Genomic DNA, 118,795 nt, shown 5'->3' on the forward strand with positions numbered 1-118,795 from the left:
CCGTGTCCAACTGCTTTCTCAACATCTGCCACTAGACTGGTCAGTCCTTCCAATTCAGCATGTCCACAACTGGCCTCATGTACTCACACTAGCTTATCCTGAATTACCTTCCAGCGGAAACCCAAGTTGTCTTCGAGACTTTCCTTTCATCCCGCCCATCCTGGTTCTCAGAGGTTCTAAGCAGCTACTGAATCTTGCTCTTCTGTTCCCATCGCCCCTCAGATCATCACATCTCCCATGGGTCTCCCCAGTCATCTTCTAATCCAGATTTTGCCTTGCAGTGTGCTCATTCTAAAACTCTCCCAATATCCACCCGTGGTTGGTGGGCAAGCTCCTCCACACAACCAGATCCTAACTGCACCATGTTCCACCCATCTTCATAGGACTGGGAACTCCCCAAGAGCTGGGACAGGCATTTACAAACACTGAGCACTTAAGTGCTTGGGCACAAGGATGACTAAAATAATACCGATTAGACTACAGCCCAAGGTAGTAGGGCAAGGGAGAACAAACTTGTCTAGTAATGGTAGGGCATTTAGAGGGGGTTTGTATTTTACTGACATTCTCATCTACCATTGAAACAAGCTCAGTGTCAGCTAGATACTGAACAGCAGGAAACGTTTTCAGTTGATAACAAGTGTTTGCACACTGCATCTGTGTTTTAAAGCAGGGGTGTCCAACTCATTTTCACCGGGGGCCACATCAGCCTCGCAGTTGCCTTCGAAGGGCTGACTGTAATTTTAGGACTATAAATCTAACTACTCAACTGTTAAGGAGTTGAAATGACATTTGGTCCTAAAGGCAACTGCAGGGCTGATGTGGTCCCTGGTGAAGATGAGTTTGACACCCGTTTTAAAGGCTTTCACTTCTTTTTTATTCCCTTGCCCCCTTCCTCAAGATCTGATCTTGAGGCAAATACCAAAACAATTCAGGTAGTTAAACTGCAGTCATCTTTGACACTTTTTTGTTTCCTGCCATCCAGTGTGCTAAATCCTAAGATTACATCTTTCAGATCACTTCTTCCTTCTTATTCCATGGCAGGTACTATAATAGAAACATCTTTCTAACTGGTCTTCCTGCCTCTAGTCTATCCCCTTTTTAGTCCCTTCCTGGAACTGAATGCTAAGTGGATTTTCCTAAAGTCAGTGGCTCTCCACTCCTGACCAATTCAAGTCCAGGCTGTCAGCAAGGTGGATCCAGCCTACTTACCAGCTTTCCCATTCCTCTCCTTTGTATATGCAGCACGCAGACAACCTTTTCCGGGCAGGCCTGTGCTCTCCTAACTCAAGCAAGAGGGACCCTCCTTCCTGCTCCTAGCCCACCTATGAAAATCCTACTCACTCTTCACAGCCTGGCTCAGGGCTGAAGATAACAAAGGACAGGAGCATTTGAGTTACTGAGCCAGTGTTCTCACTGTAAAGGATTATAATCCGCATATCATGAAATCATGGTGTAAAGCCAATAAATAAAATTTGCTGAGTTCATGGTACAATTATCTAGCCATCCCATTCATTTATTGAACCAAAATGTTTTATATGTATGTCCCCACACATTCTAAAATTCACACAAATTATACTTTATGTAAAAATTTATTTGACCAAAATGTAGAAAAAGTGATACCATTACATATGATACAGTTGCAAGAATCTAAATGAGAAATGTGGATTTTATTCCATTGCACAATTTGCTAGTGTATCTCCTGGGTAGTGTGATGCGCAATAAATAGGAGTGAGGGGCAGAGGAGTTGGGTAAACTAGAAGCAGGGTGATTTTTCGTTGGAACTGTAAACTTGAGTTGCCCCCCACACTGCTGGGGAATAAGGAATGTTTCAGCTGAGATGTTAACTGAAAAAACAAAAGTACAACAAAGCCGAACATGCTGCCCTGTCTCTAAAATACTCCACATCCAGTTGAATCAGGAGTTTCCTGGTCTTTTATGAACTTGGTCCTAACAAAGGCATTAAAGTCCTAGATAAGTAAATCTTCAATCTATCAATCCCTAAAGAGGAGATGAAGTTAAGCCAGTTACTTTACCTCCACTGCCAGAGAGGCCCCTTGTGCTTAACATTTAATGGAAAAATGCTCTTGCCGTTTGTTGATGGCTAACAGTCTTTTTGACATGGCTTCCTGGGCAGGACTGAATTCCACCATATTCATTCCTGCTGAGTGGGCGGCCGCATGTCAGAGTAAACATCATGGCTATTTCTCAAGCATTCCCAAGCTGACTGACTGTTCAGGGGATGTTTGTTCTACATGGTGGAGCGCGGAAAAGGGAATGCTTAGATTAATCTATCTATGGGTATGTCTTCCCACAATAGCCCAACGCCCTTTCTCTGCTCTGGATGGAAAATCTCCACCCGCTTTAGTGTGCCAGTCCCTGGCCTCCTGTACTGTGTGCGAGGGTGGCCCAGAAGTTCTGCTTTTCAACCTTTCACACTGACCAGTGACTAGATGTTAGAGTCTGTGTTTTTAAAGTGTGGGTTTGCCTAATCTGCCAGGAACCAAATGCCTTCGGTCTGTTCAATAAGAAACACCCTGCCTAGCTTAGAATCAAAATGCAATGTAAGAATAAAAATAGAGCTGAAAAATCTGGTGCCATTTGGGAAAAAAGGGGAAGGAATTAGATTAAACTGGTGCTCAAAGCTTCTCTGATACAAAATATTTGGTCAGATATTCATAATTTGCACAGATGCGGTAACAAAAGGAACTTCTTACAAGAGAAGAGAAAGACACGGAGGTCTAGAGCTTCCGTTGGAACAAGACTCTTCTGTACTTGGTTATATACAGTTAAGTTCGTTTAGTGTCTGATCCAGTGTCTGATGTAAGCCCACGTTCTCTTCTTTGGCCTGGGCAAGTTTTTCTGGTGAGGATTAAGAGTGGGAGAAAAATAAATTAATAAGCATCTTTGTTAAAGGTGGGGGGAGGAATGGTTTCTTAAAATCCATACTGTCAGAGCAGAAATCATAGCAGAGAAAGGACTTTGCACTTTAATTATAATAGGACATCATGGAATAATAGAGTTCAAGAACCAAATCTTGGAGTCAGATGGGATTGCCAGATTAAAATACAGGGTGTTCAGTGAGATCTGAATTTCAGATAAACAGTAAGCTTTTTAGAATTCGTACATCCCAAATGCTGCATGAGGTATACTTATGCCAAAAAATTATTCACTGCCCATCTGAAATTCAAATTTAACTGCGTGTCCTGTATTTTAATCTGCTGTATCTGGCAATCCTAAAGTCAGAACACCTAGATGAAGCCCCAGCTGTACCATTTAACCTTTCTAGGCCTCAGTCCCCCCATCTGTCAAATGGGGGCAGCAATACCACTGCGAGTTACTCTGAGAAATGAGCAATGCTTCAGGACTTAGGAAGTGTTACACAAACATAAGATTTTAGTCCTAAATATGGGTGATTCAATACATTCCCCCCCTAAAGACCAGTGCACTAGTCCTTGAGCTTTTGGGAGGAAAATATAGCCCTGTAACCCATCTTTCCTTTGGAGCTTCTGAGAACGGCTGTTGAACTTCCAAGCATAATTGTGTTATTGTATCTATGTGTTTACAGTGATGTAGTCAAACCCAGGCAAATGCAACGTGACTGAAATTGGAGCCAGACCGCACTGTGTTATTAAGTGATTGAGCTGATGAAACACATTTTTTAAAAAAAGTTAAGATGCCATTCAGAACTATGCGTGACGGAATACAAGGGAGAACTGGTTTGCCATGAGTGATGGCTGATAAGGGATTAGGCCAAGACTCATTAAAATACTGAAGGGAAGCAAAATGCCCATAAAATGTGATAGGATCAGCGTGGAAATTTTCAGAAAGGAAAAAAAGTGCACAAGATGGCAGCCTTTCAAACACAACTATGGAACTTTCATTCAACGAGGCACTTTAAAACCATGCCACTCTGACAGGGGAGGATCCCCCAGAGAGAGAGCAGTGAGCCAGGCCTATCTGGTCTGGAAGGACATGTGGTAATTGAATGTCCACTACTGTGTGAAACCATTTCTAACTAAGATACCACCTTTATTTTGCAGAAAAGTGAAGTAGGATGTTCCAGGCCACACAGCTGATGTAGTTGAGCTAGAATCTAAACCCAGGTACCCCATCTACAAACCCTGACCTCACTTCACCTTGCCACTGGATTCCTGGCATCTGTTTTGTTATCAGGCTTGAGATAAAATAACCTTCCTTGAAAGTGTTACTGTCACTGCCCTTCGAGAACCTCGAAGGGCCCACAGGCCGTCAACAGGTAGTAGGTGATCTGCACAGCCCCAAGCCCTGTCCACGAGGCTCCACTGAGGTGCTTAGTGAGACAGAATGACCAGAGAGGCAGGGCTACAGCTATTTCAAAGGGTGGAGGCTACAAATGGCTGGAAAATCCCAGGAACAAATACACAGAGAGAGCATGCAAAATACACCCACCTCCACACAGTGGGGATGTGTGGCAATGTGTGATGGGAGTGGATTAGGCAGGAGTTCCTGGTGAATGGTGGTTAGAAATAAGGAGACGCTCAGGGTTGTTTACGGGAGAAGTATTTTGGACCAATGACTATAAAGAAAAATTGGGACAGGTGCCCACCTGAATCAAATAGGACGAGGAATAACAAACTATAGGGACCTCAGACTGATGCTAGTTGGAGACTTTCACGATGTTTTCAGGTTCGAGGGGCAGTCTGGAAGAAGTGGCAGGATACCGACACGTCGGAGTTGCCGGGGCAGTCTGAGGTAGTGGAGGTGGAGGGCACGGAAGGACCGAATAGACTGAAATTTGGACTCTCTTGGGAAAAAATCTATGAGGTTTCGGTCACTATCAACATGGCCTTTTAATACCTGCAGGCTAACGTCATGAGTTCTTCCTTAACCCAAATGAGGTTCTTGGTTCTAGTAATTCAGGTGCGAGAGGAGGCGGATATTGGCGTCTCAGGCAACTGTGTCTGAGGCTCAGGTAAGGATCCTTCCTTTCTTTGTCACTCCAGCAGCTTCCACTCCCTCTCCCCACTAATGGGATGCTCTTTAATTCCTCGCAGGGTAGTTTCCTAAGGGCAAGGTACAGAGGAGAGCCTCACGCGGGAACTTCCTCCCAGGACCGGGAACTGGAGAGATGGCTTGTGAACAGTGAACACGGAGGGAACCCCTGGCACTGCTCTCAGAGTGGGGCAGAGACAACTGCAGCAAGGAATGAAGAGACCAAAATGCCGTTGCCGCTGTTTGAATCCGTAGAGCCAACCCCATTCAAGGGTAGCCTCTTTTTAGACACAAGCCTGCTGGTTTCTCCCAGTTCTGCTGATTCTGTGAAGCCGCTTAAGAGGGTGGATGAATCTCCACTCCAAACAATTTCTGTTTAAGGAAAAACAGCTACCAGCATGCAGATACAGTTAGCTAACCCTGAGCCTGTGAGCTCGTGCCAAACTGGCTTTTGTTTTCACGTCATTGGCAGAGAATCAGGTGGGCACAATTTTCTTTCTGAAATGAGCTCTTCATTTGGACCACCCACTTTCGGTTATAGCCACAGTCAAGAGAAGAGCATCATGGCTACTACGGCTCAAAAGCGGCAAGTGGAAATGAGAATAGGAGGGCATGCAGATGAGGGCTGCCTGTCTTTATTAAGGGCACACACAGTCACAGACACAGCAGAAGGCAGCCTGGAGGATCAAACCCAGAGGAGGAAATGGGGGGGGGGGGGCTTGTAGAAGCCCATAGGAGTGCAGGCGGCACAGTGAGAAGGCAGACGGTCAGTACTGCTAGGGCAGAGGGCAGCCCCTGCTGCCTCTCAGAGAGAGGTCATGTCGTTGAGAGCATGGTCCAGCTCCTCGCTGATAGCCTTGTACTTGAGCTTCTGAGCATACAGTTCATCTAGAGGGTGGATGTCCCCAAGGAGAGAGTTCAGAAGAGGTACAGGGGACAGAGCACGAGGGTCGGAATGGTGTGCCACAGGCGAGCAATGAGAGAAAGAAAAAAAAGTGAGAAAACAAAGCATGAACTAGGAAGAAGTTGTGGCATATGGAAAACAAACAAGAAAACAAAAGATCGACAGAGGGATTTCTAAGTAGTTTGAGATTGTGCAGGGAATTATTTATAATGCACCTTTGAAAGAGTGGTGGCCAGAAACGCAGAGCTTCTCCTCACCAGTCTCCTGCCCTGGGCTGTTCCTGACTTTCAGTGACGTCACCTGGTTCACACTTTGGAAGGGAAGCATTCCCTGGATGTGGAAACCTCACTTCCCAAACCAAACTCGGGATGCATGGTATGCATTTTGCACCCTTTCTGGATGAAGGAGGCAGCCCGGGAGATTCTGTCTGAATCCCAAGATCTGGAAGTCCCAAATTACCTCACGAAGGACACAGAACTTTTTTTAAAAGTTGGAACTCCACAGGGAGTTCTGGGATCTGTGGGCACCGGGCTTGCAGACTAGAGTCTTTATTTAGTCTCTACATTCTCTGTATTTCCGTTTTCTCATACAGTGATAAGCTCCGAGCTCTCTGGGAGAGAGCTCCTGTAAAAATGCAAGGCATCTAAAAAATGCAAGGCACCTCTCAGAAATGAGGAAATGGAAGAAAATTCTAAGGATTTCTTCTTTTTTTAAAATTACCCATATTTGGGTCTCTGTACTCACATGTGGAGCTAATTAACCAGAGGTATTTTATTTCTCAAAAATGGCAACCCCTGTCTGAATTTGATTTGCACTATTGATTCTAGTGCTCCAGACTTCCAGGAGTGACATCACTCTTCACTTTACTCCCTGAATTGAACACAGCCCAGCTCGGCCCCTGCACAGACTTCCCCCAACTCTCTGTGGATGTCCTAGGTAGGGGAGGCAGAACATACATAATCAGATGGTACTTTCATACCTTCCAGGTCATCGATAGTCTTTTCCAGTTTGGCAACTGTTCTCTCTGCAAATTCGGCACGGGTCTCAGCCTAAAGAAAAAGACTGGAGTCAACGCGGCTGCCTCACTGCCAGCTCCAGGAGAAACGCGACCTGCTGGATGTGATCACTCACCTCTTTCAGTTTGTCGGACAGAAGTTTAATTTCTTCTTCATACTTATCCTCCTTTTCAGAATACTGTGGGAGAAACCAAAACACTGCTTTTAAAAGGAGATAAAAAAAGCATAAAGAACACCCGTTCCCTGCTCCTCGGAGTCAAATGTGTGCTCAAACACGCCTAAGCAGCAGAGTGGAAGCAGACTCCTTTCCAGGCAGAACTGTGTGCAAAACTCGGAGACCCCGTGGGAGACCACTCTGGGACGGTGCTGAACTGGTAACCCGAGACAGTGTGAGAAAGTTGGAGCCAATGCCTGAACGGAAATGCCCGCCGTCTGAGGCCCTTCGTGCCTGCATTTCCAACCTTATTTCCCACCAACCTCCCCAAGGGGCCCCCTTCTTCTTCCTCCAGATTTTTTGTTCTTTCTATTCTCCCAGCTCTTGCCTATGACGGGGTCCCCAAGGATGGAATGTTCCTCTCTCCTGTTAGAAATCACCTGTCTTTCAAGACTTGACTCAGATTAGTATTAGCTAATATTTATCAATTGCTTGCTACGTTGCTGGATATCCTCAACCCCATTTTACTGATGAGTAAACAGGCAATTTGTCTAAGGTCATATGGCTAGCAAGTGACCAAGCCACGGATGGAACTTGACTCTGGAATTTGAGCTCTTGGCCATCATCATATTCTATAGCCCTTTAAAAAAAATTGTTTTCATTGTTCAATTAGTTGTCCCCTTTCTTCCCCCATTGCTCTCCCCTGCCCTGCCCACCCCCATCTCCCACATTCAACCCCCCGCCATTGTCCGTGTCCATGGGTCCTTTTACACATGTTCCTTGACTTGACCCTTCCCCTTCTCTCCCCAGTTACCCCCTCCCCACCTCTGGTCACTGTCAGATTGTTCTTTATTTCCATGTCTCTGATTCTATTTTGCTTGTTTGTTTTGTTGATTAGGTTCCACTTGTAAGTGAGATCATATGGTATTTGTCCTTCACCTCCTGTCTACAGCCTTTTTAAAGGTCACTACCTTGTAACACCTTTCCCAACCTTCCAAGGTCCCTCCTGTTGAAGTCCCAAAGGACCTTGTTATCTTGTCAGTCTCCTCACTCAACTTGACTCTGAGCCCTCACAGAAGCGGAGGTGGGCACTGCAGCATCTGTCCCCGTGGCCTTGGGCAGCACTTGGCCTGCACACGTGGACTGTATTTATTCAGCAAATATCCTGGTGTGGAATACATGCCAAGCACAGGATAGGACTAATGATACAGCTGTAAAGAAGTCAGATATGGACCCTGTCCTTAAAGTTCACAATCTAGTAAGGAAGGCATGCGATTAATTGAGTAATCCTGATAAATGAGATCGACCATTATGATAGGAAAAGACGTAGGTAGGGCCACGAAGCCAAGAAGCACCTAACCTAGATAAGCGATCAGGGCAGGCTCCTCAGAAGAAGTGCTATTTAAGCAGAGGCCTAAAGGATGAATGGGAGGTTATCAAGCAAAAAGCAAAGGAAAGGCCAACCTGGCAGAATGAACAACAGGTTTAAAGAACTGGATGTGATGAGAGAACATGGAATGTTTGGGAAATGGAGGTTCAGTGCCACTGAAGGGCAGTGGGAGGGGGAAGAGGAGGGAGGGATGAGGGCGAGGAACTCAGCGGGTGGGCCGAGGAAGACTGTATGTTGCTCCTCGTGTGATTCCATCCTGTAGTGACCACTCTGGATACTGTTTCAACCTAAAAAGCCCAATTCCGCCTCTGATATCTGCTGTTCAATCTTCGAGAAGGTATTTCTGGAAGAACCGAGGGATTCAAGTGGGGCGGGGGCTCCGTGTTTATAGGATGATGCTCAGATCTCCCCAGAGGAGGCTGAGCAGGTGTCAATCTCACACCCCATCTCCACCTCCTAAGAAGTGGAGACAAGAGATGGCTCCAAGCCCCACCTGGAAGAGGGGAACGCAGTCACCAGACCTCTTTCTGTGGGGAGAACCCAGCTGCTGGGCTCTGCAGCTGCTGGAAGTGAATACAGGTCAGATCCCTGAGAGCCTGGCATGTTCCTGGGCACCTTGGGGAAGAACAGAACAAGTCCAGCCAATCACCCTCCAAGTAAAGCCAACCACCAACCTTTTCAGAGGCAGCCTCCAGCGACTTCAGGTTGTTAGTGACATTCTTGAGTTCTTCCTCCAGGTCACCACATTTTCTACACAAAAACAAAGGATGTTTGTGTCGTCCCTTACGGCAGGCAATTCCGCTAAAGGCAGTCTTCCTGAGGAGGAATCCACACATGCCCAGAGCCTCCACAAGGAATGCGGGGGAAAGGTTAATGGCTTTTCCTGAGCTAAAGCACTGTGTACTTATCAAAACCCCATCATGCCTCGCAAAGGCGCGGCAGGCAGACTGAGCAGCTTGGGGAAGGTCTGTGAAGCGCTCCTGGGCTCCTGCCAAGGCTGAGGCAACAGGGCCTGTGGAATCCGTGACTGATGAGGCTGCCTCTAGAAGATGTAAGGACGAGATGGAGAGTGGGAGGCTGGGGGACAGCGACTGACTGAACAGCGATGGGAGTTTACACTGAACACTCCAGAAGCAAGAACGGGCTTGTGAAACCAGACCCGTCTCAGTGCTCCGGATGCTCCGTGGAGCTGAAGGGCCCAGGGGAGAGGATTTTGGGGGGTTTTGGAGCTTTCGGGATTCTGATCAAGCTTCTCACACACCCCCACCCTGCCTGCCCCAGAATGTGTCACAGCCAAATAATGACTTCAGGAGCAAAGCATTTAAACACTGAGGCGAGGTGGGGGCTACCCTGTGGGTCAGCTTTCTGTTAAGAAAGCACTGCCCAGTGAGACACTCTCTGGGAGAACGAGGCTTCTGGGCTTCTTTGCTACCAGCTCTCTCACCTCTGTTTCCCAATACCTTTGTGGGAGGAGTCAAGACGTGGGCAGCAAAGACACAGGGTTGCCACCTCTCTGTCAGCCACAGGAGCAAGGAGGGACTGAGCAATGAGTCCCAAACGCCCATCTCTTGAGTGGAGGCTCTGGTTGGTGCTGGCCAAAAGCCACCCCTCTGGCTCTGACCCAAAAGCTGAGCTGCCTGCTGCCCCCCCAACTCAGCCCTGCCCCTCCACTCACAGTTCTGACACCTCAGCACGCTCCTCTGCCCTCTCCAGCTCGCCCTCCAGGATGACCAACTTCCGAGCTACCTGCAGAGACAGAAAGGATGGTTGGAGACGGACCCCAACAGCCACACCTAGTAGGGTGTGCTCCCAGTGCACGCCGTGAGGTCACGCCCAGGCTATCTGCCATCGTGGGGCTTCCTGCTGCTTCTTTAACTCTGTCCTGGAGGCCATCAACACGCTGTCCCTTGGGTCCCAGGAGAAAGGCAGACGGGAAGGGAAGGAAGAGCTAAGACCAAGGAGGCAAGCAGAAGGGGCACTGAGCTTCCGTTGTCTGAAGACCCACAGCTGGGGACCATGATTCCCAGTTTTAGCCAAACTGCACTCAAATACCCAGCTGATCTGGTCAGTTGACTTCCCTACCAAGTGAGACAAGCGTCACAGAATTCCCCAGGAACTTTTGGCATTGCGGAAGACACAGTTCCTAGCCAAGTGTATCTCTGGAAAAACAGATGTGGATACAGATGGACAGCTGACCTACCCGAGAGCTTCCTTTGGGCGGTCCCGGGATCTCCCTATCACACATCCATTTCCTCCCCACTTCCTGCCGCCGCTGCCATCTGCCAGCCCCACTCACCTCCTCATATTTGCGGTCAGCCTCCTCTGCAATGTGCTTGGCCTCCTTGAGCTGCAGCTCCTGGATCTCCATCTTCTCCTCGTCTTTCATGGCCCGGTTTTCTATCACCTTCATTCCTCTGCAAGGAGCAACCTGGTCATTAGCGCCCCATCACACACCTCCACACATCTGCTCGCCTAAGCACTGCTCAGACATCTGCCAAGAGCCGGACTCCAAAAACGAAACCGTGGAGCTGCTCGCATGCACTTTTTACTTTTACTGAAATGCCGGACACTGTTCTAAGTGCCTTAAACGTAAAGCCACCCCACAAAGTAGCAGGCACATTGCCCCCATTCACAGAGGAAGAAACCAAGGCACAGAGAGGCTCAGTGACTTGCTCAAGGTTATATAACTAGTAAGTGCAGAGCTGAGACTCAAGCCTGGTGGTCTGGCTCCGGAGTCTGTGCTCCCAATCCTAAATCACCTCTCCCTAGTAACAGGGCATAATTCTACTCCAGCTGTTACTACAGTGTGATCAGAGGTGCGCGCCTGCCTGCGCGGGAATGATGAATCCTGCAGCGGTGGGAGAGGTGGTGTGCGTGTCACAGAAGACCTTCCAGAAGAGAGTCCACACGTGAATGAGGAGGGGAAAGGTGTTCTTCAGTGAGGGCACTCACTGTACAGAGAAAGCCCCAAAGAAAGGACACAACATGGCAGAAGGCCGGGGTGGCCAGACCATAGGCTGGGCACTTGAGATACAGGCTAAGGGTTTTAAGCTAAAGGGACAGGGAACCACTGGAAGGTTTTAAAAACAAGAGTGAGTGGAAATCAGAATGATGAAAGGACTGCAGTGGAAAGGTAAGAGCTGAATACCAACAAGGTGAGGGATGAGGATAGTGGATCCCTCCTGGGGAGAGCAGGAAGTCCCCGTGACTCAGGTGACTGACCATGAAATGAGCTCCCTCTGGCCTACACTGCTTGGACTGACCCGGGTAAGTTCAGCACCTCCAGCCCTGGCTGGTGTGGCTCAGTGGATTGAGCGTGGGCCTGGGAACCAAAGGGTCGCTGGCTCAATTCCCAGTCAGGGCACATGCCTGGGTTGTGGGCTAGGTCCCCAGTGGGGGGGGAGGGGTCACATGAGAGGCATAATCGACATGTGTAGTGCCTGCCCAGAGCCCAGGAGCACATACTTCTGTTGTCTAATAAACACCTCCACTTGGGCTGTCACTGCCATTCCCAGATGTTGCGACACCCTGCACACCTGTACAAGGCCTCAAGATCAGCAGGTAAGCGAGCCTGGAAAACCCGCTGCAGTCCTGGAGAGATGAAGTGATCTGCCCTGGGCCAAACAGCAAGTAGCAGCAGGCCCTGAACCTAGACCCTCCAGATCCCAAGTACAGAATTCCATTTACCAAAAACATTAATCTCTAACATCAGTGTCACCAAAGGCTTCTGGTGACGTGATACAAGTGAGGGGCAATTCTAGGCTTGTAGGGTTTGCCCTGGGGACATCTTGAAATTGAGACATCCAGCCAGGCCGATCTGACAGTGCACATAGACAGCAGCTGATCCAGGCCCCACCACAAGACCTTGTGATGGAACCCTCACACCTGCCGTGGTCCCCCCCTTCCCTCTAAGTGGCTAAAGCAGAGCCTGCCCTGGGATCTGAACCCTCAGCATGGGCTGTTCCACTGCACAGGAAGAAACTTCCTGCTTGGGCGACTCCCAGAGTACACCCCCAAGGTCCTAGCTGGTTGCCCCCACCCGCCCCGGTTGGTTTCTAATTTCTGGTTTTGGTTACCACAGCACAGTCAGGAATAACTCCTTTGGAGTTCATCTTGGAAAACCACGGTGGATGGGTCAAGTGAGAATTCTGGTGGAATCGTGCACCAGACATGCACGACCACGGGCCTGGCCCACACGGCCGCCGCTCAAAGAACCCATTTACAGCACACAGAGGTGGCTGCTTCTGTGAATCACACAGTCTGCAAGAACTGTGCCAGGAAACCGTCACACTCCAGAAGACAGAGCACCCAGGAAGCAGAAGTGCAGGGCTCGTGCCACGAGGGTGAGGAGCACTGTCAGCTGCAAGTTCGTGCGGGTCCCTGACATGCTGCTGTAGCCGTCCAGTAGCCCAAAGCCTGCACGACTGCATTGTCCACAATCATCTATGCATGGCCCGTCCCACGTTTTAACTTGCCTTCTTTTCACATCACCCTGGCAACTGATGTCTTGAAAACATGGACGAGACACACAGCAGCCTTCAGCCTCTGCAAACTGACCACTACTACAGACATACTTGCAGTTCTATCTGCACCCTTTCTCCCTTCTTTTGCTGTAGGGAGTTTTTCTCTGTTACCACCCCAAGACAAACACTTCTACATACAGTGTGATGGCTTTCAAGGCGCTGTCACGCATTGTACATATCTGCATGTTCATGTCGTGTGACTGCACATACCCGCGCCCCAATTCTGTGAGGCCATTCACATGTATCTCCACGTCCCAGAAGCCATCACCAGCGCTGGGTTCATATCCTTACCTCTCGCTCTCATCAGCAGCCTTTTCTGCTTCCTCTAGCTTCTGCAGGGCTGTGGCCAGTCGCTCCTGAGCCCTGTCCAACTCCTCCTCAACGAGCTGGATGCGTCGATTGAGAGCTGCCACGTCCCCTTCAGCCTGGGGAGGTGAGAGGTGCGGCCAGGTTAGGAGGTAACAGGCCAGCAGTGGGAACCCCACTCACACAGTGCCTTCCCCACAGCTAACACCCCCCCACCCCAGAGCCCATCCAGGAATCCAGGCAGTGAGGAATCCACACTCTTTTCCGGAGAATGTGAATTTTCTGTGTGATCTTTCCCAAAAACATCGGGGAACACCTGCCACACAGCAAGGACGGTGTGTGTCCCAGTGTAGGATGGGTGGTCAAGGAACAATTGTCCCGTACCCTGGGAGAGGACAGTCCTAGCCTCTGTGTGCATGGGACTCCTAGAAAACAAGGCCACTGGGGACCCGGTTCACCCTGTCACACAATCAGGTCTGTTCCCATTCACCTCAATGGCAAGATAATGCAAGAAGATAGAGCCCTCAGTTAAATCCTGGCTGTCCACTCAGGGGAAGAAGGCAGCCCAGATGGAACACCACCCTGAAGTAAGTCTAGCCAAGAGGTGATGGGACAAAATATGGGAAAGAAATCTTGGCATGGAGAAGACACTTGAACAGTGCTGCTGGCTTTTCTGGGAGTTTCCCCATGGAAACGTGGCCAGGGTGCGCCTAAAGGAACTCCAGGATCAGAAAGTGTTGGCTTGCTTTGCCAATTTGTAGCCACGTGGCATGAGGCTGGCTGCTTCACGGCTCTGAGCCTTCCTGCCTTGTTCCTCCACTCTGCCGTGAGGACTGTCACTGCAGGGCGAGGCACTGTACCAGGCACCTGGTGAGTCCCACTAAATGGCAGCTCCCACAAGCATGATTTCACCTCATTTAATCCCCGTGTGATTCATCCATTTTACAGAGGGGAAAACAGAGAGGCCCAGCTAGGTGAATCAGTAAGGAATGGCCTCTTGTGCACCAGTCCAGGGCTCTTCCTTTGCTCAGCCTGCACCCTGAACCTCAAAGTTCTGTGGGGGTTCCAAGGCCAGCCACACTCAGGAAGGGATATTTAGAGGGGGTGCAAACGGCCCAACTGAGGGGAGACGTGAAGGCCCAGGTAAAGCCACACCGGCATCATAACATCAAGAAAAATACGAGTCTGGATTGGGGTAGGCTGTAAAAACGCCTGGGAAACCACTCCCTCCCCTGCTCCTTTAAACAGCAGACATCTGGGGTGATACAATGCGGCCAGAGCTGCTGCAAAACAGAGAATGGGGCAACTTCTCTCAGCTCGAGTTCTAGCAGCAGAGGCAGGGGAAGCTCCCACAGTTGTTTCTGACAGCAGCCTCCTCTGAAACTTCAGTTTGGAGACTCCGTTAAAAACCACTGATGAACTCTGTCAAGAAATGTCACCCACTCCTCCTAATGAGTGCCTTTCATTCTTTCTAAATGACATGCATCTTAACTCCTTCAGCAGCTGGGGCAGGAACTGAATTACCTCCTCCCAATGTGTTTAAGTACATTCATAGTGATATTGTACAACCAATACCACTATGTAATTCCAGAACATTTCCATCACTCCAGTAAGAAATCCTATACCCATGAGCAGCCAAGGAATTGATTTTTAAGATCATACAGAGGTGCCTGATTTAAGAGTTGTCTTTGGCCCTGGCTGGTGTAGCTCAGTGGATTGAGCGCAGGCCTGCGAACCAAAGGATCACGGTTCGATTCCCAGTCAAAGCACATGCCTGGGTTGCAGGCCAGTTCCCGGCAGGGGACATGCGAGAGGCAGCCATACATTGATGTTTCTCTTCCTCTCTCCTTCCCTTCCCCTCTAAAGATAAAGAAATAAAATCATCAAAAAAAAAAAAGTTGTCTTTGAAAAAAAGACTGAGCAGCTCCTTATACCAGGGATTCTGAATCCTGAAAACCACGCTTTGGGCACATTTTCAACTATCTGGAATTCAAAGAGTTGTGAGATGCATTCATCTGTTTGGATATGTGTGTGTGTGTGTGTGTGTGTGTGCATACATATATATGTATGTATTTTTGAAAAACTGCTAGTCACTGCTAGTCATCTGGGGCTCCACCCCTTCCTGCAATCAAAGCTTCTACACTCTACAAAGGATTTCCCTTATAAGGTAAAAGAGGCTTGCTAGATACATGTGGCCAAGGAACAGGAAGATGTCGGTTAATCACACAAAAATCTAAATGAAACCAGCTGTTGGAGGCAGCCCCAGAAGTCTGCCACACGCCGGCTCTTGGCTTTATCTACAAGTGACTGAGAGAGGGCTCCTGCCCCGCCCCAACTGGGCCCCATTCCTTTGCCCAGGAACCTTCTTCAAGCTTTTCCCCTCCTGACCAAGAGTAGCACGCTTTGAAAAGCGAACTTTTTAAGATATGTACAAGTTTCAAAAATATCCTTCTTCCCGAATGGACTGTCCCACTCCTGCCTTGGCTTGTGGCTGAGGGCCATTTTTAAGCAGAAGTAATTGTCCTCCAGTGAGATGACTTGGGATGAGATCAGAGGGAGGATTACGGCGGTTCCGTGTGCGAAAGAGGCCAAACCGGCTACTGTGGGAGGCTTCCAGTACTAAAGGCTGCCACTCAGGCCAACCCGAAGCAGTCTGGGGCTCAACACCCACGGGCAGTTCCACCTTCGCCACCTCTAGGCTCTCCGCCCTGAGTGCCAACATTCCAGCTTTCAGGGTCCCTCAGCTTCCACCCTCTCCCTCAACTTTTTTGCCTTTGAGTATTTCCACCACCGGGTGTCCTGTCCCAGAAAATTCTAATTTATTCTGTAAGACTCGGCTCAACCTCCATTTTGAAACTTGCTGGATGGCCTCCTCCCTGCCACGATCCCAGAAAGAACAGACACCCCTACAATGCAAATCAGCCTTGTGTGTCTTTTCCCCTCATCCTCATTAGACTGTGAACTTTTGGGGATAGAGCGGGGCGGGGACCAGGGATGGAGCACCTACTATGTGCCAAATGCATGCAGAGAGGTTTTACTCCTGCGAGGCTCCAAATTACCCTAGGGAGTCGCCATTATCATCACTCCTACTTTACCGATGGGGGACTCTCTCCTAAGTACCCAGTGATAGGAGATGGAAGTAGAATCCAGAGTTCCCCCCATCCCCAGGGGTTGCCACCATCTGTCCCATCCCGAGGGGCAGTCAGAGGATGGAGAAGGTGGCAAGGCCCTCTCTTCATTCAGCCCCATTATCTGCCTCAGGCCCTGTGACAAGCAGCGGAGGTTCACAGATCGATCGCGGATTTGGGCCCCGTGCTAACATTCCAAGATCTTCTGGAAAAGGCAGGGTTCCTCTGGAGGCCCTGGTTCCCGCAGGGGCCAGATGGGCAACGAAAGGCCGAGGGCTCGGGGCTGAACTTCCGCCCCTTGCCCGGAGCAGACACGTCGCTGCCGCGCCCCTGGGAACAGCTGGGAAAGTTCAGCGGGAGCCAGGAAGCCTCAGCAGAGGCGAGAAAGTGCTACGCAACCTCCCCCCACCCCAGTCCAACCCCAGACAATGGAAGCTCGGTCCCACTCTCACTTCCCGCTTCTAGGTGCAGCCATGGGTACCCCCCACCCTTCGGACCCCGAGGCCAGCCCGAGTCCGAAGGCTGCACGGTGCCTCCACCCGACTCCGGGATCGCAGGAGCACTAGGCCCCATCCCCCCATTTCCCGCTCGGCAAGCCCCTCCCGACCCGCCTTCGGCGCTCCTTCCCCAGTCCCAGGCCCGGGAAGGAGGAGGGCGGCGGAGGAAAGGGTCTCAGCAGCCAGCCCCTTAGCGTAGGTGGAGGGAGGAGGCGTTGGCGGGTCTGCGATCGGGAGCGGCCGGGCTCTAGGGCGCGAAGGCGGGCAAACCCGGGGGCGGGAGGAGGCGAATAGCCGCTGCGGTGGTGAGCCGGCGGGCGGGAGCGCGGGAAGCGTGAGGCGCTGGGAGAAGGGAAGAAAGGAGGGAGCTCGGGGCGAGCTGGGGAGCGGGGGGCCGGGGAGTACGCCGGGCCGGGGGCGCGTGGGCCGGAGCGGGGGCCCGGGAGCGGCTCTCACTTTCTCGCGCCGCTCGCGCTCGCCGTCCAGTTCCCGCTGCAGGCCCTGCGCGCGGTCCTCCGCCTCGTCCGCCTGCTGCTGCAGCGCCTGGATCTTGCGTTTCACCGCCTCCAGGGAGTTGAGGCCAGCCATGGCGCGGAGGCGCGGGGGCGCACGCAGCGGGCGCTTGGCTTGGCTGGACTCGGCTTCGGCGAAAGCTGCAGCAGCCGCGCCCCAGCCCCCGAGCCTTTGCTTTCGCGGGTGCCGCCCCCGCCCCTCCCCGCCCCTGGCCCGGCCGCCGTCGGGGCGATGAGGTCACCCGGCCCGGCCGCCGACGTCAGCACCGCTGGGGGAGGGCCTGACGTCGGCACCGCTGGCCGCAGCTGCTGGAAAGTGCCCCTTTTCGGGACTTATTTGGAGAAAGCACAGGGAGGCACCGCCTCCTCTTCCTCCTCCTCTTCCTCCCTCCCTGCCCGGGGCTCCAGCCCGGCCCTGCCTCGGGCGGCCGCATTCCTGCGCACGTACGTCCGAGGCCTTCTTCTCTGTCAGCTCCAGCTTCTCTTGTGCGTCCTTCAGGTTTTCTGAGTATTTGTCCAGTTCATCCTCCGTCCCCTTCAGTTTCTTCTGGAGATGCGTCAGCTCCTCCTCCATCTGGGGACAGAGCGGGGAACGTGTCAGTTTGGGGGCCACGTCCCGTGGCAGGGGCGTCTCCCCATTCACAAGAGTCCTCTGCCTCTCTGGGCCTATTTCCTTCTCTGTAAAACAGGGGATAACAATACTATGCACCACTCAATGAATGGTATGTGTGAGTATGATGTTCACATCTTTCCTTGTCCTGGGACCAGATGTGCTTATCTTTTGGGGGGGTCCCTCAATACTCTTGGGGACTCCAGTACAGCTTTGGAGAAACTGGCTCGTCTTCCAGATTCACACATCCAGTTTCAGGGGTGCAGCCTCCCCGTGATCTGGGTTAAACTGAAAGGGGGAGTCTCATACTGTAGGCCTGAACTGTCCCTGTCTCCAGCTGATCCCCCTCTAGTTCTGCACACCCCCAGCCAGGGAACCTAAGTGTATGTTTGTCCTCCCTCTGCCTAGAACCTGTCATGGCTCTCCATTACCCCAAAGAGTGGTTCTCACACTGCCTCACAAAAACACCCTGAGAAGGTTGAAGGGCTCAGATGCCCCACCACTGCTGGACTTTGGGGGCTTGGCTAGAAGAGTGCTACCCTTCAAAGGCCACTTTCTTCTGAATTTCCAAAATTTTGAGTCGGCCTTGTTTCTCCTGAGAGTCTTGGCCCCCTCCCTATGCCACCGTTTGAGGAGCTCAGGTCTATGGGATAGAAACCACACAACCCGCCTCTCCATCTCTGCCCCCAGCACACCAGTCAATGGTCAGCTCTGGAAACCGTCTCTACCAACCCAGGTGGCCCCTCCCCCTCCTCCCACTTCTGGGCTGGGTGGTTAGTCCAGCTCACACTTTGATTTGACTTATGCCTTTGGTAGTTTGACTCCTGATTCTGTCCATGCTGGGCGGGGGGGCTGCCCTGGCCCCCCCTTCCTCCTCCTCCTGTGACCTCTTCACAGCAGGAAGCCCAAAGCAGCAGACTAACTATCCCCAGGTCACAGAGCACAGGAATCTAACCCACTTCTAAGCAGGTCCTCATGTTGGGCCTGCTTTCCTGCATCCCTCTGACTTCCTTCTCGTCCTTCCTGAACACGGTCTGTTATAAAAGTTGCTGTGCCTGCAGCTTTTAGATCAAGCTGCGAATCTGATCTGGGTTACATGTTCATCCTTAAGGTGTGCAAAGTGTGGGAAATGTGTGTGTGTGTGTGTGTGTGTGTGTGTGTGTGCGCAAATTCTTAAAAGGGCCCCTGTCCCAAGGTGAGACCACCTGGCCTTCCATCCTGGGGCCTCTGAGTGCCTGAGGCTGAGCTGGGGAGTGGGGAGGGGGTTAGAGGATCAGAGCAGGGGGAGGGTGGCAGCAGCTCGGGCCTAAATCAGAGTCTGTGGGCCCGACCTCCACCTCTAGGCAAGGATCCCAGAAGCCTGACTCCAAACCTCAGTTCTGTGACCACTGCCCCCTTTTCTAACCTCAGTTTCCTCTTCTGCAAAATGGAAGCCTTGACATGGTGGTATCTGAGTGCCCCGGACAGCTACAAAGATGGTTGGGGTTTTGATGACTTCCTCTGGGGAAGTTTGGACAGTGGGTGGGCACTGGCATAAAGTGGGCAGGGGGCTGTGAAGCATTAAGAATGTGCCAGGCCTGTTACTGAAGGAGCGTATTATAAAAGGGTAAACTGAGACCCCCAAGGAAGGAGACTGCCCAGGGTCATACAGATAGGGGATCTGAACCCTTGTAAGACTGACTCCAGGCTGGCCTGCTGACCGCTAGGCTGTACTGTGCCCGCTGCTCAGCACACCCTCCTCCCACTAACCTTCCACACCCAGTGCCAAAGCCCCTTCTCTGGGTGATTTGTCCTATTCTGGGCAGAGCCCTTGCCACTCCCTCGGACCCTCCAGTCCCTGTCCCTCCATGGCCTAGCCCTACCATGGAGGCAGGGGGCGTCCCTCTATGTCTGGCTCCATCTCCCCCAGCCTGGGGCTCCTTGGAGTCAGGCCTGCGGCTAAGGTCACTCTGCCTGGGCATCACCCAGCAGGGGGCTGGGCACTCAACGCGGAATCCTGGAAGAAGTTCTCAGAATGAATCAATGACACAACCCCAAACCCTTTTGTGGTTGGAGCGGGTATAAAAAATAAATAAGACTGATACTAATCAGTTCCTTTCCCTCTGGAATCCACACACAAAGCGAGTGCGGGTGTGCAGTACCTTGCTGGGAGGTCAGAGGCTTGCCTTGCCTCTGGGAGGTCTCAGACAAGTCACTTGCTTCTCTGGGCCTCTGTTTACCTGGTTGTAAAACAGCTGAGAGGGGCATGGACTACACACCTTAGTCCCCATGAATGGGGGCTTCAGGCAGGGCTGAGTCAGGATGTGGGGTCAAAGGCCAGTTGTGGCGGATGTCACTGCCCTGGGAGAGGAGCGGGCAGGAAGCAGGCAGGCTGGGCCTCTTGGTCCCATTCCCACTTTCAAAAGACAGGGGTGGGGGTGGGGAGTTAGGAGGGGCCTGGAATGGGGACTTTGTTGTAGGGTCCCTAAAGGCCAGGCCGCTCCAGAGATCCACACTCTCTGGCTTCCTCTGAAGCATAAGGCACTCTGGGTAAGCTGAGTCCCTCGTCGCCTCCTGCCTCTGTTCCAGGGTAGGACCGGCCATTGCCCCTGCGGGGCTCTGGCTTTTGCTTTGGACCTCTGGGGCCTTGGGTTTTATGTCCAGCCATTGGAAGCATCATTTGCCCCCATTTTTCAGATCAGAACATGGAGGGCCCAGAGGGGCGCAGCAATGTGCCCTGGGTCACAAAGCTAGATGATCCAGCCTGGATTTGTGCACAAGTCTACCCTGGTGGGAGGCCTTGAGGGGAGAGAGAGAGAACGAACGGAATGAAAATCCAGGTAGAAAATCTGTCTTTGTCTCCTTGGCCACAAGCTTCTTGGGGGCTTTGAGGAGCCTTGCCTTTTGAACTTGAGTCTGCCTTGGTAGAGTATACTATATCAGTCACTCACACCTTAGTGAAAATTAGGGCCATAAAGTTGCTTTTATCTGCTAAGCCCCTAACTGTGAGGGTTGAATAATGGATGGAAGCAGGCAGCTCAGGGCTAGCACAGGATGGGCGTCTGTGTTTGTTAGGGAGGGGCACAGGGAAGGAGGAGGGACATTTGTGACAGGGAGGGCTGAGTTGGAGCAGAGCAGTGTAGATGTGTCACAGCTCCAGGATGGAGGGGGAGGGAGGAGCTTAAAGGGGAAGTAGGGAGAGGCAGGAAACGACCCTGCATTTATCGAACATTTGCTTTGTGCCAGGTGTCATGACAAGGGATCTACCTACGTAGGCACCACAAGGAACTAGCACCGTCTCTTCCCCATTTCACACACGAGGACACCAAGGCACAGAGAGAGGTAAAGGCCTTGGCTCCAGGGTGCTTAGTGACCAAAGCTGCAAACAGGGCCAGTCTGAGCTCAGCCTTGCTTTACCTGCCAGGCTTGCCTGGCACCTGGGCTGGGCAGGGCTGGGCACTTGGTGTCACCATCTTGGGCAGCTTCTGGGGCTTATTTGAGACCCTGCCACTCCTGAGAGCTTGGCAATTGACTCCCGAACAAAGATGAGCCCTGTTGGGGGCAGGGCACTACAGAAGGGGCGTAACCCCCTTCTTTCCTCCTATGGCTGCTCTGGCCACTTAGACCCCTACAACTGATCGACTTCAGCTCGGCCCAAGCCATGGCCTTGGGACCACCCAGCCCAGGCCTCTGCCATTGCCTCTCCAATAGCTATCTGATGTACCCATATTGCCGGGGCCTACTGGGACTCTCATCCCCAAAGCTCTCGGTCCGGGGCCTCTGCCTGCCACAGACAGCCTGCCTTGCCCTGCAGAGTTCCCGGCAGGGACAGCGGGCACCCCAGACAAGCAGAGCCTCAGTGAGATTCTCAAATCTCCACTCACCCCGGTCTCCAGACCTTCCCAACCACACGGGGAAATGGACCTCCGGGGACCTGGGTTCCATGCCCAGCCATCGGAAGGCATCCTTTGCCTCACCCAGCTGCCCCTGCAGCCAGTCACAGCCAGCCCCACCTCACACCCACTCCTGGCCACCCTTCCAGGGCAGTCACCAGTGTGGGCCTATAGGCTCACAGTCACACAGGCACAGGGTCACCCCCCACACACACACACACACAAGCCTTGCCCTGCCACCCTCCTCTCAACAGACACACACACACACACCCCAACGGAAAGAGTAACCCCCACCAAGCACACCCAGGCCAATCTCAATACAGTCACGTGGACACACACACTCACCCTGACACTCGCATATTCCATTAGTCATGCCAACTTTTGTACAAACACACACAGAGCCAGACTCTCCCCCATACACACAACTCCACACGGATACCACCATTCACACTCAGACTCAAAAACACATCCACACTCTTCCACACTTGCTTTCCAACTGCTCCATGCTCGTACCTCTCTCTGCACACTCTTATTTTCACAGTGATCACATCCCTCCACACTCCAGAACACATACACAACTTTCACACACACAGAGATGTTCAAATACACGTACACACACAGTGTCCCACCACCGCCCCATCCAGTACATATACACCCACACTGACAGAGCCACCCAACACACCTACACACACCCTTAACGTTTGCACACACACATCCAGCACCACAAACGTCCCTGCTTACTCACTTGGCTCCCACGGGCCCTGTTGGGTGTGTCCTGTCAGTCCTCTCTTAGCCCAGGGTCCCCTCCGGGAAGACCGCGATTGCCTACTCTTTCCTGGCTGGAGCATCACCCCCTTCCCCTTACCGACCTCCGGGTACCAAGGTCCCTGAGAACCCAGCCCTCAGCCTCCCGCTTTGCCAGCTTGGAGAGGGCACTGGGCAGCCTCATGCGGCCCTGTGTCCAGCCCCTCACCTGCTTGCACTTCTCCTCAGCAGCTTTCTTATCTGACTCGGCTTGCTCGGCTCGGTCGATGGCGTTCTCCTTGTCCAGTTTCAGCATTTGCATCTTCTTCTTGATGGCCTCCATGGCTGGTGGGAGGGGCGAGGCGGCAGGGTCTGTGGCAGGGTCTGTGGCGGGGTCTGTGGCTGGGACGGAGTGAACAGCAGGGTGGAGTGGAGGCCCTTATAGCCTCCCCAGGGGGTGCCGCCCTGCTTGGGCGAGTCTTGGAGGAGGCCCAAGCCCAGGCTGGCCGGGCCAGCCACCACTTGCTCTCTCAGGAGGACTTGGCTAGCATACCAGTCGCCTGCAGCCCATACCTTATTTGGGCCTAGGATTTTCTCAAAGAAAAAAAAAAAAAGGCCCAACCTGTTTCCATTTTTAACCTGGTGACACAGGTCCCTTGTGAACATGGGGGCACAGTGCTGGCCCAGGAGGATCCCCGGTGGCCGGCTGCTTGGCCTCAACTTCCCCATCCGTGGTTGGGAGGGCTGAAGAGGGCTTGGCGGTGGGTGCGGAGTGGACTGGGAAGGGTCCTGCCTCCCTTCTCCTCCCCTCTGGGGACTGCCTCCAGGAACTGGGGTCAGGCACCCATCCCATCTGTTGCTGCCCTAAGGGTCCTCGCTGGGCCACTGCCACCTCTTTCTGGAGGGTCTTTGTCTCCTCATCTTCTCTCTCCATCTCTGTTTCTCCCTATTGTCTGTCTCTGCCTTTCTCTCTTGTCATTGTGTCTGTCTCCGTGTCTCTGGGTTTGTCTCCACGCCCTTCCCTCTGTCTCCCTATCTCTCCGTCTCTCCCATTTCTCTGCATTTTTATGTCTCTCTCCCACTATCTCTTCAGGTTCTTTTCTCTCTCCCTCTCTCTATCTTCTCCATGTCTCTCTCTCTCTGTTATCTCCCTTGCAGCCCATGGAGCCAGCTCACCCGAGCAAAATGGACCCCAGCTGTCTTTCCCTCAGAAGCTCTCAGAGTTCAAGGCAGTCCCAGACCAGACCCTGATGCCCTCCCTGCCCAGCTCAGAATCCGCGGTGGCTCTGCAGCACCCACAGGAACAGGACGCCTTGGCCCCTTAGCCTCTCACTCAGGACTCCTGCCCAACCCCCGCCACACCCCTGCCTACCGCCCACTCTCCCCAACTCAGAGAGCAGAGCTCCCAGGCCAGGGAGCTCCCGAGCCTTGGCACCTGTGGTCCCCTCTGCCCACTGTGCCTTCCTTCTGTCCTCCAGCAACTGGGACAGGATTCACTGCCTTTAGAAAGATTTGTTTGCTCGTTCATTCACTTGATGAACACAGAGAGCCTCTCACAGGTTGAGCCCCAGTAGCACATGCTCAGAATGTGGGAGCTGTTACTTTTATTGTTATTATGTGAGCATCACTTTTGGGCTGAGCCGTTTTGGAGAAGGCCTGTGCCTTTGTTTTGCCCGTGGGCCCCTGAGCATCTGGCACCCAGTAGATTACAAAATCCTCATTAATGAAAATAAACAATCCCCTCTATACACTCACACTGTCTCTCTTCCACACACTTTTTGAACTAAGAAACTTCTAATTATCCTTCAAAACCCAGATTGGATGACTCCTCCTCCAGGAAGCCTTCCTGAACAGACCCCTGAACTCCCAGTCTAGCATCAAGACTTCTATGTGGGATGGAGGCTTCTGTGTTTCCTGCCCAAAGTCGCAGAGGGAGTGGGATAAAGAGAGACGGGCAGCAGCCAGCACCACTGGGGCACTCGGGGGTTGGGCTAAGATCCAGAGTTCTCAGCTCCCCTCTGCCCCGCCCTGATTCCTTCACTGCCTCTTAGGTTAGCTCCCTTCTCTTCATCATGGTTAGAAGTCCTCCACCCAAAGGTATTGGGGCCAAAATGGTAGCAAACGGAACATTCTGTTGCACCTTTCATGCTCTGAGGACACTGACTTCTCCCCATGTTGGGGAGCCAAGGAGGCCCAGCCCCGACCCTCCCCCGTCTCTTCTCCAACCCACTGCCCTCGTCCTGGCTGGGCGGAGTCCAGGGGCAGGTCAGGGACTACGGTTCACCGAGTGCCCACCACGGGCCGAGCGTGGTTCTCAGCACTCAAATCAAAGCATCTCTCTTCAGTATCCCTGAACCCTGAAGCAGGGGGATGTTTTTATTCTCATTTTATAGAGGAGGAAGCTGAGGTCCGGAGCGACCCACCTAGGGTCACCCAGCTTGGAAGAGGCAGAGCCGGAACCTGACCCAGCTGATTCTAGAACAGAGCTGGAGAGAGGTCCTAACCCTCCCTCCCCATTCCCTGACCGTCTGGAGCTGAGTCATCAGAGGTCAGCTCCCTCTGCCCCTGCTGTGCCTGGGGGACCCTGAGACTGGCCTCCGCACAGGTGGGGTGGCTAATTCCAGGTCTGACACCACAGCTTGAAAAGGGAGCCCTCCCTATGGAGATGTCTGCTTGCACTGTGGCCTTGTAGGGCAGACCCTTGTCCTTGGACCGGTCTCTTGCTCAGGGAGCTCCCGGAGGTGGAATCTGATGCCTGGGAGGGGAGAGGGGAGCTAGGAATGGCCTTAGAGCCCAGCTGTGCCATCCCACTCCTGCCCCGAGGCTTGGGACTGGAGTTATGTGCTCTCCGTGTACCTGCCTCATGGATACTCTAGGAGCCCTGGCCAGGCCCGAAGGGTCATCCGGGGTTCCTGGCCCCTGGGGGCCCTGGAGCAGCTGTCCAGGCTGTGTGGCCTGGGGCACCAGGCAGGTGGAGGCTGCTGTTTATAGCTTGGATGGAGTAAGCTCCCTTCCTGCACCGTGACTTTCTAACTGGGAGCTTCTGAGGACCAGAGCAGGGGAACAGGACTCATTTCCATCCTGGCCACCTCACAGCTAGGAGACTCAAGGCCATTTACTGAGCATCTACTATATGCCAGGCACTTGGGGGTGGGCTTTGAAGACACAAGGATGTACACGACTCAGACTGTGTGGAGAGATGCCCAATACCTGCAAACTATTGCAAACTTCGCCAGGGTAGGTGGGGCCAACTGCTGTCTGAGGTTGGGCTCCCAGAGAAGCAGACTCTGAGACAAGAATTTTGGGGCAGGTAATTTACTTGGGAGGCAGCCCAAGGAGACCTGGGTAGGGGCTGGGAGGTGAGACAGAGAAAGGAAACCTCTTGAAACTGCAGTAATGAAGCCAGTTGTTACCACTCTGGACAAGTTGGGCGCATTCCCGATTGGACCTCTGGGAGGCAGCAGAGAGCACCCTCTTCGGAGTCCTCAGAGCTGAGGGGTGTGGGAGCTATTTATTCACCAATCCCCATCCTCGTTCCCTGAAGGCTGCTCCCTGGTTGGGTGGCAGGGGAGGGGCAGTTGCTGATTCGCCAGCACTTCTGACCTATCTTTGCACTGGCCACAGCAGCTTCAGCAGCTGGAGAAGGACTGCCATCCCTAAACGTGCAGTTGCTGGAAGAAGGAACCCTGGGTAAGAGTGGGGTGGGTTTGGGGAACACTGTGAAATAAAAATGTTAGTGGGGTATATAACACAGAGACCTGATGAGCCTTGGGTGGAAGTCATGGAAGGCTTCCCCGAGGAGGTAGCAATGGAAGGGAAATCTGAAGGAGCACTGAATGGTGTGATGGGGGTGGTGGAGATGGGTGTTACATATTTGAAGACCACGGTGGGAGGCACCGAGTGTACCTTGGGTGAGGCTGCAAGGATCAGACGGCAGAGGAGAGTAGGAGGTACCCTTCTCCCCACAGACCATGTTTCTCTTGGAGTTTGGGGCATGCAGAGAACCGGTGGGCCAGGATTTTTGCTAAGTGAATTTACTAAATAAATATACTTAGTAAATTTACTAAGTACTGGGGAGAAAGAGCAAAGACGTTCTCTGCTTGCACCCTATGGAGTCTCGCTCATTGAATAATGACATGATAATCAAAAGGACCCAGAGTGTGTGCTGAGCAGGTCACATGGGGCTAGGGGTGGGGTGGGGAATGGGAGGGTTCAGTCTCCCCTCACCCAGACTCTTGTGCAGTGAGTACTTGGAGGTCCCCAGCTGGGAGGTTGCTCCCCAAGGTCACACAGCTGGCACGTGGCAAAGGCAGAATTTGAACCTGAGTTCATTTCAGATTCCCTGGACTCTGAAACCACAACTGCAGCCCTGCAGCCTCGTTTATTAAGTCAGCATGGGGAGGAGGGAGAAAGAACCCTGGTGCCCTCCCCAAATGCTCTGAGACAGATTCCAAGGGAACTGTGTGGGTTACATACCTTGCCCACAAATGTGGTAAAACAGGCATGACCACAAGCTTGGCAGCATCGTCACGATAATTAATAATAATTACAGTTAACACTGACATGGCCCTCAATCTGCCTGCACTCTTCTAAGTGCCTTGCATATGTAAGCTCATATATTCATTTTCACAATAACCCTATGAGATAGGGGCTTTTATTATTCTTATTTTACAGGAGAAGCTGGAGCAGAGAGGTCAAGTACTTGCTGACGGTCACACAGTTATAAAGTGGCAGAACCAAGACTTGAACCCAGGCTGACTCTACAATCTACATGCTAAACCATTACACTATACCCTGAACAGACTCATATGCTTGACTTCCAGCCCAAATTACTGTCATGGGTGATAGCCACTGCCCATTGGATGCCACTATTGGGAGACGATTCTCCCTGAGCTTCTGGTATTTTCATTTAACTCACAAGCAGAGGCACGGACAGCTTCTTGTGCTGGCTATATTTTCGAAGATGTTTGAACAGCAAACAGCTGTGAAAGGTAGAGAGAGTTTCTTCCTGTGGAGCAGAGGGCGACTTGTTTGCTGTCCATGTAACAAAGATCAACAGCTTCTCTGAGATGAAAGGAGAGTGGGCTTGTTTGCAGTCTACTTGATACAAGCCTGGGGTTTCTGACCTCGGAGTTTCTCAGCTGGGGTGCAAATCCAGTGTCCATCCAGGACCAATCTGGGTTGGCCTGCAGCATCCCCGTGGGGCTTGGGAGGAACAGGCAGGCTTGAAGTTCAGGCTGTCCACCACATTGTAATGAAATCGTTTGTCTTTGACTCTGGAGTCTTGTATCTTCTGCCAGCATCGGTGAAACCATGGCAGGTTAACGTATCCACTTGAAAGCCGGGAGACTCCCAGGCCCTTTATAGTCCTTGATATCCATTTGCTCTCTCTGTGATGCCACCTGTCACCAAGGCGTGTCTAGGGATTCAGGACTTAGCCTGTTTAGGTCCCACCCCGGCTGCTGCCTTCCTGACCAGGTGCCGATTGGGGTGGTGACGGTGACACTGCAGCCTGAACTACCCATCGTGGTTGGAAGCAGTTAATCTGGAAACCAGAGACACCGAGATTCAAGCCCCACTTTGGCATAAGCTTCAGATGAAGCTCCCTGTAAGAAAAGACCCAAAATGCAAAGGCTCAAAAGTCATACAATTTTGCAAAGTGAACTGATTGTTTCTTTAGCAAAATAGTTCCTTTGAAAAGCTTAGTAGGCATCTTGTCTAGGTGCTTCTAGTAGTTTCATTGCTAGGAATGACATCCATTTTTTAATTTTAATTTTAATTTTTTAAAGACTTTATTTAGCCCTGGCTGATATAGCTCAGTGGATTGAGCGTGGGCCTGTGAACCAGAGGATTGCGGTTCGATTCCCAGTCAGGGCACATGTCTGGGTTGCAGGCCAGTTGCCAGTGGGGGGACACACAAGAGGCAACCACACATTGATATTTCTCTCTTTAAAAAAAAAAGCTTTTATTTATTTTATCTTTAGAGGGTAAGGGAAGGAGAGAGGGCGAGAAACATCAATGTGTGGTTGCCTCTCGTGTGTCCCCCGCTGGGAACTGGCCTGCAACCCAGGCATGTGCCCTGACTGGGAATCAAACCGCAATCCTCTGGTTTGCAGGCCCGCGCCCAATACACTGAGCTACACCAGCCAGGGCGACATCCATTTTTTTAAATTTAACTTATTTATTTTTAGAGAGAGGGGAAGGGAAGGAGAAAGAGAGGGAGAGAAACATTGATGTGTGAGAGACACATCAATCAGTTGCCTCTCATGCTCTTCCAACTGTGGACCTGGCATGCAACCCAGGCCTGTGCCCTGACTGGGAATCGAACTGGCGACCTTTCAGTTTGCAGGCTGACACTCAATCCACTGAGCCACACCAGCCAGGGCAAATGTTCTTTTCTAGCCAGAGTTCTTGTGTTTATTTAATTTGCTGCCTTTGCTTCTTCAACGTACCTCCATCTTTGCCACTCCTAGTTAATGGACATCTGAAACAATAGCCTTCAGTGAGAAGCAAGATTTGTTTACACTGTTTTGGGAAACAGGAAGCTGTTGGCTCTTCCTGTCTTGTGATGTGTCTGACTCCAAAAAATGGCCAATTCTTGCCTAAATCACTTCATTCTCACAATTGCTTGCAACAAGCAGCAAGGAGCAGCCAACTCACGGTGACATTCTAGCTCTTTCCAATCACTTCCAGAAGCACAGGCTCCACAGACACATGGTCTACCTCTCAGGCTATTGCAGGTGATGGTATTTCAAATGCTGTTCTTTGGCATAACAAGGGTCACCAGCCTTCCAGCCTGAAATGTATGTATCCTACCACCAGCCCACTCAGCTGATGCAACTGACTTTTCATTTTTGTGATGGCAGCACCCACTTCTGGTTCCAGTTTCTGTAGTAGGATAAACAGCTTGCTTGCTGTATTAGTTTCCTAGGCCTTCCGTGACAAACTACCACAAATGGGGTGGCATAAATGATGGGAACTTATTTTCTCAGGGTCCTGGACATCAGAAGTGTGAAATCGAGGTGTCTGCAGGTTGGTTCCTGCTGAGACAGGGATTTTGTTTGTTTCCTGCTGTACCTTCAGCCCTTAAAAGAGTGCCTAAAATGTAACACATCCTCACTAAGTAGCTGTAGGAGGAATGAAAGTCACAAACGAATGAACCAAGAACGATATGAAGGAAATATCTAAGATTGGGATCAGGCGGAGAAATTCAGGATGGCTGGGCACCCTGTAGACCAACACAGACATCCAATGCTGTGGTCACTAACTGAAAACTGTCTTCCTGCTAACAAGGGCCCCAAGGTGCCCTACATGTTGCTGTTGCGTTGGCTGTAGATGAAGGGGTTCGGCATCGCTGCAGCGGCCTTGTGGGAGGACGTGGGGCTGAAATAAACCCCAGTGAGAGTCCCGTAGAACAGTGACACCACAGAGATGAGAGCCACAGGTGGAAAAATCCTCTGCTTGTCTGCCGCTGGTGGATGGGACCCTCAGCATGACAGCACAGATGCATGTGTAGGAGTCCAACGTGCCACTAGGGGGTGATGGTGGGCAGGGTGCGCAAAGTGGCCTGCTGAGAAAGGAGTCAGAACAGGCCAGCTTCAGCAGAGAGCTGAGGTCACACAAGAAGTGGGGCACCCGATTGTGGGGGCAGAATGAGAGGCAGATTAGTAATACCATGTGGGTCAGGACATTTCCAAAGGCTTCGGTCCAGGATGCCACCACGAAGAGGCCACAGAGCTGCACTATTACAGATGTGGCACAGTACAGAGGGTGACAGACGGCTTCATAGTAGTTCTAGGACGTTGTAGTCAGCAGGAAGCTGTCAATGCCAGCAAATCAGATGAAGAACATTTGGGTCAGGCAGTCAGAGTGAGGGATCTCTTTGTGTCCTGATGGGTGGTTGGCCAGTGTACTGGCGATACACAAAGGCCCGGATGGTCGGGAAGAAGTGCATGGGTGTGTGGAGCTGGGCCTCGGTGGCAATGGCCAGGATCATGCGTAGGTTCCCCAGCCCAGGAAGAAAGTTCGTGCTCAGGAACAGTATAAACAGCAGCTACTGTTGCTCGGGGTTTTGTGAGAAGCCCTGGAGAAGGAACTCAGAGACCCAGGTGAGGCTTGCCCTTCCCACTGCCATCCTGGGTGAGTCAGAGAGCTGTCCGTGGTCCTGGCAGAGGCCAGCCGCCGCCCCCCCCTCCCCATTGGTTCAGTAATTCATCAATCCCTCCCACTTTCTCTTGCAACAGGACCCCTCCCCCCACCCATCATTTCCATCAGTGAACACACCACTCAGCGAGTACATCCCTCCTGCAAGATGTCACCTGCAGCTTGGTGCATAGCTCCTGGGTACACTGACCCTTTCTCACCGCCACCACCCGTATCTATGACCCAGGGATTTACCAGGACACGGGAACAGGCTCAGCTCAAACATGGGGTAACAAGGAAGTGCGGAGAGTTGACACCCCTGGAGTGACCTTCGGACACTGAGGAGCAGGGCTTATCGGGTGGCTGTCCTGGCCTCACCACTCCTGAGTGAGGCCGTTCTGGGTTGTATTCTGCAAGCTCTCAGAGATCTCTAGAAGGATCGCCCCTTCATTGACCAGAGCACGAATCTACTCATTCACAGCTTTCTTTCCAAAATGTTCATTAGATCTCCTGGGATTATCTTCTCAATAAACTATTTGCATTCAAGTCCTTGACTCAGACCTGCTTTGGGGAGAACCCAAAGACACATGATTCCAAAATTCTCTCATCTGTGAAAGAATCTCTTCTTCACTCCAAATACCCTCCAGCTACTGTCCCCTTGATTGCTCCATTGGACCTCCAATACTCCTCAAAACATTGCCTGTCCTCGCCTGTCAAGAGCAGCCATGCCTTCTATTGTGAATCCAAAGCTGGCGTACAGACAGTATGCACCAGGACGATTGTCGCATTGCTCAAATGCGGAAACATTTGGCACAGGCTAGAAAATACCCTTAGAGTCCTTCCCAAGAATAGTGAAATTAACAATAGACTGCGATGTAAACTCAACATTTTAAGCTAATTGTTGTTGAATGTTGCAATAAGCTTTGATACACTGGGGACATCTGAGAAACATTTACAAAACTTTTTGCATTGCTCTGGCTTACAGGAGAGGTGCCAGTCCATCCTCACCCTCAGCTTCCCAGGTTGGCTCTAGTTTTAAGTGGTTCAGATTTACTTTGGTTTTTATTCTTTGTGCATTGCAATTTTTGTGTAAGTCGCAAATGTGCAATGTTTTCCATTATAAAATCAAAAGTTTATAATAAAACATTAAAAGAAAGTATCCAAAATGGAAAGGCAACCAAGCTCGGGTAAGCTTTTTAATGTTCCCATTAAACATGATTTCCCCAAAAATCTGCTGTATTTGTGGGAAAGAAGAGGAGAAATGATATTTATGGTGAATCGCAGCCCTGGAGCCTCCGATACTTGCAGAAGTCAGAGCAACCTGGAACGGTGCTGCTACTGTGTAAGACTCTCTGTTAAGTGTAACAATTAGTTTACAGTGTGGCAATAAAAAAAATTTAAAAATTAAAATATGGGTAGTTTAGGGTATAAGGATATAGATATTGGACACAAATGGTGTTCACTAAAGTTGGAAAGGCCGATAGTTAAATATTTCATCTGAATGACAATCATGTTTTATTCATTTTGACTCAAATAAAGAAAATTTGTAATAGTCAATGAGGAAAAATGAAAAGGACACCATTAGTCAGTTTCACACTAAAAAGCATGTAAATAATAAAAAGGTTCTGGAAACAATTTTTTTATGTCAAAGAATGTTGGAGCAGACAAAAAGCATTTTGAAAGTAACATAAGACTTTCATAACACACTAATGTACACTTAAAAATAATTGAGACTTTTCAGGACTCCGGCCAAGATGGAGGTGTAGGTAGACACACTTTGCCTCCTCCCACAACTGAAAGAACAACAAGTTTAAAAACAAAAAACAACCAGAATGGCCAGAAAATCAAACTCTATGGAAGCTCAACTACCAAGGAGTTAAGGAAGAAATATTCATCCAGATGGGTAGGAGAGGTGAAGATGGGCAGCCAGGGTGGAGAGGATGCACAGCAAGGCAACTGACCAGGTGGGCGAGGTAGCAGCTGGAAGACCGGTTGGCCCCACATTTGCACGTGGATAAGTTGGGAGCAACAGCAGGGGAGTGAGACAGACCACACAACTCAGGGTTCCAGCGTGGGTAAACTAAAGCCTCAAAACACCTGGCTGTAAAAAACCATGGGGGTTGCCCTGGTGGGAGAAACTCCCAGCCTCACCCGGCTTTGTTGTACAGGAGAGACCCACAGGGTCCTAGAATGTACACAAGCCCACCCACCCAGGAATCAGCACCAAGGGCCAAATTTGCTTATGGGTAGTGGGGGAAGTGACTGAAACGGGGCAAGAGCCAAGCAAGAGACATAGTTTCCTTTCTGACCCCTCCATCACATAACAGCACCACAACACAGTGAAGTGGGTTGCCCCCCCCAACAAGTAAACACCTAAGGCTCTGTCCTTCACAACGTAAAATGTAACAGCTGTGCCAAGACAAAGAAATATGGCCCAAATGAAAGAACAAATCAACTCCAGAAAGAGAACTAAGCAACAAGGAGATAACCAGCCTATCAGATACACAGTTTAAAACATGGTAATCAGGATGCTCACAAAAATGATTACGTACAGACACAAAATAGAGGAAGAAGTGAAGGCCATGCAAAGTGAAACAAAGAAAAATATACAGGGAACCAACTGTGAAGGGAAGGAAATTGGGACTCAAATCACAACCAGAACAGAATGAAGAAACAAGAATTCAAAAAAATGAGGAGAGGCTTAGGAACTTCCAGAACAACTTTAAACGTTCCAACATCCAAATTCTAGGGGTGCCAGAAGGAGAAGAGGAAGACCAAGAAATTGAAAACTTATTAAAAAAAATGAAGGAAAACTTCCCCAATCTGGTAAAGGAAATGGACTTCCAGGAAGTCCAGGAAGCTCAGAGAGTACCAAAGAAGTTGGACCCAGGGAAGCACACACCAAGACACATCATAATTCCATCACCCAAGATTAAAGATAAGGAGAGAATCTTGAAAGCAGCAAGAGAAAAGGAGACAGTTACCTACAAAGGAATTCCTATAAGACTATCAGTTGACTTCTCAAAAGAAACCTTGCAGATGAGAAGAGGCTGGAAAAAAGTATTCAAAGTTATGAAAGGCAAGGACCTACATTCAAGATTACTCTATCCAGCAAAGCTATCATTTAGAATGGAAGGACAGATAAAGTGTTTCTCGGATAAGGTCGAATTAAAGGAGTTTGTCATCACCAAGCCCTTATTATATGAAATGTTTAAGGGACTATTTCTAAGAAAAAGAAGAACACAACTATGAACAGTAAAGTGACTACAAACTCACAACTATCAACAACCAAAACTAAAAAAAAACAAAAAAACCCCAGAAATCTAAGCAAACAACTAGAACAGAAACAGAATCACAGAAATAGAGATCACATGGAGGGTCATTGGTGGAGAGCAGGTGGGGAAGAATGGGGAAAAGGTACAGGGAATAAGAAGTATAATTCGTAGGTATAAAATAGACAGGGGGTGGTTAAGAATAATATAGGAAATGGAGAAGCCAAGGAACTTATATGTACGACCCATGGACATGAACGAAGTGGGGGATTGCTGGAGGGAGGTGGGATGCAGGGTGGAGGGAGATAAAGGGGAGAGTAAAATGACACAACCGTAAGAGCATAATCAATAAAATATACTTAAAATGTAAAAAAATAACTTAGACTGTTCAGGTATGAAATCACAGAATGTGAAAAAATGCCATCTTGGCGTGGGCATGCTGACACCGTCAGACCCGCAGATGCGCTCGCGGCCAAACTCCTGGGCGGGAAGGACGCTGCCATCTCTGGGAAGCCACGTAGGTCAGTAAAAACTTCAACATGATCCATGAAGCTTCAACAGTGTCACTGAGATTGTTTCCATAATTTATTTAGAAAGTGAAATTCAAGACTTCGAAGGCAGTTTAAGATCTGTTGTTAATCACGAGGCTGTGATTTATTTCAGAACGACATCTGAAATAAATCTGGAAAGAGTAAAAACTAGAATTCAATTTATTGAATCTGAAACCTAATCAAATGACATTTGTAATGTTCCGGTGGCGGTTTAGAAATGTCATTTCAGTGAAAAGATATTTAAATGAAGACTTTCTTGGATGTTGTACTGATATAATGTAATTCTAAGGTTCAGGCAAAATTCACAAAACACTCTGATGCTTTAATTTGCTATCATGCAAGTTCCTTGTTAGGTTATCTCCAAATGATTTAAAAAGATGTGATTCAAATGAAACACTTTAAACATTTCTTGAAAACTTTACATGTGTTCCTATGCATCCAATAAACAGGATGTCAACGAGGTCTATGCCCCGTGTTCACGCAGCATTGTTGACAGTGGCCAAGACCCGGAACAAACAACCTGGGTGACGGCAGTGGATGAAGGGATCGGCAGAGTGGGGCGTATTCACACCATCGAAAAGAAGGACATCTGCCGTCAGTGCCAACCTGAGTGGACCTTGAGGGCCTCGTGCAAAGTGAGACAAGTCAGACAGAAAGAAAAATGGTATCGCATATATGTGGAATGTTGAAAACAAAAAAAGTACGAAGAAATCCAAATCTTGCCAAGTCTAGCCCCTGCTGGTCTCCTCGGTGTCCACCCTCCCCTCGCTGCCCCCCAGCAGGGCAGGTCTGTCCTCCCAGATCGGTCCTGCCTCTGGGCCTTCGCACGGGCGGGGGGGGGACCCCTCTCACGCTCTTCCCCTGGGGCTGCTCTTCAGCTTTCAAAGACCCACCCCAAACCCTTCCCTCTCCTAGGGCTCCACCCCTAGTGGCCGCTCGGACCTTGCCCTCCCAGGGCTGTGTTGTCTGGACCCGGACAGGAACCGCTGTGCGGTTCGTCTGCCTGCTGCCCAGCTGCTCTCCTCTGCCCGGGGAGTCTGCACCCCCAGGGTCACTGCTGATGGAGCATCTTCAGTGACACATTCCCCAGGCTGAGGGTAGGAAATCTGACATGGTGACAGAGACGGGGTCCCCTCCTGACCCAGCAATTCCACCGCAGAGGACCTCCTGAAGGTGCACGTCCCCTGAAGGGGCGTTTGGAAAGGGAAGTGTCACGGTTGGGGGACACGCATAGGAGTGACCCTGGCACTCGCTGGTGCCTCTGCAGCCACGGAACGCAGGAGACGTGGAACTGCTCACACCCGCCTGGCGGAATCGGAGGGCGTCACGCTGGGCAGACAGAAGGAAAGCAGCTGTAGAAGGAGGCGCACAGAACAATGCCACGTCTGTGCATTGTAAGAACACACGGCACAGTTTTGTGTGTTGCCTGTGGATAGGCCCCTGTAGAAAAGTAAAAAATGTGCACGGGAGTGATGAACACTCGATGTAGGGTGTTGGTTTTCTCAGAGAGAGGAAGGGAGGAGGGGAGGCAGAGGAAGAGCGAGGGGGAGGGGACAGGAGAGGGCAGGAGGCGGAGATGGGAAAAGGCCAGCCGGGGAGTAAGGAGACCTGAGCGGGCCTTTGACTTCTTCAGCCCAGTGATGAATACGAGTGTGTTCCAACTTAATTATGATCTCTGCTCAATCACATCACGGTCCCCACCTACTTTCAAGGAGGTCACTGGGAGAAGACCAGATGGGTGAGCAAGTAAATGATGGACTCCACACCCATTGTCTGGTCCAGGTCACTGTGTCCCTTAAGCTCTCATCCTGAAGGTCCAGACATACCTCTTGGGTGCCCCACCTTTGCTGAATTCCCAAGCCCCCCGCAGACCCTGGGTCCAGCCCAGTTCAGCGTCTGCCCCAGTCCTGTTCTTCATCATCGGTGCCCGAGCCCAGCCTCCTGGGCCAGAGAAGCGGGTGGCAGCCAGGCTTCCTGCCCCACTCACCGCGCCCGGCCTGCCGGTTTTACCGGCCTCTCTGTCTTCTTTCTGGCCCCTTCTCTCCTTCCGGTGCCCCGCCAGATTCTCACCTTGCCGCTCTTGGACTTCATACCTGCCCTTTCTCTGGCCTCTTTGACCCCAGCTCGCTCTTTTAGTCCAGGCCATGCAGCGGCCACCGCCAAGGTGGTGCGATGACCTGCCTCTGCGCTGCCTAGAACGCCTCACCACCTCCCTACTGCCTCGCTTCTTACCTGCTTCCTGTGTGCCTGCCACCGTGAGCAGGAGGCTGAGTGCCTCAGGACATACACAACCCTCTGAGGCAGGCAGGGTTCCTTCCATTTATAGAATGAAAAGGCGAGAACTGCCAACTACTCAGTATCTCAGTCTCTTTTGTTCTGAAGCTTTTTAAGACTCTTCAATGAAAGACCCAGAAGCTGGAACCTCCTAGCAGGGTTTACACACACTGGGCATTTCCTATCTTTGTGTTTTATTTTCCATTGTACAGACAAATGAACTGAGGCCCAGAGAAGCAAAGTCACTTCCCTGTGGTCATGCAGCAAGGCCTGAGCATGCTGATTTCGTTCCCTGCCTCCCTCTGTCCCCACTCACCCTTGGGAGGTGTCCCCTCAGGCTGCAAGGCTGGGGAAGTGAGCCGGGTGTTGCTGGGGGAGCACCCAGGGCCCAGCGCAATGCGGAGGCCGGGCTGGGCCCCACTGGAGGGAACGCCAGGGCCTGGCAGAGTCCAGTTCGCCATCCAGCCTTGCAGCTCTGGTTCAGTCCCTCTTGTCCTGTTGGGGCACCTGCTGATTGTCTACCCCATATTCTGTCCTGTTGGGCTCACATCTTCAGGGACGAGGCGACTGCAGCTTGTTCTGGGCTCTTCCCTCCACTCCTGAGCCTGGAGTGGTGGGGGCTCTGGCCTTCTTTGGGGGACTCCCCGCTGTGGGGCCTGGGCCCAGCGGAATCTCCGCCCTCTCTGCCAGACCTGCCAGCTGCTGGGTGTGTCTGTGGCTCTCCACCACTGGAACAACAGCTTCCTAACATTCATTTTTTTTTTAATTGAGGTGAGAGTCACATAAAATAAATGAACCATTTTAAAGTGTGGCATTTGCTACACTTACAAAGATGTACAACCTCTGTCTAGTTCCAGAACATTTTCATCACTCCAAAATAATACTCTGTCCCCACCATCAGTCACTGCTCACTTCCCCTCCCCCCACCCCCCACCCCCACCTCTGGCAGCTGCCAGTTGGCTTCCTGTCTCTACGGATTTGCCTGTTCTGGGCATTTCCTACAAATGGGACCGTGCACCACCCAACCTTTTGTGTCTGGCTTCTACCATTCGGCGTAGTGTTTTCAGGATGTATCCACATTGTAGCCTGTGTCAGAGTCTCAGCCTTTCTGTGGCTGAGCGACTTTCCACTGCATAGATGGACCACCTTTGGTTATCCGTTCAGTCTTTGATGGGCATCCGGGCTGTGTCCACCTTTTGGTGGTCGTGAGCAGCGCTGTTACGAGCACTGGAGGGCGAGTTTCCGCCTGCATCCCAGTGTTCAGTTCTTTGGGGGACAGCCCTGGGAGTGGGGTGCCGAGTCATGCAGCTTTTTTTTTTTTACGTTTTCAAAGAAATTTATTTATTTTCATTGTTGTTCAAGTACAGTTTTCTGTCTTTTACTCCCACCCCTGCCCAACCCCCCAGTGCTCCCCACCTCCCTCCCATTCCCACCCCCCTTACTTGTTGCCCATGTGTCCCTTATGCTTGTTCCTGTCTGTGTTTGGCCTTTTGAGGAACCGCCAAACTTCCCCACGACGGCTGCACCATCTTACATTCCCACCAGCGATACACAAGGGTTTGCATTTCGACACATCCTCAACCCTTGTTATCGTGGGCCCTTGGGTGGTATCTCAATGCCTGCTCTTTTCACATTTGAAAAATGTGTTACAATACATATAACATAACATTTACCATCTCAACCACTGCTAAGTGTCCAGGTCAGGGGCACTGAGCACATTCACACTGTTGTGCCACCATCCGGTTTACGGGTCTCTCTGCACCCAGGGAACGGGCAGTCTGTCCCCGTTAACCACTAGCTCCCTGTCATCCCTCCCGGCCCCTGGCTGCCTCCATTTCACTTTCCGTCTTTATGATCTCGACTGCTCTAAGTACCTGATATACGTGAGAGTACATAGCATCTGTCCTTTGTGACTGGCCTATTTCGCTCAGCACGTTGCCCTCCAGGTTCATTGTGGCTTGTGTCAGATTTCCTTCTCTCTCTCGGCTGAGTAATATTCTGTTGTGTGCACACACCATGTTTTGCTTGTTCATTAATAAGCACTTGGTTTGCTTCCATGTTTTAGCTGTTGTGAATTACGTTGTTATGAACACGGGTACACAAACATCTCTTCAAGACCCTGCTTTCAATTCTTTTGGGGTCTACCCAGAGGTGAAATTGCTGGGTCCCCTGGTCATTCTATTTTTAATTTGTTTAGGAACCTCAATACTATGTCTCACAGTGGCTGCATCAATTTATGATCCCCGCAGTAGCTCACAGGCATTTGAGGTTCTGCACACCCTCACCAGCACGTGTCCTCCGTTTTTGTAAGTCGGCCGACCTGATGGGTGTGGGGTGTCGTCTCAAGTTTCCACTTGCATTTCCCTGATGAGTGATGTTGAGCATCATTTTACATTCCAAATATTTTGACCTTGCACATCTGCTGGTAAAATGTGCGTGTGCATACACATCCACTGCATGTACATTTATCTTCAAACTAAATAGTGCACTGCTGTCGTAACGGTGTGATAAATATAAAATGTCTCCACATTGAAATTAAAAAGGGACACTGTCAGGACGACATAAACTCTTGGTTGTGTCAAGCCACCCTAACGATAACACTGAAGCTTCGAGGTACCCTGGGGCCAAATTCATGGCCGAGGGTCGTGGACAAGAATGCTTGTCACAAATAGGCTTTTGACAATTGAACAGCGCTCGGTCATGTCTCGTCACAGACCCTTTCTCTGTCCCTGTTTTCTCCCCTTGTGACGCAGCTGACACGGCCCGTTTCAGAGGCCGAAGGGTCCCCACCAGCACTGTTTGGTTGGCATTTTGGCCATCTTGTGTACTTGTATGTCGCAGGTTTATTTTTGATGATGGGTTGAGAAAAAAATGGACAATACAATCAGTGAATCTACTCACCTTGGTGCATAGGAACTGCATTTGATGTGCCAAGCACATCAAAATAGGATGAAAGCTAAAAAGTCAACCTGGTGAAATAGAAAAAGTTAGCAAAGTGCACATTCTTTTTATTATAAAAAAAACAACGATTAATTCTGAAGTAATTTGAGGCCCACCTAGAAGTTGTGAACAGTACGGTCCCAAGAGCCCTTCACTCAGCCTCCCCAATAAACCACCTTACAACTACATAAAAAATAGATAATTATATATTACATAATGTATCCATGTAATTATTATATATTTTATGTTTATATATGATCGTTATACATAATTATACATTTGTACTCTCATTTAAAAAAACCAGCACCTTGACTTTGGTATAATACTGTTGACAAAAAGCCTTACTTGGTGCTCAGTGATCTTACGTGCACGCCACTGCTCTGAAGGGCTCCCCAACGTTCTGCCGCTTGCGCAGATCCTGCAGTCGCCGCCACAATCAGGAAACAGCTCTTCTGTCTCCCCAGAGAAACCCCCTGACACTGCGCCTCTGAGTCACCCCTTCCCTAACCCTTGGTGCCCTTCATTGGAGCAGCACAGCCCCTGAGCCGTCATTCTGAGACCGTGAGGTAAGTCACACCCTCAGGTGCACTGCCTTTTGAGACTGGCTGCTCCTACTCAGCACCATACTCTCGAGAACCTTCCAGTGGTCTGTGTCCGTAGTTCATTCCCTTTCACTGCTGAATATCGTTCCACTGGATGGATGAACCACTGCTTTGCTCTGTTTTGTTTTAGACATTTTGTAGTTGAAGGAATTTAGGTTGTTTCCAGGTTTAGGCTGGAAACATGTTTCCATTTCCCCAGGGGAAACACCCAGGAATGAGATTGCAGGTTTATATGAAGTGTGAGTTTAACTTATAAGAAACTGTCAACCCATTTTCCAGAGCAGCCTCACTGTCTCCTTGCCCCCACCACTAATGCGTGAGACTCCTGCTCGCTCTGCACCCTTGACTGCAGCGGCATTGTCAGAGTTTCAATTTTAGCCGTTCTGGTAAGTGTGTCACAATATCGCATCCTGGCTTTAATTTGCATTTCCCTAGTGGTTAATGATGTCGTACATCTCTTCATTTGCATCTTTGTCATCTGTACATCCTTTTGGTGAGGTGTTCAAATGTTCAAGTCTTTTCTTCATTCTCTAATCTCTTCAGAAGATTTTGGAAGATAAAAATGAACATGAATGGCCCTGGCTGGTGTGGCTCAGTGGATTGAGTGCTAGCCTGCAAACTAAAGGGTTGCTTGTTGGATTCCCAGTCAGGGCACATGACTGGCTTGCAGGCCAGGTCCCCAGTTGGGGGCATATGAGAGGCAACCACACACTGATGTTTCTCGCCCTCTTTTTCTCCCTCCCTTCTCCTCTCTCTAAAAATAAATAAATAAAATCTTTTAAAAAATGGACATAAATGTAAGTTTTTCAGTTTTCTCCATACATGAAGTGCTGCTATGGCATAATTCCTCTGTGTGTGTGTGTGTGTGTGTGTGTGTGTGTGTACCCTTCCCGTTGCAGTCTGTGTGAATGGCGCCCCCCTGAGGTTAGTGCAGCGCACTACTTTCTCCTCTGGTTTCCTAGCAGTGCTGTCTGATTCTCCTTGGAACAACTTGCCTATCCTGCCTGCCCTATTTCAACAGTAGCTGATGCAGGTCCATTCTCTTGTTGTGGGATGTACTCCAACCTCACCTGCGTGGCATCAGGATCATTTACAACATGGCTTCAGCTGACCTTGCCAGTCCCCTCTACGGTTAGTTCCCATACCCTCTCTCTCCTAAAATCATGCTTCCTCAAGCTTCAAGACCTTTGTATATGCAGTCTTTCTGCTAGGAGTGCCCCCATCCCTCCAGACTAATGATTCCTCACACTGCTGTCCAGGCCGGGGTCAAAGCACCTCTTTTCTCCAAGACATTTTTCCTTCTCTGCTCACCAACCCCAGGACCCTGGTTTCAGCCCATCGCTAAACATTTGGGACAGCAGTATCTGTGTCCAACTCTGTGTGCCCACCACAACTGGAACTTCTCAGGGCAGGGTCTTGAACAGAGCTTTCTCTGCTTTTCCAGTGCTACTCAGCATGGGGCTGGGAGCAGTGGGCTGGCAGAAGGACAGGCACTGTCGTCGAAACAATAACCAGGGGTTTCCAAAAGGACCTTGTGAGCTAGTATTCACATTTTTCTAAGGGGATCATATGAATTTTGAATTGAGTAGAAAGGTTGTACAAGAACAGATCTACATGCTCATGAACCTCTTCATTCATTCATTCATTTGTTATTGAGCATCTACTATGTGTCAAGGCCTAGGCCAGGTGAAGAAAACATCTCACCCCTCACCCAGCTCACAGCTGAGTGGAGAAGGCAGGCAGAAGTCCATATTTGCACATTTCACAAGTTTATGGTTATAATGTGACGTGAGCTCTGAAGTATGTGATGCTATGAGAGAGGGCCACCGGGACCCAATCTGTGGTCAGAGAAGGCTTCACTGAAGAGGTGACTCTGAGATGAGACATGAAGAATGAGTAGGAATTTAGTTGGCCACAGTGGTAAGGGAAGGGAGTCAGGCCAAAGGAACAGCACTTTTGAAAGCAGGAGGCTGGCGGGGGCACCCTGAGCACCAGCACTTGTGGGGACCCTGCCCTGCCTTGTGGCAAATGTGTTCGAAAGCATCATTATTACATCTGTTTCTTCCTCTGCTTAAAAAGTAGATAAAATGGAGACTTCCGCCAAGATGGAGGTATAGGTGGATGTGCCGTGCCTTCTCACACAACCAAGTTTAGAGACAACTAAATATTAGCAACAAAAAACACAGCCAGAACACGGAAAATTGAACTTTTCGGAAGTCCGTTAACAACAAATTCTTCAGCCTGACTGGTAAGGGGCGAAACCAGCGGGTGGTGAGGGGTTGCACAGGAGGACTCGGTCAGACGGACTCAGGCGCAGAATCCAGACTCGCGGAATTCAGGCGCAGGGTTGGACCTAGTGAGCGACCGAGAGAGCCACCAGGCGAGCGACCGCGGGGGAGACAGCGGGGGAGCAGTGCTGCGTGTTGACTGTGGTCGCGCATTTGTGCGCGGGCGGACAGGCGAGGGAGTGGGCGTTTGGACCGGCCCGCGAGCGGCAGTGGATGGAGGGCGCCGCCATTTCCCCGCTCTGACCACGCCCCACATACAGGGTCACAACCCAGCGACCTGGGAGTCCAAGGCACCGCTTCTCACACTTAAAGGGCCAGAACAGACCAAAAATGTCGCAAGATCTCAAAGCTCCAGAGCCCATAGATCTAAGCAATGAAGAAATAGCAAAACTCTCAGACGCACAGTTTAAAACACTGGTCATCAGGATCCTCACAGAACTGGTTGATTATAGCCACAAATTAGACAAATATATGAAGGCGAAACTAATTGAAATGAATGGAATTGCACAGGAAACCAATAGCAATGAAAAGGAAACTGGGACTCAGATCAATGGAGTGGACCAGAAGAAAGCAAATAATGGCCAAACAGAAAAGAGTCAGGAAGCAAGAATTCAAAGAAATGAGGAGAGTCTTAGGAACCTCCAGGACATCTTTAAACGCTCCAACATCCGAATTATAGGGGTACCACAAGGGGGAAAGGCACAGCCACCAGTGGAAAACTTATTTGCACAAATAATAAAGGAGAATTTCCCCAATCTGGCAAAGGAAATAGACTTCCAGGAAATGCATGAAGCTCAGAGAGTCCCAAAGAAGTTGGACCCAAGAAGAAACACACCAAGGCACATCATAATTACATTAGCCAAAATTAAAATGAAGGAGAGAATCCTAGAAGCAGCAAGAGCTAAGGGGACAGTCACCTACAAAGGAGTCCCCATTAGACTGTCAGCTGATTTCTCAAAAGAGACCTTCCAGGCAAGAAGGGGCTGGAAAGAGGTATTCCAAGTCATGAAATCCAAAGACCTACAACCAAGATTGCTCTATCCAGCAAAACTTTCATTTAGAATGGAAGGACAGATAAAGTGCTTCTCAGATAAGATCAAATTCAAGGAGTTCATCATCACTAAGCCCTTATTATATGAAATGTTAAAGGGACTTATCTAAGAAAAAGAAGTTAAAGAAACATGAACAGTGAAAGGACAACAAACTCACAGTTATTAACAACCACACCTAAAACAAAAGCAAACTAAAAGGACAGCTAGATCAGGAGTGGAAACATAGAAATGAAGATCTCAAGGAGGGTTAGCAACAGGGGAGTGGGAGGAGGAGAAGGGGGGAGAAGGTACAGAAAATAAGTAGCATAGACAGTAGATAGAAAATAGATGGGGGGACAAGAATAGCATGGGAAATATAGAATCTAAAGGACTTGAGACACATGGTCATAAACTAAAGGGGGGGTAATGGTGGGGATGGGGGAGTAGGGTGGAGGAGAATGAAGGGGGGAATAGAACAACTGTAACAGCATAATCAATAAAAAAAATTTTTTAATGTAGATAAAATGGTTAAGCATGGGCCTGTGAAGCAAAGGGTCGCTGGTTTGACTCCCAGTCATGACACTTGCCTGGGTTGCCCACCAGGTCCCCAGTAGGGGACACATGAGAGGCAACCACACATTGATGTTTCTCTCCTACTCTTTCTCCTTCCCTTTCCCTCTAAAAATAAATAAATAAAATATTTTTTAAAGTAGAAAGAATGGTTATATTTTTTCTTTTGAAATTATTTACATGGCATAAAAAACTCATTTATTTATTGTGCACCTCCAGGAATTCTTGCAAATGGAGGACGTCTAACCCAGTTAACTTTTCAATGTAATAACGTTTTGGGGAAAACGTTATGCCAACAATGAATGAAGTTGATGTCATGTTGGCCTACAAAGAAATTTCATTCGAAAGTTTTAATTTTGATTTAACACACTTTTTTTTTTCAAACATTAGATTTGTTTTTAATTTTTTCCTGGTCTTGAACAACCTCAGAAAAAACCTACTGGTGCGGCGATGTACCAGCGCCCCACAGCGTCCAAACTGGGAAACGCACCCTGCAGGCATGTAGATCAAACTCAGTTTGGGGCTGCGGAAAAATCAACTTAAAGCCATCCATGGCCTCCTCCTCCTCTTCTCTCACAGTTGTCCTATCTCCAAGAAACCCAAGTTACAATTAGAAAGAAGTGCTCTTCTCCCCCGATACAACATTCCTTTTACACACTTCTCTGCCTTTGTACCCAAAGTTCCCTCTTCATTCTTTTATTTATTTTGCCGTTATTCCTATTCTTCAGAGGAAGATTTTGAGGCACAGAAAGGTCAAATCGCTCAGGTCCTCTTGGTCCCGAAGGCCACTCTTGTTAAACATTTTGATATTGGAGCCAGTACGCTTACATATATGAAGACTTTCTGGTCCTGTTTATACATCTAATATGAAGACAAAGTGTCAGGGCTCAGAGAGGCAAAGTCACTTGCCCAGTGTCACACAGCACGTTTGATTGACTCCAGAACTCTTGGTCTTACCGTCTGCATCCACCTGTTTTCCCCTCTCCCCACTTATCTGGCAGGTAAGCTATGGTGTCAGGCACCAAGCTCAGGGTGCCCTCTACAGTTCTGCTTTCTGGATCTGGATGTATCTGGTGAGTGGTAAGCTGGGTTGCGTGGAGAATGGGGTCTGAGCCTTCAAGTGATAGGAAGGTAGGTATGCAGTCCCTCAGGAAGAAACTTGAGTGCTCATATCCTAGTCCCTGAGTACCTTGTTAGAGACCCAGATGACAAATAACTGTCCGCCCTAGGTGGAATCGCTGCGAGACGTGACCTCTTGAGGAAAGCAAGCAGCATTCATCAGTTCTTATTCTCTTTCATCCACTTCTACTGATCCCGGGGTGGTGAGAGATGCGGATCGCTGAGTCACTTATCCTGAGAAGAACTTTCCTCAAAAGTCGTACAATGGCAGCATTCCCATGGCAAAATTTGAACTTTGGAGAATCTTGGGACCGACATACCTGATTTTGAAACGCTAGCGCCCCCTAACTATTGGTTTGGAGTACATGCACGGAACAGTTAAGGTTTAATGTGAATGGAATGAATTCACCTATAACATATACATATACTCTGCATATTTACATATTTATATGTAAAGATATATCTTTATAATATGTATATCTTATAAATATAAAAAAAGATATGTCTATCTTCTTAATGAATTGACCTTCTTATCATTATGAAATGTTCTTTACCTCTAATAACTACCCTTATTTTTGAGTGTGCTTTGTCTGGTATTAATACAATAGTCCCCTTTATCTGCAGTTTCCCTTTCTGCTTTAGTTACCCTTCGACAACCGCAGTCCAAAAATATTAAATGGAGAATTCCAGAAATAAACAATCCGTACCTTTTAAATTACGCACCATTCTGAGTAGCGAGGGGGATGAAATCTTGCTCTGTCCTGCTCCACCCCTCTCAGAATGAGAATCATTCCTTTGTTCACCTATCTACCCTGTATACACTACACACCAGTTATTTTCTTTATTTCTTTTAACCCTCACCAGAGGACATGTTTATTGATTTTTAGAGGGGGAAAGGAGGAGGGAGAGAGAGAGAAACATCAATGTGAGAGAGAAACATTGATTGGTTGCCTCTTGCACACACCCCAAGTGGGAACCCAACCAGCAACCTAGGCATGTGCCCTGGCCAGGGATCAAACCTCATAACCTTTTGGTCTATGGGATAATGCTCCCACCAACTGAGCTACACCATCTAGAACACACCAACTTTTTTATGATTAGTATTTTCATGATTTGTTCTGCATACTTTTTACAAGAAATCCATAGTCAAGAAAATTTGAACATCTAATAAACTTATGAAAAGATGTGTGTCCTCACTAAAAATCAGGGATATATTAAAAGTAATACAATAAAGAAATATAGTTTTCCTCCAGAAAACTGACAAAAATGTGAAGTTTTATCATTCAAAACGGTGACGTATTTGGGAAAGTGAAAACTCCCATCCATGGATGGCAATCTTTGCAGGGTAATTTGGGAATATCTGTTAAATGAAAAGCATGCACACTTTAAGATGAAGCAGTTCATCTTCTAGACATCTCAACTGTGTGTTCGCAGGAAGAAGAGGGGGGGAGGTGAGTGACCCAGGCCTCCTGACAGGGCGACGGTGTAGAGGAGGGAAGAGGAGGAGTGGCAACCAGGCTCTTCATTTTCCCCTCTGAATGTGGCTTTCTCTGCAATGTCCATGAAATGTCTAAAAAGTAAATCCAGCTGGCTCTGGCTGGTGTGGCTCAGCTGGCTGGAGCATCATCCCGTACCAGAAGGTTTCAGGTTCAATTCCTGGTCAGGGCACATACCTGGGATCAGTCTCCCACCTGAGTGCCTTTGGGAGGCACTGAATTCCCCATTGGGAGCATGTGGTCCCTGGTCCAGGTGTGTACGAGAGGCAATCAATTGATGATTCTAGCATTGCTCTTTAGCCCTTTCTCTAGCCCTTCCTCTCTCTCTCTAAAAGTAATTTTAAAATGTCCTTGGGTGAAGATTTTAAAAAAATGCTTAGGATGGCATGCCAACTGAGCTTTTGTATGAACAGAAATGGCTGTGATTCTTAATCCAAAGATTCATTAGATAAACATCTCTGCAAAGATAAAGAACAAGGATAGATCATTTCCCTGGAAATGCTTACTTGAGTAATCTTAACTCTTGTTCCGGTTGGTGCTGATACCAGAAGCTTACAAATGGCAACATCTAATCATACATCACCCTGACGAATCATTCAAGAGTGACCTGTCTGCTCTGTGGTGGTTGAGACAGCAAAAGTAACACACGCCTGGGCTGTCTAATCAGGGGCATCTCTGGCGACAATCTTCCACTGTTGTAAAACCTAAATGTGACTCAGACAAAGACACTGCTAAGAACCAGCACAAGCAAAGATAGTACCAGTGTCACTGCCGGAGCACCACCCCCTGAGTCCTCCTTCTTGCTTGGATTCTGAGGATTGGATCTCAAACACTTCACTCACTGTGCAGAAATGTATAAGAATGACTGTAAGGCCCAACACTACCAGGTGGCCAAAATATCCATGAGCTGTGACCCATCTCTGACGTTGGATTGTCCTTCTTATAGTAAAAATTTCCTTCTACTTAGGACTAAATAACCCAACCCCTCCTACTTTCTAAGCGACTGAGATCACTCTGTTTTTGTCCTACAAATCCACAACAGAAAAAGTGAGTCTCGGAGGAGGAAGGGAGCTGACTGCAGTACGCCTTGCCCCACATGGACTGCAAATGAAAGAGAGGTCTTAGATGTAAAGGAGGGTCCCCTGGCCAACTCAGCGTCCCCTGTAGGGTCTTCTCTTTGATCTGAAACTACTTCTGCCAAGGACCTTGACCAAAGCCACTCGAACTTCTTGGTTCCTCAGGCTATAGATGAGGGGGTTGAGTGTGGGGGTGACAAGACTGTAGAAGAGGGAGACCACATTATCCTGCTGTGGGCTGTGGTATGTTCCTGGCACCATGTACATGAACACGGCTGCCCCATAAAAAAGCCCCACCACAGTGATGTGCGAGGAGCAGGTGGTGAAGGCCTTCTGTCGGGCCTCCTCCGAGCGCATGCGGAGAACGGCCCCCAACACGTGGCCGTAGGAGGTGGCGATGAGGGACAGGGGCAGCAGCAAGATCAGCACCCCAGAGATGGACAGCGCCAACTCATAGGCAGAGGTGTCTGCACAGGAGAGCTTCAGCAGAGCAGGCAGCTCACAGAAGAAGTGGTCCACGATGCGGGAGGCACAGTAGGGGAAGTGCAGAGTGATGGAGGTCTGGATGGAGGCCACAAGTACACCTGACGTCCAGGAGGTACCCACCATGAGCAGGCACACCTGACGTCTCATGAGCACAGGATAATGGAGGAGGTGGCACACAGCAACGTAGCGGTCGTAAGACATAAGAGACAGCAGAACGCCCTCAGCGACACCCAACAACATCAGGAAGAACATCTGAGCTGCACAGCCCCCAAAAGAGATGGAACTCTCTCCCTGGAGGAAGTCAGCCGCCATCTTGGGGATGGTGACCAGGGGGAAGCCAACATCCAACAGGGACAGTTGGCTGAGCAGAAAGTACATGGGTGTGTGGAGCCTGGAGTTTGTCTGGATCAGGAAGAGCAGGATGGCGTTGCCCAGAAGGCCCATTGTGAATATGACTACCACGAGGGAAAATAGGACCATATGTGGCCCTGAGTGGCTGAAGAGCCCCATGAGAGTGAAGTCTGAGGTCACTGATTGATTTGATTCCCCCATCCTCTGGGAGACATCATTCATCTGCAGAGAGAACTGAATATTTGGCAAGAAGTCTCAGTGCGGGGTAGCTTCACCTTACGTGCCAACTGCAACCATTAGACAGGGACTGCTGGAATCTCCTGAGAAGGATGATGAGCACATACAGTCTCAGTAGGAAAAGAAGTACCATGACTGATTCATGGTGCCTGACCTGGCCAGGAGATGGAAAACAGCTAAATGATGCCCTGCTCTTCCCATTTTTTTTTGTAAAATTCTTGCCTTCACCCTCCAGGCAAGCACTATTCATTAGTACTTGCAGTTAAACTGTGAGTCCCCAAGCCACAGAGTGCAAATCACCCCCAGTGGAATATTGGAATACACATCGTTCCAGACACCCTGGGGACAAAGCAGAGGGAGGATTCTGAATAGACTAGAATTTGAAGTAGGGAGACTTTGTCAAATGACAGGGGGTGATGGAGACGGATCAAATGTAAAACCATGAGGAAATTCTCATTTCCAAATTCATTGGGAGGGCCAATGTCTGGAAAGAGTCACAGGTGGGATATTTAGGATGTGAACTCAAGGCATCTATACAGTAAAGGGGCATATGAGTGACAGAGGTTGGGACCAAATGGTCTGGGGTGGTGGATGGCAAGTTTTCCAGAATATTAGATGTCATTTTGAGGCTTAACTTCATAGGGTAGGAGTGGAGAGTATTAAGTGCTCAATAAAAATCTGCTGAATGAATGCAGTGGACAAAGATGAAGGATCAGGATGGACTGACTGCCTGTGCCTAACTAAGAATACTTATATGTGACCTTCTTACCTTCAACATCACCTTGCAGATAGCCCTGGAATATTATTTACACACATCATCTTCAACTTCTGATAACTTCTGGGCCAAAGTGGTCTGTTGCCATCATCAATGGGGGAAGAACAGAGATGTGTACAGATAAGCATAGAGAAGCCAGCATTTTAAGACCAGGAGGATTCAACCTTGCATAGACCTTGAACAGCTTTGCTTTACCAGATGTCCAAAGGAGGTGGGCTGCTCAGAGACCAGGAAGGGTCAATGTTGGGTCAGTGTCTACTCAATATCTTCTCTGAATGGTGTGGCTCAGTTGGTTGGAGTGTCATCCCATAACTGAAGGATTGTGGGTTCGATCCCCGTCTGGGCTTGTACAGTCCCAGGTCTGGGCACATGCAGAAGGCAACCAACCATAAATCTCTCACACTGATGTTTCCATCTCTCCTTTCTTTTCTCTCTAAAAGCAATGAAAACACATGTCCTTGGGTAGGGTTAAAAAAAGAAAAAGACCCTCTGGTGCCCAAATCATTGGTTTTACTTACTTTGACTATCTTTTATCTTTTCCGACTTGGCTCCTTCTAATCATGAAACTTGGTTAAGGGTCCTTTCCTTGCATAACTGCTGACTGTCCCTTCGCTCTGTCTCTCTCTCTCTCTCTGTTTCACCAATGTCAATGCCGCCCTAAAGTCTGCCCCTTAAATCACTGCCTATTCTGATTTTTCATCACACAAAGGCCTGTTATTATCCCACCCCCAACCATTCATTCAGTGAAAATTAATTCAGCCCCTCCTAAGTACCAGTCTCTGAAGGAGCCATAAGCTACACAGTGGGGAAAAAGATGGACAAAGCCCCTGCTCTCATGAAACACAAGAAACAAAGAAACAAATAAGCTATATACTTTTTCATAGAAATAGATGTTCTTTTCTATTTTGTTCTTTTTCTAAAGAAACAGAGTGATCTTTTAGGAACTTACTAGAGAAAACATGATGTGGCTGAGGACAGCAGCTCTGGACAGAAGACAGCTGCCCTCAGAATCTAGCTGTTAAAGGACAGAGAAGGTCCAGCTGTCTGTGTCTAGCTGTGGGTGGAAGCCAGACAGGCCAATTATGGTTGAATGGAGAGCTTTATGAGGTAGCACCTGTCTTATTCAATCCATGACATATGAGCTGGAGGTACAAAGACCTCTTAGCATTGCCCCTAAAGAACTTAGAGTTTGATAGGAGGTACAAGTAGGTAAGCAAACCCTTTTAGGACAGTGTATATTATGCTGGGGGTTTCTAGGGGCCTCACCCCCAACTTGCTTGGAGGGTGTCAGAAAGTGCTTTGCAGAAGAGGGGACCGTTGCTGTGAGTTTTGAAAGTCAGGTGGGGTTATTTTCTAGGTGTGTAGAGAAAGAAAGGTCATTCCAAGGAGAAGGAATGTGGTGTGTGTGGATTGTATGGCATATAATTAAGAGAACACACTCTGGATGGGCTTAGAGCAAGAGTTGAATGTCAATTCAGCTTCATCATATCTTTGGGACTTTGTGACCTTGGGCAGGTTATTTAACCTTTCTGGAGCTCAGTTTCCTCATCTGTCTATTGGGATAAATGAGACCTTCTTCATAGGAACAGCTATGAACATTAAATGAGACAATGAATTTAAAAGCTTAGCACAGTGACAACTGTATGGTAATTTTGTTAGGTTCACAACTATTATTCATATTGTAGAAGAAATGTAAACATTAGAAAAGATCAGGTGGGTGACTTCTGGAACCCCTTCATATGGCTGGACAATGCATGTTGGGTGCTTAGCTCGGTGTCTGGAATTTAATAAGACTGCTCAATACACATTAGCTTTTTTTGTTGATGTTAGTCAACATTATAACTCTTGTCCAGTTATATGGCAAAAATTTACCAATTTAAGTTCATTCTCAGTAATGTTCTTCTACATGACAATCCCCCTGCTACTAGCTTAACGCAGTGGGTCTCAACTAGAGGTGCTTTTGTCCTTTTCCCTGCCCAGGAGATATTTGCAATCTCTGGAGGCACTCTTGGTTGTCACAGTTGGAGGTGTTACTGGCATCTCGTGAGTGGAGGCCAGGGATGCTGCTGAACACCCTACAATGCACAAGATGGCCCCCAACACAGAGAATTATACAGCTGCACATTTCAATAGCACCAAGGTTGAGAAATCTTTCAACTGAACTCCCACACCTTCCTCTGACCTTAATGGGAGGCTTCTGGAAGGTCTCTTGAGTCCACTGATGTGGTTGTTCAGTGTCATGTCCCATACATGCCTAGAGACTAATCTGTGAAGTTGAATTTCCAGACATATTTAAAAGGAAGTATAAATAAAACTAGTCCAAACCTAAATCCCTGGACAATTGCATTGTCTCCACATCTCTGTGCATAGAAGGCTTGTTTTTTAATCATTATCCTTTGGGGCCAACTCATAGTCAAACAGTCCCACTGGACCTTGTCAAAAAATTTCCAAGTGGACAATGTACTTGGTTCTTTTGACCCTTATCCCCATCTGCCCCTCCCCATTTAAAGGGAAGAAAAGAGATCAGATTTCTATTAAGCATTTACTATATACCAGGCACCAAGCTAAGATTAGAGAATGGCTGATGGAATTCAGTTGATGGGTTTCTCGACCTTGGCACTATTGACATTTTGGGTGAGATAATCTGAAGTATTTTACAGGCATTTTTTTTCACTTGACTCTTACCAGTAGGTGTTATTCTCTGTCTTGTATGGGAGATGGAACAGAGACTGAAAGAAGTGTAGTAAATGACTATACTGGATTAAATGAATAGTGTTGTCCCCAGTTTTGTGTTAACTTGGTACCAGTGACTGTGACCTTATTTGGAAGAGGGTCTTTGCAGATGAGATTAGTCAAGGATCTTGAAATGAAATTATCCTGGATTTGTGATTTAGCCCCAAATCCTATGGCCAGTGTCCTTATGAGAAGAGGAGAGGCCACACACAGAAACAAAGAAGGTGGTCACGTGAAGACAGAGGTGGAGATTGAAGTCACCCAGCTGCGAGCCAGGGAACACCAAGGACTGCCAGAGCCACCAGACTTGGAGTCCTCAGACAGGTTCTCCCTCAGAGCCTCCAGAAGGCATTGACTTTGTTCACACCTTGATCTCAGACTTCTGGCCTCCAGAACAAGGAGAGAATAAATTCCTATTTTTAAAAAAGTCACCCAGATTGTGGTGCTTTGTTACAGCAGCCACAGAAAACTCATACATTAACCCAAGATCACCCAGCAAACAAATGGTGGGCTCAATTTTTAGACAAAAGCTGGTATAACTTCAGGGTTCCTGCATTGCCCTTCATATTTTACTTTCCAGCCAAAGATAATGGATTATTCAGGCCCTGCTATCCCAAGTAAACCCTTGGTTTTCCTGCCCCAATCACATTATATTTATCTCCTTGACTGGATTGCTGTCTTACTGCCTGGCCTGGGACAAAAGCCACCTCACCAGTTAAGGGGTCTAGGGTTCTTTTGGATGTTCTTGCCCCGGCACTCCTACTGGTCACTCACCCAACTCTGGCATGGTGGTCATCTCAGCTGATTGGCCAATGGCCACTCAGTCCCTGCCTTGAGAAATACCACGTAGGTCAACTCTGGTTTACCTCCAAGGAGTGTCAACTGCTCTGGAACATGATGTGAACTTAACACCACCAACTCTGGCACTTCATATCCTTTGGCTCTGCACACTATACAGCATCTCTCCAATGTCTTACCCATAAAAGGCCCCCATCCTTCCTTCACACACTCAGGGCTGGGTTTCCTTGACCTCACCTTCCCTTCCAGAATTATCAGGTGGTCCCTCTGGTAATGGTGAATCCACAGAGCAGCACATCTCTTGCCTCCCCCCCAACCCACCAGGTTTTGGGGTCCCTGTAAACAGCTTCTCCAACAGGGCTGTGACCCACCTTGTTGTGGTTTGTCTTGGGCTTTGCCCATATTCTTCCTTCAGGAAATTTTAGGGACAAGACAGTTCCCTCCACTAAACCCACGTTCCCAGTCAGGCAGGCAGGGCTGGACAGAGACGAGTCTTGGCCTAGAGTTTGTTTTCTCCTTGTCCTAGACCTGCCCCTTCACACTCTAGTGGAAGAAGCCCTCCAGCCAGTTTTCTGAGTTGACTTTCAAAACTCTTCCTTTTCTTGTTTTCCTCACTGCTGCTTGCATTTCAGATCTGATGCCCTTTGCTTGAAAATGAGAGATGAGAGAAGAGGCATTGGGCTTGGATGACTCCCTGTTGCCAGTAAAAACCTCACAGCACCTCTCACTAGGACACAGTGAGAATGAGTCCTTCCTCCTTCAGACTTAGGAAGGCCACGGAAATGTTTTGATTTCTTTTAAATTCAAAAGAAAAAAAGCGAGCCTATCCAATCTGGAGTACATGTGTCTTTATGCCAACAACAAGCTATAAAATATAATTTTAATGTTATTTGCTTATGGAGGAAGAAGTCCATAGAAGCAGAAGTGCCTCTGGCCCATTCAACATCCTCTGCCGGCCCTCTTTTGCCTCTCTTGATGAGCTGGGTAATCAAATGAGTGACTCGAGAGCCCAACTCACAAAACACTTTTGCTTTTATTGTCTATTCGACCCTCCCTCCCAACCACATAGCAAGCACTTCATAACCATTTTCTGAATGACTAAAATTGTGAGGAAAACACTTTAGTGTGATGATGAGTCTCAGGTGATAAAGGGGTTGACTGTCAGAGCTTCAACCACTCTGACCAGTTCCAAGTCACAAGTTCTCCCTCCTCCAATGGCCCCGGGGGACCTGGCACCCTCAGCTCTCGCCCTCCAAGCTGACCTGATCTTATCCCTGAAGCTGCTTCAGGGGGATCTTGTTTAAGACTGTCCCTGGCAGGCTGCTGAAGGCATCTCTGTGCTCTGCCAGGGAGCATATCCTAAGTTCAATCTCTCAGCAATGATCTTCCCAGGTTGGCAGCTTCTGTGCAAGTTCAAGTCTGCACTTTAAAACAGGTGACCTCCCCTGGCATGCTCAGGCTCTTGGCAGTGCTGATCAGCTGAGATAAAACAAATGATCAGATGCCCACCCGCAAGCTGGGCAGGATTAAGAACAATGTACAATAGCTCTTACTCCTAATGCCTGCATATAGTCAAACTCAGTGTATTTATGAAAATGAATGTTAAAACCATCAGTTCCTGGGGCTCTCTTGCCACCAATACCTCCTCTCTAATCATGCCCAGAACCCAGCCAGCCCCACAAGCAGAGGGGTGCCAGACTCTCACCTCTGTGTGCTGGTGTCTGAGAGAACCCCTTGGCACCTACACACACTTCAATTCTTGTCCTGGGGCATCTTGTTAAAGCCTGCCTGGAATCCAGCACCTTCGGAGAATCTTGCCTTGGTGTGTGAGCTGACTGACAAAATTGCCTAAGGATAGAGGCGATTTTGCTCTAGGGCACAGTGTTGCATCAGAAAGCTCCTTTTTATCTCTCCACCCTTTATTTTTCGTCAGAGAGAAAATGAACAACCGTGGGAGCTAGGGCCCTTGGGATCGGAATTGTCCTGGGAGATACAGTTTTCAACTCTAAATTCCAGGAAAGTGGAAAGCACTTTGGTGGATAATTTAACTTTCCACAGACTCTAAATTCAAACAATTGTGTCAGGTAATTTAAGTCCTTCTTTCACCCTGGCCGAGTGGGTCAGCTGGTTGGAGCCCTGTTCTGTACACCAAAAGGTTGTGGGTTCAATACCCATTTGGGGCGCATCTGGGAGGCAACCGATGGATGCTTCTCTCACATCAATGTTTCTCTCTCTTTCCCCTCCTTTCTTTCTCCCTAAAATCAATGAATGTATCCTCAGGTGAGGATTCTTTAAAAAGTCCTTTATCATCTTGTGGGAAAAGGGGATGTGAGATTTTTTTTTAGCATGGACATACGTGTACAATACAAAATAACGTTACTAATCTTCAGAGACTCTCTTCTGAATGAAAAATCACCAGAAATAGCCCAGCCTCCTCAGGCTACCTATTTTGAGTGACTGCCTTCTCAAATCCATATTCTTTTTTTTTTCTGAACAGGTTTTATTACACAGAGGCCATGGGGCTCCGTCCTTCTTGGCTGCTGCCTCCCTCAAGGCTGCAAGGACATTGCCCAGCTCCTCTCTCTTCCTCTTGGCATGGATGTGCGTTGCCATGCTTTTCTTGATGAACTTCAGGGCCCTCTTGTCCTTAGAGACCTCGAGCAGCTCCATGGCATACCACTCGTAGGGGGCAAAGCCACACACCTCTCAGATCCTTCCCTCACGTGTTGGTGTGCTGGCTTAGGTGCCCGCGGAGGCTGTGCGTCGGCTTGCTCACGTTCTTTGTCACTTTGAGGACCTTGTTGAGGCCCACAGTCATGGGGTAGCAGAGAGCCATGGCTGCTGCTCCTTAGTGGCAGCCGGGGCAGAAGGGTCAAATCCATATTCTCTGGGGTGCCCATAAAACTCATGTATGCAAAAGAAATTAGAAAAGTATCGAAGGTATCGGTGCCCACGAGGACCTTGGCAAGGCCACTGAGGAAATGGAAAGGGTCTCAGTGTATGTCTCTGGATGGCACATCGTCAAATGAAATGATGGGGGAGAAGGCCCAGGCCCCTGGCAGCAAATGGTGTGACTCGCAGCCCCGCCAGACACGATTTTCTGCCCACAGTTGTGGACACACACTACCCTCTAGACTGCCTCTAGCACACGGTACATCTGAGTGCTGATCAGCTTAGCCTTCGATTTGTAAAAACGCAACAACCGTGAAGCCCCATCCAACAGGATGCCTGTATATGTGAATCAGTACTCTATGCAGTTTCTGGCATCTGCTCAGGTTCTTGGAACATATCCCCCTGGATAAGGGGGGCACTGCTGTATTTGTTTTTATGGCTCCATGAACCTGCCTGCTCCTCACGGGTGGGGACACCAAGTCAGGGAAAGAGACAGAGAGAGCCATCCATCTAGAGATCTTGGTCCCTGTGTTGAACAAGGAAGGAAGAGAGATACACGAAGTTTGGAAGGGAAAGTTTCCTTTCAAGGGCTGGGGGCGAATAACAGTGCAAGGTGGAGACAGCTCTGAGCAGAGCTGGTTGCTACCTGGGCTGGAGGCAGGTGCATGCTGAAGGACAGCGCAGAAGGTCAAGGTCCTTGGGCCCAAACCTGCACGCAAACTCCAGGAAGCAGGTGAGACAAGGGGTTGGGCAAAGAAGACCTTTAATCTCCAGCCACAGGCTGGAGTCCAATGTCATGATCTGACCCCAGGAGGGGGTGGGGTGCTCCTCTGACCCCATTAGCTTCCATGCCCTACAACAAAGGAACCTCAGCTAAGCTTGCAAAGTATTTTATTTTTTATTTTTAAAAATATTTTATTTATTTATCTTTAGAGGGGAAGGAGAGAAGGAGAGAAACATCAATGTATAGTTGCCTCTTGCGAGTCCCCTGCTGGAGACTGGGCTGCAACCCAGGCATGTGTCCTGACTGGGAACCGAACCTCGATCCTTTGGTTTGCAGGCCCGCCCTCAATCCACTGAGCTACACCAGCCAGGGCTACTTGTAAAGTATTTTAATTCTCAACATAAATCATACTTCAACCTAGCATCCCACTGGAGTCTAGGCAGAAGGTAGTCGTGGGGAATGGTTTTCTCCTCTAATCTGTCAGAGAGAGATCCAGCCTCAGACCATCAAACTCTGTGGGAAACTGACTTTAATCTAACCTTACTGTGGAGTGTTGTAAGATGTGACTAGATGCAGTGCCAGGGGCAACTGTTAAGAGGTTCAGAACAGGATGTTTGAGTGAGATTTTTTTTTTTAAAGATTTTATTAATTGGAGACTTCTGACCAAGATGGAGGAGTAGGTGGAAACACTGTACCTCCTTGGACAACCAAATTTAAGGACAACAAAGATTTTAAAAAAATATATTTTATTGATTATGCCATTACAGTTGTCCTATTTCCCCCCTTCATTCCCCTCCACCCTACGTACCCCTCCCCCACTGTTCCCCCGTTTAGTTTATGTCCACGTGTCTCAAGTTCTTTAGATTCTATATTTCCCATACTACTCTTGCCCTCCCCCTATCTATTTTCTACCCACCTTCTATGCTACTTATTCCCTGTACCTTCTCCCCCCTTCTCCTCCTCCCACTCCCCTGTTGCTAACCCTCCATGTGATCTCCATTTCTATAGTTCTGCTCCTGATCTATCTGTTCTCTTAGTTTGTTTTTGTTTTGGGTGTGGTTGTTAATAACTGTGAGTTTGCTGTCCTTTCACTGTTCATCTTTTTTATTTTCTTTTTCTTATAAAAGTCCTTTTAACATTTCATATAATAAGGGCTTGGTGATGATGAACTCCTTGAACTTGACCTTATCTGTGAAGCACTTTATCTGCCCTTCCATTCTAAATGAAAGCTTTGCTGGATAGAACAATCTTGGTTGTAGGTCCTTGCCTTTCATGACTTGGACTACTTCTTTCCAGCCCCTTCTTGCCTGGAAGGCCTCTTTTGAGAAATCAGCTGACAGTCTGATGGGAACTCCTTTGTAGGTCACTGTATCCTTATCTCTTGCTGCTTCTAGAATTCTCTCCTTCATTTTAATCTTGGCTAATGTAATTATGATGTGCCTTGGTGTGTTCCTCCTTGGGTCCACTTTCTTTGGGACTCTCTGAGCTTCCTGGACTTCCTGGAAGTCTATTTCCTTTGCCAGATTGGGGAAGTTCTCCTTTATTATTTGTTCAGATAAGTTTTCCACTTGTTGCTGTTCTTCTTCCCCTTCTGGGACCCCTGTAATTCGGATGTTGGAATGTTTAAAGATGTCCTGGAGGTTCCTAAGCCTCTCCTCATTTTTTTAAATTCTTATTTCTTCATTCTTTTCTGTTTGGTCATTTTTTCTCTTCCTTCTGGTCCACTCCCTTGATTTGAGTCTGAGTTTCCTTTCCATCACTATTGGTTTCCTGTGCATTTCCCTTCATTTCAATTAGTTTAGCCTTCATTTGTTCCTCTAATGTGCGACTAAAATCAACCAGTCTGTGAGCATCCTGATCACCAGTGTTTTGAATTGTGCATCTGATATGTTGGCTATTTCTTGGTCGCTTAGAGTTATAGGCTCTGGAGCTTTGAGTTCTTCTTGAGCCATAATGACCTGGTCTGTTTGTGCCTGTTAGGTATGAGTGGCAGAGCCCTAGGTGTTCACCAGGGCAGGGCAACTCAGTCGCTGGGTTGTGATTCTGTATGTGGGGGCGGGGTCAAAGAGGGGCAATAGCAGTCCCCTCTGCTGCTTCCCACTGCTGGGGCCGGTGCGGTCCATCTTACTGCTCGCTCCTTTGCCTGGTTTATCTGCGTGCGAATGTGTGACCGCAGTCACTCAGCCGCCTTGTGCCCTCACTGGGTCTGCCAGTCGAAACCCCACACCTGGGATCTGCCAACCACCACCTGCACTCCTGGGTCGGTCTGGCCAATTTTTCCTGTGCAACCCCGCTCCACCAGTCGCTGTCTCCGCTCCTCTTACCAGCCTGGCTGAACGGTTCATTATTGTCAGACTTCCGTATAGTTCAATTTTCTGTGTTTGCATTTTTTTAAATTAAAACTTTGTTGTCTTTAAACTTGGTTGTGCAAGGAGGCACAATGTTTCCACCTACACCTCTATCTTGGCTGGAAGTCCGGATCTAAGGACAACAAAGATTTAGAAACAAAAACACAACCAGAACAGACAGAAAATTGAACTGTACGGCAGTCTGACAACCAACCATTCATCTAGACCAGTAAGAGGGGCGGAATCTGTGGCTGGAGGAGAGGGGTCGCAGCAGGAAAGAGCGGTGGTTGGCAACCTGAGCATGGGGAGGAAACGAACAGACCCAGTAAGATATGCAACGCAGTTGGCTGACCGCAAATACACATTCATGTACGGATAAACTAGGAAAACACAGGCAGTGAGACAGACTGTGAAACTCAGGGCCCCAGCACCAGGAAATAAAGCCTAAAAGCAATGATTGGAAAAACTTGAGGAAGTTGAGGTGCTGGGAGAGACTCCCAGCCTCACAGGAGAGTTCATTGGAGAGACCCACAGGGTCCTAAAACATATACAAGCCCACACACCCGGGAACCAGCACTAGAAGGGCCCAACTTGCTTGTGGGAAGCAGCAGAGGGGACTGAAGTCCGAGAGAGAGCAGAGTGAGTGCCCCCCTCTGACCCCACCCCAACACATAGTGTCACAACCCAGCAACTGGGGTGACCTGCCCTGGTGAACACTTAAGGCTCCACAACAGGTGCGTCAAGACAAAAAAAATAGCCCATACGAAAGAACAGATCAAAGCCCCAAAGCCAATACTTTTAAGTGACCAAGAGATAGCCAACCAATCAGATGCACAGTTCAAAACACTGGTGATCAGGATGCTCACAGAACTGGTTGATTTTAGTTGCAAATTAGATGAAAAATGAAGGCTACACTAAGTGAAATGAAGGAAAAGGCACAGGGAAACAATAGTGATAGGAAGAAAACTGGGACTCAAATCAAGGGAGTGGACCAGAAGGAAGAGAAAAATGAGCAAACAGAAAAGAATGAAGAAACAAGAGTTCAAAGAAATCAGGAGAGGCTTAGGAGCCTTTAGGACATCTTTAAACATTCCAACATCCGAATTACAGGGGTCCCAGAAGGGGAAGAGGAACAGCAACAAGTGGAAAACTTATCTGAACAAATAATAAAGGAGAACTTCCCCAATCTGGCAAAGGAAATAGACTTCCAGGAAGTCCAGGAAGCTCAGAGAGTCCCAAAGAAAGTGGACCCAAGGAGAAACACACCAAGGCACATCATAATTACATTAGCCAAGATTAAAATGAAGGAGAGAATCCTAGAAGCAGCAAGAGATAAGGGGATAGTCCCCTACAAAGGAGTTCCCATCAGACTGTCAGCTGATTTCTCAAAAGAGACCTTCCAGGCAAGAAGGGGCTGGAAAGAAGTATTCCAAGTCATGAAAACCAAAGACCTACAACCAAGATTGTTCTATCCAGCAAAGCTTTCATTTAGAATGGAAGGACAGATAAAGTGCTTCTCAGATAAGGTCAAGTTCAAGGAGTTCATCATCACCAAGCCCTTATATATGAAATGTTAAAGGGACTTACTTAAGAAAAAGAAGATAAAAAAGATGAACAGTTAAAGGACAGCAAACTCACAGTTATTAACAACCACACATAAAACAAAAGCAAATTAAGAGGACAGCTAGATCAGGAGTGGAAACATAGAAATGAAGATCTCAAGGAGGGTTAGCAACAGGGGAGTGGGAGGAGGAGAAGGGGGGAGAAGGTACAGAAAATAAGTAGCATAGACAGTAGATAGAAAATAGATAGGGGGAGGGTAAGAATAGTAGGGGAAATACAGAATCTAAAGAACTTGAGACACGTGTTCATGAACTAAAGGGGGAATGGTGGGGGAGGGGTATGCAGGGTGGAGGGGAATAGGGGGGAAACAGAACAAATGTAATGGCATAATCAATAAAAAAAAAAGAAAAAAATGTTCTTTGCAGCATTATTTACAATAGCCAAGATATGGAAGCAACCTAGACGTTCATCAATGGATGAGTGAATAAAGAAGATGTGGTGTATGCATACAATATTACTCAGAAATAGAAAGAATAAAAGTGACCATTTGCACAACATAGGTTGTGCAACATAGGTGGACCCTGAGGGTATTATGCTGCTTGAAATGAGCCAGACAGAGAAAGACAGACACCTTATGATTTTAGTTATATGTGGAATCTAAACACAGCACAACAGGAAACAAATGAACAAACTAAACAAAACTAAACTCACAGCTGCAGAGAACAGACTGGTGTTTGCCAGAGGGGAGATGGTTGAAGGCTGGATGAAATGGATGAAGGGAATCAAGAAGCACAACTTCCAGATATAAAATAAATAAGTCTCGAAATGAGCTGTCTCGGACTTCCGCCAAGATGGAGGCATAGGTGGAAACGCCGTGCTTCCTCACACAACCAAGTTTAGAGACAACTCAATAATAGCAACAGAAAACACAGTCAGAACACAGAAAATTAAACTTTTCAGAAGTCTGATCACAACAAATACTTCAGCCTGACCAGTAAGAGGGGCGAAACCAGCAGCTGGCAGAGTGGGGTAGCACAGGAAAACTCAGTCAGATGGACTCAGGCATGCGGAATCCAGGCGCAGGGTTGGACCTGGTGGGCAACTCAGCAAGCAATTGTGGGGAAACAGTGAGGGAGCAGGGCTGCGGGTTGACTGTGGTCGCCCATTCGTGTGTGGATAGACAAGCGAGGGAGTGGGCGATTGGACGAGAGCCAGCAGCCCCAGCGGCAAGCGGTGGCGAAGGGCGCCACCATTTCCCCCCTCTAACCCCACCTCCACATACAGCATCATAATCCAGCGACCTAAGTGGCCCTGCCCCAGTGAACAACCTAAGGTTCTGCTCTTCACCCAGCTGCAAGAAACATCAGAGGGGGCCGCCATTTCCCCACTCTGACCCCACCTCCACATATAGCATCACAACCCAGCGACCTGGGAGCCCAAGGTTCCTCTCCTCATACTTAACGGGCGCAAACAGACCAAAAATGGCTCAAGAAGATCTCAAAGCCCCAGAGCCTATAAATCTAAGCAATGAAGAAATAGCAAAACTCCCAGACGCAGTTTAAAACACTGGTGATCAGGATCCTCACAGAACTGGTTGATTATAGCCACAAATTAGAGAAACATATGAAGGCGAAACTAATTGAAATGAATGGAATTGCACAGGACACCAATAGCAATGAAAAGGAAACTGGGACTCAGATCAATGGAGTGGACCAGAAGAAAGCAAATAATGGCCAAACAGAAAAGAGTCAAGAAGCAAGAATTCAAAGAAATGAGGTGAGTCTTAGGAACCTCCAGGACATCTTTAAACGCTCCAACATCTGAATTATAGGGGTACCAGAAGGGGAAAGGCACAGCCACCAGTGGAAAACTTATTTGAACAAATAATAAAGGAGAATTTCCCCAATCTGGCAAAGGAAATAGACTTCCGGGAAATCCAGGAAGCTCAGAGAGTCCCAAAGAAGTTGGACCCAAGAAGAAACACACCAAGGCACATCATAATTACATTAGCCAAGATTAAAATGAAGGAGAGAATCCCAGAAGCAGCAAAAGATAAGGGGATAATCCCCTACAAAGGAGTTCCCATCAGACTGTCAGCTGATTTCTCAAAAGAGACCTTAGAGGCAAGAAGGGGCTGGAAAGAAGTATTCCAAATCATGAAAACCAAAGACCTACAACCAAGATTGCTCTATCCAGTAAAGTTTTGATTTAGAATGGAAGGACAGATAAGGTGCTTCTCAGATAAGACCAAATTCAAGGAGTTCATCATCACCAAGCCCTTATATGAAATGTTAAAGGGACTTATCTAAGAAAAAGAAGTTAAAAAAACATAAACAGTGAAAGGACAACAAACTCACACTTATTAACAACCACACCTAAAACAAAAGCAAACTAAAAAGACAGCTAGATCAGGAGTGGAAACATAGAAATGAAGATCTCAAGGAGGGTTAGCAACAGGGGAGTGGGAGGAGGAGAAGGGGGGAGAAGGTACAGAAAATAAATAGACAGTAGATAGAAAATAGATGGGGGGCAAGAATAGTATGGGAAATAGAGAATCTAAAGGTCTTGAGACACATGATCATAAACTAAAGGGGGGTAATGATGGGGACGGGGAGTAGGGTGGAGGGGAATGAAGGGGGGAATAGAACAACTGTAACAGCATAATCAATAAAAAAATAAATTAAAAGGAAAAATAAATAAATAAATAAATAAGTCCCAAGGATGTAGTGTAAAATTTGATGACTAGAATTAATAACAATATATTTCAAATTTCAAAGTTGCTAAGAAAGTAAATCCTGAAAAAATTGTGCAATTTGAGTGAGGACAGATCATAACTAGCAGTGTCGTGATCATTTTGCAATGCATACATGCACTGAATCACTACGGTGTACATGTGAAATTGACACAATGTTGCATGTCAATTACATTTCAATTAAAAGAAGAACCAGGAACAAAGACCCAAGAGCAAATATTTATGTTTTACTATAGCACAGGGAGGACTATCCTAATGTCAGACTGCCTGGCTTGGGTCTTCAGGACAACGGGAATAGGGTTGAACTTGATTGAGAAGAAACTCTCCGGTTTGGCCAGAAGATCCTGGACACTTCTGTTGTCCAAGAGAGACCACACGGTAAGACCCACGGCAGTTTACCCTTTCTCTGGAAAGCCTTCGGCTGCCCTTGCCAGGCCACATCCCTGGATTCCCACTCTGGGCTCCTTCAGCTTCTGCATTGCTCTGACCTTCCCTTGACCCCAAGGGGTTGAGGGCCCCTGCATCCTGCCCTTGGAGGGTTTTATCAGAGGAAGGAAGCTTGGCACTGCCTAAGATGGGAAGGGGGCAGGCAAAGGGTAGGAGGGCGAGACTAAGACAGGGTTGAAGCAGAAAGTGCCATCCCAGGCTCAGCTTCAGTATCCCTGCTAGGAAGGTGGTCTGCCTTCCTTCAGTGGGTCTCCTGCAGTCTAGCTCTGACCACAAGAAGGGGGGGTGTCTGTACCCGGCTCTGCCTCTCCCAAGACTAAGGGCTCTTTCAGTGCTGGGTGATGGCAGGGTTCTCTCTGGGGCCTCAGATCCTGACAGAGCTCCTTAGCCAGAGCTCAGTGAAGACTTAATGAATGGATGAAGGAAGGAGGGAGGGAGCAATGGAAGGGAGGAAGGAAAGACAGAAGGGAGGGAGAGAGGAGAAGGAGGGAGGGATCAAGTTAGGAAGTTAGAAAGGAAGCATCCCCAGGGCCCCTGCTGTCTTCCTTGGCTGTGGAGGACCTCACATCCCACATGCCTATGCTCCTGGGAGAAGCATGTGGGCACCCACCCATGGGAGGATACCTGCAGAGATAAAACTCGCCTCCCCCACCTCTGGCCCTGGCCAGGCTGCAGGCAGGCTCCCCCAGAGAGCAAGCCAAGCAGCACATCTGTTTCCAGGGCCATTTTCCAGGAGCAGGTGACAAGAGCTACGGGAGCTGGAGGGGAGGATATTCAAACCATGGAGAACTCGGGCAGAGGGAGGCCCTAGGTGAGAAATGAACTTGGGGAAGAGGAGGGCAGAGAGGGGAGCCTGCGGCCCCAGGATCCGGCCCCAGGCTGGGTGAGCTGGTCTGGGCTCCTGGTCCCACACTGAGTCCATCTATGGCTGCCTCCTCCCGCAGCAGCAGCAGCAGCAGCAGCCCTAGTCGCCCGGGGTCGGTGCCCAGGCAGGGAGTGGTCTCCATACCAGGTTAGGGAAGAGGGCGGTTTTGAGCCAGAAGGGTCACACTGGGTGTGTCACATGCGTGCGTGTGCTCCTGTGTGCATTATCCGTGTGAGGTTCCAGTGCGCTGAGGGTGTTTGTGTATGTGTAGTTGTGTGTGTCTGTGATTGTTTCCTGTGTCTACTGTAGCAAAGTACCACAAACTGGGGGGCTTAAAACACCAGATATGTATGCCCTCACACCCAAGGTGTTGGCGGGGCCACACTCCCTCTGGAGGCTCCAGGGGAGGGTCCTTCCTTGTCTCTTCCAGCTCCTGGGGGCTCTCAGTGTCCCTTGGCTTGTGACTGTGGTGCATCATACTGTGCTGGGGACTCCTATTTTTTTCCTAATTTTTCAGCCAGTGCTATGTTTGTAAGAACCACCCATATTGCCATGTGAGGTCTCCTTTCCCCCTTAGCTTGTTTAGGGCTTCATGGTGCACCCCCATCACATTTTATTTCTCTACTCCCACAGATAGTGGGGTGTCTCTCAGATTGTCCCCAACTCTCTGCCAACACAGACAGTGCTGAAATGAATGTTCTTGACTGTGTCCCCTCCCTGACCTGTGTGAACGTTTCATTCAGGTGTTTGCAGGACGGAGGGCACGAGTTCCCTTCATTTGGCCACCAGGCACCTGCCAAGAGGACTGAAGCTCTCTCATCTTCACATCTGGGCCAACCCGTTGCAACACCCAGCCTTCTACTTTTTGCTGCTCTGACAGGTGTAATTCTGACAGGTGGTGCCACGTTGCTGCTTTAAACTGCATACCTCTGACTGCTCACAAGCAGCTGCCTGCCTTCACTGCCCACTCACCGGCTGCACTTCCTCTTCTGCCCATCGCCTGAGCCTGCCCTCTGCCCACTTCCTCTTCCAGTTCCAGTGCTTTTCCCCTCTGTCTACAGACATCCCTTGTAGAGTCTACACATCGGTCTCCTCGTGGTGTTTTTCCAGTGTTACTGAGGTGCACGTAGTAAACAAAAACCTGCACATATTTAAGGTGTACATCTTCACAGGTCTGGACATACACCTATGTCTGTGATGCCATCGCCACGATCGAGGTAATGAGCATGTCCTTGGCTCCAAAGGTTTTTTGTGTCCCTCTACTTTTTGTGTGGTAATGACACTTAATATAAGATCTACCTCCTTAAAAAGTTTTTTAATTGAAATATATTTGACATATAACCATGTAAATTTAAAGTGTACATCTTAATTTAATAATTTGTATATTGTAATATGATTATTAGTGTAGTGGTAGCACCTTTGTCAGGTCACATAACTAGCATTTATTTTATGTGGTGGGAATAATTAAAATCCAGCCTCTTAGCAAGCCTGATGATTACAACGCAACATCGTCGTCTGTATTGTTAAGTTTTTAAGTGTGCATTAGCACATCACTAACTACGGGCCTATGGTGTGCAGCAGATCTCTAGGACTCATTCAACTTTGCAAATATGTTCTTGTTCTCTGTCGTCTGTTCACATTGCCCACAGTGCTCTTTGTTAATATGATTTCTAATACTTTAATTTTTATTTTTAACTCTTACTCGAGGACATATTTATTGAATTTAGAGAGAGAGGAAGGAAGACAGAGGGAGGCAGACATCTATGTAAGAAACACCCATCAGTCGCCTCCTGCGCGCCCAAGCCCACGGCCTTCAGTGCACGGGACCAAGAGAGCCACTTGGCCAGGCGAGATTTGTAATTTTGATGTAACGAAATTAATTTGTTTATAGTTTGTGACTTTTTCTTCTTAAAGAACTCATTCCCTGTTCTTAGATCACAAAGATCCCACTACGCTTTCTTTTATTAGCTATATTTTCATCTTTCAATTAGGTTATTAATCCGTCTTGAGCCTCTCTAATTAAAAGCCCAATTTTGTTTTTATATATAGAAAGAGACACTCTCCTCCACAGCATCTCTGGACAATTCGTCATTTTCTGATTTGTCTGTGACATGGCCTTAACCATGTCTGAATGGCTCCGTGTCTGAAGCACCCACTGGTCTGCCTGTCCTTGCAATAACCCTACACCGCTTTGTTTCCAAGCTTCCGAGGAGTTCTCTGATTCTCAGGAGACAGTTTCCACCACCTCCCCACACTCTTCATTTCAAGGTTGACTTAGTTATTCATGGCTCATTAGCTTTTCATAGACATTTTAGAATATGTTTACCATGGATTTTTGAGAATATTACATCGAATGTAGAAATACTGTCTTTCCATTTCATCCACTTATTTATATCATCTGCTATATTTTCTATTAATTAGAGGTTTCATTGTTCTCTGTGGTGGTGTTGTGTATACTTATTTAAATTAATTGTAGATACTTGATAGGTTTTGTGCTACTTTGGATGGTACCTTGTTTTTTAAAACTTCTTTTTAAACTACTTTTAAACTTAACAAATATTGCAAAACCAATAACGAACATTCTTGTGCTCCCCTCACTCAGTGTCCTGAAAGGTCAGCATCTGACAGGAAGCCAGCCCACAGATCAGAACCAGAAGTTAGCACCGGCACCACATTGCACAGCAAGCTGCAGCTCTTCCTAGATTCCGTCCGGTTTTCCCACCAATATCCTTTTTCCATTCCAGGGCAAAATCCATTTCATTTAGTTGCTTCAACTTTTCATTATCACTCTGTTCTTGGTATTTCTTAATTTTCTGTTTAGCTCAGAGTCTAGTGAGTAACATGTTGCTATGCCATTGTCAAAGGGGTCAGCCCAATATTGTGTTCCAAACACACAGGAACTTCCAGGTCTCTTCTCTTACTTATTCCCCGTCTCAGTGCAGTGCGGTCAGGTAACACAGGGCTTTGCAATAGTGGCACTTGGAAATTTACTACTCTTCCTTTATGGCTGCACACAGGTCCTTTTTGATGAAAGTCCCGTGTTCTTACTGGTTTTTTTTCTATTTGTTTTATTTTTGTTTAGTGTTGGTATTTGGTTTAACAAACACATATGTGCATAGTTTTGTGTTTGTATATGTTAAATATACATGTATATGTATATATTAGCTATTTTTATTAATATATATTTACATTTAGCTCAAGTGTTAAATAAAATGATGGAATTAAAGTCCAAAACAACAGTAATTACCAAGAAGATACATGTATTAAATGCACCAGTTAAAAGAGAGATACAATCATAGATTGGTACATTTTAAGAGGATCCAGTTCTGGTCATTCATGCCCATCCTCAATCTTAATTTCCATCGTTTATTGCAGGTGCTGTGAAAGGCACCTTACGTGTTTATCTTATTTAATCCTCATAACAACCTAGTCCACCAAGTTCCTTTAAGGGATGAGAAAACCAAGGTTCAAAAAGATCAGGAACCAACCCAATGTTGTTGCTGAAGCAGCGTTTTAAACAAAACCCTCGCGGCGGTGCAAAAGCACTACTATGTTTCTCTCCCTCTCTCCTTCCCTTCCTCTCTAAAGATAAATAAATAAAATCTTAAAAAAAAAACACAAAATTTTTAAAGGAGGTGTTTTTTGTTTTTTATTTTTGACTTTAGACAAAGGGGAAGGGGGGGAGAAAGAGAGGGAAACATCGATGTGAGAGAGAAACATCGATTGGCTGTCTCCTGTAATAAGTGCCTGACTGGGGACAGGACCCACAGCCCATGCATGTGCCCTGACAGGGAATCCAACTGGGGACCTTTTGGTTTGCGGGACAGTGCCCAGCTAACTGAGCCACACTGACTGGGGCTCAAAATTTTTTAACTTATGTGGATAACATGTAGACTTTTGCGTGAGGAGAGAATAGCTACCACTTACTGCGGAAGCCTTGCAGGCGGCTCAGAGTTCAAGCATATTTTGGCACAGTGATCACAGGATCTATATTCTTCCATCAAAGGCAAACTCCAACCAGCACCAGGTTTTTCCAATTCAAAAAATATTATTAAAGATCCCACCATATGGTGCAGCCACATATGGGAAACGGCAAGGAGGTTCCTCAGAAATTAAAAATGGAACTACTACTTTATGACCCAGTGATTCCACTTCTGGGTGCATATCTTAAAAACCCAGAACACTAATTTGAAAGAATATATGCACCTCTGTGTTCACTGCACTGTTGTTTACAATAGCCAAGATTTGAAAGCAGCCCCAGTGCCCATCAGTAGGCGAGTGGATGAGAAAGCTCTGGTACATGATGTTACTTGACCATATAAAGATGGGTGGACCTAGAGGGTATTATGCTAAGTGAAATAAATCAGTCAGGGAAAGACAAGTGCCATATGATTTCACCACATGTGGAATCTAAAGAACAATATAAACAAACAAACAAAACAGAAATGGACTCATTGACACACAGAGCAGACTAACAGTTGCCAGAGTGGAGGGGCGTGGGGGACTGGGTGAGACAGATGAGGAAACTGGGGAGTGCAGTTGGTCGCTGCAGAATAGGCCCGGGCATGTGAAGTACGGCATAGAAAATGTGGTCAATAATATTGTAATAACTATGGGTGGTGCCAGGTGGGTACTGGAAATATCACGGGGACACTTTGTAAAGTATATGACTGTCTAACCACTGTGGTGTACACCTGAAACTAATACAAAATAATATTAAATGTAACTGAAAAAAACATTTTAAAAATAATTAATAAAAAATAAAAGATCCCACCATAATTTTTAAAAAGACTAAATTGTTGCTTTCTTTTAAAATTTTCATTCCTATTTAGAAAAATGGCTAAAAGCAATGAAAAAATCTAAGCTGTGGACTCTGTAACTGCAGAACCAGCTCAAATGGGCCATATCCTGTTTCTAATAAGACCCCGGGACCAAAGTTTAAACTTTGGATACGCCACTCAGCGTAAAGTTTGTGAGCCCTCAGCTGCTCCCTGTCCCGTCCCGCCCCCCCCCCTCGCCCCCAACAAACTACTAGACCCTGACTTAAACCTGTCCAGGGGGACTCTTGCAGAGGCGAAGGGTCCGCTGTCCAGGAAGATCTGGTGCTGAAAGCCCTTAAATCCTGCCCCTGCCCCCCCCCCCCCCACCAACCACCACGCCCCGACCCTGGATCCGGGAAACAGATCGGAGCCTTGCTGTCACTGAATGTACATGCAAAAGCTTTCTCTCGTCCTGAGCCCGAGCTCCTGGCTGCTGTGCACCCCGTGCAGCAAGCCCTTGCTCATTAACAACTCCACCCAGGTGTGGCTGAATAGAGACCCCAAGTTCCTACCACTGTAATTTAAAAATAGTAGTAATAATAACAATTATTATTTATTTATTTATTGAATTCTTACTATGCGCCAGGACTTGTGGTAAGCATTTTAAATGCATGATCGTATTTAAACCTCAAGGGGCTCCGTGAAGCACAGCCCATTATTATGAATGTCGTTTGCAGATAAACTGACCACGACTTGGAGAGGTGAAGGGGCTCCTCCGGGAAGTCGTCCCAGGACGAGCTCACTAGAGACCTCAAGTTTCTACTTGCTGAGGTCTTCCCTCTCTCCCATGCCAGGTGTGACCGCCATGCTGGGGCTAAATCACACCTTCGTGTCTGAATTCATCCTCATCGGCTTCTCCGCCTTCTCCCACCTTCAGCTGATGTTCTTCCTGCTGATCCTGCTGATGTACCTGTTCACACTACTGGGGAACCTGCTCATCATGACCACCATCTGGGGTGAGCGCAGCCTCCACACGCCCATGTACCTCTTCCTGTGCGCCCTCTCTGTCTCTGAGATCCTCTACACCTTCGCCATCATCCCTCGCATGCTGGCCGACCTGCTCTCCACCCACCACTCCATTGCCTTCTCAGCCTGTGCCAGCCAGATGTTCTTCTCCTTCACGTTTGGCTTCACCCACTCCTTCCTGCTCACAGTCATGGGCTATGACCGCTATGTGGCCATCTGCCACCCCCTGCGCTACAACGTGCTCATGAGTCCCCGTGGCTGTGCCTGCCTGGTGTCCTGGTCTTGGGCAGGTGGCTTGGTTATGGGGCTGGTGGTGACCACGGCCATTTTTCACCTCACCTTCTGTGGACCCAATGAGATCCACCATTTTTTTTGCCATGTACCACCTCTTGTGAAGTTGGCCTGTGGAAATAATGTACCAAATGTGGCCAAGGGCGTGGGCCTGGTGTGCATCACAGCCCTGCTGGGCTGCTGTCTCCTCATCCTCCTCTCCTATGCCTCCATTGTGGCTGCTGTCTTGAGGATCCCCTCCTCTGAGGGCCGGCACAGGGCCTTCTCCACATGCACATCCCACCTCACCGTGGTGGTCGTGCACTATGGCTTCGCCTCTGTGATCTACCTCAAGTCCAAGGGTCCCCAGTCTCTGGAAGGAGACACCCTCATGGGCGTCACCTACACAGTCCTCACACCCTTCCTCAGCCCCATTATCTTCAGCCTCAGGAACAAGGAGCTGAAGAACACCATGAAGAAGACCTTCCTCAGCAAGTCCTTTCTGCAGAGCTCCTGAAGTGGCTGGTTTTATGGCAGGCGATGTGGTGGGTGAAGACCCCTCAGTCTTCCATCTGTAAAATGTGTAGAATTATGCTCCACTGGTGATTGCTGACTCCTGTATGCAAACTCCCCTGCCTCCACCCTTAGCAAGCACTCTGTAAGCTCTCTCCTTTCCTGCAGTCTGTCTGATCTCATTCCTCCTGGATTCACTGGGTCGTGGCCTCCCCGATATTGACCTTGTGTGACAATGTTCCTGTTTCCTGTGCCCAAGAGTGGCCTGGAGGAGGCGATGCCCACATTGTGGTGTTGGGGGACTTGTGTTCATGGCTTATTTTGAATGAGTGAGGGAGGGGTGCTTGCTCTGCCCAAAATGACTAGGACATAAACAGTGATGGTGATTTGGCGCCTCCCGTGTACCAGGCATCGTGTTCTGTGCTTCAGACACATCATTCCCTCTCACCCTGACTGTTGTCTTGAGAAAAGGAAAGCATTTTTTATGGTGAAATTATTTTTCATTTTACTTCTTCATATTTTTACAGGAAGGGTGTTTCCTCCTATGAGGGGCCTCTGTTGACTAAGCTGAATAACAGGTCTCCGGGTGCAAATTACAAAGAGAAAGGGGGGACCTGAATGTCTGCTTGGGAGAAAAGAAATGTGTAGAGAGATGAGCTGAGGGTGTGGGCGAAGAGTGAGAAAGTGGTAGCTGAGTTAAGGGACAGGGAAGGGACAGGAAGGAAAACCTGGTTCCTGGCAACGGACCCAGACCCAGTGGCTGGTGAAGACATTTAAGAAAAAAGCAGAGACATGAATGAGCAGTTTATAAGCTTGCCCATAGAGTGTCTGATACACATCTCCTTCCCCGACTCCCTTGAAACCCTCAATAAAGTGTCATTTTTCTTTCATGTGTTGGGAGTCATGTACGTTGGGCAGATGCACCTGCAGGCTGGGCCCTGCCTTAGGGGAGGTGCTCAGGCAGGCCAGGCAGCCCCTGAGGTCACACCCCATTTGAAAATGAGCAGATGGACACAGTGAGCTTTGGGACTTTCCTGGTGTCATGGGGTCAGTGAGGAGCAGGGGTGCAGTATGAAGTTGGCCAAGTAGATCCTCTTTGGCAGCAAGTCTCTAACCTGAGGGCACATCAGAGTCACCAGAGGGGCTGGTTAAGTCACAGGCTGCTGGATCTCACCCAGAGTGTCCGATTCAGTAGGTCTGGGAGGGGCTCTAGGATCTGATGCTCTAGCACAGTTGCTGCTGGCAGTGGTCTGGGGACAACACATTGGGAACACGGCTCTACAGAAGCTGTAGCTCAAAATAAAGCTGGATATTTGCATTGGAGACAGAAGTAACTCTCTTCCCTCCTTCTTCCCTCTTTCTCTCCCTCCCTCCTTCCTTCCCTGTTAATAGTTATGCTGAAAACAGCTTCCATTTTTTTAAGCATTTATCATTGGCTAAGTATGGTCTTTTAAAAATAGTGTTATTAAACTATAATTCACATACCACATAATCTACCCACTTAAAAAGGTATGTAATCATGACCACAGTCAACTTAGAATATTTTCATTACCTGCAAAAGAAGCCCTATAACCTTTAGCTATTATCCCTCTTTCCCTCTTTCCTTTGGCCCTAAGCAACTGCTAATCTACTCTCTATAGATTTGCATTTTCTGGACATTTTGTGTAAATGGAATAATATATTTAACCCCTTTGTGTCTGGCTTCCTTTACTTAACATAATGTTTTCGAGGTTTATCCATGTCGTAGCCCGTATCTGTTCTCTCATTTCTTGTTATGGCTGAGTAATATTCCGTTGTTTAGAGTTACTATATTTTTGTTTATTTATTCACCTGTTGGTAGATATTAGGACTATTTCCACCTTTAGCTATCATGAGTGTTACTACTATAAACATTCTTATTTTAGTCTTTTGCATGGACATATGTTTCCATTTTGGGGCACATTCCTACCCCCCCAGTGGGATTAATGAGTCCCAGGTAGCTCTATGTTTAACCATCTGAGGAACTGCCGACTTGGTCTCCACAGCGGCTGCACCGCTTTACATCCCCACCGGCCCTGCACAGGTGTCCCACGTTTCCCATTCTCACCAACACTCACTTATCTCACTTTTTGACTATAGCTATTCTTGTAGGTCCTTATTGTGGCTCTGATTTGCATTTACTGATGACTAATGATAGTTTTGGTCTTAAATGTTTAACACACATCAGTTCTTTTATTTCACAAGGAAGATCAAATTATTAGTTCCATTTCTGAAGATGAGAAAACTGGCATATAAAGAGATGAAGTCTGTTAGCTAAAGGTCTTACCCTTGAAGTGAAAAAACTAGAATTCTTTAAGTCAGAACTGGGGCTCAGAAGCATACCCAGAGGAGGCTTGTCTGTTCCAAGAAGGGACAAAGACTTGGATAGGGAAGAAGAGACCAATATTAGGCGGCAGCAGTTAAATGAGCCCAGAACTAAAAATATGCCATTCTCAGGTGGTTAGAAAGAAACAACCAGTGTGAGAGAACTGGGGAGACACGTTGTAATTTCAACAAAACTGGCCATAGAGTCTCCAGCTGCAGATGCACTAACACAGAAAAGAGTGTCATGTTTAAACATGAAGTTTTTTGACCTAAAGAAAATTGTGACTCCTTTTAAAGCCAGGTTCCTGGGCTATCTTGAGAAGATCTAACGTTGTTAATGAGAGAGATCTGGGGATATTTTTTGCCTCCCCTATAGATTGTGAAAAGTACAGACTTTTCACAGGGAAGACTCTACTCTTGGAGATGTCATGTATGAGGGATATTTTTTTTAATTTAACTTTATTGATTTTTAAAATTTTTAAAATTGAGAGAGGAAGGGAGAGAAACATTGATTTGTTTTTTCCACTTATTTATGCATTCATTGGTTGATTCTTTTTTAAAAATATGTTTATTGATTTTAGAGAGACAGAGAGAGACATCAGTGTGAGAAACATTGATTGGCTGCCTCCCATATGCAACCCAAACAGAAATTGAAACCACAGCCTATGTTGTGTCCTGACCAGAAATTGAATCCCCAACCTTTTGGTGTGTGGCGTGACCAATGCAGCCTCACTGGCCAGGGCCATTGGTGGGCTCTCATACGTGCCCTGACGGGGGACGGAACCTACAACCTTGGTGTTGGGATGATGCTCTAACCAACTGCAGGGCCCTGAGAGCCCTCAGGGCCAGTATGAAGATGTTTAAGTAGCCAGCAATCTGAAGGATGGCCCCTCTGCCTAGAGCCTTAGGCTATAGTACAAACCTAGTGTGGTCCAGTCAGCACTTCATTTGCAACTTGATCCCCCAGCCAGCCACAGCTCTTCAGCCCCACTAGCTTCCTGGCTGTTCCTGCAATAAACCAAGTGCACTCTGACCTGAGGCGTTTTGGACTTGCTTCTCTTCTGCCTGGAACTCCCTTTCCTTACTCCTATACATCCTTAGGTCTGACCTTAGATGGCACCTCCTCAGGAAAGCCTTCCCCATCTCCCAGGGCTGTTTAGCTGATCAGGGATCTGGAGGCATCTTGAAATATACCGGTTGTCCAGGAAAATAGGTTAGAATCAGACTGTGAATGTGAAAGAACTGACAGTGAACCTGGCTCTGGGTCATATCTGGGAAGCATCAGTGTGGATCCCTGCAGTCATCAGAGAACAAACAGGCTTGTAGTCTGGTTGATGGATGTCAGTGCATTCTGGGCTTTAAATAAATCTTACTCCTGCTCCTTCACTTTAGTTTGTATTCGTTGTTTTGTAAATTTAAAACAACCTAAGAAGTTGATCTTAGTGGACAGCTATCAGGGCAACATGGGTGAGGCAGGGCTAAGAAAGCACAGAGTTGTACCCTGTCTTTATTTAACATTGATATGTTGTTTACCATGAAATTTTTGCATTAATTTTGATTTTTCAAAATATTGCATTAGATGTGATTTCTCTTGGTTACTTACCTGAAATTTGGTAGTCAAGGTGCATGCTTCCCTTGCCTGACCCCAGATTCCTTCACCTCCTCCAAAAAACCCTTGCATTTTTTCTCTCTCAAAAGACCAAAAATAGAAGCCATCTTTAACATCTGGTGACAAAAAATAAGGATAAATGCCAAAAGGTAAACAACCAGGATTTTGGGGTGCTGACCCTCCACACCACAGCCCAACCCCTTGCCCACTGGTGTCAACAAGGACCCCCAGTCTCCAGAGACCCTATTCACCCTTCCCCTCTGTTACTTAGCCACCACTTTCTGAAGTGCCCCCATGCCTGCATTCCTAGATGTTTGTCATTCCTGGCTAACGTTCCCCTCTGTGCCGCAACCTTTGGTGTCCCAAGGCAGGGCCAGAGCCCAGGGAAGTGATTCAAGGGCCTGGAGAACAGAGAATGGCTGTTGACAGGGAGATCGCTGGGCTGTAGGAGGCCGCTTCTTGTGCTGACTGGAATCCCCCTCAGTGTCTTCACGTTAATTGTTGGAGACAAAGGCTGGCCTGAGAGATGCAATTTGCTGCCTTCACCGCCCTTGCTCTGCTCTTCTGAAATGTTGACCCCACACCCTTGCTTGTGGGTGAAAGTTGGGTCCCCTCCTCAAAGATGTGTCCTTTCTCTTCCTCTCTTCCCTCTCCAGCAGTCAGACAATCTTCATGAAGGGAAAAGAAAAGATCACCCCTCTGCTTATAGCCTTAGGCTACAGTACAAACCCCAGTGAGGTCAGGTCTGTGCTTCATCTCCAACTGCATTCCTCACCCTCTCCAGCATTCCAGCCTCATTAGTTCCCTGGCTGCTCCCACAATAAATCAAGCATGCTTGGACCTCAGGAACTTTGTACGTGCTGCTGCTTCTACCTGAAATACCTACTCCTGCACAGCTTTAGGTCTGATATTAAATGTCACCTCCTCAGGAAAGCCTTCCCTGATCCCCACACTGAGTCACCACCTCTATTATAAGCTCTAATTGCAAACCCTTTCTTTTCCTCATAGCTTTTATGACCATTTATCTTGTATTCATTAGTGTGATTAGTTGTTTAATATCCACATCTTCCCCTCTCAAATGCAAGCACTGAGATTATTTTTCCCTCTCAAATGCAAGCACAGGAGTCATGTCTAATTAATTCAACACTGTATCCCCAGTGGTTTCCAAAAGTGCACCTGGCACAAAGGAGGTGCTCAATAAATGTTTCTTGAGTGGATGCATTGTCATCCTTCAACTGTTGAAATTTGGGGCTGGCTCATTCTTTTCTGGTACAGTCTGTTCTTTGCACTGTAAGATGTTGAACAACACCCCTGGCCTTGACCCATTACATATTCTAGTACATTTCTCTCCCCTGCAGTTTTAACAACCAAAAATGTCTCCAGAAACTTCCAAGTATCCCCTCAGCAAGGGGGAACACTGGTGGGAACCACTGAATATAGGAACTAGGGAAGGCCTGGCTGATGCCCCTTTTGGTGGCCCTTAGCACTTGGTCTGCCTCCTGGTCAGAGCACTGATATTTCTGTGTGTATCATTCTACCCAGCACCCTGGAAACTTCTCAAAGACAGGGAACAGCAGCAAGCCCATCTCTGTACTCCTGGAAGTAGCACAGGATTTGAGATACAGAAGGCCACAAATAATTATTAAATAAACCTTGAAAGGCTGGCATTTATTGAGTACATCTTGTGTGCCAGTCACTATCAATTGCCCTACAGAGATGATGCTATTTAATTCTTGGAACTATCCTAAGAAGTGGAGACATCACTATTAAACCCATTTTGTTGATGGGAAACTGAAGCTAAGAAGTGAAAGTGATTTAACTAAGGCCATTGTGCTTCATCACTTAACCAATACACAGCCCTTTCTGCAATTCAGAGCATCTTTCTTTATCTTGCGAGAGAGCAAGGACTCCTTTGCTATTCTTTGCCATCTGCTGTTGCCATGGTGATGAGTCATGGGGACCTTTCTCAGAGGGTAAGAGCCATAGAGAGGAAGCTATTCCTGAGGAAGGAGGTTCAGGAAGAAGTGGGTCAGGTGAGGCAGCTCAGTTGGAGAAGCACTTCTCCCTGTGGCTCCCCCTGCTGGACAACAACGCTCTTCAGGAGGTCCTACTTTTCCTGTTGCACTGATAACCCAAAGTAGGTGGCTCCAGTTGGTCATTTCCTCAACTTACTCCTCTCTCTCTGACCCTAAGCTCATCAAGCAAAACATGAAATTATATTGCCCTAACTGCTGTTCAAATCACCTGCGGATTAAAGGTTCTTAAGATGCTGGAGAGTTTAATTTGAAATGGACTAGTCCTCCTTGGACAGGGGACACATAAATCCCACTGTAGCAAGATGATGTGGTGAAGTACTGGAATCAGAGAAGACTTACCTTGGAAACCTAGGCCTACAAAGTTGTAGGACCTTGGATAAGTCATGCAGCTGTTTGAGCCTCAGTTTCTCTTTTTTCAAATGAAGCGGTTGAAAGTTTATCTGCCCTGATCCTCCACTGTGAGGCTGTGATGCACTGAGGCATAACAGGAAACATGCAGTATATTCTGCAAAGAAAGATGCTTTGGCCTCTGCAGTTTCGACTGAAGTTGTCTTCCAAATCCTCCCACTTCATGCTAACATGGGATGTTTTCACTGCTCAAGTCATGGAGAAAGACTGAATTCAACTTTAGGACAAGTGATGCCCAGTTGACTATTCAACTTAAACAGGAATACACATATTTTCCTTTTTTTCTAACTTTGGCTAATTTGATTAATTTATTGCTTGTGCATTTTAATTGCATGTTCTGCTTAACTATTGTGTGTGCATTTGAATGCTGCCTGAAAGGGTCCTTGCAAATCTTAAAGCATCAGACAAATAAAGATTATTAATGTTTATGGGTGCCATTTCTTTTTTTAAATATTTTATTTATATATTTTTAGAGAGAGGGGAATGGAGGGAGAAAGAGGAGAGAAACATCAATGTGTGGTTGGCTCTCAGGTGCCCCCTACTGGGCACCTGGCTTGCAACCCAGGCATGTGTCCTGACTGGGAATTGAACCAGCAACCCTTTGGTTTGCAGGCCCGTGCTCAATCCGCTGAGCTATGCCAGCCAGGGATATGGGGTGCCATTTCTAATGGTAGCATCAGGTAACCTGACTCATTTGTTCCAAAGAATTCCTCCCAGATTGTCATGTGTTTTCTGGGTAGAGCTTGCTGAGGAAGGTCTTCTTCATGGTGTTCTTCAGCTCCTTGTTCCTGAGGCTGAAGATAATGGGGCTGAGGAAGGGTGTGAGGACTGTGTAGGTGATCCCCATGAGGGTGTCTCCTTCCAGAGACTGGGGACCCTTGGACTTGAGGTAGATCACAGAGGCGAAGCCATAGTGCACGACCACCACGGTGAGGTGGGATGTGCATGTGGAGAAGGCCCTGTGCCTGCCCTCAGAGGAGGGGATCCTCAAGACAGCAGCCACAATGGAGGCATAGGAGAGGAGGATGAGGAGACAGCAGCCCAGCAGGGCTGTGATGCACACCAGGCCCACGCCCTTGGCCACAGTGGAGACATTGCCCCCACAGGCCAACTTCAACAAAGGTGGCACGTGACAAGCAAAATGGTGGATCTCATTGGGTCCACAGAAGGTGAGGTGAAAAATGGCCGTGGTCACCACCAGCCCCATAACCAAGCCACCTGCCCAAGACCAGGACACCAGGCAGGCACAGCCACGGGGACTCATGAGCACGTTGTAGCGCAGGGGGTGGCAGATGGCCACATAGCGGTCATAGCCCATGACTGTGAGCAGGAAGGAGTGGGTGAAGCCAAACGTGAAGGAGAAGAACATCTGGCTGGCACAGGCTGAGAAGGCAATGGAGTGGTGGGTGGAGAGCAGGTCGACCAGCATGCGAGGGATGATGGCGAAGGTGTAGAGGATCTCAGAGACAGAGAGGGCGCACAGGAAGAGGTACATGGGCGTATGGAGGCTGCGCTCACCCCAGATGGTGGTCATGATGAGCAGGTTCCCCAGCAGTGTGAACAGGTACATCAGCAGGATCAGCAGGAAGAACATCAGCTGAAGGTGGGGTAAGGTGGAGAAGCCAACAAGGATGAATTCAGACACTGTTGAGAGGTTGGTTCTTGGCATGGAGGCCGTGCCTGGGTGGAAATGTGACAGGGAGAGGTCAGCAGTGATGGAGAAGGTCATCACCTTCCACCTGAACCTGTCCAAGGGGCTTCTCCTAATAAATGGCAGCTAATATTGATTGAGCTCTCACTCCATACCCTCTATGATTTAATCTTCTCCTCAACCTAGTAAGGAAGGTGCTATTTTCATTACCGTCATTTTGAGTATCTTGAGCATACTCATGGAGAGCACTGGGGCGCACAGAGTCTAATTAATTTGTTCAAGGTGAAGCTGTTAAAATGGCATGGCATTGTACCCATGGCTGACTTTCTCTAGGTTTTCTCCTAAAATAAAAATGCTCCTTCAGACTTCTGGCCAAGATGGAGGCATAGGTGGAAACACTGTACCTTCTTGCACAACCAAGTTTATGAACAACAAGTATTTAAAAAGCAGAACGCAACCAAAAAGAGAGAAAATTAAACTGTACTGAAGTCTGACAACAATGAACCATTCATCCAGACAGGTAAGACAGGAAGAGTCAGCGGCTGGCGGAGAGGGGTCATGCAGGAAAAAGTGGCTGGACCCACCCAGGCATGCAGGAGGTGGTTGGCAGATCCCAGGTGTGGGGTGGCAATGAGCAGACCCAGTGAGGGCGCAAGGTGGCTGAGTGACTGCGGTCACACATTTGCGCACAGATAAACCAGGGAAAGGAGCGAGCAGTGAGATAGACTGTGCAACCCAGGGCCCCAGTGCCGGGAAATAAAGCCTAAAAGCACCAATTGGAAAAACTTTCTGGGGTCGAGGTGCCGGGAGAGGCTCCCAGGTTCACAGAGTTCATTGGAGAGACCCACAGGGTTCTGGAGGGTGCACAAGCCCACACATCTGGGAACCACCACCAGAAGGGCCCCATTTGCTTGTGGGAAGCAGCAGAGGAGACTGAAATCTGAGAGAGAGCAGAAAAAAACGCCATTGCCCCTCTCTGACCCCGTCCCCACATACAGTGTCACAACCCAGTGACCTGGGTTTCCCCGCCCTGGTGAACACTTAGGGCTCCGCACTTCATATGTAACAAGTGCAAACAGACCAAAATATTATGGTTTCAAGAAGAAGAACAGCTCAAAGCCCCAGAGCCAATACTTCTAAGCAACCAAGAGATAGCCAACCTATCAGATGCACAGTTCAAAACACTGGTGATCAGGATGCTCACAGAACTGGTTGATTTTAGTTGCAAATTAGATGAAAAATGAAGGCTTCACTAAGTGAAATGAAGCAAAATGCACAGGGAAACAATAGGGATGGGAAGGAAACTGGGACTCAAATCAAGAAAGTAGACCAGAAGGAAGAGAAAAATGACCAAACAGAAAAGAATGAAGAAACAAGAATTTAAAAAAATGAGGAGAGGCTTAGGAACCTCCAGGACATCTTTAAACATTCCAACATCCAAATTATAGGGGGTCCCAGAAGGGGGAAGAGGAACAGCAACAAGTGCAAAACTTATTTGAATAAATAACAAAGAAGAACTTATCCAATCTGGCAAAGGAAATAGACTTCCAGGAAATGCAGGAAGCTCAGAGAGTCCCAAAGAAAGTGGACCCAAGAAGGAACACACCAAGGCACATCATCATTACATTAGCCAAGATTAAAATGAAGGAGAGAATCCTAGAAGCAGCAAAAGATAAGGGGACAGTCCCCTACAAAAGAGTTCCCATCAGACTGTCAGCGGATTTCTCAAAAGAGACCTTACAGGCAAGAAGGGGCTGGAAAGAAGTATTCCAAGTCATGAAAACCAAAGACCTACAACCAAGATTGCTCTATCCAGCAAAGTTTTGATTTAGAATGGAAGGGCAGATAAAGTGCTTCTCAGATAAGGTCAAGTTCAAGGAGTTCATCAACACCTAGCTCTTATTATATGAAACGTTAAAGGGACTTATCTAAGGAAAAGAAGATGAAAAATATGAACGTGAAAGGACAGCAAACTCACAGTTATTAACAACTACACCTAAAACAAAAGTAAACTAAGCAGACAGCTAGATCAGGAGTGGAGCCATAGAAATAAACATTTCATGGAGGGTTAGCAACAGGGGAGTGGGAGGAGGAGAAGGGGGGAGAAGGTACAGAGAATAAGTAGCATAGATGGTAGGTAGAAAATAGACAGGGGGAGGGCAAGAATAGTGTGGGAAATGTAGAATCTAAAGAACTTGTGACACATGGACATGAACTAAAGGGAGGAGGGGAGTGGGTGTACAGGGTGGAGGGAAATGAAGGTGGGGAAATGGGACAACTGTAAGGGCATAATCAATAAAACATATTTTAAAAATGCTCCTTCAGCCCTAGCTGGTGTGGCCCAGTGACTTGAGTGCTTGCCTGAGAACCAAAGGTTCACTGGTTCAATTCCCAGTTAGGGCACATCCCTGGGTTATAGGCCAGGTCCCCAGTAGGGGATATGTGAGAGGCAAATACACACTGATATTTCTCTTTCTCTCTTTCTCCCTCCCTTTCTCTAAAAATAAGTAAGTAAAATCTTAGGAAAAAAAATCTCTCTTCAGAGAAGCCATTTCTGCTCTGTCCTTCTACTCCTCTTCCCAAGCTTCAGATGCCAAGAGGTGTCCCCACCGCATGTCTACAACTCCGTGGGCCACTGTGCATCTCTAACTTGATGTGAGTCAGCCACATTCTTCCTCTGGAATTATCCATGCCAACAGCCAGAGGCAGGAGACTGTGCAGAGTTGATGTTCTGGATTTCTCCAGCTCCCACGAAGCAGGTAGGTGTGTTCTGAGGCAAAGCAATGTGGCCATGAGGCAAAAGAATGGGGAGTCAGCCAATGTGGGTTAGAATCCCAGCTATGCCTATCGGATAAACTTGAGAGTGTTCCTTCACCCCTCTGTGCCCCCATTTCCCCTTACCTACCTCAGATGCTGTCGTTAGGAATAAATGAGCTATTCTTGGAGTGTGACCTGGCACAGAGTAGGCACTGCCTATGATAATTAAATCAGTACACTAAGTGGGCAAAAGTACATAGTCCATGCTCACTAAATGACATCGATTTAAAGAGATCAATGTTTCTTTATGAGTAACTTCTCTTTAAATTATCTTATTTTATTAGGCAATGTAAAGTTTAAAAGCAGCAAACCACTAACTTCCCTTCTGTCTCTATGGATTTGCCTGTTCTAGACATTTCACATAAATGAGATACTATGCTATGTGCCTTTGTGTGTCAGGTTCTTTCACTCAGCGTGTTTTTAAGTTTCATCCGTGAGGTAGCATATGTCGGTGCTTCATTCCTGTTCACAGTCAGACAGCATTCCATTGTGTGGATGGACCGCATTCCGTTTATCTCTTCATCAGCTGATGGAATTGGGGTTGTTTCCACTTTTTCCTTATTGTGAACAGTGTTTCCATGAACACCCATGTGGCAGTTCAAAGTACATCAGTGGTTGCCAAGGGCTGGGGGAGTGGGGGTGGGGAGAGAGTACTGATGGGTGTGGGGTTTCCTTTTGGACTGATAAGAAAGTTCTGGAACTAGAAAAGGTGGTGGTTGCACAATGTCATGAATATTTAATGTCACTGAATTACACTATAAAATGGCTGAAATGGTCAATTTTATGTTAGGTGTATCTCACAATTTTAAAATCAGGACAAAACTAGTAAATACCCTGGCAAGTGAGCTGAGGCCCTTGATGAAGCCCTGACAGGGTGATGACGAGACAGGAAGGAGGGACCAGGCACTCTGGTGACTGCAGCCTGCATCCCCCAAACATCGCTGGTTTCCAGAATTTCCTGGCTTCCTTCTCCTGGAATTACTTGCATCTTTTCTCTACTTCTGGGCAAGCATATGCCCATATGTCTCCAGGACAGTGGCCCCAACAGTACCCCTCAGTCCTGTGACTCTGAGATCTTACAGGTCTGAGTCAAAGTCAATGACTTGGAAACAAAAGCTTTTAAGAAGAGGCTGAATGGGCCCAGGCTGGTGTAGCTCTATGGATCGAGCACCGGCCTGCGAACCAAAGAGGAGGCTGAATAGGTGGGACCAGGGCCATTGGGTTGTGCACACAATTTCCCATGCCTTCCAACATCTAGTGCAAGGTTTCTCGGCTGTGGAACTTTTGATACTTGGGGCCAGCTCATTCTTTGTAATGGGGAGCCATCCTGTGTGCTATAAGCTGTTTAGCAGCATCCCTGACTTCTACCAGCTAGATGCCAGTAGCCCTTGCTCAGTGTGACAACAAAACATGTCTCCAGATACTGCCGATGTCCCTGGGGGCAAGCCTCCCAGGCTGACTGGAGATCTAACAATGCAGTTGCAATTTTTTGGTGTTCTCCCTCTGCCCAGACCCGGTTTCTTCCCTTCTCCACCTGCGAGTTCCTGATTATTCTGAGTGTTCGGCTTACTTGTCACCTCCTCTGTGCAGCCCCCTGGACATTCTCTTCACAAAGCAGATTCAGCCCCTCACCCCTGGGTGCTTCCAAACCAATGACCCCTGTGTGAGTTTAAAAATCCTTTTTTCATAAACAATAAAAATGAAAAGAGACTGGTAAAAATCTGTACAACAGATATAATCATAGTTTAATTCTATTAAGTGTAAATGGTTCCCGAAAAATCCTTGCTTCTAGCTTTGTCATAACCCTTTAATGAATCCGGTTTGAGATGCAATTGTCTCTGGCACTCGATTTTGGGTTCTTCTTCTTTTTTTAAAGAGGAAAGTGTTGTTGTTTTTTTTTAAGATTTTATTTATTTATCTTTAGAGGGGAAGGGAAGGAGAGAGGGAGAGAAATATCAATGTATGGTTGCCCCTTGTGAGTCCCCTGATGGGAACTGGCCTGCAACCCAGGCATGTGCCCTGACTGGGAATCGAACCATGGTTGCTTGGTTCCCAGGACCGCACTCAATCCACTGAGCTACACCAGCCAGGGCCTGATTTGGGGTTCTTGATGAGAGTAGTTACCTGTTATTGGATGTGCTTTATTGTAACCGCAGAGCCATCTCAGACTGGTCTTATCCTGTTTCTCACAAAACCCAGAACCAACATTTATGAGCGATGCTTTTGAACTCTTTCCTGATCTCACCACAGAAACAAAGGACCAGAACACGACCTGACCACCCTCTCAGAACTGAGGGATCTGAAGATCCTGCTGTCCAGGAGGATCTGGTGCTGAAATTCCACAAGCCTGGCCCCAAACCAGATCAGGGAGACAGATTTAAGTGTTACCTCTTATCTCCTTGCCAGCCAAACTCACAAATAAAAGCTCTTTCCTTTCTCAAAGGCCAGTGCTGTAGTACTGGCTTCTATGTGCATCAGGTTGTGAGCTCTTGCTTGGTAACACTGTGGTCCAAGCACTGTGCTCATGCATTTCTTAATTGTTTATTGTTTACTGAATGTCTGTTGAAACATTGTGAAGCACGTGCTATTATCCCCGTTTTACAGGTGGGGCGGCTGAAGCCCACAGAAGACACATCACTTGTGCAAGGATCATGGCTCCGGATCTGAACCTGTGTGTTATTGACCCAAAGCCTGTCCTTTCCTAACCTCTGTTTCACTCACCAGTTATTGGTGGCTGTTAATGTCAGAGGCCACATCCAGGACTGGAGAGATGTTGGCTTCTCCGTGCTGTTCCACTCACACACTCCCTCCTCATCAGCTAAGATCACAGAAACCCACAGCCATGAAGGAAGAAAGGGCGGGGACTGAGAAGACAAGAGCTCACCGTGGCCTGGGGAGGTGGCCCAGGGTTGCATGTGCCGCCCTATGAAATGATGGGGATGCTGCGTGCAGCTAAGAGAGCTGCTCATTCATTCTCGAAAAGGCAAAACTACATAGACAGTGAAAAACTATGCAGGCAAAACTATGCAGACAGTTACCAGGGCTCAGGGGGAGAGAGGAAGGGATGACTAGGTGGGACTCGGGATTTTTTAAGGAGATGAAACTACTCTGTATGATACTATAGTGGTGGGTACATGACATTGTGCATTTGTCAAAACTCACAGCAGGTACAGCACCGAGAGTGAACCCAAATGTGAACCGTGAGCTCTGGTTAATAATAATGTGTCCACGTGGGCTCAGCCGTGGTCGCACAGCACCTCAGTGATGCAGGATGTTCGTAACGGGAGACTGCGCAGGGAGAGGGATGGTGTACAGGAGCGCTCTGCTACTGGCTCAACTTTCTGCAAACCTAAAGCTGCTCAGAATGTAAAGTCTATTCACTTTTAAGCAAAAGAAAAAGCCATAGAACCATGATGGGTGTGACCAGGACGTCTGAGAGGACCACTGAAACCTCCTGCCATTGATCCACCAGAGCACTTAGTGGGCTGCTCTATCAGTAAATGGAACAGAGTGAGGGGGTGCACTTTATTGGGCCAGTCCTGCCCACATATGCCCCCTCGGCCAGTGTGTCCCAACTTCAGCATTAGGGACACTTGGGGGTGGATCATTCCTTATGGTGGGGGCTGACCCGTACATCGTGGGGTGTTGAACAGCATCCCTGGCACCCACGGATGCCAGTAGCATCTCTCAGTTGTGGTCATCAAAAGTACTCTCAACACATTGCCAAATGACAAACACGGGCTGGCTAGGTCTGTCCTGTCTCTCAGATCCCATCTTGCCTTACCTGTCTGCCCCATCCTGGCTGTCTCTTCTTAATGTGCTGTTTAGTTTCTCTCTGTGTTCTCCTTCAAGTATCAGCCACCTCCTCCCTCCATTTTCTCTCCCTCTTTTCATCCTCAAATCCTTACCATTACCCCACCTATTCCCCCTACCCCCATGCTGCACACCCCTGGGAGGTGGCTAAAGACTTCAGTCCTGAACCCTCTTGTCTCTCTCTTTGCTCTGCCTGCCCCCAATTCTTTTACTACTGGTTTCTGGCCAGGACAAAGAAGGGAGAGGTGAAAAGTCAGACAGGTGTGCTGGTTAACTTTGAGCAGCAGCAATTCTCTACACACCTGACCTTTCTCACCTGCCCACTGAACCTTCCATGTATGATAATAATCATCACATGGCCTTGAACCTAGGAAGTGGGGCCCTGCCTACTGCCCTCACCCCAGAGACTCAGATTGCACCAGGAGTTGTTTAAATAGGGGGCTTCTCTGAGTCCAGGGTAGATACTGGTTTTCCAGGTGTTTCATGGCCAGGTGAAAGGTGGGGAAGGTGACTTACCTGGGGCCCTGCACCTGCTTCTGCCTCAGCACAGTGGAAGACCTAGCTTGCCATTTCCCTGTGTAGGTGAGGGTTAGGTTGCAAGGTACATAGCCTGTTGCCTTCAGCATGCCAGCAGGGCAGGGGGCTTGTTTGAGCCTCACCTTCATTATTTATATCACCTCTGCTCCCTGCCCTCTGCCTTCTGTCACTGTGGTCCTACTGCCTCTGCCTCTGTTACTGGGATGCGGGGACTCCTGGGGATCCCGCAAGGGATAGGACAACCTTGGGGACACGGTGTCCTTCCCTCCCTGCCCTCTCTGCCTGCCAGGGGTGAGTCAATTAGCTGAGTTTCTCAGGGGCTGGAGCAGAGCCTAATGCTGTGCAAATCTGGGGCCTGGGGCCCTGGCTGCTGACTTTGGCAGGAGAGCAGCCCTGCCATTTGCCCACCAGCCTGAGGAGGCTGCCTGACTTGGCCCTCTACCTTCATCCTTCCCAATCCATGTCTTTTTAAAGCTTTAAAAAGATCAAATGACACACAAATATTTGTTTCTTCTTCAATGATTGAAATGCCACAAATAAGGCTGAAGGTTACGTAATGGTCAGCCATGCGATCATGATAATAAATTTGATGGGCATCCTTGCAGACTTGTCTGCATGCGGAGTGTGAACAAGCACAAACCATAAAATAAGAGAACAATGGTGGGGTTTCACTGTACTTTTTTGGTTTTATTTTTGAGGTAAATTTCACATAACGTAAAATTACCCACTTTAAAGTGAACGACCCGGTGGCATTTAGCACATTCATGGCGCTGTGCAACATCACCTCTGTCTAGTCCAGGACATTCTCATCCCCTAGAGGGGACCCTGCCCCCATTGGCAGTCACTTCCCATTCCCGCCCCCAGCCCCTGGCAACGACTGATCTGCTTTTTATCCCCATCGTTTTGGAGATTTCGTATGAACAGAGTCGTGCACGTGGCCCACGGGGTCAAGCTTCTCTCACTCTGCACCGCGTGTTTGAAGTGCGCTGCGTGTTTGAGGTTCATCCGCTTAGCCTGTGCCCCTGCTTCCCTCTTCTCGGTGGCCAGCGAGAGTCGCCAGTGCAGACGGACCGCATTGTGTGTGTCCATTCACTGCGGGCTGCTCCCGCCTTTTGGTTATTGTAAATTGCGCTGCTGTGAATATTTGTGTGCAAGGACTTGTTTGAATTCTTTTCAGTTCTTGGGGTACATACCTGGGAGTGAACTTGCAGGGTCCTATGGTAATGCTATGTTTAACTTTTTTTTGGTTTATTAGAGCTTTAAAAATTATTTTATTTTGTATTTCTTATTGTTTATTCTATTACAATTATCCCAATTTTTCCCTTTTGCCCCCCCTTCACCCAGCGCACCCCTCTAGCTCATGGTTCATCCCCTCTCCGTTGCCCATGTCCACAGGTCATCCTACATGTTTAACTTAGACCTGCCTCACCCCCACTTCCTTCCACCACCACCCCCACCCCCGTCTCCTTCCCCCCTACAGCTGTCAGTCCGTTCTGTGTTTCCATGTCCCTGGTTCTATTCTTCTCATTAGTTTATTTTGTTCATTAGATTCCAGCAATAAGTGAGGTCCTATGGCTTTCGTTTTTCACCGACTGACCTATTTCACTGAGCACAATAACCTCGGGCTCCATCCACGCTGTCGCAAAAGGTAGAACTTCTTTCCTTCTGCTGCGTAGTGTCCGCTGTGTAAATGTACCACAGTGTTTAATCCACTCACCTACTGATGGGCACTTGGGCTGTTTCCAACACTTAGCTATTGTAATCTCGCCCTAATTTTTTCATGAGCTTACCTGTTTCCCATACCGTGTGTTTTAACACAAATACGGTTGTCTCTATAACTTGGCTTTTCACTCAACATCTTGGAATGATATCCACGTTGGTTTATACAGACCACACTTTCTCAGCCTGGGCACTGTTGACCTTTGGGACTGGATCATCCTTGTGGTGGGTGTCATTCTGTATACTGCAGGACATTTAACAGCATCCTTGGTCTCCGCCCACTAGATGACAGTAGCCCCCCCCTAGCCCAGCTGTGACAAAAATGTCTCCATGTCACCACAGACAGTCAGTCAAAGTACGGTGTGGGGAGGTTCTTACACTGAGTGGCACCAAAAGCTAGAAAGATGAATGGCTAGGGACCCAAATGCACCAGAAGCTGGCAAGATAATTGGAGAGAAAAAAGCCCTCCCCTCGCTACCCCTGTAAGAACTGCAGGCTTGAGCAGGAAGATGAGATGGTCTTTGAGATGGAAGTCCGCCTCTCTCTCAGGCTGTGTGGCCCCTGAGTAAAACCTCTTTCTTTCTGCACCAGCCTCATGAGTTTGGCTTTTGTTGTGGCAGCTGGACCTCTGCTTTGTTAGGTTTCATCTGGACATGGCCAAATGTCCCCTCAGGGGGCAAAATCACTCCTAAAGGAGAACCACTGGTTCTGCTACAGAACCATGTCACTTTTATAGAATTGGTTTAATATTCAATTTCATAAATATATGCAGTATATATTTAACTGATAGACACCTTGGTTGCTTCCAATTTTTCACCATTATTAGGTATAATGCAATAACTATCCTCGTATGTCTTCTATTATATAAGACACTCTCAGATTCAAATGAATATTGAGTAATGAGATGATCAGGTCACAGAAAATGTGATTCTTAAATTTAAGAAGCATTGCCAAACCAAGCTCCTAAGTGGCTGTGCTGATTCACACCCCAGTGCCTGTTGTCAGAGGATGTATTTCCTGCACCCTCACTAATGCTTAATAGTGCGAAACTTATTTATTTATTTATTTTGGCAGAGCCAGCTGAGACTTTATTTTTGAAAAAAACATTTGATTTGGCTTTTAGTAGGGGGCCTGGGTTAGAGGCCGTCCCCCAGGCAGTAAGCTCCCTCACCCCAAGGGTGAGCTGAGGGCTGCGTCTGAGCCTCAGGAGGGTGTCTGGGGCCCACTGCTTCCCTGCACATCTCCTTTCCCACCGGCTGGGAAGACAGGAGGAACAGCAGTGGTCCTTCACTTGGGCAGGACGTCAGTGACTCAGACACCAGCTTCCCATCAAGGGGTTTTTTTTTTTTGTATTGATTACGCCATTACATTTGTTCTATCCCCCCCTCCATTCCCCTCCACCCTGCATACCCCTCCCCACCATTCCCCCCCACCACTTTAGTTCATGAACACGTGTCTCAAGTTCTTTAGATTCTGTATTTCTCCTACTATTCTTACCCTCCCCCTATCTATTTTCTATCTACTGTCTATGCTACTTATTTTCTGTACCTTCTCCCCCCTTCTCCTTCTCCCACTCCCCTGTTGCTAACCCTCCATGTGATCTTCATTTCTATGGTTCACTCCCTGATCCAGCTGTCCTCTTAATTTGCTTTTGTTTTAGGTGTGGTTGTTGATAACTGTGAGTTTGCTGTCCTTTCACTGTTCATCTTTTTTATCTTCTTTTTCTTAGGTAAGTCCCTTTAACATTTCATATAATAAGGGCTTGGTGATGATGAACTCCTTGAATTTGGTCTTATCTGAGAAGCATTTTATCTGCCCTTCCATTCTAAATGAAAGCTTTGCTGGATAGAGCAATCTTGGTTGTAGGTCTTTGGTTTTCATGACTTGGAATACCTTTTTCCAGCCCCTTCTTGCCTGTAAGGTCTCTTTTGAGAAATCAGCTGACAGTCTGATGGGAACTCCTTTGTAGGTGACTGTCCTCTTATCTCTTGCTGCTTCTAGGATTCTCTTCTTCATTTTAATCTTGGCTAATGTAATTATGATGTGCCTTGGTGTGTTCCTTCTTGGGTCCAACTTCTTTGGGACTCTCTGAGCTCCCTGGATTTCCCAGAAGTCTATTTCCTTTGCCAGAATGGGGAAGTTCCCTTTTATTATTTGTTCAAATAAGGTTTCCACTCATGACTGTTCCTCTTCCCCTTCTGGTACCCCTATAATTTGAATGTTGGAATGTTTAAAGATGTCCTGGAGGTTCCTAACCCTCTCCTCATTTTTTTGACTTCTTGTTTCTTCATTGTTTTCTGTCTGGTCATTTTCCTTCCTTCTGTTCTACTCCCTTGATTTGAGTCCCAGTCTCCTTTCCATTACTATTGGTTTCCTGTGCATTACCATTTATTTCAATTAGTTTAGCCTTCATATGTTCCTCTAATTTGTGACTAAAATCAACTAGTTCTGTGAGGATCCTGATCACCAGTGTTTTGAACTGTGCATCTGAAAGTTTGGCTATTTCTTCATCACTTAGATTTATCGGCTCTGGGGCTCTGAGTTGTTCTTGAGCCATGTTTTTATCTGTTTGTGCCTGTTATGTATGAGGAGCGGAGCCTTAGTTGTTTACCAGGGTGGGGCCACCCAGGTCGCTGGTTTGTGATGCTGTATGTGGGGGCGGGGTCAGAGAGGGAGCAATGGCGGTCCTCTCCGCTCACCCAGTCTGTCCCACCGCTCGCCCCCACCTGTTTATCTGAGTGGAAATGTGCGAGCCCACCGCCCTGCGCTGTGCGGTCTCAATGCTCACCTCTTCACTGGTTTATCTGCACGCAAATGCTGGACTGACCGCAGACAGCCAGCCGCGCCTCTTCCCTGTGTCCGCCCGTAGCTAGCCTGCACCTGGGATCCGAGCCTTTGGCTGCTTGCGTACCACCCGGGGCGGGAATCTTTTTGGCCAACCCGCTCCGCTGCTGGCTTCGCCCCCCTTACTGGTTTAGCTGAGCATTTCGTTGTTTTCGGACTCCGTATTGTCGATTTTCTGTATGGTTTGGTTGCGTTTATTATTGTTAAAACTTTATTGTTTTTAGATTTGGGCGTGCGTGGAGGCAAGGTGTTTCCACCTACGCCTCCATCTTGGTGGAAGTCCAAGGGTCTTAATCTTCTTAACAACCACTGTCTTGGAGGAGCTGGTGCTACTGTGGCTGAAGGAGCCAGGGCCCACCCCATAGCTCAAGCTTGCCTGGAAGCCCAGGCCATTGTTGAGATTCTTGTAAGCCTGGCTTAGCCCACCTGGGTAGCCACTGGTGGCCCCGGTGTGGGTGCTCCTGTTTTGTACCCCAGACTCTAGGAGATTCTCCTTGCCCTCCAGCAGCTTGTGGTAGGTGGCAATCCAGGGCCAGCTTGATGTTCATGAGCTCCTGGTACTCATGCAGGTGCCAGGGCATGTTCTGCTTGGTGGTCCTCAGAGCAGCTTCCAGCTCAACTACCTCTACCTGAGCATCCTGGACAGCCAACTTGCCACACTGCTCAGCATCAATGATGACAGCCTCCAGGGAAGCCTCTGGCGTTGGAAGCCCTCAACCTCAGCCTGGATTTGGCTGATGTTCTGGTTCATCCACCTCCACCTTCGTGCAATGCACGCCATCGCCGTGCTTCCCAGCCAGTGTCTGCAGCTCCTCATATTTGATCTGGTGCCTGGTTCCAGCCTCTGGAATGGTTGGCAATCTCCTAGTACTGGGCCTTGACCTTGGTGATGATGCCATCCAGGCCCAGGGAGTGGCTGTTGTCCACAGACAGCACCATGGGTGTGTCAGATATTGGGTCTGCAGCTCATGATTCTCATCACACAGTTGCCTGTAGAAGTTGATCTCATTGGTCAGCCCTTCCAGGCGGGACTCCAGCTCTACCTTGTTCATGTAAGCTTCACCCACATCCTTCTTGATGAGTACAACTTCATTCTCCATCTCTGTGTACTTGTTGAGCTCGTTCTCACACTTACTCTTCAAGTCCTCCACCAGCTCCTGCATGTGGCCAAACTCTGTGTCCAGTCTCAGTTCCTCCTGGGCCACTGTTTCCAGCTTCCATGGAAGGTTGTTGATGTAGCTCTCGAACGTATCATCCATGTTACCGCGAGTCATCTTCCCCTGCTTCAGGGGAGTCCGCTTGGTCTCCAGAATCTTATTCTGCTGCTCCAGGCTCTGCACTTTCCTATCAATGAAGGAAGTAAGCTTGTTGCTGAGGCTCTTGATTGGTTCCTCCTGGTTGTGCATGGCCTGGATGTTGGGGTCAACCTCCAGCTTCAGAAGGCTCAGCAAGCTCTGGTTTACTTGGATGGCTTTGAGGGTCCCCATACTGCCAGCTATGCCGGAACTCCCAGCCAGATTCATGTTGGTGCCCAGGCCAACCCAGTAGTCGCTGCCCACCTGGGAGAAGGCTGAGGAGCTGATGCTGGGCCACCTGAGTACAAGCATCTACTGAAGGCCAGAGGTGGACTCTGCAAGTCTCCTGGGCCACCCTTGTGGACATGGTGGAGGCTGGAGTGGAGGTGAGGAGGCAAACCAGACAGAGATTCAAGAAAGAGCCAGAAAGCTGCCTCTGAAACATAATTTTTTTTTAATATGGTTGCCAAGTGGGCTCCTGTTGTCACTTTAATTTGTGTTTCCCTAATTACTAGTGGGATTTTAAATCTCCATTGTTTGTAACTCACATGCATTTTCTCTATTTGACATGTTTATTCAAAGCCTTTCCTCATTTTTCCATTAGATTGTCTTGTTCTTATTGATTTGCAGGCATTTTTTTTATTGTAAAACAGATTCTAGCCCTGGCCACGTAGCTCAGTTGGGTGGAGCATTGTCCTGTGTGCCAAAAGGTTGCAAGTTCAGTCCCTGGTAGAGGCATATATGGGAGGCAACTGATTCTCTCTCACATCAGTGTTTCTCTGTCTCTGAAATCAATACACATACCATTGGGTGAGGATTTTTTTAAAGGGGGAGAAAATCCCAAACACTAGCATTTTTAAAAAGATTTTATTTATTTATTTTTAGAGAGGGGAAAGGAAGGAAACAGAGAGAGAGAGAGAGAGAGAGAGAACTATCAATGTGTGTTTGCCTCTTGCATGCCCCCCACTGGGGACCTGGCCCAAAACCCAGGCATGTACCCTGACTTGGAATCAAACCAGTGATACTTTGGTTTGCAGACCAGCATTCAATCCATTGAGCCACACCAGCCAGAGCAGGAAACCTCATTTTAAAATGGAGTTAGGGGTACTTCTGGCTTCCTTATGTGTGAATTTAAAAAGAGAGATTCTAAATACTAATTTTGCCTATTAATCTTTTTCCTTTGCCTTTTGTTTCTTGTGCCTTAATACGATTCCTGCCAGAAACATTCTCCTTGGTTTCTTCTAATGTTTTTTATAGTATAGGTTGAGGGGTGAAAAAGTACAGCATGTGGGTCTGCTGCCTGTTTTTATAAAGTTTTATTGGAACACAGCCATACCCATCCATCTGCATCATGGCGGCTTTTGTGCTATGATGGCAGAGTTGAGTAGTTGTGACAGAGACATGTGGCCTACAACGTTGAAAATGTTTACCCTCTGGCCATTTACTTTTTAAAAAATTTACCAAGCTCTTAAACTTTCACCTACCAAAAAATATTGTGCAAACATTTCAGGTTGGGTTTTAACTTTTTTCTTTTTTGGTTTTAATTTTTTTAAGACTATCTTTTTAGAGAAGTTTTAGGTTTACAGCAAGACTGAGAGAAAAGCACAGAGAATTCCTATGTACCCGACTCCCACCATGGGTACACCCGCTCCCATCGTCGGCATCTCTGCCCAGCCCCGGGTGGTACATTTGTTACCACTGACAAACCTATATTGACACATCATCATCACCCAAAGTCCACAGTTCACATTAGGATCTACTTTTGGTGTTGTGCATTCTAAGGGTTTTAACAAATATATAATGAAATGTATCCATCATTATAGTTTCACTCAGTATTTTCACTGCCCTAAAAATCCCCTGTGCTCCACCTGTTCATCCCTCCCTCTCCTCTAACCCCTGGCAACCACTGACCTTTTCATTGTCTCCATCTTTGCCTTTTCTAGAATGCCATATAGTTGGAATCATGCAGTAGATAGACTTTTCAGATGGGCTTCTTTCACTTAGTGATATGCATTTAAATTTCCTCCAGATCTTCTTATGGCTTGACAGCTCATTTCTTCTTAGCACTGAATAATATTCCACTGTGTAGGTGTACTATACTTCATTTACCCATTCATCTGTTGAAGGACATCCAGGTTACTCTAAGTTTTGGTAATTATGAATAAAGCCACTATAAACATCCATATGCAGGCTTTTGTGTGGACTTAAGATTTTAACTACTTTGGGTAAATACCGAGGAATATGATTGCTGGATTGTATGGTAGCAGTCTGTGTAGTTTTGTAAGACACCACCAAACTGCCTTCCAAGGTGGCTATACCATTTTGCATCCCCACCAGCACTGAACCAAAGTTTCTTTTGCTCCACATCCTCATCAGCATTCGCTGCTGTCAGTGTTCTGGATTGTAGCCATGCTAATAGATGTGTAGTGGTAAAACTTATTTTTCACTGTCTGATTGTTCCAACCTGATTTAATAAACAGGCCACTGACTTAAATGTCACCTTTTATATAATTTATTTATTTATACATGGATGTCAGAGAGACTTGGGAATAGAGAGAAGGAAAATGATTATCCTGGAATGATCTAGAAGATAAGTGGGACAGAATTCCATCACCAGAGTTCACCTCTGGCAAACTGTTTGTTTTCCAAAGTCCAGTAAGAACATAAAAACAAAACACCAGTAGATGAAGTTGAACTTGTTGAAAGGATTAACTCAAAAACAAAAATAGTTTCCTGTAGCAATAGTTACATTCAATGATTTGGGGCTTTCTTTATTATTTTTTTCTCTAAACCCTCTCTTTAAAAACAAACATTATGTGTCAGCTTGGCCCAAAGGTGGGCATTCATTCTCAGAAGCATCATAAGACTTTGTTTTTTCAATACTGATGTTTTCTTCTGCCCCAAATCCTGCTCTTCTCATGAATTGGCAAAACCTCAAATTCTGTGGTCTTTTTTCCAGTGCATTGTGGCTTAATTGTTTTTAAACAGAGTTTAAAACATTTTCCATTTATTTTTATTGTTGACACTAATACAAATATCCCCATTTTCCTCCTCTTTGCCCACCTCCACTTTCCTCTGGCCATCACCACACTGTTGTCTGTGTCTATGAGTTATGCATGTATGTGTTCTTTGGCTAATCCTTTTACATTATTTCATCCAGTGCCCCTCCCTCTCACCCCTCTGACAGCTGTCAGTCTGTTCCATGTGTCCATGCCTCTCTTTCTACTTAGTTCATCATTTTATTTTGTTCATTAGATTCCACAGATAAGTGAGCTCATATGATATGTCTTTCTATGACTGGCTTATTTCTCTTAGCATAATATTCTACAAGTCCACCCATGCTGTTGCAAAAGTTGTTTTCCTTTTTTATGACAGTGTAGTATCCCATTGTGTAAATGTGCCACAGATTTTATTTATTTATTTTTAGAGAGAGGGGAAGGGAAGGAGAAAGAGTGGGAGAGAAACATCAATGTGTGGTTGCCTCTCGTGAGTCCCCTGCTGGGAACTGGCCTGCAACCCAGGCATGTGCCCTGACTGGGAATCGAACCGCGATACTCTGGTTCGCAGGCCCGCGCTCAATCCACTGAGCTACGCCAGCCAGGGCGCCACAGCTTTTATTTATCCATTTGAAAACATTTAAAAATTGTTGAAAACATTTAAAAATAAGTCCAACAGCCCTCGCTGGTGTGGTTCAGTGGGATGAGTGCTGGCCTGCAAACCAAAGGGTCACTGGTTCAGTTCCCAGTCAGGGCACACGCCTGGGTTGTGGCCACGTCCCCAGTAGGGAGTGCATGAGAGGCAACCACATATTGGTGTTTCTCTCCCTCTCTTTCTCCCTCCCTTCCCCTCTCTAAAAATAAATGAATAAATAAATCTTTAAAAAAATAAGTCCAACAAATGACTTTGCAATTCTTGTTTGAAAATAAAACACTGTTAAGGACAATCAAGCATACTTCATTTAAAATAGATTTTTAGTTTCTTGTATTTGTGATGTCTTTTTCAAGGCACAGAAGTCTAATTTATCCCATGCTTCCTGTGTACTGAGCTTCCTATGTATGTATAATAATTAATTTACATTGTATTTGATGTAATTCCCACAGCCTCCCAGGGATATTGGTACCATTACTAACTCCGTTTAACAATTGAGAAAACAGTATCACTGAGATGTGAGCTTAGCTGATGAAACAACAGGGGAGAAGAAAAGGTTAAATAGCTTCACTTTGTGAAGACTTCCCACTCAAAGAGAAAGTGAGAATAGGTAAGAGATAGCCTATTCACAGGCAAAAGGAGAATTTGAACCCAAGTCTGTCAGAATTAAAAGCCAGTGCCCCAAAACCATCCTGTAATTTCAGTCTTTTTGCTCTTGACTCAGCAGGGACAATCTCTCTAATCCAGCATCCCCATTCCTCAGGCTACGTCTGAGTACCATGATGCCAACATTTGCTCAGTAACTTTCTTTCAACTGAAGTCTTTAAGCCTATAAAGTTCTTCATTACAAATGAATAAGTCACTGATGTACATAGAAAACCAACGCTGCTTGGTAGCTATGCCAGACAGAGCGTGTTTTCCATTTTCTCACCTGAATTCCTACAGTTACAGAAGAGTACAAAGAGAACAGCAAGAAAATGAGAGAAGGTTGTTTAAATTCTCACCTGCTGAGACCTGTGAGCCCAAGACCCTCCTCATTTCTGAAGGGATGCTATGTGAAAAGTGTTAAAGTAGCAGTAGCACTAAACCAAAATGTTCTCAGAGAGTGATCAGAAGGACAGAAGGAACTAAAAAGGGAATACCTTTTGTGAGCTATTTAATGTGTCTATGGGCCAAGCAAAGCCACCCTGAAAAGCTTTGCATTTCAACTAATATTCAACAAGGGATCCAAAAACACCGGTTGGGAAAAGGACAGTCTCTTCAACAAATGGTTTTGGAAATACTGGATAAACATATGCAGAATAATGAAACTGGATCCCTACCTCACAGCACTCACTAAAATTAACTCAAAATGGATCAAAGACTCATATATATAAAACCAGCTACCATAAAACTCCTAGAAGAAAAAGAAGGAAAGAGGCTTCTTGATATTGGTCTGGGCAATATTATTTTTTGGACATGACACCAAAGCCACAAACAACAAAACCCCAAATCAACAAGTGGAACTATATCAAATTCAAAACCTTCTGCACAGCCAAAGAAACAACAAAATGAAAAGACAACCTACAGAGTGGGAGAAAATTTCTGCAAACCATATATTGGAGAAGGGGTTACAATCCAAAATGTATAAAGAACTTATACAACTTAATAATAAAAAACGTAAAGAATTTGATTGAAAATCAGCAAAATTAGATAGAAAATTTTCCAGAAAAGACATCAAAATAGCCAATAGGCACATGAAATGATGCTCAACATCCCTGATCATCAGGGGAAAGCAAATCAAAACCACAGTGAGATATCACCTCACACCTTTAGAATTAATGTCATCAAGAAAATAAAAGAAAACAGGTGTTGCCCAGGATGTGGTAAATAGAGAATCCTTATGTATTGTTGATGGAAATGTAAATCAGTGTAGCTGCTATGGAAACAATATGGAGTTTCCTCATATGACCCAGCAATTTCACTTCTGAATATATACCCAAGGGAAATGAAAACAGGATTTTGAAGAGATATATACACTCCTATGTTTATTGTAACATTACTCCCAGTAGCCAAAATGTGGAAGCAACCTAAACGCCCATCAATAAACTAATGGATAAAAAAGGAAGTGGTATGTACTTGTATATTTAAATGGAATATCATGTAGCCACCAGAAAGGAGGATATCCTGACATTTGCAATGACATGGATGGGCCTTGAGCACATTATGCTGAATGAGATAAGTCAGAGAAAGACAAGTAGAGTATGAAATCACTTTTATGTGTAATCTAAAAATATCAAGCTCATGGAAAGACAGAGAATGGTGGTTACCAGGGGAAGGGGGTTGGGAGAACATGGCTGATGTCATTTAAGGATACAGACTTTCAGTGAGTAGTAAATAAGCCATAGAGATCTAATGCACAGTAAAATGAATATAAACAATACTGTACTACAACCATCAAACTTACTAAGAGGATAAAACTTCATTATTTCAACCACTAAAGGAAAAAGGGAATTATATAAAGTGACAAGTACTAAATCACTACAACAGCAATCATCTTACAGTATATAATTATATCAAATTAACATATTGTATACCTTAAATTCACACAATGTTATATGTCAAATGTATTCAAAATATATTAAAATACTTACATGAATAATAATTTTGTTTCTACCTTTAAAAAAGAGAAATAAGAAAAGCCACCGTGAGCTCTAACATTGGGAAGCATTAGTTTATTTCAAAAGCAATAGGGTATAAAAAGAGTCTTCAAACAGACTTAGCAAAGTGGTTCTTGCTGAGTACTTTCCTGAGGGCCCTCTTCAGCTCTCGGCTCCGCAGGCTGTAGATGAAGGGGTTCAGCATGGGGGTCACCATGGTGTATATTATGGAGGCTGCCATGTCTGTCTGGGTGGTGTGTGTGGATGTGGGGTTGAAGTAGACCCCAGCGACAGTCCCATAGAAGAGAAAGACGACACAAAGGTGAGAGCCACAGGTGGAGAAAGCTTTCCACTTCCCCCGGGTGGAGGGCACCTTCCACACAGCCACAGCAATAGGTGTGTATGAGGCCACGATGCACGCAAAAGGGACCAGAACCACCAAGCCCCCGAGCACCAACACCAGAATCTCATTAACTTGTGTGTCAGAGCAAGAGAGCTTGATTAAAGTGTTGATGTCACAGAAGAAGTGTGGAATCCTATTGGAGCAAAAGGACAAGTGGGTCATCAGAATAGTGTGGACCATGGAGAAGAGGTTTGCCAAGACCCAGGGTACCGCCACCAGCAAGGCACACCGAAGGACACTCATGATTGTCATGTAGTGCAGCGGGCAGCAGACGGCCAGGTAGCGGTCATAAGCCATGGCCGAGAGAAGGATGCTGTCTGCGCCCCCAAAGGCGAGGAAGAAGTACATCTGAACCAGGCAAGCGGCAGAGGAGATGGTGGTGTTCCCACAGAGGTGGTTCAGCAGCATCTTGGGGATGGTGGTCGAGGTAAAGCAAATGTCAAGAAGAGACAAGTTGCTGAGGAAGAAGTACATGGGGCCATGGAGGTAAGGGTCCGAGACGATGGCCAAGATGGTGAGCAGGTTCCCCAGGCACCCAACCAGATACAGGCTGCAGGACAGCCCGAAGAGCACCTGCTGCTGCAGGGGCTGCTGGGAAAGGCCGAGGAGGATGAATTCGGAGACTTGGGTCTGATTGTCCATGTCTGGGCGGTTCTAAAACCTGAGGCAAGGGCATCAACAGTGGGCGGGCTCTTGGGGAGGAAACGAGTTACCTCATTGCTGCCCTTTCTGTTCCTCTTTCCAGGTTTATCTCAACTTCTCTGACCCGCAGTTTCCTCCTTTGTTATATGGGATTAATAATTCTTACCTGTTAGGATTGTTATAAAGATTAAGTGAGAAAAACACATCAAAGGGGTTATATTTCTACCTGACATATTATATGGACATTATTTTTTTATCAGTGGAGCTCTCAGTGATGCTATCAAAATAGTGCCATAAATTAGCTTGACTATGGCAATGATTTTACAGTGTATCAACACATCAAGGTTTGCACCTAGTCATATGTAATTTTTTATTTATTTATTTTTAGAGAGAGGAAAAGAGTGGGAGAAAGAGAGGGAGAGAAACATTGATTAGGTGTCTCTCGTACACTCCCTGACCTGGGACCAGACTCACAACCAAGGCATGTACCCTGGCCAGGAATTGGACCAGTGACCTTGCAGGATAGCACTCAACCAACTGAGCCACACTGGCCAGGGCTAATCATATCTCATAGTAAACAGTCAATTATACCTCAGTAAAGATGGGGAAAGAGAAATAAACATATAATAAGTAACATCAAGATTTTCAGGATTTAAAAAAATAAAAATAAATAATAGTGTTACAAGGGCATCAACTACAAAGCCAGACAGCCTAGGTTTAAATCCCAGCTCTGCAACTTACTAGCTGTGTGACATTAGGCAAGTTACTCAACCTCTCTGTGCCTTGGTTTTCCATCTGTAAAATTAAGATAATAATAATATCTGCCCCACAGAGTTGTTGTGAAGATGTGATGGGTTAATATGTAAAATGTTTTTTCCTCTTGCATGTTCTTTTATTTTTTTAAATTTAATTATTGTTCAAGTACAGTTTTCTGTCTTTTACTCCCATCCCAGTCCACCCCCCATGCTCCCTACCTCCTCCTCTTGCATGTTCTTTTATTTATTTTTTTAAATTTTATTTAGTTATTTTTCAAGTACAGTTTTTTGTCTATTTTTCCCATCCCAGCCTCCCCCGCCCCTTGCTCCCCACCTCCCTCCCATTTCCACCCCCCTTAGTTCTCGTCCCTGTGTCCTTCCTATTTGTTCCTCCAAATCCCTCCCCCTTTTCCCCCTTAACTTCCCTTCCTTCTCCCCTCTGGTCACTATCCCCTTGTTCTCTATTTTAGTGTCTTTGGTTTTTTTTTTTTCTGCTTGCTTGTTTGTTTTGTTGTTTAGCTTCCTGTTAAAGGTGAGATCATATGGTATTTGTCTTTCAGCACCTGGCCTATTTCACTCAGCATAATGCTTTCCAGTTCCATCCATGTTGTTGCAAAAGGTAGTAGCTCCTTCTTTCTCTCTGCAGCATAGAATTCCATTGTGCATATGTACCACAAATTTTGGATCCATTCATTTACTGATGGGCACCTAGGTTGCTTCCAACTCTTGGCTATTGTAAATTGTGCTGCTATTAACATTGTGGTGCATAGGTTCTTTGATATTGATGTTTTAGGGTTCTTAGGATATAATCCCAGCAGTGGAATATCAAGAAAATCTTAGAGGACTTCAAGAAAGATATTGACAGCAACACAATTGTAGTAGGGGATTTGAACACCCCACTATCAAAAATGGACAGATCTTCCAAACAAAGTATCAACAAAGATATTGTGGCATTAAACAACACCCTAGAAGAAATGGACTTAACTGATATATATAGAGCCCTTCATCCCAAAGAAGCTAAATACACATTCTTTTCAAATGCACATGGAACATTTTCAAAGATAGACCACATGATAGGTAAAATGTTGAACCTTATATATTTTTCTGAGAGTTAAGATTTCTTAGAACAGACAAGGGATCACCAGAGGCAGGGTGTTGGTGGGGGGTGGGGGTCAGTGGGCAAAATAAATAAAGGGAATCAAAAAGTATAGATCTCCACTTTAAGGTAAATAAGTCCTGGGGATGTACTGTACATCATGGCAACCATAGTTAACAATATTGTATTGTATATTTAAAAGTTGCTAAGAGTACACCTTAAAAGTTCTCATCCCAAGAAAAAACCCCATAACTATGTGTGGTGATGGACAGTAACTAGACTTATTGTGGTGATCATTTTCATAAAATATGCAAATATATTATGTTGTACACCTGAAACTAATACTGTTGTATGTTGATCATACCTCAATTTAAAAAATCTCTTAGTGTTTGAGAGCAGGAGCTCTGGGGTCCTGATGAACCCTGTTTGAATGCCATTCCTGACACTTATTAGCCATATAAGCCAGTGAAAGGCAAGCCCAAAGACTCAGTTTCCTGAGAGAATTAAGTGAAAAATGAGTGTGTTCTGTAAAGAATGCTTTTTTTGAAAAGGTGCCACTCTGGAATGTACCAATAACGCATCTTTCACACCGCTTATGTCCCTTCTTCGGCTGTGGGAGCATGCGATTCATTGTGTCCTGAGGCAGGTTTTTTCTGAAGGGAGCTAATTTTCCTCATTCTGTGTTTCTTAATATCAATCTTAGAGACAAAGGATCTTAATTGGTCCACAAATTCTGGCTTCATGCACCAGGTGAAACTTGCCTAACCTTGAGCCTGGCCTCCCTTGGACAGCCCATTGCCTCTGACAGCTCTGTGTCAGGTTAGGCTAAATTATGCTGCAGTAACATACACACCCCAATCTCAGTGGCTGACTGCAATGAAGGCTTATTTCTCACGCAGGCTACATGTGCATCACAGGGGGCTATGACTGTGCCCCTCTGTGATGAATTCCCTCCAGGACTCAGGTAGGTGGACAAACCTTTGTCTGGGACACTGCTGATTATGGCAGCAGTGGGAAAAATGAATTGTATGTTGGGTCCTAAGTGCTTCTGCCAGGACACACCCTGCTCTCACCCTCACTCACATGTCTATGGCTAAGCCTGGTGTCAAGGGGTAGAGAGGTAGAAATCTCTCCCAGGGAGCAGCAGCAAATATATGTGAAAAATAATAGACTCTACAAAGCTTTGCAGTTACCATCCTATTCTTCTTAAGGCTGAGGAGAGGAGTGCATGCATTTCTCTGCAAGACAACATACCTGGTCTTTGTATCGCTGGAGTCCTATGCTCAGAACCCAGGAGAGCTGTTGACCCTGAAATCCACACACTGGACTCCACATCAGGCTCAAGGCACATTTGAGGCATAAACGTATTTATAATACAGGTGGTAGCTGTCTTGATGCAAAGGACTCTGTCATCCTCCACACTTCCTTTACTCATTTCATTCAGTGATTGAATTTCTGGGTCCAGCATCCACTTCTCTTCAAACTTCTACTTGATTATCCTGTTGTTTCCTGAGCGTCACTCCTGGACACCTCCTTCCCCAGCCACTCAGTCTCACGAGGTCCAAAATGGGATCTCCCCCACCAGAGCTGCTGAGGTGTGCACTGCACACCTGGGGGCCACACACTGCACAATTCCACCAGGGATACAGGCTGCACAGCCCTAGCCAGCACAACCAACTCCTCTCTTGCCTTTCACATGGCATTGACTCCTGATTTGTGCATTTAAAACATCATCTTCATCTCTTGGACAGAAGTAGAGAATTTATTTCCAAAGTGAGTATCAGGCCACCTGATCCAGGCCACCATCATCTCCCACCTGGATGATCCATCGTGGAGTGGGCTCTCCATGGCCACTGTCGGCCCCTGCAGTCCTTTTGCATACTGCAGCCAAAGGGACAGTGAAATGTAGGTGGCGTCTTTCCCCACGTCACCCTGCCTGGTTCACCACTGCTCCTCTCACTCCCAACACCCTCAGTTTTCATCTTCCTGGCTCTGTGTCCTGTCTTGGAGCCTTGTACCTGCTGCTTCCTCTCACCTCCATTGCTTTCTCTTCTGCTTCCTAATGCCCCTCTTTTGAGTAGAGCTGAGGGGCTCTCAGCCTGGACACTACTGACATTTGGATCCAGATCCTTTGTTTGTAGTGGGGGTGCCCTCATGCAGTATTGTAAAAAGCTAATCCCTGGCCTCGACCCACTGGACGCCAGAAGCACCCCCTCTCATTCTAGTTGCAATAAGCAAAAATGTCCTGAGGCCACCTGGGAAGGGCTCAGAATCCTCCCCCACCACCTCAAGGATCACTGATATAGATTAAAGTCCATGAACTCTTTCCTCCTGTAGCACTTGCTCAGGCTTTGAGCAGGACCATGACTTTTTTGGATGCAACCCACCTTTGAGCTAATAACCACTTGGCATACATCATTCCACTGAGTTCTCCACAACCCCACAAGGCAGCCACACTTTAACTCCTGCTTGGAACTAGGATCCCATCTAGGCTCCAGTTCTGGTGTCCACTCTCTTGACCAGTTCCCAATAATGCTGCCCACTGGTGAGGCTCTGTGCAGAGCACCTTGACTCCTCATGGGTGAAACTGAGCAGAGAGCACCTCAGCCCCTGAGGGGGAGTTCCAGGGCAAGTAAGACCACTCCCCTATACTCGTTTACCTCACACACTTACTTGACCAACAACTTCTGTGCCTCCATCAGACGCCAGGACCTCTTAGCCCCCAAGTAGTGTGTTTCCAGGGGCTTGGGACTGCTGCCGCCTCAGGTTTGACTTGTGGCTATGGAGGAGGGATCTGCTTTCTCTGGGAGCACACAGAAGAGCCACTGCATCAGGTTTATACCAGACCCCGTGGCCCCCAGGGCGTATGCCCAGAGAACCTCATTAGAATGAACACAGTGAACTCATCTTCCCTAATGGGGCCTTTGAGCCTGGCACACTGGTGGGAAAGGATTTTTGTCTCAAGAGCATCTTTCTTTAAACCTGTCTCTCCCGGTTGACAGAGAATAGAATGTACCAAATTTTCCTAGGAATAAGTTTTTTTCTTAAAGATTATATTTATCTATTTTTTAGAGAGAGGGGAAGAAAGGAATAAGAAAGAGAGGGAGAGAAACATCAATGTGTGCTTGCTCCTCACATGCCCCCAACTGGGGACACAACCCATAACCCAGGTATGTGCCCTGACTGGGAATCGAACTGGTGACACTTTGGTTTGCAGGCCTGCACTCAATCCACTGAGCTACACAGCCAGGGCAGCTAGGAAATATATTAGGACTAATAATGGTTTAGTATGTTAAGTATTTTTTATGTGGTTGGAGCTGTGGCAAGCATACAGTGTCCTATAACCCTCACAAAAGCCCACCAAGGAAGGAAATGAGAGTCTCACCTGCCCGTCACCACGCAGCTTGAAGAGGCAGATCTAGGACCCAATTTAGGCTCCAGAGCAAAACCAGTGAACATACATGGCCCTGAGCATACACACAAAGAGGTTTTAGTTTCCTCTGTCTGTATGGATGAATACTATTGCACTGTATGTGTATAATCCAAAAGTTTCTAGTGTGTTCACAGAGTTTTGCAATTACTACCATAATCAATTTTAGGATATTTTCACCAAAAAAGAAGCTCTGTACATTTTAGCACTCACCTCCAATTTTCCACTTCTCCTCCAGGTTCAGGAAATCACTAATCTTCCTTCTGTCTCTACAGATTTGCCCAATGTGGACTTTTCATATACATGGGATTATACAGACTTTTGGTCTGGTTTCTTTCACTCACTCTAATGTTTGCAGATTCATCCAAGTTGTAGCATGTATCAATAATTGAATATATGAAGATTGTTCAGAAGGTATCCAGCCATGTAATATATAAAAATAGAGACATTTATTGAAGAAGACACAAGCAAGATACAAGAAACATTGTACAGCCCTGGCTGGTGTAGCTCAGTGGACTGAGCGCAGGCCTGCGAACCAAACAATCACTGTTCGATTCCCAGTCAGGGCACATGCCTGGGTTGCAGGCCAGTTCCCAGCAGGGGACGCATGAGAGGCAACCATACACTGATATTTCTCTTCCTCTCTCCTTCCCTTCCCCTCTAAAGATAAATAAATAAAATCTTTAAAAAAAAAAAGAAACTTTGTACCTAGGACAATGATGCCTCAGTCCCCTTCAAAGTAGGCATCTTGGGACCTCACACAGTTGTCCCAAGTGCCATCATTTATATTTTTCTAGGAATATATTTTGCCTAAGATTATAAATATACTGGTGTAAAACTATATTCTTGCATTACCTTTTTATCGAGATATATTATACATATACTAGAGTGTATAAAACATTTGTACACATTTTAAATGATAATAACAAAACACTTTATAATTAGCATGCACATTAAGAAATAAAATACTACCCAAAAAACCAAAGAGAAACTATAGGTTCATTAGGATCATAAGTGAAAGTCTAATGACTACATTTTTAGCATCTTTTCATGTACTGGCATCTGCTACAAGGTGGATAAATCTCAAAAATATCATGGTAACTGAAAGAACCCAGACGCTTACCTGGTAACAAGGAATCACTTGTGTATGAAATGTCTGGAACAGGCAAATCCACAGAGACAGAAAGTAGATTCATGGTTGCCAAGGGCTGGAGGGAAGGGAGAGTAGGGAGAGTCTTCTGAGATGGGATCTCCTTGTTGGGGTGATGAAAATGCTCTGGACTCACAAAAGATAGAGATGATGGTTGCACAACATTGTGAGTGCCTCAAATGCCACTGAATTGTTCACTTTACCGGTTACTTTTATGTTAGTGAACTTTATTTCAATACTGAAATAGATCAATATCTCTCATGGCTTAAGAAATTCCAACAAGAACAATGAAATAGAGCGTTGGCCTGGCAGATTGGTAGAAATGAGCAACATAGGTAACACTCAGTAGCCACAACGATATAGGGAGATGAGCGTGCAAATTAGTACAACTCTGGGGAGGGCAGTTGATGGGTGGAGTTTGGTGGGATGGGTCTTGTTGAAAAACAATAGTCTTGGGATCCTAGACATCTCAATTATAGCTTCTTCCAAAGTCCAATGAAGCACAGAAGACTCAGAGCATCCAGCAAGACCTGGCCAAGCTTGAGATGGATTTGGGAATGGCGCCCTCTGCTGAGGCCAGGGCAGTTGAGACACCTGTGGAGAAGAGAAGGAAGAAACTAAGATTGGGTAGAATTATCTTCGACCATAGTGCAGTTGTAAGAAAGTTTTGGTAAAGCCGATGGGGAGTGCTAGGGCCTAAATCTTCATCCTAGGAGACCCCTGCTCTTGAACCTTGGCCTTGGTGTGAGAGCAATGGTGATTTCAGGTTGTCAGTCACATACGTTCCCCACAGTTATAGGCAAGAGATCTTCACATTCCCAGGGCCACCTGGACTCCTTTGCCAATTTGGTCTCAGCATTTGGACCTCATGGGTTTCTAAGCTGGAAGAATGACCAGATTGAGTTCTGGTGGGTCTCCATCACAACGAACAACTGTCTCAAGTTTTTCACTCCTCTTTGGTGGCTATCACCTGTCATGGACAGCCCTGGCCCCCATTTCTCCCTTTTGTGGTACTCTTAACCCTCAAGCCCACACAAAGCATTGACCAGACCCTAGAATAGCTCTAAGATTTGCTTGGTGGCATGAAATTTATTTTACAACTGTCTGGGTTATGACAACCTGATGGTGGTAAGGCACTGATTTGAGGGGACATTTGCCATGGACATTGGAAGAGTTCAGGGTCTGGACTACAGATGGGTCAACATCACCCTGGAGCCTGAGTTGTGCATTGTCCTGTGAAGTGCTCTTGTGTGTTCGCTTCATGATGTGGCCTCTGGCCCTCAGTTCCCAAATGGGGCAGGATGATGGCAGAAATCCTTTCCCCTGTGCATTTTCTGCTGCTGGCCTCCAGTGGGGTTCCCGTAGGTCAGCTACAGGCTTTGCATCACATATCCGGCCACCCACCATGGTGTCCACGTCCCTCTCCTCTAGATGCTTTTGACATTTTCTCTAGTCCCTTTCAATCAGTGTCCTCTTTAGAGTCCAGGTGTGGTCCCCAGCTCCATTGTCAACATGCCATTTGAGCTCAGAAAAATGTTAATTGTCAGAATGGATCTGACAAGTGGTCATGTTCATGTAAACACACTATGTGCACTTATGCCCACAAAAGCACTGCATCTCTGAGTTATTACAGGACATTCAACACCAGGCTTGAAATCTTAGACTCAGGGCAATAGGAATGGCTCTGCCATTGAACTCCATGAGGCATAGATGGTCCCCAACTTACAGTGGTTCAACTTATAATTTTTTCACTTTACACCAGTGCAAAAGCAATCAGTCAACACCATGCTTCTAGCACATGCAGTACTCCACTCTCTTGTGACCTGGTCAGAGGCGGTGCCCTGCAGCTCCCAGCCAGCCATGCAATCACGAGGTTAAATAACAGACACTCGAGAGGGAGCCCTCATTGTGCTAGATGATTCTGCCCAAGTGTAGGCTACTGCCAGTATTCTGAGTACATCTAAGGTGAGTTAGGCTAAGCTATGAGGTTTGGTAGGTTAGGCATATTAAACACAGTTTCGACTTACTATAATTTCAATTTGTGATGGGTTGATCAGGATGTAACTCTACTGTAAGCTGAGAAGCATCTGAACATTGAGCTTCACCTGCATTCCCAGCACTGTTACAGGTCCTGGGAACACAGAGATACATCATATCCAGTCCAAGACGCATGATCCACCAGCCACCGTAGGACTGTAAGGGAGACACCTGGCAGAGACTGCAGGAGAATGTGGAGGAAGGGATGTTTTCTCTGGGACTTAAAGGATAACATTCTCTAGGCTGGTAGCAGGGGAAAAGGAATTCCTGCCACAGGGACCGAAATCAGTGAAAGTATAGAGTAGGAAACTGCATGGCTGGATCATGTCCACATGCTGGGGCACTGGTGATGGATTAGCTGTGGATGAAAAGCTGGGTTTGGAGTGGACCCTGCAGGGGCAGGGACATGGCCATGCACTGTCTTGGGAGGGGCCCCAAAGGTTCCTCCTGTCCTCTCCACTTCAGTTAACTGTTGATAGTGATTAGGTGAGCACCCTCTTGTGCAAGGGAGATTTGGCCTGATTCCAGAGGAGTCATCTGTGAATAAGTAGTAACAGGAGCCCCTCAAAATCTGCCAGGCATTGGGATGGACTTACGGGAGGATCTGGGGGAAGAGGTAGGCTGTCCTGAGACTGAAAATTGGACACGTCTTCTTCAATTCCAACACCTTCTCCCCAATTTTGTATCTCTGAACTAAAATGAGATGGATGTATTTTCAGTTTCTACCATGCTTCCCACACCCCTGACTGAGTCAGGTGCCTCTCTGACTCCTAGCTTCTCCTGAAGTCCTCCATCACATGGTGTTGTCATTGTTTGCTTATGTGTCTGTGTCACCCACTAGATTCCTATGGGCCTCCTGAGGACAGAGGTGGCATCTAGCTGGTTACTGCTATTTTCCCAGCACCTCACATGGTAAATACTAAATAGAACAGTAAATATTCAATAAATATATACATTGAAGAAAATAATAAATAAAAGTCCTGCATTATGCTACGAGACCTTATAGCACAAGCAGGGGAGTGGGGAAGGTACCATCTGACCTGAACTTTGAAGGATGGACAACAGTCCCCAGCACACACTGCCAAGGAGGGAATAGCAAGCAAAGGAACGAGCATGAGTAAAGGCATGGAAAAGTGTCCAGAATGAAGTCAAGGGGCCTGGAAAGTCAGACTGGACCCAAAACATGAAGGGCCTTGAAGGGATCTTGAAAACATTGCTCTAGAACTCCAGGCAAGAGTGGCATGGAAGGAGAGTCTGGGGAGGGGCTGGGGCTGCCAGCTTAGCAAGGGCAGGTGCCATCCTGGACCCATAATACAAGGGTCCAGCCAACATTATCCTGTAAGCTCTATCACATTGGGACAGCAAACAACCCAGAATGTAGGGAAAATCTCAGGGAATTTCCTGGCATAACTCAAATCAGGGAACGACATCAGAGGGACAGATGTTCAGCCAGGAAGTGAATTCAGGACAAAGTGAATCCAGGACAAAGCTCCTCAGTGCTGCTCCTAGATGCCCAGAGAGGTCAGTCAAGTGTGCCAGGCTGAGGTCACAGAGCAGGTCAATGCTAGACCAGTGTACCAGTGGAGGAGACCAAGATCACCGTTCAGTTGCATTTTACAGCCTGCCTGGAGGTGGCGCTGTGACCTTGGACAAGTGACTTGGCCTGTCTGGGACTTGCTTTCTCTGTAAAAATGGGGCTGAATTATACAGAACAAGAAACACAATATGTGTAAAGAACTTGGCACAGAGTAGGTGCTAGGCCAAGCTGAACTCCCCTCCCTTAACCCCCATTTCAAATTTTTCTTCAACTATGGGTGCTATGCTTTTATTTATCTCAGCTTTTTTGAATACCTACTGTGTGGCCACTCGAGAAACAATGATGAGTTACCAAAATCTCTCTGAACTTTTTATAGCTTTGCTCAATTTTTCTCCCAGGCAGGAGCCATACACTTCTGCATCTCTCCACTGAATTTGGCCTAGGGCAGGGATGTCAAACTCATTTTCACTGGGGGCCACATCAACCTCCCAGTTAACTTCAGAGGGCTAAATGTAATTTTAGGACTGTATACGTACATGTAACTAACTACTCCTTAACTAGGGGCAAGGAACTCAGAGCTGCCACCAGGTAGAAGCAAGGTGCTGGGCTGGATAAAAAAAGATGGAGGGCCGGATTCAGCCCACCGGCCTTGTGTTTGCCACCTATGACCTAGGGGATAACCAATAAATATTGGTTCAAGTAGTTTCGCTGCCCAGACATTCATCAACCACTACTCTGTACCAGAACCCATGCGGATGAAGAGGTGGGTCAGACTCCATCCCTCCTTCATGAACAATGTTCTCCAGCTACTTCCCTCTACAACCATGCCCTTAACTTGGGAGTGTGGCCCTTGTGTCCTCAGTCTGATCCCAAATACATTAATCTGTCAGATACTTTTTAGTGTTTACAGTAAATTGATTGTCAATGAATTTCCTTTCTGGATTTTTTTTTTACTTCAATGGGTTGAAGGAGCAGTAGCCTCAGGGGTACGTCCCCTCTTCCTGGCACATATCACCTGTCTCCTGCCCTTTTCCAGGAGCTCTTAGAAGTGAAATTCAGGTACTGGGCAACTTCCATCTCTAGCACAAACTAGATATGCCATAAATATGTGTAGGACAGAATTTCCACTGAGGATTGGACAGTTAGGACGAGTTGAAGAGCTCTTCAAATCCTTGGGCCACGTTTTGCTCAAGAGGTTTCCTGTTCTTTGAGATCGGTGGCTGTCTGATGGTAAATGGAAAATTGGCAGCTCATGTTTGATCTACTCATTGACAACTGGGTACAGTTAGACCTGGCCACACTAGCTGGTTAGTTTGGTAAGCATGACCAGCCTAAAGACAGTACATAAGACAGCTATTCTCCCCAGCTTGGAGAAAATCCAGCCACAGAAACCATGCATTCAGCAGATATGTCAGAACATCTGAGCCCAGGATGAACACAGTCTCTCAAAGACATTACGGGGGAGGGGAGTGCCGCGGTCCAGCCGCAGCGGGTCAGGGGGTCCCACAGGTGAGGGCAAGGCGTCGGCGCTGGGTAACAGACGACAACACGCCTCAAGGACAGTGAAGCTCTGTTCCGTTTATTGCAAGTACAAGCAGGTTTTTATATTTTCATTTCAGGTAGTGATTAATATTTACAGTATAACATGATTATTTGAGCAGAAAAAATCAATACAAAGGCAATCAGTAAAAGTACAAAAGTTCCCAGAGATTCAGTTAAAAATTATTTTGACTAGGAGAGTCATTAATTAGACAGTTAAAAATATCTTATTGTATATTAAAGTTTCTCAGAATTTGGTATAGGGCATAAGGATACGCTAGATTGAGTAGAGAAAATAGGAAATTTATTATAAGGCCCTTGTGATGTCTAACTTAGCTATCTACCTTTTTTTTTGCTTAAAATGTTTTTCTGTGTACTATAAATTCTGACTCTTTAGTAACTGTTCAGTTTGTAATAACTAACTAGCCTTTGTTATTATTTTGCCTGTCTAGTTGATATATATTCCTATTCAAGGTAAAGGAGGGGCTGTTCCTATGTAGCAGGGGGCTTTCAAGGGTACTTCTTTTAAGTTTCTCTAGGAGTTCTTTTTATAAACATGTTTTGTACTTTAATTCTTTCTAAGAAAGTAGTGAGATTATCTTATGATTTCCTAGAGTATTCTATCTTATCTTGGGTGTTTTTCTAATGATTGTTATTGATTAAGCCTGAATTCTCAGATTGTTCTGGTTGTTTCCTTGTGCCTATATTCCCTGACATTCTAGTATGATATTATTATTCTGCTCATTGAGCCGGGAAAGGTCCAGGCACACTATCTGAATCACTGCCAGGGTGTTCATAATGATTAAAGCAAAAAAGGTCATGATCTCTAAAGCAAGCACAATCACAATAGGTATTGCAAGGCCTTCCATGCCACGTCCACCAGGTTGGAAACTGCTTCCTTGAAGTCTTACACCCCCTCTCAGGACCTTGTCACGGAGAGAGGGATCCAACAGTGGACGCGGCAGTGGACGTGGCAGGGGAGGAGGTAGACGGTGAATAACCGAGTTTAGTAAAGAGGGTGAGGAGTCTGAGGAGTCTAAAAATAAAAAGGCCTTTCAAAGCAAGAGGCAACAAGCATTTATTTGAGCTCCTTAAGAATAGTTATTCAGGAAGTACTGATTTGCACAGAAGGCGTAACAGGGTTCTGGTTAGGAGACAAAGACAAGGGGTATTTATAAGAAAGGGGAAGAGGAACAATTACATCAGCAGAAGGAAGGCATTTCTATGGATGCAGATAACATAGTGATAGTAATTTTAAATAATGTTTTTGAATTTCAGTTCTGGAGTCACCAGTCCAGTAGTCATCATATCTGCTTTCTTGGCATCTGTGCAAACATTTGTTCAGGGCACAAGGTTGCTTTAGGCCTAGTCCAAAGGTTATTTTGCCGTTTCAGCATTCTAAATGTCTGAGGCATGAGACACGCAAGGCAGTTCCTCCGGCAGCTCCGGCTCCATTTTAAAGTGGCTCCATTTATTAATGTATACACTTTCTCCCTGTTGATCAAGATCTTTTCTAAAAAGCAGTGCTGATCAGTTATGAAAAGCATCGTTGGCCCTCCATTGTCAGGTGGCTCATTCCTGGTATGTTATGTGCCTGTCAGAGGGAGAGTAGTTTGCTTTTTTCTTAGGAGCCTTAGGCAATTGGCTAAGAGAGTCCAACAACCTAATCCACAGAGAGGGCAGGCTGGGGAGGGATTGTTTCAAGGACAAGATGGTATTTCAGCTGAGACATTCTGCTCCAGGAGCGGAGGGAGAGGAAAGGGTGCACCAGGCAGAAGAGACAGCCCATGCAAAGGACCCGACGTGGGAAGATGATTGCCCATCCAGGGGACAGAAGGCCATTGCAGCAGGGGACGTGAGCAGCAAGGTGGAGGGGCAGCTCAGAATGAACCCTAAATGAACACACAGGGGTCAGATTACCAAGGGCATTACCCTGTCACTCCAACAGGCATGGGATGCCGCTCCTTCACACTGGGGATACAAGTTATGATACGCATGCAAGGGCAGGTGGGCACCTGTGACGTCAATCACACCTGCAAAGTGAATTTCAGGTAAATTTAGGGAATGTCCATTCACATTTCAGAACAATTTTTCAGCTCACAGACTTGCTATAAGATTGTGATGAGTCATTTCTCGGCAAGTATTTATCAAGTACCTATTAAGTGCCAGACTGTGTGGACACAATGATGAGCAAGTCCAGGTGGTCCTACCCTCTCTGGGCTGCCAGTTCACTGTGGGGAGGAGGGCAGGTGTTGATCATGTAACTTACACAACACACTGCAGTGAGCACTACTGTGGAAGCAGAAGCCTCAGCTTGCTCAGAGCTCTGGAGACCTTCACCTCTGTGCACACCCAGCAGCACGGGGCGCTCACTGTGGCCACGGTCAGCACCAGCTACTTTGCCTGCTTTGGGCTCTCCTGCCCTGGGCACCACAGTGCATTTGGCTACGGATCTCTGAGTATCTTGTGGCTCAGGGAAAGAGAATGCCACCTCTGATTCCCACTTGTGTCTCTCGATGCTAATCAAGTGCCCAAGTTTGGGCTTCCACCTAAGTGGGGAAACTATCTGGGGACAATTGCTGGGAAGTGGGGTGAGCATGTGGCTCTGTCTCCACTTTGCCCTGAGCTGTGCATCAGACCTCATCTGCCTGCAGCTCTGCAGCTGCTCCTTAGGGACTCTTTAATTTGCACAAATGAGGTAGAGGTGGGGAATTGAGAGCCAACTTTTAATGAGCTCCCAGGTGTCATTGAAAATCCCGTGGCTTGTTCACTAGGAAAACTTGAAATTGGCTCATTGGGGTTATTATGACAGCAGAGTTTGGCAGAGTGTGCAGGATGCATGTCCCATTGGGCTGTTTAATATAAGTCAAGTCTATAAGATTTTTAATCTATCTGTGTTCTCAAGGAAGTATGCCCAGGGAGCTTGACTGATGGGCACAGAGGGCACTGGGGTGGGACTGGAGGTGGCGGGTTCAGACAACTTCTACTAATTGCCTGCTAAGAAGAACTTATCACATCACTTCCACTGAATTCTCTGGGGACTTGTTTTCTTTCTTTTCTCCTTAGTTAATTGTTTTAATTTATTAAACAGAGCACGGCTCACCAAGGAGATTTGTGTAGTAGTAGTAGTTTTAGGGCACTCATTCCACTCAGACAGAGGTGGGTTCAAGTCCTGGCCCTGCCACTTGGATGCCGTCTCTGAGTCTGTCTGCAAATCAGGAAGCTGATAGTACTGGTACCTGCCTCATGGTGTGGTACCTGTAAACTTGCTGGCCCTTAGTACATGCCCATAAATGCTACGTAGTATCATTTCATCACTCTGTAGAATTCACTGGGTATTTAAGCCAACCAACTCCTTCATTTATCTGACCCCATGCTGTGAGAACTCAGCTAGTCATTCATTCAAACCAAGATTTATTGAGCGCTTTCTGTGTTCCGGGCTCTAGGAATTCAAGCACAAAGCAAGCAAGATAAGGTCCCCTGCCTTCTGGTGTTTATCTCCTAGGGGAGTGAAATGAGTTCACAAGAATATGAGCAAGTGAATCAAAGGGTTGCACATTTGTATTAATATGTTAAAACAAACAACATGCTGTGGTTTTTTTAATTGTGTGTCCTAAGCCTTGAACTAAATGCACCCATGTTTCTGAGATTGTTGCACTACACACCCATACACATGACTATTGGAGGCCTGATGGTTTAAGGGGACAGCTTTCTCGTGATTAAAGACACCCAAAGAGGAAATGACCCACCCAGGGAGGAAGGGAGCCTTCAAACAGAGGTCGTCACCACTTCCCCCATTGGATATGGAAGAAGGGACAGACTCCTAAGTTATTTTCTAATTTGGTGGGCTGTTTCAATTGCCAGAGATAGAAATGTACATTTTAGGGGGAAAAATCCCCAAGCAAACAGAAATCCTGTCCTAGGACATGCAGAAACTGCGGGAGGGTATCTTGGGACTTGAAGTCATGTCCTCAAGGCTCCAATTGCTTTGAAATTTCCAGTTTGCCTGAGTGATTTTATTTTATTTGCTCTTTGTGCAGAGAAGCATCCTTTCGATGACTCTAGAGGGTAGACCCCACTGAGGAAAAAGAGGGCTTCTCTCTCCCACCATCCACATGCTTTTCTGTTTTATGCCAAAGACCAGTTACTACTGCTCCTGCTCATAGAGGAAGAGCCACGCCTCAGTTAGTGAGAGTTGTGTGGTCAGTGTGAAGGAGTGTGCTACAACACATGGTCAGCTTCCAACCCGTGACCAGCATCTTCTCAGTCCCCTTACCCTGCAGCCACTGGCAACCACAAATCTACTGTTCCTATGATTTTGGCTTTTTTAGATTCTATACGTAACTGAGATCATACAGTATTTGTCTTCCTCTGTCTGACTTATTTCACTTAGCATGATACCCCCAATGCCATCTGTGTTGTCACAAAAGGCAGAATTTCCTTCTTTTTTAATGGCTGAGAAATATTTGTGTGTGTGTACCCCAAATGGTCTTCATTCATTCATCCATTGATTATTGATAGACATTTAGGCTGTTCCCATGTTTTGGCTATTGTGAATAATGCTACAATGATCGATCGTAAGTGTGCAGATATCACTATTAGAGAGTGATTTCAATTCTTTCAGGGACATACCTGGAAATGATATTGCTGGATCATATGGTAGTTCTATTTCTAATTTTTTTGAAGAACCTCTATGCTGTTTTCCATAGAGGCAGCGCCAACTTACATCCCCACCAACAGCGCATGAGGGTTCCCTTTTCTCCACCTTCTCACCATTGGGCCATTTATCCAGTTGATGCTTTGGGCCAGCTTAGCACGAGGCCCTTGCTGTTTCCCATAGACGTAACTAATGGATATTTTAAGCTTATATATTCCACACAATTAACAAATAAAAATATCTCAGGTGGTGATAAGACCTATGAGAGAAATAAACAGAGCAATGGGGTGGGCATTAACTAGGATGGTGTGCTACTTCTGCAGTGAAGGAAGAGCCTCTACAGGGAGGTGACGTTTCAGTCAAACCCTGAATGATGAGTCATAGGCACGTCCCCAGTGGAGTGAACAGCATGTGACAAGGCCTTGAGGAGAGGAGAGATTGAGAATAACAGGAGGTCAGCACGGAGCCAGGGTGGCCGAGTATAGTGAAGGAGGGAGATCAAGTGGAGAGGAGGTTCAAGGTGTCAGCGGGGGACGGTGGGGCACAGTCCCTTTGGCTATGAAAGGAGATCAACATTTGTAGCAGAATATTGCTTTGAGCCATGAACTGAGGTTTCTCTCATTCTCCCACCCCCTTGCATTTTCAGGCACCCCAACACCCTCAGCAATTACTTCTGATATGTGCACCTGCGAGGGGGAAGAGAGCTGATGCATAGATACTAGAAGGCTTGTCTTAAAGTTTCAAGACAAACTCCTGAAATTCATAGCAGAAAAAACAGGCGAGAGGCACAACATGTTCTTAGACCAATGCTTTCTGCATTTTCCTTGAGATCAGGGGCAGGGATGTCCACTTTCACCACTTGTATTCAACTTAATAGTGGAAGTCCTGGCCACAGCAATCAGACAAGAAGAAGAAATAAAAGGCATCCAGATTGGAAAGGAAGAAGTAAAACTATTATTATTTGCAGATAATATGATACTATATAAGAAAAACCCTAAATCTTTCACACACACAAAAAAAAACTATCAGAACTGATAAATTCAGTAAAGTATCAGGATACAAAATAAATACTCAGAAATCAGTTGCATTTTTACACACCAAAAATGAACTGTCAGAAAGAGAACTAAGTAAACAATCCCATTTGCAAGAGTATAAAAAATAGCTAGAAATAAATTTCATCAAGGAGGTAGACTGTACTTGAAAAATTATAAGACATTGAAGAAAGAAATAGAAAAAGATACAAATAAATGGAAGCATATACCATGCTCATGGATAGAAAGGATTAACACTGTTAAAATGTCCATACTGCCTAAAGTAATCTATTACTGTTACTACAACAGTGCCTAAGCACTGTTGGTGGGAATGCAGATTGGTGCCATCACTATGGAAAACTGTGGAGGTTCCTCCAAAAATAAAAAATGGAACTGCCTTATGACTCAGTAATTGCACTTCTGGGTATATATCTGAAGAAACCCAAAACATGAATTCAAAAGAATATATGCACCCCTATATCCAGTGCAATGTTATTTACAATAGTCAAGATATGGAAGCAAGCAAGTGCCCATCAATAGACAAGTAGGGGAAAAAAGGCTGTGGTACATATACACGATGGATTATTACTCGGCCGTAAAAAGATTAAAATCTTACCATTTGCAACAGCATGAATGAACCTAGAGGGTATTATGCTAAGTGAAGTAAGTCAGACAGAGAAAGACAAATATCACATGATCTTATTTATATGTGGAATCTAAAGAACAAAATAAATGAAGAAACAAAATGGAAACAGACTCATAGATACAGAAAACATACCAATGGTTGCCAGAGGAAGCGAGGGTAGAGGTTTGGATGAAAAAGGTGAAGGGATTAAGTACAAATAGGTAGTTACAAAATTGTTGAAGGGATGTAAAGTACAGCAAAGGGAATATAATACTGTAATAAATACTATGGTGTTATGCGGGTACTTGAAATATTGGGGTATCACTTTGTAAAGCATATGATTGCCTAACCAATATGCTGTACACCTGAAACTAATGCAAAATAATATTCAATGCCAATTGCAATTTTAAAATAAAATTTAAAAAATTAAAAGAACCAGGCTTTCTGAGAAGAAAAGTAATAATGGCCACATTTATTGAGCATTTACTGTGCACCAAGCACGGGTGTCCTTGAGACCACCCTGAGGTACATACCGCTGTTATCTCCTTTGCATAGTTGAGGAAACCAGGGCACAGAGAGGGGAACTGACTTGCCTAAGTCACACAGCGGAGCTGAGACTTCAATTCAAGGGGTCTGATCCTGACACCCATAGTCTTGGGGGTGATGTTTGTTTCCAATGGTCTGTCTCTGAACTTGAACAGTCGAGGGATGCTCCTCCACCCCCACCTCCCCAACACTCCACCCAAAGACAGGTCAGGGGTGGCCTGTGAGGAGAATAAAGGACGAACTTGGAGGTAAAAGGTCAGAGGTGACGAGCCCCCCTCAAAACACACTACTATGAGTTCCTGGCACACAGTGGGGGCTCAACCAGTATCTGTTGGGCAGGCTGCCTGGGCAGCATTAAGGGGTCCAGAGAAGGGAAGAGAGAGGCTTCCTAAAGACAGGTCAGGGGGTCACCAGGGAGACAGAGTGGGGGCAAGTGGTGCAGGGCAGACACAGGGGTTGG

The 118,795-nt window shown here is 47.1% G+C and overlaps 5 protein-coding genes and 2 pseudogenes across 8 annotated transcripts; 1 reads left to right on the top strand and 6 right to left on the bottom strand.

Moving 5' to 3' along the window:
- Positions 1-1,570: 1,570 nt before the first annotated feature.
- TPM4 (tropomyosin 4) lies at positions 1,571-23,037 on the bottom strand. 4 transcript variants are annotated; one of them, XM_037141915.2, is made up of 9 exons: positions 22,857-23,034; positions 17,850-17,975; positions 13,250-13,383; positions 10,732-10,849; positions 10,111-10,181; positions 9,110-9,185; positions 7,007-7,069; positions 6,855-6,924; positions 1,571-2,859 (listed from the first exon to the last, which is right to left on the bottom strand). In XM_037141915.2, the coding sequence occupies exons 1-9, from the start codon at positions 22,968-22,970 to the stop codon at positions 2,777-2,779; spliced, it is 855 nt and encodes a 284-aa protein (XP_036997810.1). In that variant the 5' UTR covers positions 22,971-23,034; the 3' UTR covers positions 1,571-2,776. The 4 variants fall into 4 exon arrangements, with proteins under 4 accessions (XP_036997810.1, XP_036997811.1, XP_036997812.1 ...); XM_037141917.2 differs by lacking the exon at positions 1,571-2,859 and adding an exon at positions 5,694-5,859 and having other exon boundaries at positions 22,857-23,037; XM_037141916.2 differs by lacking the exons at positions 17,850-17,975; positions 22,857-23,034 and adding an exon at positions 17,346-17,605.
- A 24,900-nt stretch (positions 23,038-47,937) lies between these two features.
- Positions 47,938-49,047, bottom strand: LOC119046755 (olfactory receptor 2Z1-like). Its single transcript, XM_037141879.2, is given in 3 exon segments — positions 47,938-48,008; positions 48,011-48,069; positions 48,071-49,047. Coding segments are annotated over 3 exon segments (1,107 nt in total).
- Positions 49,048-55,780: 6,733 nt separating this feature from the next.
- On the bottom strand, positions 55,781-56,204 carry LOC119046754 (60S ribosomal protein L36-like; annotated as a pseudogene).
- Positions 56,205-70,566: 14,362 nt separating this feature from the next.
- LOC119046875 (olfactory receptor 10H1-like) lies at positions 70,567-71,532 on the top strand. The gene has a single exon (XM_037142140.2). It carries the CDS (start codon positions 70,567-70,569, stop codon positions 71,530-71,532), a length of 966 nt encoding a protein of 321 aa, XP_036998035.2.
- Positions 71,533-78,645: 7,113 nt separating this feature from the next.
- On the bottom strand, positions 78,646-79,593 carry LOC119046874 (olfactory receptor 10H1-like). Its single transcript, XM_037142139.2, has one exon. The coding sequence runs from the start codon at positions 79,591-79,593 to the stop codon at positions 78,646-78,648; it is 948 nt and encodes a 315-aa protein (XP_036998034.2).
- Positions 79,594-89,597: 10,004 nt separating this feature from the next.
- LOC119046752 (keratin, type II cytoskeletal 8-like) lies at positions 89,598-93,045 on the bottom strand (annotated as a pseudogene).
- A 5,951-nt stretch (positions 93,046-98,996) lies between these two features.
- Positions 98,997-99,932, bottom strand: LOC119047574 (olfactory receptor 1361). Its single transcript, XM_037143024.2, has one exon. The coding sequence runs from the start codon at positions 99,930-99,932 to the stop codon at positions 98,997-98,999; it is 936 nt and encodes a 311-aa protein (XP_036998919.2).
- Positions 99,933-118,795: the final 18,863 nt, after the last annotated feature.

The sequence above is a fragment of the Artibeus jamaicensis genome, unplaced genomic scaffold (assembly GCF_021234435.1).
Source record: "Artibeus jamaicensis isolate MK-2021 breed Jamaican fruit bat unplaced genomic scaffold, CSHL_Jam_final contig_477, whole genome shotgun sequence".
NCBI lineage: Eukaryota > Metazoa > Chordata > Mammalia > Chiroptera > Phyllostomidae > Artibeus > Artibeus jamaicensis.

What these genes read in the sequence shown, in the direction of transcription:
- LOC119046874 (XM_037142139.2), bottom strand. Translation starts at nt 79,593, where the DNA reads ATGCCAAGAACCAACCTCTCAACAGTGTCTGAATTCATCCTTGTTGGC.
- LOC119046875 (XM_037142140.2), top strand. Translation starts at nt 70,567, where the DNA reads ATGCCAGGTGTGACCGCCATGCTGGGGCTAAATCACACCTTCGTGTCT.
- LOC119047574 (XM_037143024.2), bottom strand. Translation starts at nt 99,932, where the DNA reads ATGGACAATCAGACCCAAGTCTCCGAATTCATCCTCCTCGGCCTTTCC.
- TPM4 (XM_037141915.2), bottom strand. Translation starts at nt 22,970, where the DNA reads ATGGAGGCCATCAAGAAGAAGATGCAAATGCTGAAACTGGACAAGGAG. An exon ending in CAGAGAAGAAGGCCTCGGAC is followed by an intron (nt 13,384 to 17,849) that starts GTACGTGCGCAG and finishes TCACCTCCCCAG; the next exon opens with GCTGAAGGGGACGTGGCAGC. An exon ending in TGGAGGCTGCCTCTGAAAAG is followed by an intron (nt 7,070 to 9,109) that starts GTTGGTGGTTGG and finishes TTTCTCCCACAG; the next exon opens with TATTCTGAAAAGGAGGATAA.